Raw genomic sequence first — 102,091 nt, 5'->3', positions numbered from 1 at the left:
TCAAAAAATTAGTTGAGCGTAAATCCATAAAAAAATGTTATTAGCGTCTGAAGTTTTCCTAACCTTTTTTTATTGTTTAGTAAATAAGTAACGAATACCCATTATTTTAAATGTACATCAACAATTTTTATTTTATCGATTTTCTATATAATAATATGATAAACTTTTAAAAATATTTCGACTCTCTTTTGATCCATTAAATATTTAAATGACAATGCCAATTTTCAATTTTTTTAAGTCTACAAAGCGTGTTTTGTTTTGAATCACTATAACTTTGCAAATTTAATAAAAAATTCTACATATATCGTTATTATAGCGTCATAAGCAGGATTTTATAAGCATTAAATATTCAATTTTTTCTTTCAAAATTCATCAAATTATTAAAAAAACTATTTTGTAATTTATAATGTATTGAATATTCAATTTAAATTGTTTTGATTTAATTTAAAAATATTATTCATAGATACTTGACATTTTCTAAGTAAATTATTATATAATATATTTTATACACTTTTAAATGCTGGAATATTATAATATAATATTAGAGTAAAATTATCCATTACATAATAAATTATATAGAATAATATTTTTAAGTGCATATCATATCGATGAGTCTAAGTATTGTTTCCAAACAATTTAAACGTCATTAAAATTAAAATTTTTTTTAGATTCTGAGGTTGGCTGCTGTTCTATATTAAATAAATTAGTAAAACATGAAAATCCTCTAATAAAAGGATTAGGTACATATCCCATCACTTCCCGGAAATCCCTGTCAGAGACTAAAAAGAAAATGGTGGAGATATCTTTAACTTAATCCTATAATAACGTATCTTCCAAGCTAAGTGCTACTATAATGGGTGGCTCCGCAATCTCATAATGTTTTTTTTTTCATCTCTTCAATAAGTCAATAAAATGCTCGACAACCGCTGCACCAAAGAACAGTGCGGGTATACTCTCTTATTGTAAACGTTTATTTTTTAAATCGAATAGAAATTCAAATAATCATAAAATATAAAACTAATATGTCGAACCCTAAAAAATATTATCCTCTATAATTTTTGTAATACTCTAGAGGATTTCAATCGAATTTTGATCAAAATCATTAAATCAGTTTTAGATAAAAGTCCTAAAAGAGTCAGAGACAAAACGAATATCGTGCTGATATCCTCTCTTAATAAGAATTCTCTGTAGTTCTGAAAGTATTTCATTAAAAATTAGTACATTTTCCGTCCACTATGATTTATGGTTAAAGGAGCCCATTACATGCTGTATAGCGGTAACGGCGGCGGCAAAACCAAGCCGGACAAATTTTACTGTTACCGCGGCGACACCGTCAAGACAAAAGAATTTTACTGCTACCGCTACAATACGTAGCAACCTTAAAATGTATGCAATGTGATGTAACTATAATACTTAAATATGTCATTGTGTTTATTGATACAGATACCCTTATAAATGATGCTAGATAATATAATTTTAATTATGAGTACCCAATGACAGTTTAAAGTTCAAAGGTGCTCTATAATTTGTACAGAAACTCCATATTCTGCATCATACCAACAATATTTAATTACCCTTCAGAATACTGCATTATATAACAATGATTAGGTATGTAAGATCAGACAATCTTTTAATATCTAATATTCGTTACACATAGAGATTTACTGTAAAACCAATGATTATTTTAAATATATGTTTTTGGTCGTTGGTGTGTTTGTTTATCGGCGAATTTTAGCATTTGTTGGAGTTGCGATAAGTTAAAAGTCGTGTAGAAATTTATTATTACCTAGGTATATGTAGGTAATATTATGGTGCAGCATTATCATCATTGGCGGATATTTGTTGAATGAGTTATAGCTTGTTACTTCGATATTCATGTAAAATGTATTTTTAGTTCGTTTACTTCGAGAAGAGATATAAAGCATAGAGAAAAAACGACATGAGTAGTCAGGGGACTATCAATTTTACCGGAAAAAAGTTTGTACCAAAAGTTAAATCTAATATCTTTTTTGTTAATCTATAACAGCTTGCGATACATATACTATTCATACATTATATACATATTATATAAAGCTAGATGAGAAAATAATATTTTTGTATTCTATATAATTTTTTTAAAAACAATTTTGATTTCAAAGCTCGTTAAATAAAAAAATTTAACAAATACGTATACATGTATAAGTTAATTAGGAACAGTATTCTGACTTCGAGAAGTATATATTATAACTCTAAATCTTCAATTTATTTATCTAAAACGACTAAAACCATGCTTAAAAAGCAAAATTAATATAACTAAATCTGTATCTATATAATATTATATATAGGTAACTTTCATAGTTTTTATATTAATCAAAACAATCCCGCGGTTTTAATATTTTTCATGGAATATATTATTATACATCATGAAATATAGGCGTATTAAATTTCATAACCTCAGTGTATAAACTTCGTTTCGCGCTTCTTTTTAAAGTCTAACCTTAAATATTAAAACTATCAAAATGCGGATGTCAGATTGTATATTAAGCTGATGCGTAGATGGCAAAAAGTAAAGACTCAGTATCTACCGATAATTGTATGCATGAAGGCCAAAAATGAAACTACACAAACGTACAATCTAAAGACGACATACGACTATAATAATACGCACATAAATATTGTTGCTGTACATGTATATTATTGGCACAATAAGTACCTAGGTAGTTTGCATACTATATAAACGTAACTTATGTGAATATTATAATATTCTCTAATTCGTACCATAGACACACGTAATATGTTATATATTCATTTATTATTTTACTAGACTTATTCTAAAACGCCATTCTATATTTCTGCAACTGAAGTACTGAAGTATAGTTGTATACATTTATATAAATTATCTAGATGGTCGTCACCTTGGTATTTAATGATAGCATGTCAACGGATTAAATTATACGGGGACTTCATTATTTTAAACCATAATAACCATATCATATTAAAATGGTTTCTATAATATTTTTGTTATTCGTATTTCGATATCGGGAATTTGGGTTTCAGTAGTAGGTATAATATTAGTAATATTACCTACGGTTTTTTATCTTCGAAACATCATTACTTCCGCTAATGGTCTGTACTGATAATATTATATTGCATAATCTAAATTCAACACTAAAATCATTGCAAAAATATTCAAAACAATTGTTGTAATAAACGTTAAGCCACATGTTAAAAATATGGTTCATGTTCATATTTAAATATGTTCTATCTAAATTCTAAGTCAATAAGTTGCAGTTATTATAGCATAATAGTTACATATATAGCATATATTACATGAGACATGAGTAATGTCCAAACAATTTCATTTCGGAGATTATTTTCAATAAATTGTATGGTGTACCATGTAATGTTACATCAAAGCAGGTATATTGCCTATATCGCTTATCGGGTATTGATAAAATATGATTGCCACGTTCCTTAGTCTTACTTAAGATATACGGTTAATATATTACATTATATACTAACATTTTTTATTTACATCTAAATTTTTTATCATACCTATTGAATCTATTATACATATATACCGTCATATTTATATACTACCTATATGTGCATTCGATAGGTATTCAATAATGAAAAAAATACTTAATGTACCGTACTGTTTTTTTTTCGTATGTTTATGTTGCTGTGAATGTTCACAATGCTGACAGTCACTGGTTAATGTTGTCATTTGTGAATGTTGGTCTACTGACTACATTTTTTTTTGTTTTTAAAAACGCCCAGGTAAATGTTGACATTTACACAACGATGTAATAGTGAATGTACATCGGTAATGAAGATATTATTTAATCTAATCTAAGAATAACAGAAAAGTATTAAATATACTACCTAATAGGTAAGTAGGAAACCTAGGTATATAGTATACGATGCATTATACTATATAGTATAGAGTGTTGTACAACTTAATTCAATTAAATATTATATAAATTAAATAATAGCAGAAAAGAAAAAAAATATTTTAAATAGAGAAGAGGCAATTAAAAATACTCAAGCACAAGTTTTAAAAAAGCGGGTAAGTCGTGGATGTCGCTCTGCTGTACAGTAGGTTACAAGTGAGTTACTGTAATGGATAGAATTAAATTTGAATCCAATGATACTAGGTATAATATCATTAATTATTATATACGAAAAACGATTCTGAGCGGAGACGGTTTATCTGTCTAGGATATATTATAGATTATTAAAAAATTTCAAATCTTAGATTTAAAAAGAAAATTTTTTAAAAATTGCATGGTGGATAGAATATACTTATATAAACATATCGGTAAAAATTTAATATATCTATGATCATTTGTTTTAAAATTACATCAAAAACCAAAATAGATTTTGTCGAAAACTGATTGTGCGTAAAACTTCCCGTTTTTCTCTTAATTTTTAGTTTGTTATTTACCTCGATTATTTATGAAAATATTGAAAACATTTTACTTCTGACCCCCCAAAGGCGAAAGTACAAATTAGATTCACTTTCTGAACGAACGAGGTAGTGAAGTCCAAAAATGGTATTACAAATCAATTGTACACCAAAAACCCGTTTTCTATGTGTAAAAAAAAATTTAATATCAATCACTGATGTACAAATGGATCAACAAATTTTCTATACATCAAATTCATCGATGGTGGCAAGGGTATTCGCGATGTAATTGCAAAACAAAGTGCACCACTAAAATGTATGGTCGTAATGTTAGCATTTTATGTTTTACAAAATGCCATGACAGTTTTTTATGTTCCAACAAGTAGAATAAAAAATAATAATTTTTGTATGGTAAAATAATTATAATTTAAATGTATAATAACTTATAAGATATAATACAAATATTATATTTCATTATAATAATAATAATTTGTTGATTTAATTAAATATGAATTATGATGTTTCTAATGTTTCTATGTTATATTATAAAGATTGCACTAAATATTAATAAAAAAAAACTAAGTTGCGTATATGTCAACATTGACCGAAATCCTGATGTCCTAAGAAAATAAAAGTAAAATGCTTTGATCTTCAACTTCTGCAGTATTTTTGATGGCGTGGAAAGGAATCTAACTAGTAGGTGGTTACAGGTATACAGGAAATTAAAATTAAAATTTTATTTAATTTTCAGAATAATCAGAAAAATCAAATGTGGAAAAATTAGAAATGTTAAGGTTTACGCAAAACTTTAAATTTTCGACAAAATTAACTTTGTCATTTAGTTGTAGATAATTCAAAAAACATAAAAACCGTAGAATATTAAAGTTTTCACAACACAGTTACACGGGATCATTACATACAATAATATAGTTTAATAACCATAAAAAATAAATTTTTTTCAAGATATTAATAAAAAAAAAAAACGATATTTTAAATTTAGGTTTAAAAATTTTACTACTTTTGACGGGAATGTGGGACTAGGAATTATGAAGGGGGGGGGGCTAAAATTAATGTTGGGGGGCCAAGCCCCCCCCCGCCACAAGTCCCCCACTAGTTACGCCTATGGTTGCAGTGTTAGGGATGCAACAGAAGTCCATTACGCTAAAACTAAAATATCTATAATACATTTAATACCTATAGAATAGTAGTTGCCCGAATATTTCTCAGATAATCATGTGTAGTCGTGACTTGGTTCAGGGAGGAAGGGCGAATAGGAAGCTTTGTTTTATTTTTTTTAATAGGTACACCATTTATACACAGTAAAATAATTTATATAAAAATGTTAAGCACATTATTTAACAACAGCTCTTTTTAATCTATAATATCATATACGTATATCATTAAAGCTACGCATGTAGATATAAATTATGTTATAATAGTTCTGGTAATTTTATTTTCATAATCTTTAATTTTAAAAATAAATAACAAATATGTTAATATATACCTATATACAATGCGAAGGTTTAGAGATATAGGAATTCTTTACAATTTCCCCCAACAATATTGGTCTAGTTTCGCTTATGTACAAATTAAAAATATTGAATTAATACAAATATAAATAATAGATATTATTAAAAAACAATTTTAAATCTAAGTCTGATAAATCTTTACTTTAAATAACTATATTGTTATTAGATAGTTAATGTGATTCCACTTATTCACAAAATATCAAACTATTAAATATTCAAATCTTAGATCTGAACGTATAGTTATTAATTTACAGTATCGAAAAAAGGCAAAAGCATGGGTTTAACCTATTTAATTTACACAGTTATTATATAATTTAGTTTTTAGTTACACATACGATAACTGTCTTTATTTTGATAACTTAACTTATTATACAAGTAATATATTACTAGGAAAGTAGGAAATAGATTTTTTTAATCATCTCAAAAATTACTTTAAACGTACAATTATATGATATTAACAAAATTTTGAGAAATTCAAATTCCATTATCATGAACACTAGAATTCATGCAAATAATATTTAGGAATTGCGTCATGTAGGTATAAGTCACAAGTCACATAAAATATTTTAAACTAGTAGAGTTTATTAGTCTTATAATTTACAGCTGTTGTATAATGATCTATTTAATTGTTACATATAAATAAATAAAATTTACCTAGGTACATGACTACACAGAATAAGTCTGTTGATTTTAATTTTGATACTATAAAATTATAAATAAATATTTAAATTTAGAGATATTATACATATGTATAAGGGGTGACAAAACTTAGGTTTGCCTATAGGTGGCTAGATGTGCTTTAACTCCTAAGCCTTGCTGATACTCCTAACGACCGGCCCTGTATGTAACGAATAACGATAGATAATCACGATCGATGTATGTTGGAGTCGTTGAGTTGTGTACCTAATAATACAGTTATAGGAATATAATTATATCATTCTACTACATTAACTGCGATTTTGTTATCAGCAAAAATTATTTCAACCGGCTGAATTATTACTAATAGAAACATAAATTAATAATAGCCATATAAATACATATTATACAACAAAATATCCATTGCAATATAGGCGATTGACCGGCTCCGTTCAGAATACAATATGGTTATTATCATTGACTCAAGCATTACACTAAATTAATACAGTGACCTATTAGGCACCTAATCACGAGATACACCGTCACACCGACACGTCTTACTGTACAGTATTGTGTATTGAATTACTTGAAACTTCCTCGGTTTTTTGATAATTATCGATCTAATTTTAGGTTTCTAAACATATGTTTTGAACAACTTATAGTATATAGGTACCTAGTTAATTTTATTTTTATTAATGATTTAGGTGTATAATATTACCTACCTACTTATATATACTATATGTATTATAATTAAACAAACAAGGAAAGTTCACTTTGCAAGCGTGCTAAATTCCCGGTTTTAAAACGTATTTGATTACAGCTCAATGAATAATTATAATTCAGTGTACAATTAATATACAGTACCTATAACTACGGAAGTATAAATAAAAATTAATAAATATATAGGTACCAACAATCGCAACTATGTACTGGACAAATGGACGGACGCAACGGGGATATAACTATTTTAACTAGGTACCTATATACTATAAGTTGTTCTAAACATATTTATAGAAACCTAAAATTAGATCCAGTTTACAAATAGGCTAATCCTATAGTTAATTATAAATTAAGATTAAATGTAAAATATAATTTTTACTTAGTATAGGTACTTAGAGTAGGTATTTGAATAAATGTTTCTCTAGCTAATATTCTTAATATTTTAGCACCTCTAAATTTCATCAGCGGTACTTGCGAAGATGTACAACGAATATAAATCGAAAAATTCGAAAAACACGTCTAAAATAGGTATACGAAATTACCAGACAATACTTAATTTAAAATATGATACTCTTTGATCCTTATTTTGGGATAATTTCATTACCTACCATTTATTTTTCGTTTTTATCGGTGAATTTTAATATATCCATCATCGTGTTCTCCGTAGTAAATCGACTATTAAAATAGCATAAATGTATTAAACATTTTTATATTCGTATAATGACTATAATGCGTATGGCGTATCACATTATACATATCTATACTATAATAGCTGCCAGTCATTATTGTATACAAAATTTACATTTCAAGACGCTTATCGCATTTGCAACCTTGGTACGGCATGTCGGTATAACTTGATATATTTAGAACAAAAAAAATTGATTTACACTCGATAAAATATATTGCACAAAGAGTTAGAGCGACCCACACTAAAATTAAATTGTACATTCTAAAATCCAAAATCCAAAGTTCAAGAAAAACATTTGTTTCATTCATGAACTTTTCCTACAATACCCTTTCCTAACAAAATACCTTGTCTCATTTTATTATTTTATTTTATGTTCTTACCCTTCTTAGTTTCTTCACTAAATTCAGTGAACAGTTGTACATTTTTATATTGTTAATTATTATCATTAAAAATGTAAGCATGATGCACGAAACATCAATCAAGCCAACCAAGCCCTTTTATGTATTTCTTCATCTACTGTGCTTATAAAAAAAATATTTTGTACTGATTGTACAAATTATTATAAGGCAAAAAAAAATGTTAGCGGTCCGCAAAATGATGTTCAAAAATGATATTTGTCCCTTTCTAAAATCCTAATGAAAACCGCTGGCATAGGTATACAAGTTAATGTGGTTACCTAGAAATAATTTTTCGGAAAGCCTTTTGCATGAAATATTGAAATCAATTCATCTACTGACTACCGCATATAAAAAATTCTTGGGTGAATTTAAACGTGCTGGTCTGTCTGGCCATTGCCATAGACCATTGAGGCCATACGACATGTGAACAGTGAACACGTCTGCTATATGATTTATGACCTTTATGGAATGCGTGCAAGGCGAAATAATTATACAGGGCGATTCACCATGCATGCTCACCAGTCACCTCCATTTTTTTCCTTTAACAAAGAAATTATTCAAATTCTGAATTTTTAATTTTTAAAATTCACACTCGGCTATTTTTTTTTCAAATTCTTAATTTTTTTGAACTTTTTAACTAACTAGCATCCTTATTTCTGTTTATCGAGACAAACTTCTGCTTTTCAAATGAGCATTCCTCTTTTTTACTGCAAATTATTTAGTGGATCATTTTACTGAAAATGTTGATTTGCCTAATTTTTATAATTCAAAATTTAAAAGACTCCTCAGCTATTAAAATGTTTGTTATAGGATAATAGTCCTTAAAAGTGATTTTACAAAAATCATAAAAAAGATTTAACATTGGAACTAGTATTTATTGTACTTAGTACTTGAACCAATTTTATTAATTATTAATGTCGATAAATTAATATTAATGACCATTTTATTTTTATTCACTTATATAAATGTTTAAATCACCAAAATAGCACCCATATCTTTCAAACCCATTATCATGGACCTATTATTCTTAATATAGTTGTAACATAATGTTACATAACCAAAAAACTACTCTTTTAAATTTTGATTCTGATATATCAAAATGTATAGAAAAATAATTGTACAGTAAACATCTTACAAATGAAAAAAGGTGGTTTTCTTTTGAAAAACAGAAGTTTGTGTCACCACAGGACATTCGATTTTCAAGCATTACAAACAATTAACAAATAAAAAGAATTTAAAAAAATTGTCTTTGAGTAGGTACATTAAAAACTCCAAAAATATTAGAATTTGAATAATTTCATTTAAGGAAAAAAATGGGGGTGAGAATGCTTTGGGAGTCACTCAGTATATAATGTATACCAGGTTGAATCAGCAGGATATATTTTTGAGTTTCAACACCGGAGAGGGGTCGTGAATCGCTCTATATTATTTATAATACGCTATTATGATGGCGGATGTATGTATCCTACATGGTAGGTTGTAAGTAACTATAGGTACCAAGTATATACATAATATACTAGTATTATTACATACATATTATAGGTATGTATACAGTATGTCAAATATGGGGGTGCATTGCCATCTGCAGACCGAGGAAACCGGCGACAGCCCTTGTAAAGGGAGTTGGTGTTGGGGAGGGGTGCATAGCCCATACAGTCCAGATACCGCGATTTTTGGAGGGCACGCTCTTCGGGTTTTCCCGCGCTCAACGCCGACGCCGACCAGACAGTGTTCTCCCGCGTGATATTATATTCTCCTCTCCATGCATGTCCACTGCAAACGCGGTACATTATGCGGTTCTATGGCACAAACGCATAATAATAATAGTAACAACGAGCAACGTTATCAATATTATCATCGTTGAACGTCGGCGCCTCTCTAGCCGCGCATGACTGGTGTCTGGTTTCCCGCGTTTTCAGCCACCGCGTATCACATAATATCGTGATATTAATATATTATTGTGTACATTTTGAACGGCGGCGCTCAGGCACAGCTGATTTACCGCGCTAGCGAGTGCGACAACCGTTGTTTAGCGGAAAGGAAAAGGTAGAGAGAGTGAGAGAGGAAAAGAAGAAAAGACCATCGAAACGACAACAAACCCGATTCGTTCTGCGAGCTGGAGGTCGGCGACGACGGCGGTATTTTCCGATTGTGACGCAGGCACGACAAACGGACCACATAATTTTCATATCCTCGTTGACGCATGCCAAAGTAAAAGACCTTTGACAACGGCCACGTCTTGATCAACGTCATTATTTTAGCACGAGTGTGTCCCTGTGCCATATTCTGTCTCGTCTGCTGTGAGTATATTAATCACAATATTTTAATATTATTTTGTGTACCCCTACGGTTGAACGTGGTTATGTTAATTATTTGATAATAAATATTAATATTAAAATTATACGCTGTTATTAGCAATAGTCGTGTTTTTAACACCAAGTTAAGGAAGGTTTTGTTTAGGGGTTGGTTTTACACATGTGGTTCCTACCTATTTAATTGTCAATTCATCGAACATTTTACAATTTAAATTTTAACACTTAACTTCTGTGATTGAAGGTCATCGACCGATGTTGGTGTCTTTTGCTTGGAGTTGGATTGCTTATACTTTATACCTACCTGTTGAAAATAATATTATACTTGTAAATGTAGGTAGTGAGTAGTGAGTACCAACTACCAATTCAATCTTTTTGATTATGGGGTATTGGCTATTGAGATCAGTCATCAGATATAGATAGTATATAGTATACAGATAGACAATTAATACCAATATTATTTTTAAGCTATAATTCAGGAACTTGCCTTCAGTGGTGGCGAACTATATTTTAAAAGGGGGGGGGCAAGTAAAAAGTTATATGGACCACCACCGCTGTTTACAAAATAAAAATCATATATCTTAATAGCTTAGGAGTTAGGAACATAATTCATAAATAGTTTGTTAGGGGACCCACGGACCCCTACGATCCCACCCAACGATAAAAAGGGGAGGCGGTTGCCCCTCTTGAGTTATAGCTTGGGCGCCACTGCTTGCCTTGTACACTATATTGAACTCATAATGGCTCTTTTTTTATTTGATGACTCATTATTTATATTGATTGATAAAAAAATCGCATGACTTTTGGTAAAATATGTGTTTTGCTTACAAGTATACATATATTATTATATATTATTGAGTGGTGACATAATTATTAAGAATATGTGACATGATAATGAAGTAACAAAGTATTAGGTACCTATATAATATTATATATTTAGGTACCTCGTTTAACATGTACTGCTTAAAAATAATACATATAGACCCTATTTTTATAATATATTACAATACATACAAATTTCTCTTGCTTTTATTGTATTTAAATAGATTTCAATTTGGGTTAGTTAGATTATTGGGTTGATTGTTGAATACAATACAAACAAATAAAATACTAACAACCTAGTACTTCTGATGTGTATGGAGTGTAACTTAGTTTACTAAGTGCAAAAAGCTTCATAAGGATATTGAAAGTGGTGAAAAATAAGTGTTTAAGGGTTGGAAATAAGGTATTCAATAATTTTCACTTAGTGTGTTTAAATTCTTTTCATTTTAAATAATTAAATTTACTTTAATAATATTTATTAATTATTTGCTTTAAATTCCCCAACTTTTTCCTGTTGAATATTTATCATTCTTTGATAAATTTAGATATTTTCATAGCACATAGCACAATGTAGTAATTAATAATAATAATTATTATAGTCATGTATTTTTTAAAGAACGTTTAGCTTATTTTTGTGTAACTCAAATACCCACATTAATATAACATATGATAAATAATATAACAACTAATAATCATTAAATTTATACATTAATTTATATTAACCATACCTAACAAATGTGTAGTCTATAAAATAAATAATAGACTCAATAATAGGCATCATTAAATAGATTTAAATTAATGATTAATTTAAAAATAATTATTTTTGTGAATTTATAGTATAGTTAGGTATAATAAATTAGTCATATTAGTTTTAAGTTCTTTAATTTGAAGAATTTTTTTATTTTTTTTTATTTAAATTTATTATAGAGAAAAGTATTAATACAATATTACAATTTTGAAACCTTATTAAATAATGAACAAACTAAAAAGTAACGAGTTTTAGTTAAAAATTAATATTAAGTTATATAAAGTTAAGTATAAAAAATATAATTATGCAAAAATTTGTAGGTAATTGAAAAAAAATTAAAATTTATAACAAAACTTGTTTCTACAGTGTATATTTAATTAAAAATAAATATTTATTATTCATTAAACTAATTTAATACCTATTTTTAGTATATTAAAATTATTTAAGTACTTTTTTCTCTGTTTCCTGTTTTTATTTATTTGAATTGATTTTACTTATAATAATTTTAATTGTATATAGGTACTTAATAAGTATCTTTATCATAGGCGTGCGCAGGCCTCTTTTTCAGGATATGCAGAAGGCTGACAATAGCGCGCCCTGAAAGTTAATTTAGGCTCGTAAAATTATGATAATATGTATACACAATTCACAAATATTGAAAAAACCTGCTGTTTAATAAAAAAAATATTGTAATAAATACCATTACATAATACAAGAAGTATGAATTTCGCAAATACTTGGTAGTTGATAACTGATAACTGGATGTTTCAATTTTCCAGAGTCGATGTTCGCCCCTCACAGAACTTCAGGGTATGCAGCTGCATACCCTGCATACCCCCTGCGCACGCCTATGATCTTTATATTTTAAATGTGGGTAAAATGTCTACCACTATGAACGCCCTGAGAATAGTGTTTATTGACAAGGGATAGGTAATCAAGGCAGCACCATATTGATTAAACTAAAAGTTAAGGCAGAATTAATGTTACATTATCTCCATTGCTATCAGTTTAAAATGAAAAAAAAAGTTTTTAAGTACTTTCTTTTCCATAACTTTTTAAGTTTTTAATTAATTTTCTAAAATTCCATACATTTATTTGTATTACCCTTAAACTATTCACATTTCTCAACTACATATTTCATACCATAAGTTTGGTAATCATAAATGTTTTTATAATAATTTATAATTACTTAATTTTAGATTAATTCCTAATTAATTATATTTAAACATGTTAATACAATTAACGCTAGTCTTTATACTAAGTTTAAATAGTTATTAGGCTTAGTTTTAGGCACTTATATTGTATTTCATAATACATATATACCTTAGAGTACAGATGTATAAAATATACAATTAGGTTAGGTACCTATCTACTTATAGAATTTTTACGAAATATTTATTATCAATGAAAATTAAAAGTATCTATATTATAAATTTAGGTAGTTGAGTAGTAGATTATAAATTACCCTTGATATTATTAATATAAGTATATAACTATTAATAAAAAATGTTATATAATTTTTTAAACATAGTCATAGGCACAAATAGGTGGAGGCTTCGAAGACTAAGCCCACAAAAATTTTCTAAATGTTGTATTAAGCTTATTCAATAGGTATTATTAAAGTTGGGTTTTAACTCTCCCCCCCAATACTCAAACACTATTTGCGCCTATGAACATAGTAAATTATGATAATAGTATATTATAATCCTTTTTAACGATAAACCCTGCCATTTTCATAGTTGTATGGGAGTAGAATTTTTTTAATCTAAATATGTGTAATTTTTATAAAAAACATATTAGTTAAATATGATCTAACTTATTAAAATTGTTTCAAAACTGTACATTTAAAAAGAGTGTATTAGAAAAAATATGATTGGGTTACAAAAAAAACTTTATCTGAATTTTTTTTTTATTTAAACAACTTAAATTATCTGAATAAAACTTAAAAATGAATTCATATTTTATTTGGCAAAAAGTTGTATGGTATTGAAAAATAGCCACTTGCTTATTTTTTAGTACATTATTTTACATAAATGTCATTATATATAATATTAACATTAGTAACCACAGGGAAAACTAGGAAATTGAAATAGAAAAGCAAAATGATAAAATGCAAAAAAATTCAATTTACAAAATAAGTTTTTTATTTAAATTTTAAATATTATAAAGTCAGTATGTTATTTAGTCAGTATTAGGTTAGGCCTGGTCCATAGTTTTGGCCATGTTAGTAACAAATGTAATTATTTCTAACTACCATACAATACACTTTACATATAATAGTATGGTAAATAATGGTGTACAGTAATTCTTTTTCAAATTTTTACCATAGTATAAATCACACAAAAACAAGTGTCATGAGGTAGTTCTGATAGGTGTACAATTTGTGGTAGGTATTCAACTTTTGTTTATATATTTTATTGACTTGTTGATTATTTAAGCATCGAAAAGTGTATTATATTGTTTATAAATTATAAAAGAACTTAAGAAGTAATTGTATGAAGTAATTGTATTGTGAATGGTGATTAGTGATAACTGATAACATTGGTATCAAAAAGCAAATATGTTGTTACCTAGGTTAATAATATAACATGTGTTTTTACTGTTGTAGTAGCTATACAGGTTATAAAAACGACTCACAAATAAAAATGTATTATCTAACTTTGAAAATCTAATTCTTAACTAACCTAAAATATTTTTCTTGAAATCCTTATTAATATTTTTTTTTGACAAACGCTTAAAATTAAAGAATATTGGTAGCTAAATCAAATAACTAATGAAAAAATAATCCATTGAAAATTGATATAAATTATATAACATTACATTCTATCGAAGATATCTATATATCTATTGTATTAGATATATTTACCTCTTCTACGTGCCTAATAATAACTATCACAGTAATATTATTTCTGAAATACTTGAATAACTCAGATCTACGAATAAAACAATTATTAGATGCTGAAAACGATATTTCTCTTGACATAATTTGTCAATTTACATGTTTTAGTAAGTTAAGTAAGAATTGATTGATATTTCAAATTATAATGTGCACCCCTCACTCTCTCAGTTGATAACTCCCGTCTGGGAAATACCGAATAATAGAGAACAGTACATTTTCAACCCTGTTAGAATGCAGGTATAATTATTATTACTGTTGGTATTATGTTATTTCATCAAAACGCTTCGTGTACAGAAATAATTCAAGGTCTGATTCTACAGCATCCGCGTTCTCACGCCTTCGAAATTCAGTATGTCACCGATACTGTAAAAAGTTTCCGGTTTAGTTTGTTCTCATGAAAAATAAATGTCTATAGCTATTTATGGGGTTATTAATGGGATATTTTAATTTATCCAAATTATTTCACCTGGATTCTATACAATAAATAGGAGGCGGTAACATTTGTACCCAATGTTTTATATTTTATATGCCTCGTTAATGCTTTGAATACCATTGCCTGTGTTAATTTCTTCTTGATATTTTTCTCGAGTGAAAAGTGTTGTAATATTTGATGTAATAATCAATGCTCACTGTTTCAGTAGTGTTCTATGTTAATATTTTTATGAAATTAAATTTTATTTATATTTGTTAATATTTTTTAAACCAACAAACTATTTATATATATATATTATTTAAATCTATCAATTACAATTTCTGCCAATTTGATTTCATTTTGCTTATATTATAATGTATTACTGTCACAGCTGTAGTGACGTCACACTCACACAAACTAGAAACAGAGGACATCAGCTGACAATTATGATAAACTGTGTCTGGTGGTCTGGTTTGGTTTTTTCTCTTTTTTCTTTCTCGCCTTTCTTTGTTCTCTATTAGACCCCTCTTGGCCATTTATATTATTTATTTATTTTTTTCATTGTGTTTGTACATCTCTTCACCTCTCTCGTTGTCGACCTTCAATATAGGAATGAAAAGACCCGTAAAGCGGCATTCTTAAGTTACCTTTTTTTTTTTTTGTCTGGATTTATCAAGAAGCCGCCGTCCCGATACTAGCTATGTTTGGCAATGGCGCGGAGAAAGAGCCATAGAATCAAATATAACATACAATAATTCATCGTTTAGGGCGAATAACATTTTATTTCTGTGGTCTAAGTTTTAACTTTATATTCTCAGCTTAGACATGACATTCATTTATTGTTCGATTTTTGATTAAATCCAATACATGCTTTGACAAAAAATAGGGAGATAGTATTTTTATATGACGGCTGTTATTTCAGGCCCTGCTTGGTCTTGTTTGAATATATTATATCACAGTATCACACTAATAATCACATTTGCATGCATGTGGTATGTATATCTAAGGTAGATACTGTATGTATAATGGTTACCTCTTGGCCTTGGTAAAGATCTTATACTAGGCAAATCCCCATCCGGTAGATTCGCGCGTGTTTTAAGCGTCACAAAAAAAAATATATATATACATATAATATGTATGTATATATAAATGTAACCTTGTGCACAGCTGTTATGTTCTTCGTGTGAGACCGACGTCGTCCAGCTTCCTGTCCCTCCCAATACATACACACACATACACGCGTGTATTATGTTCATATGTGTGTGTTATTCACTTCTACCAAGAAAACGAAGGTATAGCCGGTTCGATGGACAAATCAGGTATTACAACACTCGTGGGATCAGTCTTAGAGAAAACGAGAAAGAGAGAGAAAGAAAACAACAAAATCCACACTCATACAGGTTACATATTATTATGCCTTGCATTTTACAGTTTCGTTCATGCGGTGACCCAACGAATTTATTACGGCCACAATTGGTGCTGGTTTTTATTATTTTTTTTTGGATGTGCTCAGCGGACATTCCACCGCACTTGTAGAATGAAGAATCGATCGATCCTCTACATTGTTGCCACTTAAGCGCCCTGTATATCTTTTATATTATATAAACTCTTTTATATAGGCTCTCTCTATACCTGTGTGTTTCCTTGTATTCATTTCAATTATTTGCATCGCTGTGTAGGAAACGCCCCCGCTGCCTCATTCACAACGAATATTGCACACTCGAAAATAATATTTTTGGTTACTGGTTTTATTGTGAAGTAAAAAATGTTAACTCTAGGGAAAAATAGGTCTTTTAATATATATTTTATCGCTTAAGTTTTTAAAATTATAAACAAATTTAAGAATCAATTTTTTTATTATTTATAATGAAAAATACTGTAATAGTTGTATTTACCTATAAAGCAATAAAGCGGTATTTTTTGTCCACTTGTTCCCATACATTATTATTTTAGGCAAATATTGTAATACAATACACAATAATATTTACTGATTTATTATTTAGTGAAATTTTAAAAATCAATTGATTTTATTTGTCTAGAATTCATATCAAAAACTATTGATTTACCTTAAATTATTATTTATAAGTATAAGTTTTGAATTTCATTTCAAGCATACATTTAAAACTTAATATTACCTAATCTAACTGCTAATCTAATATTTCGCATTGATGATAATTTTAAACTTAGCTTACCTATAATATTAAGAATATCATACATAAAAATCGGTTATAAATCATTCACATTAAACTAGGTTGACATATATAGGTATGTAAAAATGTTTTCGAACCCACCATTCCATTGAACATAGAAATGGGGAAAATATTGATGGTACGTAGGGTCTTATTCGTGCATATGAGGGTCTCCCAAACCGTCGGGAAGGAAACGTTCGTCTTCCCCCTTATTTTGTTCCGGTAAAGCCAGTCGGTATCGTTTTTAGTCTCCCCCAGAATACAAAAGAAAACTCATACGAAAAATAACGGTCGCAACGGGTGTAAATCTTCGGTCATACGTTTGTGACCCAAAGAGGCAAAAAACATTACCTTGGGGATATCGTTTGAAATACTAGTCATCTATGTATATTATTATTTCTTAAAAACATATTTTTTCTTCTTCTGATCTAATATGAGTATTTTACTCATTTTTTTAATATTTAAAAAAAAATTAATAGAGTTTTTCGTAGATTTGTTTAATGAAAACATAACTGTAAATCTCAATTTGGTTTATGAGTTATTATTTTTATATTAGAGTTTATTAACAAATAATTAAACGTTAAGATGTAAACATTATATTATGTGTTCTTTCGTAGGTTTTTGGTGGACTCTTTAATAAGTTAAAAGTTAGCATTTTTATTACAATGATCGAAATACATATTTTAGAAGATATCATCAGTTTTGACCTAAAACCACACAATATTTTCATCTTGATTTAACGTTCAGCTGAATTTTTTTGTACTCTGTTGTACCTTTATTACAATTTACAGTGAATTTCCCTATTTTTAAATTTAAAAGTTAAAATAGTATCCTAAACCCTACTTAGTATTTTTTGATATTTTGATTTTGAGAAGTAATAAGCGTTTTAAAAATTGTAAATTTTAACGATGTTCAATCACAGATAATATGTTCTTATAATTTTAAGTATGATTCGTATTGATACAGATTAATTCACTATAATATTAAAGCAAACAACGCACAATAAATTGATTCTGTTAAACGTAAATTTGTCGTGTTATACAGTTGTAAGTTTGAGATAACACATGGACAGTCATAAATACTCATCACTATAGAATAATTCTATGATGTGTTCAAAATTTTGAAATAATAAGTATTTTATCATAATATTTATTTTTATTTTATAGTTTATTTATTATCTATATAATAGTTATTGTTATTGTGTTGTATATAGTATATTAAACGTAAAGATCGGTATACTTAATTATAATTATTGAAATTAATTATTTTGAAGTAAAACGCTTAATGTAAATTCTAAATTATTAGCCATTTTATCAGTAGTATAATATTTATATTATATGTTTGTCAATATTGTATATTGAAAATAAAATTGTATACAATTGAATACATAATTTTGAGTAAAATAATTATTAACATACTATAGTGCTAACTTCTAAGTATTTACATATAATTATGGTGTAACGTTTTTTTAGAGAAATATACCCAGACTTTATGAATGTCTTGCATTAAAGATAATGTTAAAATGAAAAGCGCGCCAAAGTATCCCATTTGCGTTTAAACCTATGTATGAGCCAGGTGCAGAGACTTACCCCTATAACTCCCTTTGGTTGACCAAAACCCTCAATCGATAACCCTCTAAAAAGCACGTGTCCCTATATTTTTTATAATCTTTTTATGCATAATATAATCTGCCATAACATTGTAAACCTTGTTAGTGCATCTAACGAAACCGGTTGTGTTGGTTTTAGGTTTTTCTTATTCATTTGCGTTAAAAATACATTAAAAAGGTTGGTGTTGTACAAAATATGTATTAGTACAATAATTTTCATTTTATTTTTATATAGATTTGTTTAAACAGTCCTAATGATTCTTAAAATCGTAGGTACATATTAACGGAACTGATTTTACTTGTTCCAACATTCGTGATTTCCATAAAAACATTTCTTGATTACCGAAGGGACTGTATCCAATTTACAGTAAATATAAACTGGTTTGTACTCATAAAATTTAATGAGGACCTCATTAACATTTCCGTTATTAATTAACTGCTTTAAAGTTCAGACTGACTACAAATTGGTAATATTAATACTTATAACATTACATTATTTTGTTAATCAATATAAAATATATTTTATATAGTCATAGCAATAATATATATTATTTGTATCACAATAATATTATTAACAAATAACAACGTATTGATCAATTGATAATTGATGCCTCTTATTATTATTAAGGTAAGATGGTTTCACTAAATTGTTTTTGATTTTTTACCCCACAATTTTTCGTATTGTCTGATATGATGTGATTGTTTGTATAAACTTTTTATTAATTTGATAAAATGTCTATAATATTAATTATACACTATAACATAAAATCTTTTATTGTTCTTTTTTTACTTTTTTTTTTTGTATCAATACTGTCAAACCACAGTTATACACATGTCTTAATGGAGGAATAAAAATAAAAACATTTTTTTAACAGTGAAAAATTGTGAAGCATTTAAAATTTGACACGTGCCAGTCCCAAGCTTCTATAGAATTTGTATGCAAATATAGATACAGTGAACCATGAAAGGCGGTGCACAAAATAAACAATAAAAAGAGCTAGTGGCTATTTAACACTGTATATAGTTAGGCACGTCCACATGTGGCTAGTGTTGAACACCGTCTTTTGTCATAGTTCCGATAAAAGTCGAACCGGAATTGAAAGCATCCATCTGTCGGCTATGCCATAATATGTACAACCCCTTTTTTATTATTATTCTACGTTACACCTGGAAGATTTTGATCAAGCACTATATACATGTAGTTATGTGCCTACTGCATATAAATTAAATGACCCCTGCATAGTTTTTTTTTAAAGGCATAACTAGTTTTGTATAGTATATTTTTGTATTTAAATCATGTACCTATTCCAAACATTATTTAATTAGAAGTTTAAAGGTAGGATTTTATATTGTGAAAATGTTGTATACTGGTGGCATTTGGTGAAAATCGCAAATGAATCAATATTGTTCAATGATTTCATGACAGTATTATTAATTAAACAAAATAGATATAGTAAAATTTTAATGGTTATATTATAGTATTATTAACTCAATAATTGTACTAAAGGTTATTTTTCATATATATATATATATATATATAAGTATATACCGTTGTATAGGTATTTACCTAATAATATTAAATAACATAATTTTAATCTATTTACGTAGGTTTTTAATGATTAATTTCCAAAATAATAGTTTATGATATAGCTACAGTTATATAGATTAGACAATTAATTGAACAATATTTTATTTTATTGTGACTTGCCAAAAACAAATATTTCATGTTATATAATTGTTATGAACAGTTTTGTATACTACTATATTGTCTATAGACACTATATTTTTAAATGAAACACCTGAACACCTATTCGATGTATAACTTAAATTTATATTTGCGATTTATACTTAAACTGGTCTATAGTTCTAAAACCAAGTTGAATGCCCTCCTCCGAAATACTTTTTGAATTTCATGTATAGTGTATATATATATATATCTAACCACGTTTAATATTTTATCCTATCGCTGCACTCACCCCTTTAGTTAGAGACAAATGTCACGTATAGCTATAATAAATACTGTAGAGTTACCCTGTAGCACAATGTGCTTGCCACCGCGAGTAGTTTGCCTAGTGCTCGTTTTGGTTGAGGTATTTTTTTTATTATTATTATTATATAATATATTATTCACTATTATTCGCTATTGGTGTATAATATATACCTACTACTGTATATGTACACCGGTTTGTGTATGTTTAATAATATGTACTCATGGACAGCTGCATGTGCCCGAAAGCGTGAATTCGCGCGGGGAACACTTCACGTAGTGCGCGTAATGACGATTGGGGCACGCGACCCCTGATAATTAAGCTGCGCGCCAAAGACACGTCGTGTCAACTCCCGCAGGTGGTGAATTGCAATATAGTACTTTTGGATACGAACGAAAAATCGACTCTGAATTCATACTCTGTGTATAGGGAGGGTTTAAAGCGTCATTTTTAGCAACTGAAAGTATTACGAATTATATATATATATACACGATAGACATACATGTTTAATATATATTATATATGTGTAGTATATACAGGGAGTACGGATATTGTATACTGCACACGCGCAATCTTCGAGCTATTATTTTGTTCAATTTCTTATGCAGGAAACGTATCGAAAACACATTGTTTAGTGTCACGGACATCTAGTGTATGTGATGTATATTATTATGTTCCAATGACAAGTTTAAGGTATATGGATCGATCGAGGATCCGATCATTGGACTATAATATTTATTAAAACGTTCTATAGATCCGTGAACCTTCTCCAAAATTTAAAACATTCTTGACTTTTATCGAGTTGGCCATTGGGTGTATTTATAATATAAGAATATATAAATATATGTGCAGGAAAATATTTATTTAAATTTGATCAGTAGTATAGACAGTAAAGTGTTTAAAACTAAGTTACGGCTTATATTAGTGAATCATTTCATAATTATACTATTAATTATATGTCACGTAGGTACACACATATGTATATTATTATAATGTGTGTTAATTGAGAGCATGCAAATTATCCGTCATTCGTGCGTAATTCTAAGTATAATAACAACAGAAAAAAATTTGTTTGTCCTGCATATTCTTAAAATGCTTCAAGTAAACGTATAAAATGTATTGATAAAGATAAAACGAAATATAAATTTACTCTATGCACTGTTGTGATACACACAATATACGTATATATTATATGAAATATTTAATGTGATAGGTGCACATTGTTTTACTGATAAACAATAATCAAATTGCAACCTTATAATTATGTCCATCAGTACATTTTTGTTCTGAATTTTCCTAGAATACTATTAACTATAATATAATATATCAACATTTAAATTTTAAATTTTAGATATTAACATAACATGACGTCTACGTGTATTTTATTTGATTGTACTATGTTTTAGAAACGATTTGGTATAAAAAATGTGTTAAGTAAAACAAAATATAAATTACTAATAAATATTAAATTATTTCCACGTTACATTGCTTAAGGTTAGATAATATTATGTACATACATTTTAATTCGTGGTTTGTAATCAAAGTAATATAGGTATTCTTCGTTTCAATTTCACTAGTGTTTCGCAATTAAATTATATGTTTTGACTCACTTAATTAGTTTTGTAAATCATGTATTAGGTATCTACATTTAATTTAAATGTAAACTCAAAATAAAATATAAGAGTTAAATAATGTCTAGTACTCTAACAAAATAATGATTAATCTTAATAATCCATTTAAGTTTTCTTTGAGTATTTATTATCAGAATTTCTCGAAAACCAATGCCTTATCTGGTGACACACATAGTTAACACGTTTAACGTCTTGCCCGTGTAATATGTTTAAAAAAAATAATAAAAAATCTTGTGGGCCCCATTTTATAAGTTTGACCTTATTATTTTCTGACCTTCTGTTTGTAATTTGTATAGATGACGCGACAGAAAAAAACTTATCTGCCATTGCCACCGTGTCCGTTTGATGATTTTTTAGCAAACACTGTATTGTGATATATGTATATTGTATAATATTTAGCACTCGTCGGTTATTACTTTTACTATCAACTGAGTTATCGTATATCATACATATTTTTCCCTTTAATTTTCGGTTCTTTTACATCTCCGGCAGGAGACGTGTAATATCATATTATATCTACCGAAAATGTGTAATACGACACCGTTATGCTGGTGGTAATAATTGGATAGTGTGTAGGTGATTTAGCAGATTTGCATTCTGGCATGAGGTCGTTTTCCCTCCACAATAATCCTTACGCGTCTTGTTAAAAAAATATTTATTTAATTCCATTACGTACCTATAACCGGAAAATAACATTCCTATACCTTAATATGGTTTTAATATTCAATCATTAGATTTAACTAATTAAGTCAATCGAGTTTATATTTAATGATGTTATATGTTGAGTAAACTATACTGCAATAACGTGGCTGGATAAATTGAACAAATAAAAATAGTAACTTAAAACTTGTGTGTACAACATTGTTGATATTATTATTAAAATCGTTCTATATGTATTGAAAAAATGAAAAATCTCAATTTTGTTAGTCTGTCTATGTTTTATAAATATGGAGGTTATTACTACTTGGTAGTTGATTCGTTTATTACAACTCGTAACTGTTGTATTTTCTATTTGACATTTCACTGAAATAAAAGTTATCTTTATAATCCACTCAAATATTTATCAAAATGTGTACTCTTGATTAATTTAAGCTATATCAATGACTAATATACATTTTCCTAAGTAGGGGCTTACCCTCTCTAAGCTGTTACATCTCCCACGATGCTAAGTCACGCGAATCTTTGCCGGTTTTTGGATGTAACATGTGTTCGTTTACAGTACTCATATATTTACCTCCAAAGACCACGTGAGAGAACTAAGCGATCATTCGACAGTGACTGTTATAGTTAGTCTACATATATTTATATTTTATTTCATGTTTTAATACACCTATTAACCGTGTCCAAACGAATAATATACATTTATGTAGTTTTTAATTTTTTATTGCCAAGATATTTCATTTTCATTGTAAATTAATTCGTATTAATGACGCATTAAAGTATTATCATGGAATTTTACTTTTGAGACTCGTTCGAAAACGACACCAATATAATATTTTGATGATTTAGTCAAATGATTAGAAAATAATTCATTTGGCGTTGGAATTAAACCAGTAATTTATATTGTGTATTTATTAATTCGATCAAAAGTACAATTAAATAATTATTTATTAAGGAGAAGAAAATGTCTCACCTAGATGTTGACTGTTAATTGGTTATTATCTCATTGGTTTTTAAAATCCATTTCCTATCTATTTCAAATTACTTAAAAAATAATTAAGGAGCTTAATCTTAGAAAACGATTTCAAATGAAGTCATAACAAAAAGGCAGCAATTGTTATTTTATCATAAACAATTTTGTTATTATTTATTAGTTATTTTTCGTATCAACATTGTTAAAGTCAGCAATTGCTATGCGTTATTCAGTAAGCATACTTAAAATTAGTATTTGGTAAATAGAATAATTTAATTGTAATATCGAAAAGTTGAAAAAAATGAAAAAAATTATACAGTGACTTAATAATAATATAATAGCCTTCTACGGCTCCATATAGTTTTTAGAATCGCGATCGCGTTCCACGGTCAAGTTTTTTCAACACCTGTCACGAGCAGGCCACTGTGGGGTAATTATTCTGAATTCTGCTGACTCGAAGACGACATTATATTACATTATAATATCCCAATATTATAATAGTATATACGTCACGGTACTGTAACTACCGAACGGACGTCCTTTTGGTTTCACATGTGTATTTGTATATATACATGTAGAATAATGATTAGATACAATTATAGTATATATTTATATAGTCGCCAGCTACGATATTACTACACGTATGACGTACAATAATAATAATATTACAGTGAGTGCGTCAAAATATCCCGCAGGACCGGACGACTTGTTTGTAATAATAATATGCCGAGTTTCTTGTCCTGCTGCATTAAGGACAAAAGAGGGTACTTTCTGAGTATAGCCGTCGCTGCCAAAGGACAAGACCTGTACGTATGTTTATGTTATATATATACTTATATATGGTTTCTGGACCGCGTCGGCCTTGTAATGATATGTAATCCCTTTTGTATCTACAAAGACCAATTGGCGCCAACCAAAACAACGTAAATGGAATGCTGGTGGTGGCTGTCTTATATTGTACATTATATAGAAAATAATATTATGCTTATAAAGATTTCGAACGCTACCCACGATTGGGCCGACGGGTTTTTGCGTACGTTTCTGTTGGTTCTCTTTTGCGCGGCACAGGAAACAAAATAGCATCGTTCTACAACTGCTGCTGCAGGTGAATCCAAATTTAATACTCATTGATCACAGTGATGGGCATTATTGTTATTACTTTTTTCATGGTGGATGTAGGCACGTATACATAATATATAATTTAATGCATGTATTTATGATGGCACTCCGGGGGTCTCGTTTTGTCGTGGTACGACGACAGGCGTCGGTAAAAATCTTTTCAACGAAACTCTAAATAAAAGTGTCGATGGACAACGCCTTTTTAGAATAATTACGACCGTGAAAATTAATCATAACAGCCCGTTACGAATCTCAATTTGCCCGATGATGATTTATGTATAACGATATTATAATAGGTAGAGTAGAATATTTATCATACAATATATATACAATAAGGATATTTCATACCATGCATTTAATAAGTAATAACCAACAATTTAATTTAAAATACATTGCGTATTCATGCGTTGAATGTAGTATGTTATTATATTTATTGAATAAAAATTTGTCAGATAAAATCATACAATATATCAAATAAATTATTATTTGTACCGCTTAGAAATAACTAATTGCATTACTTATTAGTCATCAATCATTATAATATTTTTTATAAAAACCGTCAACTCCCATTTATTTAATAACAACAAATAATGTGTTGTCTAAATAATTTTTAATCTAATTATGTTTATCAGTAATATTTTATCAAATCACTTAATGATGACTTTATAAGCACGTTTTATAATTTTTATGCGCATAAAATAAGTGAGAATATAATATATTTATAGTGCGTATAAATACTAGAAATGGTATTAATTTTGTAACGAACCCCATAACTATTAATTACATAAAACATCACGTGTTACTTTATTTGGATAGAGATATTTTTTACTTAGTACTGAGTATCTTTTAGAAATAATAATTTTGACGTGTTCGTATTCATGATAACCTTTCACGAGAAATACCTGGAGATACTAGATACCCAAACTGTTCGTTACATGTACAGAAATAATGTAGTATACATTTTCATAGGCGCGTTTGTGTGAACGTCATGGTCAAGAATCCCTCCAAAAATTATTTTCATAACAAAAGGAAACCCCGAAAACGTTTCTTTCCGAACCTATTTCAATAATTGTGTGGGTTGTTATTTATTTGGGATACAAGTAACGACCTTAATATAGTATAAACTGTAAACGACTTCTTCTGATTCATTAACTAGGATAATAGTATAGGTAATACACACTGTTGCAGCCCATAAATGTTATAATTAGTGTTTTTTTTTTTTTTATCGGAGTATAACAACAGATAAGTAGTTAGTACGAAGGTAAAATTTGTTAGTTGTAACTTATAATTTTTTTTTGTGAACACTTGTAACGTCAGTCATGTCGTATTTATGTGTTCTGTTGTAAAGTGTCGGTATTTTATTATGTATTTTTGTACTTAAAGGTACCAAACTCAGGAAAATTTTAATTAGAAAAATCTATTAATTAGTAAAAACCCGCGATGGCATGTTTTTATCGACTTAACTACATCAAAATATTTGACAATATTGTTAAAGATCATTATTAATTTTTGTTAGACCACAGACTTTTCTATCAACAGGAATATTATCTGCCATCCCGATTTATCAGCTTTAGATGTATAATATATATATATTTTAATTTATATTCGTTGTTAAATAATAATTGTCCGCTATGACGTCCGATTATGGGACACAAAAATTGGATCTATTTCACGAGTGCGTTATCGGCAGATCGTCTACGTTATTTCAAATAAAAATAAAAATATTTTATTGTATAGGATCAACTAACTGCACATTATAATGATATTATTCAGTTTTAGTTTTTTGTCGTCATCGCTCCGGTTATAATATTGTAGTTGGTACTTGTATACATATTCGATGAAGACAACAATAACAATTAATAATTTAAAAAAAAATGTGTTTTCCAAACGTAGGACGACGAGAATAGTAAATAAAAAACAATAATGATAGTATTATTGTTCTTTATGGTATAACGTAATCGCATCGCTATCTGCAGGCGATGCGCGCGCCACTGGCGTTATCGCCACGGACAGCTTTGTTTTGGCGGCAAACTCGCGGCCACGGCGGTGGACGGCCCGCGTGTGCTTGTGTTGTTTTTAGGCGGGATCTACCGCGCGGCAGACGTCGGCGCCAGACGGTCAGCTGTTGCCGGCCCGATCAGCTGATCCGTATTGTCAACAAAGCGCCCGCGCGCGCGCAAAGGGGGCCTGCATTCCTGCGCGCCGCGCGCCCCTCTGCTCATAACCGGTTCCGTCTGCCATCGGTGGCCACAGTCGGGATCATTGTCTCTTCGCCTGTCGCCGCCGAAGCCGGACCCGACCAGTCGCTCGTTAGCCGTGAACCCTGATACGCGCCACACACTTAATTCGCTCCGGATACGCTACAATTCGCCGCCGAAGTACTCGTTTCCTCTGTAATCGAACTATTTTAAGTTGTTACTTAACGTATTTTTACTGCTTGTCGACTCGATAAATTTTTTTTAACAACGGTTATTAATTCAGTCTATGATCTACGTCCATCTGTTCGTGTCGTCGCCGGTCCGAGGTGCTACGTGCCGATTCGCACACTCCTCGTCCCTCCCCCGTGCGGTCTCCTGCCGGAAGGGACGATTTGACGGCCGCATCACGACGATACACTCGTAAGTCTATAATGTATTTTATGCTATTGTTGCGATCTTTTGCTGGACGTTAAAATAATTCGCATTTGGTGGAATCTGCGAAAAACATTGTCTTCGTCGATTGTACGAAGTTTGTATTTGTCTGTTTTTTTTTTTGTTGGTTATTCGCGAAAAACTGAACAATCTCACCGCGGGGTCCGTCCGGTAGGTATTGGTGGTTTTGTGCGCGCAGAAAACGAACGATCGCGATTCCGGTGACCTCTGCCGGTCGGCTGTGGCGGTGGCGGGCCCCCTTAGTAGTGGAGCGCGGAACTCGCGCGCAATAGGCGGACAATAGGGAAAACGCTTTTGGCGCCCGTTTCCTCGCATCATCCACGTACTCTTGCGGCGCGCGCGTTTCCCGCCACCACCGCGTCACCGCCCGAACCCAAAAGCCCGCCCAATGTCGTTGTTCAATGCACGCGTCATCTTTTTTATTTTCTTGTCGTTCTCACCTTTACCTTATTTTGTAATTTTGTATTCTCTGGACGAGACATTTGCCCGTCGTATGCTGTTGACTACTCATCGCTCGAAATAGTTTTCAATTATTCATCTATTCATGTTTTACTAAAAAATATTAAGGCTCATTAATTGACTGCTTATTGGTCTTCGTCTCTCATACTCGCAATTATCATAGTAAATTATATATAAAAAAAATAAACAATACCTTGTGCTATTTTTTTTTTTACCTTTTTTATTAGGCAGGGTAATGTGTGCTGTGTATTACATGCGAGCAATTTCCGATTTTTTTTTTTAGTACTTTATATTATTATGAGTGGAATACTACATTCATTGTAAATCAACGAAAATTTGACATCTTCATGATTGCAGAATACATGTTCGTATATTACATAAATCTATAGTTTTTAATTTAATTTATAACAGTAGGTATTCATTTTTATTTAGAAATAACAATTTATTTAAAAGTATATAATATAGGTACAAATATACCTAACTACTACAAATTCAATTTTTTTTGGTAGTTGTAAATATTCCAAGTTTTCCAGTTCATCAATTAACTCTATACTACAACCTACTATTAAAGCAAAAAATATTCAATCAGTAGGTATATTACAAATTTTACTTGAGTTGTGTTTGGTAAATTTTATTTCAAGTATTGTATTTTAATTTAATCATAATTTACATCATAATTCATACATATTTTTAATCTGAATGGTAAGGGTGGCTGTCCTTCCACTCACATACGCGTAATATTATCTACTATGGCATATTATTATAGTTAATTATTTATTGCATATATCCTGTGTGTAAGCAGTAAACATACATTTGATCTTCAAGAATAATCTTATCCTAATGATTAAATTATATAATATTTACTTGTCTATTTTGAAGAGTTAATTATAATATATAATAGTAAATCAATTCAGCAATACTTATATAAATATTTTTTTGCTGCTTTATGTATATATAGTTATGTTTATTATGTACCTTAGATTATGTAAGTGTACTGTCTTACAAATATTGATTGGTTTCTATTTTCATAAAATTTAATTTTATGATAAACAACAAAACATAGTTATGATTTTTGAAATTAATATTATTTTTCAGACTCATTCATCACAGTCAACTACAATGAATGACTCCAGTTCATCTAACATTGATGGTGTTTTGAAAAGAAAAAGACATGTAAGTCTATTTTTTTTTGCAATATTTTTTAAATAATTTCACTTAGAAAAACATACCTAGTATCAAATAATTAGACAATAGTAATAGATATTAGCATTTAGCAGTTTGGTACTAATAAAATTAAAATAATGATTAAGTTTTTTGATTGAGCTATATATCCATGTATTAGCCTATAATTTGTTTTAATTTAACATTTGAATTATTTGTGTTTTTAGAACTCTGAAGGTTATTTACATAATGGTACTGTGTCTGGCAAGAGGATGAAAATTGACCATAGTCCTGTTGAGCTCCCAAGTATTTTATCTAGATCTAAATTACATAGTTCATCACAGTCGTCACCATCGGACGATAGTGAGCATCAATATTTTACTAATTTACAAAGAAACTCCAGAGTACGAGCTGACTCTGATCCATTTCAAATTAATTCCGAAAATAATGATTCCTTCCAACAATTGTCTGTTGGTAATAATGGAAGTGTAGAACGACGGCCATTATCTGAGTTACAAGTTTTGTCTCCAGACTCTCATTCAATTTATTCAGATGATAGGTAAGTGATAAAATAATAATAATAATTTCAATTGTGAAAATTGTCAATAATTTATCTGATATACTTAGGTCGGAATCAGAAGCTAGTAGTCCAGCTCTCAGTGAACCTGCTCCATTATTATCTGACAATGAACTAAGCCCAGATTGTATTGATAGTTCTGAACCTAAGAAAAATATTGAAAATGATCCACCTTCATATGTGCCTACTCCACGTTATTCAACCATTCAAGAAAGCGTGGGAAATACTATAGTTACTACTTGGAGCAAGTAAGTTATTAATTACTTTAGTAATGTAATGAACAATATAATTACATTTTTTATCCTATCATTGTGTTTCAGATTCCGTGACATGGCCATCAACCAGAGACCTGTTGCATTAAATGACAGACCATGTCCATTGCCAGAAATTCCTTGGGGGAAACGTGCAGATTTTTGGCAGATGATATGTAATAGAGATTCTGCTACATTAACTTATAGGAATCCTGATTACCAAGATAGCCATGAACATATAACACCTCGAATGAGAGCTATTCTTTTAGATTGGTTAATTGAGGTATTATTTCATAATAAATTATGATTATATTTCAAGTAATTTATATGTTATAATCTAAAATGTTTTTATTTGATTTTAGGTGTCATCTGTTTATAAGTTACATCGAGAAACATATTATTTAGCTATGGATTATTTAGACCGATATTTATCAAACAGTGATTCTATTCCTAAACAAAAATTACAACTCATTGGTAATTACACTTTCCCAGTTTTAATTCTAAAGCCATAAAAAGACAAGTTAATTTAGAGTTAACTTATTTTTTGTATCTAGGAATCACTTGTCTATTTATGGCCGCTAAAATGGAAGAAATTTACCCTCCCAAACTGACTGAATTTGCTTATGTCACTGATGGTGCATGTACTGATGAAGACCTGTTAGATATGGAGAAAATTTTATTAATGGTAATTAAACATCAATAATAATTTCATGAAATTTTATATTTCAATAATAACTCCAATGAATAACTAATTTGTTATGTATATTTTTAGCATTTGCGTTTCCGTTTAACACCTGTTTCTATAAACTATTGGGTAGAATTGATGTTGCAATTCATTTGTGTTGATGATAGCACAGCTGAAGACAGTTTGATTGTTCCACAATTTCCTCAAAATTTATTCAATCAGGTGGCTCATCTTTTAGATTTAGCTAGTCTAGATTCAACTAGTTTACGATACTCATATAGTGAATTAGCGGCGTCTGCTCTTACTATAGTACTAAATAAAAAAATTGCTCTAACCATTTCCGGTAAGTTTATAAAATACTTAGTTGATTTTTCAGTAATAATTAAACAGTGTTTTCAAATTATTATTTAGGTTTATCTGAAGGAAATGTCTGTAATTGTGTTGAATGGATGTCTGTATATTGGAGTGTAATTCTTGAAGAATACCAATATGAAGAAATTGATTTTGAAAATGATTCAGAACAAGTAGATGGCACCCATGTTAAACAACAACACTTAGTCAGCATGGATATGTATGTAAGTATCACTCATACATTTTTTCTTAGGGATTGCCAACAAATTCTAAGCATTTTCTCATTTTTATTTATTTATAATTTTTGCACTCAGATGTAAAAAAAGGTACATGTCTTAATTTAATATATTTAATGTGTGTAGTAGAATTGTATTTGATTAAAATTATATTAACTGTTATTAATAGTCTTTTGTAATAAATTGTCTTAACAGAATTTGTTTATATTTTTAGGATTTAGCACAGAGTAGATTTGAACTTATCCAGTTATCCCGAGTGAAAGGCCCAGTAACTCCATCAAACTTATTAACTCCGCCATGGAGCGGCAAAAAATATCCTGTAACAGCTGAAGAGTGCAAACCCTCATGTAGCTACAAATGATGCATTTTATACTGATAACACCAACAGTAAGATTTTTTATTAAAACACGTGTCTTTGTAATAGGTTACTGTAATTCAGATGTATTCTAGTTTACTTTATGTTTATAAATATTTTATTTTGATCGATAGATTCTGTCTTGACGACTTAGATTATTTAAATGTGCAATAATAATCTATTTTTAAAAAATTAAGTACTGTTGGTAGTTAATTATATTTACTCATGCAATTTGGAAATCAGTAATCATACTGAAAATGTTTATCCTTCAAGTAATTAACTGATTTCTTGAAAGTGTAAATTTAAAGTCAACAATATTGATTGAACTAGTGTTCCTCATTTTAATGTTATATCAAATTGCTGAAAATTAAAAAACAAAAAAAAAAATAATACTTGGCCTTCATGTCAATGACAAATTTATGTATCAATTACTTTGTACATTATATATGATTATACTAAATACTTAATATGCTCACGAGTAATTATATTAAGATTATTATTACAAATGTATTTTTACAAGTCATTCCTTCATATTAAACAATCTTATAATTTTGACTTTTTATATCAAATTACATTGTCCTTTTGTATTCTAGTCTTATTTAGCTGATAATAATAAAATTATTTTGTGTAGTCTCATAGCATGTTTTATTATGTACAATTTTTTTTTTTTGAAACTTTAAATTATTATTTCATTATGTTAAGATGTTAGTATTTATGGTTGTATACTTACTCCATGCATTAGTTATGTATTTGTATATGTGTAAGATCGAAATCAACGATTATCTGATGTGCCAGTTTCTTTTTATGTAATGAAATGACCTAAGTTTTGAAAAATTTGTATAAAATGATCTCCGTTAAACTTTGAATTAGTATTAAAATATATTATTATGGAACATAAAAATATTTAAAAAATGTTTTCAATTTTTTTACTATAATTATGTGAATTTCATTATCAAAAAAATACATTTTTTTATCATTATAGTAATCATTACTTACATAAAAAAAATAATGATAACTAGGCAATTAATAAATTAGAAATAATCGGGTTGGGGAGGAAAATTATTCGTATATTTCTTTAGTTGGTATGTATTTAAATTTAATTCTTATCAATGGGATTATATATTTTATTGGGATAATAAAAAATTCTTTGTTATATTATATTATTAGCAGTTAAACATTTTTGTTTTATAGTTAAAATTATTTTATTCACAGTTATAAATCTCTATAAACATAATATATAAATTTATATATTTTTTTTTATGTACATGTGTATAATATAACAAACTTGCTTATAATAAATTATAATTATTATTATGAACAACTTGGTATTGATTTCTTGTATATGTAAGTATTCTGTATTCTTGTTATAATTTTTGAATGGTGTACTGTAATTGTTATCTATTGTTTGTGACATGCAACATTTCTTCTGAGATATAGTGAACCACATATCTATGTTGCTTCATAGTTTAGTACATTAAATTTATAATTATTTCTTATATGGGTTATGACTACATTTTATGGTTAACCCAACACAAATTTATTTTATTTAGCCAAAAGCCAGATCAATTAATTATGAACGTATTGATTATTGATTTTTTTTTATCTACAGTTGACATGTAAAACTTGTACTGAGCTACATTGCATAGTAGTTTACTATGTGCATCAATATTCATCGATAAAAAATCATTTTATATACATACTTATTAACACGAAATGAAAAGTGTATACATTTTTATTTTTGTAAATCAATTTGTATACAATTAATTTTTCATTGAATTGATAGCTGTGATCCATTAAAAATTGAGTCACAGGCTGCGAGTTTAAAATTCCTGATAAATACACGAAAATTTAAGTAGTAGAAAAAATGATTTGATTTTCAACTTTGATGGTAGTTTCTGATAGCAAACTGGATCTATAGTTAGTATAGTGTTGAGAGGTCAAAAATGAAAATTCACAGTACTATTGAAATTATGAAAACTTTTTAGTTTTTTTTATAGATACTTATTTTAAGTTAAAATTTTAACAAAATTAGTCATTTAAACGTAAAATAATTTTAGCTTTTTAATTATTAATTGATTTCAAAAATACTGTAGTTATGATATACTGTAACTAAAAATATAGGCTATAAAGTTATATCAGCTTTATTTTATTAATGATTCGTTATATTGAAATCATTATCTTTGAAGTTAAAATTCTTTGCATGTTAAATTCTGAAACCACAACTAGATTGCTGCAGTGCTTACAGCAGCCTTCCCCCCCCCTTATTCGCTATCTAAAACAATCTACTATGAAATCCATCATAGATAAATTAGGCGATCGACGCCATTGAACTCGTCTACTAATTGACTCGTAATGCCGTGCTAGACCACCGTTGATATAAGTTTGAAATCCAGTGCACGATAAAAGAAAGATTGTAGCTAGAAACTTAATCAAGGAGGCAACCAATTATCAATACGACAATACATGTTTTGGCGTCCATTCCTTCCCCAATTTAAAATTTTATTAAACTCTGATATAATTTTTGTAAGCTATGGACTACAAGGTTAAAAAGTTGTCCGCTCTTACTTTTCATTCCAGCGCCTTTAATTAAGTACTTAATTTGTTTTAGTTCGGTTTTTTTTTTTTTTTGTTATCTTGGTATCTAGTAGGATCTTATCAACACTAAACAGTGTATGATACACGGTTTTTAAATTCTACACATTAATGCCCCCAAATTGCCTATCTACAACGCCGTCTTAGATGTCCACGTTTTGCGATCATTGCTTTTATTCAATACAGTCTACAATAGACAGAATAGACGGATTAATGGATTTTGACAGATAACTGAGATTTCAAATATTATGTGTCGGCTCTTACGACGCAGCGGTCGAGATTTTCATCTTATTTGATAAAGAATTTTTAGAATAAATGTCAAATTTATATTTAATTTAATAATGTTTTTATCCATTATAGTCTATAGATAATATATAGCTAAAGTAGCTATACTTTCTTTTAATGCAGTGGTTCCCAACCACTCCTATTCTACGCCCCCTTTTGTAGATTTTCGAAAATTTCGCGTCCCCCTCTTATAAATTGTAAAAAATCGATCACCTTTTTTGGTGCACACTTTACATATAAATTATCTATATTCTATATTCTATACAATATTCGGAATAAGACAAGAATTATTAAACAGATAACGTGACATAAAACGATTAAGTTACACGCTGAGGCCAAACATTTATAGTCTTTATCCGTTATCCGTTATTGATACTCGATTAACAGATAAAGATTTCCGGTCTAATATTTTTTCTATAAGTTTTAAAATAAAAATTGTACTTCGTAATAACTGCTTGCGACTCCCCAGCAATGTGTACACGCCCCCCAGTTTGAGAACCAGTGGTTTAATGTATGATTTTTATCTTACCTACCTAGTATTATTATGTGCTTTAAATATTTTATTCGAGAAATTATTAGCTGCTTACATTTTGAAGATAATACATCTTCACTTGTCACGACGAATCTGTTATATTTACTTGAATTGAACTCGGCTACCGGTTCATTTTTATTTTAATAGTAGCTTGTAGTGTTTGTACGTACAAAGATAAATTACTATTAGTATATTTGTAGGAGTTTTTATTTTATTTATACAGATTCCGCTATACGCGAGTATATAAGTTTATTTTTCTTAACCACCGCCGTGGCCAGGATAGGCATGATTGAGCATATTATTATATCTTTTTAGCAACACGATTGAGCATAGAATATTTAATGCGAGATTGCCACATACATATTCTCGAAATTTTGTAATTTATTATTTTCACGTTTAATTACTTCAATTATTATGATACCAAACTTAAAAGAGTTGAGCCCAGCTTTATCGACAATGTTATTGATTGATAAATTAGTTCCTTATATAGTAAATAAATATTATTTTTATCCTAAGTATATACTAACCGTCATAGATACGACGATTTAAACATTTAATATTCAGGGAAAACATGACATTATATTATTAAGCTAAGTAACAATATTAAAATTATTATAGAAATAATCCAGTTTATATACTATTAAGTATTTGATCACCTATAGTCGTGTCACAAAGTGCGTTAAAAAAGTTTGTTTTTTTATAGGGATATAAATAATATAACAATAATTTTATCGGAAACTTTAAACTCGTACTATATTTTGAATTTTTATAATTATTTAAATAAATACTTTTTATAAGATATACGTAGTTCAAAATATTGAAAATGGCAACATTGCAGAGTTTTTATTCTCGATCGTGTAGATTTTTCTTTTCGTTTTTATTTCCTTTGATACGCCAATAAATTTGCTCAATTTTATTGTAAAACAGTTATTTTATTTCAATCGTATTGTAGCCAGGCAATTTATTATCACTCGTTGAACATTTTTATTTTTAGTTTTACAAAATTATACGTCCTTATGATATAGATATTGGGCGAATAATAAAAGTTATTTATAATATAGCTATAAACAGGGGCGGACTGGACCGAAGGGTGATGGGGCGAACGCCCTCTCAGCTAGTATGATTGCGGACCCTCACAGATATATTGGGCCCATGTGTACAGCTGTGTAGTGATTAGTGATGGTGATTGGACATTGTCATAAAGAAACTTAAGCTGTATAATGATTAATATGATATTCGTGGAATTTTTGGGCTTCTACCTATAGGATCGTCCGGGCCGATTTTTTACCCCGGTCCGCCCCTGACTATAAAATAATATTATAAAAAAACAATAAAATATATGTTATATATTCAATTAATTGTTTTTGATCATAATTGATCATATTGATGCAATATTGATGATATGCAAAAAATATATAAAATTATTTATCAATAAGAGAAATCACTTTTGTAAAAATATATACACATATACACGAAGACAACCATTATTGTTTTATTGGCAGGCGATAACTGTAAGTATACCTAACATCTAAGATACGTCCCAGTCGTTAATAATAACGAGTAGTAAATATAAATGAATAAAAATAATAAATTATGATAAAAATAAATCATTACATTATAATATCAGGTATATACCATGTTCTTGGCAAAATTTAACTCAACATACTGTCTACTTAATTAATACTATATTAGGCACATTTACTAATAGGAAATTAGATGAAATATTAAAAATTGAAACACATACTTGTCTTAGAATTAGAGGTAGAAACTATGGGCGTCACCGTTTTCGGCCAGTGTCACTTTTCGGTCAACACTTACCCTACTCTTTTCGGCCACTGTCACTTTTCGGCCAAAACTTAACGTTTACTTTTCGGCCACTGTTCCTTTTCGGCCAGCACAGTTTTCTTTAAAATTTACAATTTTAACAACTTATGAGTTATGATTGTATCAAAAAATGTGATTTTTAAAAAAAAAATATTACATAATACTTTGTGAAAAAATATAATAGTAATTAAATAAGCATCTAAATGACTAATACTTTTGTGAAAAATAATAAAATAAATAAATTGAATAAAATGTTATAATATAATACATAAAATAAAAAAGATACATAGAATAAAAATATAATAATAATTAAATATGCACAAAAATTAATTTTTATTTAACAAATGTAATAATTTGTTCAGTTGTTAAAATTGTAAATTTTAAAGAAAACTGTGCTGGCCAAAAAGGAACAGTGGCCGAAAAGTAAACGGTAAGTTTTGGCCGAAAAGTGACACTGGCCGAAAAGGAAGGGTACATTTTGGCCGAAAAGGGGGCCGCCCGAAACTATATCTCCTTTAGTCCTTTCAAAATTGTTTTAAGTGGAGGACAGAGGTATAGAATAGTATATTATCATGAATTCAATTCATCCACTACAGCTTACTCGTTGACAAGTTACACTGAAAAACTTGATTTATAGTAGAGCGATTTTCCCGCGGATTCATAAACATAATGATAATTTCATGTTTGATAAATTACGACGTAACTTTGATTAGTGATGGTACGTTCATTGATCAGACATTCAGACGTCATTATGTAATGTTATTCATACATATTTTCATTGTTCATTCGTTATTAAATTCGCCCAATCCCTTTGACATTATCACCGTACTTTGAGCTGTTTTGTAGTGGTGGGAGAGGGCAAGGTTTAAATATTATTATATAACTAAACTTTAAATATATACTTACAACAAAAATTATTGAATTTGGCGGGACTTACGACTAGTATATTATACAATACTATTTATAATTGATTTAATAAATATTATAACATTCTATACGACCTGGAGATGCTATGCCTTCGACCCTTCGTCGTCGTTCGTGATTGCGTATATATTTATTATGCGTTGCGCTCTCGATGTGTCTTCGTACCTGGGTAAAAAATTTTCCGTGATAGCAATAAACTATAATTTTAAGACAAAAAAAAAACAGTAAAAAGTAAAATATGCAAGCTCCAGAACAATAGATAATCAAACTTACTTAAATGTTGACTCTTTGGGTTAAACATAAGTAGCCGAGTTGTATTTAGAGTGTTAACTCCATACATTGAAGTATATAAAAATTATTTTTATTTAACCTAGATATATCTCAATCCTTTTTATTACCTTTGTTTTGTATATATTATTGTTAATGATAAAAATATTAATGTTAAAGGCCAATAACCTTTGTTATTGAGGCTCATTTAAAATAAAAAAAATTATTTTTTGAGTGGACTATTACACTGGATAACAACTATATATTACCGATCTAGCTTTTAGAGACTACTATATTTATTTGACAGTTCGTCTGTTCTACTCGTCAGTCTGTCTTCGATGTAATTGTATGGTAGTGATTGGTAGGGGGTAGGGCAATGTTATCAACGCAAAATAAATTACTATAAATTTTTTATGGGGGGGGGGGGAGAGAAACTGCAATCTGCTAGCCCTTTCTTATATACGCCACTAAATCCACATATCAAGGGACTGCAGTCTTCATTCGTCTTCATTTCACTCAGAAAGAAAAGTATTATCGAGATATTTTATTTAAAAAAAACTTGATCAGAATGATATATGTGAGTAAATGTAGTATAAGTAGGTAGGTAATAACGTAAGGCTAGGATTTAAATGCATTTGCATGTTTTTTTCCTTTAGTCCAAATTGATTGGTTGTTAGATATGTCCACGATTTGGCTTATTCTCGTTTAAATCGGACCATTTTTTTTTGCATATTTTTTGCATATTTTGGACATAATGCATATAATTGCATATTCATAATTTTTTTAGAATTCGATATTTTTTTATTTTTTATAAGTTATTGTTAATTTTAAATGGTACTTCACGAAACCGACAGTTTTTGGTTTATCCATTGAATTTTTGTAAATATATAGCATAAATACTACCTACCTATTTTATCTTATAGGTCAGATGATTTCCATTTGTTATCTTATCGTTGGTCGGACGACCGGTAGAATTACTTACACTGCATTGTTATACAGTGAGATAGCACAGAAAAATTGTATCAGTACGTCGTGTGTTGCGTAAATATGCGGACGTTTATACTTAATAATTTGATTGGTTTTAATAATAATGTCCAGTATGCCGAAAGTTCAAAGTGAAAGTGCCAAGTTACGTCTAATAAAACTAATATTTAATGTAATAATATGATCTAATAATAAATTATGAATTATAATTAAAAAAAAAAAAAATTTGTTTTTGCATATTTTGGTAAATAAAATGCATATTTTACAATTTTTCATTGCATATAAATCCTAGCCCTAGTAATAAGAAAAGTATTGTTAAACGACTGTTCGGTTTCTTGTTGGGTTTTAAATTATTAATTATTATATTTTATTCATTGAAATTATTAGAATAATTACTGTGAATAGTGTCCGACAAATGACGACAATATTGGCGTTTATCATAGATGTTAGATATTAATATCCTATAATACGATATTGTCATCAGTTTTTAAGTTTTTAAAGTTTTTTATGTTTTTGGATGACACTAAACATTTTTCATTTCATATTCCAAAACAGAATATTATTCGGAGAATTTAAACATAAAATTCTTAATTCTTAACACGGAACTCTATAAGCATTTATTTGAAGCTCAATTTTGACAAAACGACAAATGATTTGTAGTTATAAAAATGTAGCTTGACAATTTAATAAAAGTTTTTTTTATACAAGTACTTAATACTTTTACCGAACTATAACTGATCATTTAATGATAATTGATATGCAAATAGATACAATGAAATGAAATGTTTTTAGTAAAATAAATTTAACCTACCTATCTACGATATTATTAATTAATAGCTAATCCGGCAAGACATACATGAATTTTCGTTCTAGCTTATTAGATAAATATGTTAGTTGAAACTAAATAAATATTTTCAAAAAAAAGTATTATCGATAAATGCGTAGGTTATGGCGGTTGGAGGGGACTTCAGCCCGTTTCCCCTCTTATGTACATTACCGGACCACAGGATAAATTATTTTAGTAGGTACATTCCATGATAATATTTGTCATGGTAAATTCCAAAGAGTATTATAAAGTTTTTATCATAGACATATGATATGACTATATATATATATATATATGACTGTGGACACCATGCCCAATCCGCAAGACACATAGTGGAAGAATGCCCCACCAGAGCATTCCCTGGGGGACTGGCAGAGCTGAATAAAATTACCAGGGATGGTATTAATTGGCTTGAAAAATTAGTTATCAATATATAACTGTCTAAGGGCCGTTCTTACAATGTCCGGTTAAGTGTCGATTAAGACTAACCGGTAGAATTCTATCGGTTAACTCATGATAAATTCTTCCGGTTAGTGTTATCAGGCACTAACCGAGCATTGTAAGAATGGCCCTTAGTCTATTATATGTTACCCAGTACCCACCTAGAGTTATTTTAGTATATAATATGTTACTGTATTGTATTATTATTGCCAAAATGTTTATTCCTTTTTTCCTATTTTATTATTATTTTTTTTTTTTAAATTTCATTATTTTATCTATTATTTAATACCATAACTTATAACTTCCATGTTCATAATTTATTTTATTGTTAATGTGTTAATAACATTCATACGAATATATATATATATATATATATATATATATATATATATATATATATTGCTTATATATTATATCTTTGGTTTTTATACATCATTGATAACACTACTTTGATAAGAATTGCTTGTTGTTTGTTTATTGTTTTAGCTTATTAATATTGATTAAAACTTTGTCAACTTACTATTAAGTATTAACACTCACCGGACTGGCCAGTTCGCCACTCGCAAAATATTCGCTTTTCGTTATTGAGCTGTTAATAAATATTTTGATATTTCGTTATCTGTATTCTTTTTTTTTTAGTGTACTCTAGGCCTATAAAATGAATGCTCCTCCGACATTTGAATCGTTTTTGCTGTATGACGGAGAAAAAAAGTGAGTTATATTGAGTTATATTATACCCGTGAATAGTGGCCCCGAATTGTTTAAATTATATAGTATGACTTTATACATCAATGAGTCCCAACCATCATCCTCCTTTTTTTAAAATGTTATGACTAGAAACATATTTGAAATGCTTGGTAATTTATTTTTACAATTTAGTTTAAAAAAAATACTAAATTGATTAAGATTTATCAAGGATGTTTTTCTTTGTGTATATTATGATCAACCATAGACAAATGATTAGATTTTTAACTTTGTAGGTTGTTACTGATAGAAATTGGTTGTCGATATTGGATACTAGAAAGAAAAACAATTTTTATTTACGTTTAATTAAATTGAAGCGAGCGATTTTGTGAGTTACAAATGGACTCAACATACTTAATCTCAGTTTTTTTGTATATAAAAAAAAAAATGGAAATACAAGTTTTTACACAGTTTTGGTATATATATAACCTAACCTAACCTACCATATTAAATATAGCAGCTGTTTTTAATTATTCATATATTGTATTTATTATTATCTTTATATTTAACATTTTTTATACTTACAATTCTGGATTCATAGCCAGACATCTGCAGTACCATACAATAGCCACCCTTCCCCCTATCTTTATATTTCTACTGGGTATGACATCTGTCATAGATAAATTTGGTGGTTCCTGGAATTGACTAACATTGCATTTTGAATTTTAGAATAGTCAAAGAAGTAGATACTAAGGTTACAAATGCAGCAATTTTTACTGTCAACAAAGAAGATCATACTCTGGGAAACATGATCAGGAAGTAAGTATCTGCTTGATAATTATCTTAGTTACCGATTATTATTATTGTGTTAATACTTTATAATGTATTATTTTATTAAATTAGCCAACTTCTTAAAGACCCAAATGTACTTTTTGCTGGATATAAACAACCACATCCACTGGAACATAAATTTGAACTTCGCATACAAACAACATCTGATTATACACCTCAAGATGCTTTAACTAATTCTATAACTGATCTCTTGGCTGAACTTTCTTTGTTTGAAGAACGTTTCAAGGTATTATCTTTAAATAATTAATTTAGATTGCTGTACTTTGATAGAACAGTTAGGTTGGTATATAATATAAAGTGCCCGTATATGACATACATATATCATATCTAATATTATCTATTAAACTACTAAATCTCTTTTGTTTCTGTGTTTAGCACATTAATATTTTCCTACAACATTGGCTTTAGACGCTGTAAGAGATTTAAGTAGCAGGATAAAGTTAGAACAAAATATTGTACTGTAGAAAATTATTTATAAAATCTAAATTAATAAAATCTGTAAGTTATAATGTATATAAAAAAACTTGCTATTAAATTATTGTGATTTTAATCATATAAACAATTTCCCTGTATTTTTATTTATACAATATTATATATTTTAATAATTGTTAATTTACTTGAATGATGTTTTATATTTATTAATTTTTTAACTTTTTTTTCAAGTTTCCATTGAACATAATATTGTTCTCAATATTATTAATGACTTCAAGGTACTTATTCTCTGTTGGCTCTTTATCAGCTGTTTTCTTATTACCTTTATCCTACTAGACCTACTATAATGTTATATTTTTATCACATAGAATAGAATGTCAGTTATAATTAACATCATTTTGTCTATTTAAAAAAAAATATATTTTGTTCTTGTTTTAGTTTTTGTAGGTATTCTTTATCTTTATGAGTTTATATTATGTTCAAAGTATCTAGAACCATGTTACTTAGCCTTAAATACAATTCTTCACAGGAAAATTTGTTATATTTGAAGAACAATACATCTACAACATTTAAAAAAATTGCATTTCATCATTTTTTTCAAATACAATTGGCAATATTCCTTAATCCCCATTAAACATATCAATATCTTTATAAGCATATTTTTATAATTATTTCAACTAACATTTGTATTTTTATTTTTTATTTTTAGGAAGCTTTAAGGGAGAAAAAAGAAGGCCTTGATTAATATGATTTATTCATTTAATGAAGTATATTTAAGGTGTTTATATTAATCATAATTATATGTATTTCTGAATTTATTATAAGTTTTGATAATTACTTAATGTTTTTTTGACTGGTTTTTTTTTCATAATTATAAATTAATTCAAATATCATATTGTACACGATTAGTATATCATAAATTGTTTAGTCAATCAAATATATCACTTTTGATTGTATTTTGTATCTTACTCTGTAGTATTGTACAATTAAATATTTATTTTTAAACTATTACTAGTCTATTAGTTTATATAAATTTAAATTCAGAAGGACAGATGCCACTCAACTATTACATTATAAAGGTATTAATAAATAGTTTTTGTTGTAAAATAAAACTATATAAGATTAATTTGAGAGCTTCAAAACTATTTTAAAATAATTATTTTATTTTGATTGAAATGTCTTTTTAGATTTAATTTTTTAAACCTATTCTGCATTATATATTTTTGAAAGTAATTAATAATAAATATATTAATCATAACTTAAATATTAAATATTATTATTGAAATTTTACCTAAAGTTATTTTTTTTTTCGATAATTCATCAATCTATGTAGTCATTAAAACAAAATATTTATAATTATAAACATAATAAAATATAAATATAATGTTTAATATAATATATTATATAATATTTAAATATTATAATTTATAATATTGATGTTTAACTTAAAACTGTACAATTATTTGTTTAACCTAAGGTTTACGCATAACTGCATAAGTATTTTAAATATTTACCATGTGAATAATTCAATATTAAGAACAAATAAATAAATTTGTAAGATTCAGTAACTTTGGTAGTGTAATAATATCAAATTTGTTTGTGTTAAGTTATTTTTGAAGGTATTTAATTAAGACAGCAAACATAATCTAAAGGTATAATGTATTAAGACTAAAATGCATCAATTATACTGATGCAGTATGGTCGATCGACCTATATAATTATATTTATCTATAATTTGCAATTTATTATAATGTTGGTATAATAAATAGTAAATATTACTATACAAATATTAATGTAATTTTTAATCATATACATTTATAAATCATTAAATGTACAAATATAGTGAAACTTCTATGTTACAAACTTTCATTTGATCAAATTTTCTTTTTAACAAATTATTTTGTAGAACCATAAATTTCAGGCTTCATTAATTCATCATTACAAATACAAATGTGTTATTCTATATAACAAATTTCCCCTTATTATGATTTTTTTTTTTGTTCTCTATGTGACTTTGTTATATGAAAGTTTTACTGTACTATGTATAATTAAATTTGATACTCAATGACAAATTACAATCAAATTTGACAATTTTGAGTATTTTTTATTTTATTACCTAGATTTTGATAGATAATTAAACATATTTTTATTATTTGTTCTAAGGCTTCACAAATACACTATTACATTATAATTGTAACTAATAATGAGTTTATTTGATCATTTTAATAAATGCAATTATAAACTAGTAAACTACTAAGTGCTGATTAGGATTGGGTAGACTAGTGATAATGTTTATCCAATATTCTTGTGTGCTGTACCCCATTGGCCATTAATGGCATTACAATGGTAATAAATAATAGAATTAAGCACCATGTTTACTTAAAAGTTAAAAACATGTACATTGTACATGTATACTGAATACACCATACACTAGATCACTGTTATTGTGTTGCTATGGTGTCTAAAAGTGGATTGGTATTCCTAAAAGTAGAAAGGTAACCAATCTACTATCTACGTTATACTCGCATGTGTTGTCTCCCTGTTACAAGTTCATACCAAACATTAGCAAATTTTAAGTTCAGCAGATCATGTTTAGCTCCGTTAGTTTACAAACTAGGGAGAATTGACCTCTTAAGCAATTTGAAGGTAAGAGTATTATTTAGACGAACTCGTTGGATTTTTCCTATATTCTGATTTGGAAGCGAGTATTTTAAGATGTACATTTTATTTACGATTTTAAAAATAAAAATATATTAAATATAGCAGGTAGGTAACTATTCCGTAAATAAATTTTAATATCAACTTAAAAACTCAAAAATATATGCCCGGTTGTGGCTATTGTCGGTCAATACAGGAATGCATAACATTTAAATTCGGATATAAACCCTATTGTTGCAAAGCGAAAATCCACGGCTGTCTTAAAATTCTTTGAATTCAATTTTTAATAATTGTTCTGAAGTTTTATCAACAATAACAATTTTTTTGCTCCATCGTTCTTAACTCGTTGAAATATATGTTTTATAAAAACAAAAAAATTAAGAAAACCCCCGGTAACTTACTAAATAGTAAAGATCAATGTGTTCCTTCAATTAAACACAAAAACATGCAGTTTCATAGTTGTAAAAATGTATTTAAAGTTTTTATTTTAAACACTGGACATCCACCCTCCTTCCAGTCCTGCCACTCTTACCACTAAGAGAGGAGGGAAATTTAATAAGTGTCCCTGGGCGCATAATTTCTATATATGGTCGGACGGCCTTTATTTAGGTTATAGAATTGATTATAAATAATATTACCTATAGTACCTATTTATAATCAATGCGTATAGCCTTTAGGGAGTACGTAACAGTGGAATTTGTTGTCTCCGTCTTACTAGTGCATAATATAGCAAATTTACGCTCAGCAGAACACTTGTAGCTCCTTTGGTTTAAAAATTACAGTGAATCGACCTATTATGAAACTTGATGGTAAGAACATTATCTGTGTTTGTACGTTGGTTTTTTACGATAGTTCAATATTTAAGTGAGTTATGAGCATTTTTAATGTACTGTATATTATATGCTCAAAACTCACTTAAAAATTGAATTATTGAAAAAGCCAACGTACAAACACAGATAATGTTCTTACCATCAAGTTTCATAATAGGTCGATTCACTGTAATTTTTAAACTAAAGGAGCTACAAGTGTTCTGCTGAGCGTAAATTTGCTATATTACGCACTGGTAAGACGGAGACAACAAATATCACTGTCACGTACTCTTAACTATAATATGTCTATATGGACTTGGGCTATGGCATACTGCACTACAACGACGTACAACTGTTGTAGACTTGTAGTAAAGTTTACGGTTTACCATCAAGATATCATATTTATCTACTATGTATGCACTATGATTAATATTTATTGAATTATTAAAAATTAAAAGAATTAATTCTATAAACCTAATAATTAATATCTTAAATATTGTTTATGTTGTTTGGACAAAATTCGCTACAGACTATGGTAAAGGTTTAACATGGTTCTTGTCCAACAGATAGCGCTGCTGCTGCTGAGATGGATTTTCGGTGGGGGTACTCTTTCGTACTATCCTATGTGTTGTTATTGTTTGTTGTTTATTTTTTTTATTTTTTTTTCGGCACTATCGGTCTGTCTCTCTCTCGTCAATGAACCGTCATGGCCTCAACCGTTTCTTATCATTGGCGGCCCCGCAGTGTAGTGTGTGTGCACGCCCGTGTGTGTGTGTGTGCGTGTGACAAAATATTTTGTGCGAGCGGAGAGAAAAATAAAAACGACAATTAGGTATAATAGTAATTTTAATAGTAACGAAAATAATTAATAAAATAATACGACTACCACCGAATTTACAGAGACACGTCACAAACCGCCACCACAGTGGTCGTCTGTCGTTTTAAATAGACCGCACTAGGTACCTCTTAGTTTTCATTACTCAAATCTTTTTTTTTTTCACTCTTTCCTTCTTGCGAGAAATTTGGGACGCACGAAATATGCTGTCCTCGTCGTCGTCGTTTACCTACCGGTTCACCAGCTCTCATCGTCGACATTAAATCCGTCGTCGCCGTCCGTTTGGAGTTTCTTCCTCTCGTCACCAGGATCCGCCACCACCATTCCTGGAATGACCACATAGCAGCTGAAGGTAAGTCGTGTCACTGTTGCTTGCCCCATTGCTGAGCCAACGGTGGATATTCGGTCACATCTGTTTTGAATACTTTGCTCCCCGAGTCCGCTTTAATATCGGCTTATACTTACTTCCATATGTTTGTTTTGATGACAATGTCATACACCCAAGTCCATTGCTACACTCATGGAATAGAGATTACGCTAACCTATGTTTGTAATGTTATGTTCTACTTGGAAAATTTTATGTCCCATATCTCATACTTAGGTTGATTGTATGTATTTATCAGTTTACCTTTCAATATTTAGTATACTTATCTAATTTAATTCAAAATTAATGTTCATTTGAATTATTTGTTTCATTCAATTTTTCATTTTGTACCAAACTTAGTCAATACCTATCATAATTTCTATTTATTTCAACAATATTAATAACATATTATGCTATACCTACCTAGCACACAAGTGCACAATGTTCGTTTCAATTGTATACGCTAGGACTTCAATGCCAAGTTATAATTACTGTCAACAACTGTTATTATTTTATCATTGCATAAACAATATACAGCTCACATCTTGTTTAAATTGTTGTGTATGTAGAGATTAAATGTTTTGGTATAAATCAGTTTGTGGTTCTAAAATTATTTGTATTGCCCTTGATATTACCTAAATTAAAAGCTGTGTAAAAATCAATTTGTGTACTAGTTCTTTTAAGTTTTGTATATTCTCTGTCTATGATGTAAATTATGTACAATTTTGTATAGGTATTGTCAATAATATTACTTGTAATTGAAAAATTGAACACATAAGTAATAAATATTATACCTACCTATTATGAAATATTTTTCTGATATTGATCTTTTAATGTGTTTTAAAACATATTGTTTGACATTATTCCATATTAAAAATTAACATTTTAATGTATGACTCATCCAATTAAAATCTACATATTTAGTAGGTAATTAATTTTTTTATTTACATAAAAATCAAAACTTTTGAATCTCTATATCATATAATACAACTCTATTCAGAATACAAATTATTTATTGTTTTTACTTAATTCTACTATTTCATTCATAGAAATATTTTGAATTTATGATGAACTGGGTTTTCTTTTTATATGATTTCATTTTTTTCGGCATTTTATCTTATTATCTTCTTTTCCTTCGCCTTCTCTCCCAACTATTTGGGGTCGGTCACTGTGGTCCTCAATTTCCACTTACTACCATCCTTAACATCCTCCTTACAAACTCCATTCATTCTCAAATCGCAATCTCTTCTTTTGGCATTTTATAAACAACTGTAATTATTGATTTACCGGAATATGACTAGAGATTAATTTAAACATATAATTTTGAGTAGATAATTAGCTAAGATAAATACCCTGATAATTATTATAATATGCTGAATTATGAATTGAACAAGGTAAATAATATCACACCGTGTGCTAGTATCTAGTGCCTGTCTATTTATCTAAGTAAACTTACAAATTATTTATATTTCTATACCAAAAATTATAGTTTACCTATATTTTATTGAAAATAATTTTGGCCTTGGGCATGGTTTTGTATGCAGTCTACCAAAAATTAATTTTTATTCAAAAACATAAAAACCAATTGATAACTTCATAGGTATATTAGGTACAATCGTGCAATTGTATTTGTATAAATTGTAAATAAATTATATTAAAATATATATAAATATAAACATGTATCTTTAATTTTCATTATGTGGTCATCAGTGAACTCCAGTAACTGGTAAAACGGTATATATATTTGAATATTTGGTAAGACATATTATTTAATAATAGTATTTTAAAATATACCTTTGTCAATAAAATAAAAAATTAATTTAATAAACAAAAAAATTGTTAGTTGTTTCAGACTTCTATTATGAAAATTCTTGGTACACTCTTAGTATATAAACTTCAAACTTGTGGAACTAAACAATACATAGTTGTAAAACCAGTAGATTTCTTATTCCTCAGAATAAAATACTATATTTTGATACCAAGTTATAATTTTTTTTTTAATTTTATTAATAATAAGGAATTCGCATTTGAGCATTTCTATTTCATGTAATATTTTTATAGTAACTAGTAAGTATAAATGATAGAGTAATTTCGCTATTATGCATTGATTTATTGGGTAGGTAACACTTATTCTATATATTTTGTTGATAGATGAATTCGTGAAAATTTTTTTCAATACTCTAATCTTTAGGTTCAAACAAAATAAACATTTTAATGTTGATACCCTAATACCTGTTGTTTTGTTATTCTAAACCTTAAAAATAATTAAAGAAACATATTTATTAGAGTTATAATTAATTAGCTTATATATAGCCAGTAGCCTTGCGCGTAAAAGTTAAATTCAATATTGGTTATATATCGATATTCGATGGTTGGACAATAAATTGTATACCTAATTATTATTATAACTTCATTATACATTACATCTTGCGTTTAAATAAGACGATTGTTCGTTAAACATTTTATAGTTTAACCCGCGGTATAAGAAAATGATTGACTATCATCTAAAACAGCTGATGCGTATAGCTTCGAGGCGTGTCGATGATTTTACAGATTATATATTAATATAGGTATTGTTATTTTTATAGTAACACGGTCACGGTGAGATATAACATTGTTATTTGACTCGTGTCTTTGAGCTTTCTGTGCTTGTTTTTAATTGATATAAAAAAAAAAAAATGTATTATGTAAATAAACAACAGTTTTACACTTTTACTTTGGGAGTTTATAACTACGTAGCCCTTCGCGATACTACATTGGTCTTGGCAGACAGATGACAACTCTTCATTTCATAATTCATTACTATTATTTAGACAGCTAACTGAGTACATAATGTCGACTTAATTTATCAGGTTTATGGGATTAGAAAATGATTGATTCATTATTTGCATTGTTTACACTAATTAGTATCCAACTATAAACTGTATGGACGTATTATTGTGTTTAGGTATTGTATAATGTACCTACAGATAAACATGGGGGCAAAGTATTAAGACAATTTATAATGTTCGTGAAGTTAATTTTATCATTAAACTGTTTAGGCGCTTGTTAACATTTTCTTCATTAAGAAGACGCTACACACATATATTGTCCCCGTCTTACAAGTGTGTAACAGAAAATTTACGCTTAGCAGATCACGCTAATTTAAACTAATTCCATTAGTTTAAAAATTAAAGTAAATTGATCTATTATGAAACTTGATGGTAAGAACTTTATCTGTGTTTGTACGTGGGTTTTATACGATAACTTAGTTTTTAAGTGAGTTATGAGCGTTTTTAATTTACGCTTTTTATACACGTATTACTTGCTACAAAATTGAACTATCGTAAAAGACCCACATAAAAACACAGATAATCTTCTCAACATCAAGTTTCATAATAGGTTGATTTAATTTAATTTTTAAACCTAGCTAAACGTGGTCTGCTGGGCGTAAATCTGCAATGTGTTATGCGTTAGTAAGACGGAGACAACAAATTGTTGTGTTGCGTCCTCTCAAGATTTTTCGTTGAAAAACTATCAAGCGATTTTATGAATGACATAATTGAGGTTCCTACAATTTGCGTTAAAATTTCAGTACAGACATTTTTCGTGAAATTTTCTTGAAGGCGTTTATTTCTACAGAGTAAGTTACTTATAGAATCTTCTAGAATATTGGCAATTTTGCACATATATATTTCTTCAAAAATATTCGAAGATTGCTATTAGATTTTCATCTTGTCCATTTAATCTTTATAGTACCATCTATACAATGAGACCACAGAGGGAAAATGTTCATCGTTATAAACGCTTAACTATAAAAAGCACTTGTCCGTATAACAATTAGACAGCTATAACAACTCTTAGGATAATTATTTCTGATTAATTTTGTGTTAACTTTTTTTATAAACTATAATTCAGTAGGTACTAAATAGGTACCTAATGCTTATTAAAATGTCTTTCTTTATCGATGTTTTAATACATTTTAAAATATTGGTAATTACATATGCATGCTCAATATGGCTAGCCACATCCCAGACAAAAATTAAAAACTTTCAAACGATACAAAAAAAATCTCTCAGAATAGCTCTTAAAGTTCCATGGTACATGCGAAACACACAACTCCATAACGACACAGGAATACCTACCATACTTAACCACATAGATTAATGAACAATTTAAAAAATGTCATTCGAAATTAAAAACAATAGAAGGTGTCCTTCATTGCAACATTCGAAAAAGAACCAAAAACCGCAGACTAAAGCTACGGCTACCAGGAGATGTTTTACTTAAAACAGTTGAAGCTCAAGAAGAGTACTATCTAAACATTCTAGGCTAATAATCGAGCTAAAATGTATCCTTAAACTTATTTGTAAACCTTAATTAACTTTATAATATGTTAAAACATTGTAAAAATACTTGGTGTAATGGAACAGTTATATTAATATAAATTTAAAAAAAAAAATAATAATATTGGTTTTTCTACATTGTTAGTTATACTAAAAAAAAGAGAAAAATAATTGATTTTTTTCAAAAACCTCAATAAAATGTTTAAAAAATAATCTTGTTGATTTTTTTTTGTAATAATTATAACCTACGTTTTTTGTATCGTTAAATTTGAAGGTAGAATCAAATTTGACCATTGAAAATTTATTGTCTTGGATGCCTTACATTTTTTTTCAGTATAACATTTTATTAAAGTACAATATTTCATTATTTTATCGTATTTAGTGTAAAATACATACTAGTTAAAAAAAAAAAATTATTGAACTGGCACGATTTAAAAAAAAAATAATATGTTTTGGTTTAGGTAATATTCAATGTTAAAAATAGCAAAATAGTACACACTTTTGAAGAAAAATAATTGAAAAATATAAGTATGGATACTTAAACTTCATTTGTTCCTTGTACTCACTGAACTTATTTTCTGCGATTACCCCTGCATTTAAACTAGCTTTTCGATATCTATTACCCAAACATGTAAAGCACTCTTTCTAACATAAAAACATAAATAATATACTTGTTATACAACCATTAGTCATTAATCATTACAATTTATTATCCATTGGGTTTCCAATCGTCATACTGAGTCTAAAAATAATAATTATTACTACTTTGACATATTTTTTCTGTTCAAACTTATTATATTTTCGTTATATGATTGTAATATGACATAAAAAATATTTAATTTAATTTAACTTTTTTAGATTTTATTAATTCGTTATATTATTATATACTACTAATATTGCTGCCAAATGTACGTTGTTGAGCTCTTGTACAACTTTTTATAAGAATTCAAATAAGAAATGTTGTTAACTTAACGATTTATTTACTTGAAATGTGGGGAAAAAAACATGTCATCACTGTTTAACTAATGATTAAAATAAAAAATATAGTTTCCTCGATTCTCTTGAATCGAAAATACTAATACTTTATTAGGATGAATTTTTCTTTATCTACAATTGTTTATTTTTACTTCTTGAAATTTGGTCTGGGATTTTTTTATGTATATATTTAAAAAAAGAACCTGTACGTTATGCAATAGGCACACGATGGTTAAGAAAAAAAGGTTATGCAATATTAAACACGTAATACATATTTTATACTTGTACAGTACTAAGTATATTTATCATTAATACTGTATTTATTTGAGATAGAGAAAATAGATTGACTGTAGGTCAACTATATTTTAATTCGAATCGAGATTTAGTTTTTAATAGTTTTTACCTGACATTTTTTCCGCATAGAAATGCGATACATTATTAAAAATGAGTTAAACAGTATTTATGAATTGGACGATGTAAGATATCATTATTTAGTATTATTATTAATTTTTGTATGACCGTTTTTTATATTGTTTCTATAAACATGAATTACTCGTAACTTTGATACTTGGCGTCAGGATAAACAAAACAAAAGTGTTTCGTAAGATTTAATTAATTGACAATGTATAATATAAAGTAAAATTAATGAAACGTCGTTATATATATATTATAGATATCGTAAACTAAGAAATAAAATATTATCTTTTGTAATTTTCAAAAACCAAAAAAGGTTAAAAATAATTAATTTAATTGATACTTACCAAAGACTGTAATTCATTAATTAATGATCTCAAACTGCCATTTTTAAATTACAGAACCATGTTAAAAACCATATCTCTCTAATAAGTCAATTAACCAACATTATAGGTGGGTAACCTACGTGTTTTCTATGTTATGTAAAGCACTAAAATGTCTTATTCAATTTCAATCGCTTTCTTGAAAAATCAATATTTTTTTTCTTTTCGTAAAGTCTCTGTTGATTTTCTCTGCTTTAATATATATGACTTATAACTTATAAGTATGTAATATGTGTACAGTCGGTATAATGTATTATAGTACTATACTAATGAAGCCAACTAACATTCATACAACACGTATCCTATAATGAAGTCGGTATTATTATGTTTATACGTTATAGAAAACAAGTTTTATCTTGGTTTTTTAACTGAGCTGTTCCTATATTTTGTAATTATTTGACAGTAATTTCAAAGAAAAATTGATCTTATTCGAATAATATAATAGTTGGGTGTATATAGACGGTGTGTATCTATAACTGGACGTTAAAGATAATGTAGCTAGAAAAAATAACTTTACCTACATATATATATATATATTAATGTACGACCGCAATCGTATTACGTTTTGTTACATAATTTGTTCAAAAATGCTTCAATAATCATTATACCATTGCTTAATAATAATAAATATCGATAAAAAAAGTATTGATAATACATATTAAGGATGACTGATGGCTTAATCAAATAATTGCGCGTACCTTCATAATTATACTTTTTAGTATCGTTATTCTATAATTAACGTTAACACTTATAGGTAAGTTTATTCATGTATATTATAATACATTTTATATTATTGTATTTTTATGTATGTACAATTAATATAAAATCAGTCGCATAATAGTTTGATTGTTAATAATGATTTATTGTAAATGTAAAATGATCTAGCGTATTTAGTATGAATGTAATACAGTTTGAACGCATTTAACCCTTAAAAAATTGCAATGAAATAAGTGATAACTTATATTTTTCAGGCACACCTAATTCAGATAGAAAATTGAATGTGAATAGGCTTTAATGAACATACTGAAATGTTTATGAAGGAAATATTTTTGACCTATATTTTATGAAAAATATATAAGAACATATTTAGTCCACTCTGATTTTTCAAGGTCTTGTTAATATAATATTCCAATTTTATGCTCTCCTGCAGATAACTAGAGTTTTATAATACTTGTTTGAGAAACAATATTAACTGATTTTTCATATTCATGCAGAATATTTGTATAAATCAATTATTAAATATTTCTTTAACACGTTAAATTAAGATTTATCGTTATTAAGATAATGTATTTCGGAGTACCTCCCGGGTAAGTAGTATTCCATGTGGTTCAAATATTAAAGTTGATTTTGTTAATGTATAAATTATATGTATCATGCTATATTAATGTATAGTAGCCTAATTATATACTTTACCATTAGAAACATACACGGCCAAAAAAAAAAATTCAAACAACAATTGTTATTGAAAAATCGCTAAAAATTTTAAATAATTTACACCGTACAGAACTATATAATAAACAGTGATTATATTCTATGCAGAACATATTTTATACACATCTGAATTTTAAAATTTTGCTCACGCTAGCAATTATATAGCCACAGTTGGCAGTAAACATTTACATTTATAATGTTTGCTTAACTGTGAGTATAGGCGTATGATCTGGTTTATTTAACAGATGAAAATACATTGGTAGCTTATAAAATTACGTATATGTACTTACTGTGCATATATTAAACTTTTTCTAAACATTTATTAAAATATTGAAGTTAGTAAATTATAATGAGTAGGTATGCTAATTTATTAATATTTATGTATCAAACATAAATCATGCATAAAACTTGGGGGTATAAATTTGTTTCTTTTCAATATATGTAAAATTGTAAACAGTCGTAATAGTTTGATATGTTATAAAAAATATATTTGAAATTCGTAATTATTTTGCATGGACTCATGTATATATTGGTCTAGTTAAATCTTAAAGTCGTTTAAATTCATTCAATTAATAGCACAATATAGATATGTGTTGGTATAATAATATTATGATTTTATATTTAATTAATATTTTGGATTTGTCATTATATTTTTGTATTTATGAAGGGTTCGAAGAGTTTTGTTATTATGTTTATCGATTATTCCATAGAAACGGAAACGTAGATAATGTATTGAAAATATTTTCGTTTGAATAACCAATGTGCTTATAGAAAAAAATATTATAAAACATTATATAATTTATTACATACATGATACATAATTCTCATATAAATTTCAAAAACAACAAAAAATATAAAGATAAATTTTAAATTTTTTAATACTTTCCATGTAAAAGTGTTCAAACGTGTGATCCCGTAAAAAATTAAAACGTCATAGTTAAACGTACTTCGGTAAATGAGTATTAAATTAAAACTTTATGTGTTGTAAGTTTTTAAAAAGAGAACAACACAAATTGTCCTTATTTTATTTTGTATAGATTTCTTATATAACAACTTAAAATTGAAGAAAACTCTTAAAGTATTTATATTATCTACAATTTACTGTAAAAAAATAATTTATATTTAAAATAAACATTTTGGTAGTTATAGTTAGTCTAGCTATTATATGTATTTTTAATCAATATGGTATTAGGATATCGGTGGTCATGTTATATCAAGCAGACCTATCAATGTTATTATGGTTTCAGGAGATCTTGTATTTATTATGACCTTTTAGATTTATAGTTTAGTATGTTTACTGAAATACCTACTGTTAACATAATTATACAAAAATATTAATATACCCGAATATGTGTTACCTTAAAATGTATTATATTTCAGTGTAATTAAGGTACTCAGCATTAAATACCTATAATAATTATATTATAAGCTGTAGATATACAGCTAAATTACATAATACTAAATTTTAATAAGTTATTTCAGTTATTTAATATTATGCTTCATTTAAATATTTTTCAGCAGCGTTTATACATCTTCTGAGGAGTTATGTTAAACAGCTTGAGAGATGGTCAAATAAATTATGGAACTACAAATTGCCCATCTGCACATGTTCCGCCTCATAATGTTGTCCCTTCAATACATCAAAATTCTCACATATCGACCGAACCCTCTACACCAGTCTATCAGTGGAATGCAAACCACCGGCTTGAACATTTGTATGGCTTTCATTCCAGATATTATAACCTCGACTTTCCTACTCCATACCCGCCAGCTACTAATCAATATGTACCTGCAAACGTGTACGGACAGAATTTGCCACAATGCTGTCAACCGTGTTGTCGGCTCAGATCTCAAAATATACCAAAAGCATCCCCACCACAAGTGTTATATAACCCAAGACCAGTGCAACAACTAAATCGATCTTATAAACCAAAAAAGACTTTAAAAACTCCGTGCTCCGAACAGTTCCTACCATACATTCCAAATGATTTACCAGTTAAATACGATACACAAAATTGTTATCAACAAAAGTACAATAGTACATATTTAAACAATACAAATTATTGTCCTCCAGCTAATAACTTGTGGATTCCACCTACAGCTAATTCTAATTGGTCTAACGATAGATTACGATCAATTGGCCGTCATTCCGGACCAGTGACCCACGATTTTAACAGGGAAAATAATTATCAAAGATTACCAAACTATCAAAGTAACCCCTATTCAAAACCTACAAGTGCTACACATCATATACCTTATAATTACATTCCACCTTTACCTGATGTACACGACTATCGACCTCCAGTTTATCATAATCTGTCGAAAAACAATACAACCGAGTATGTATCTCTCGATCATAATTCTAGGTTGCCTATTGCATCTCAAAACATTCAAAATTCGTCTTCATTGCAACAGTACTATAACACTCAACAAGTGCCTTATTCGGATGTGCAAATACCTAGTGAATCATTTAAACCACCTCAAATTACGTCAAAAGATACATCTAAGAGTAATTTAAACGTACGCGAGTTTCTGGCTACTTGGGATGAAGGAGAAGAAGAAAGTGGTGAAAAATCTTCTGAAGCAGCGGAGCCCATAGTAGTACTTGATTGCATGACACTTGACGGAGATGCATTGACTAAAATTCAAGAAAAACTAAATGTAGTGTCTTACGAAAATTTAGAAAAAGTACTTAAAGAAAATCAAAATCCATTAGTTATTACCACTGAGCCAAATGAAATGAATTCCTTAAACAATAAACCCAAACTAAATTTGAAATCCAATTTTGAACCCCTGGATTACACTAAACGGGAAACTGGAATCATTAAACCATTTGTCACTGAAAAGAAAGCATTGCCTGAAACAAATCCCCAGTCTGAAAAAAGTTATAGTGTTAATTTTGATGGAATGGTTGCTTGGTATGGTAAAAAAAATACAGACATTTCATCTACAGATCTCATTGAAAGATTAGCTGACAGGATTTTTAACTTGAGTAAATCGCAAGAAAATGAAGGCGTATCGTTTGGAACAGCCGCTTATACAGGGCAAATAACTCAAACAAATCGATCCATTGAAAGCGCTGACAAAAATACGTCGAAATATGTTCAAAGTCCACAAATGTTTGATCTACAACATAACGCAGATAAATGTATTGAACCCCCCATCATGAATAAAATCAATTATAATAAGAATTCTATTTCTAAAGTTCAATCATTTGTCATAAACGAAAGTAACAAAGCATCAAACATTAAATCAAATAACGTAAACTCCTCGTGCATAGTCGAAAATATAACGAAAAAATGTTTAAATTCTACCAATGAAGAATCATCAGCATGGTATTTAGATCAAGGTGTTCATGAACAACATTTGAATACGTCTTTGTACGACCATGATAGTGTTATAATGAAACCTCTTGACTTTTCTTCTCTTACTGATGAAACTAAAGGAAATCCTTTTGTGTTCGAAAAGCTTACATTAAATGACAATAAACCTAATGATATCATCGATAATCAGTGTAATAAAGCATTTAACCAAAAAAATAGTTATAACTCTATAGTTTCTAATAACCAACATTCAATACAACAAATAGACGCGAGTAATAGAAATTTTCCAGTTATAGTATCACCACAAAGACAAGAATACAATGGATTTCACGAAAGTGTTATACAGAGGACGGGCTGTGATAAAAATAAAAACGATAAAATATCAACACAAACTGATTTCGAAAGTATAAATTGGAACTTTTCCAACGATCTTGATAAAATTATGAAAAACACGAACATGGTTATGGAACCGTCTTGTTTATATGACCGGAATAATTATAATATTTTAGATGGTATGAATTCCGATAAAAATATTTCAACTCGCTGGAAAGATAATGTACCGTGCGTGGACTTAACTGTAAATAGTAAACCTAATTCTCATCATGATTCGTTTTTTGATGGATGGAGTTTTATTGAAAGTTATGAAAATTATCCTGGTAAAAAAATGATGGATTTGCCTCCAAATGCTAATTCCCACCACCATCTATTTCCAAACCAAATGAATCCTTTGGAAGAGCCGGCAAAAAATAATAACTCAATTGAAAATAATGATACTGATAATACATCGATTGTTAAAGATATTCCCCCATTTTCAAAATCAAATGATATATTACCTTCTGACCGACCATCACGAGATGTTTTTAATTTGAATAATCGAATACCTGATTTCAGTGATGGGTTTGAGTTGCCAGTCATAAATGAACCGCAAGAGTATTTGCAATTTAAAAAGGATGACAATGAACACCGGGCTGATGGTTCGATTTTTGAGCATCTAAATGAAACTAAATGTATCACAACTTTAAATGATACGTTAAATTATAAGAATGATCAGAATAAACTTGATTTTGTTGGTCTCCCAAGTTTTAAAGAAAAAGAGCCTTTAGCGCCTGTTTCAGCGCCTTCCAAACTCAATATTGTTAAACCTACTCTACGAGACCCAAGTCAAATATATACAGTCATAAAACAGAAGCTAAAATACGATAATGCATTTGTTGACAATAATAGTGTTGTAACTAGTAAAACTGAAAACAATTCAAAAGAACATCCTACAAACACATTCAACGTTACAGATTTAAAATCTAAGTATAATAGTGTACAATTAAATCAATTTGATGTTTGGTCTGAAAAGTTTGTATTAAAAGGGAACTCAAATAGTTCGTCTTGTGCAGTTGTTGAGTGTGATGTAGAAATCACGCAACTTAAGAGTACTCCCGAAAATCGCAATACATTACCGAAATCAAACATGAGCGAAAATTATCAAGATAAAACCATGATGTTGCCAGAAAATATAAATCGTAATTTAGTCACTAATAAAATTGATATCATCGAAAATGATAAAATTAACTCGAATGATTTCCTTAATTGTTTAGAAAGTACGAAAACAGATGATCAGAAATATCGAGATACTTTTGATGAATTTGAAACGTCGTTTGGATTTGATATACATTGTAATAACGAATCTAACAAATCTTTCCATGAAGATATTGTTGATAAATGTTTTGACGAAAGAATAAATGATCAAATTAGAGCTCGCGAGATAAATACAGTTGAGTCAAATAACACATCTGACACAAATACAAAATCATCAAACAATACTCAGTTGCCTTTTCAGTGTGATTTTCAATCAAGTTTTCTAATTAAAAATTATTTTGATGAAAACAAAAATAAAGCAGTTTTAGACCAAAACGAAACCAGTAATCGTGAAAAAACAGATATATCAATTTTTAAATATCACAGCGAAAATCTAGAAGAATTTGAATCGCAAAATAATGAAAATATTCATTCAGTTATAAATTCTGTAAAAAACCCAGGCTTTAACATTGATTGCCATGTTGAACAAATCCATAATGCTAATGACAATAATAATTCAAACTTTATAAACGAAGTCGAATCCTACAAATCTCAACACGAAAACACAATTAACACTCATAAAATATCAAGTACAAAAAAAAATAATTTTAATTATTTAAATGTAGAAGATCGTAATTTTGGGTTTGATAATAATAAAAAAAACATTATTGAATCTGAAATTTCTAAAGAAACAACCGTAGTTAAGAATTCGATTGAAACTAACAACATTAGCCAAATAAAACATGATTTGAATTCTAACAAACTGTTTCAAATACGGAAAAATACAAATGTTGATTTTGAATTGAATATTTTTGAATTAAATTCAAAATCTACAAGTAAAGTAAGCCAAATTGAAACTAATAAAAAACATGAATTAGACAGAAATGGGCATAGTTTTGATTCAAAATTGAATTTTGAGAATGTGGAAAAAGTTGAAAACAATATAAGTTTAAAAAATATTTTTCAATTAGATAATAATAATAGTAATACACGCAATTTAGAAAAAATTGATGCATTTGATTATAATACCAGAATTATTCAAAATTTAGGAAGAGAATGTTCTCCTGTTAATATCAAAAAAGCAACAAGTTCAAATGACATATTTACGAACGAAAGTCTAATGGAAACTAACCGTGGATTCGAAATAAACTTAGACAAGAACAGAGAAAAACTAGAAACAAATTACAAAAACAATCTTGGTATTCAAGAAGACTTAAAAATTGTAGAAACACCAAACTTAAATTGTAATGATGATACTCAACGTAATAATCTAATTAAAACAGAAAATATAAATCAAGAAAAGGATGTGGACCGTATTTTTGAAATTGGTTGTATTGTTAACAATGTACGAGATGAATTAAATCTTGAAAACCCAAAGACACAAACTGATTTTGATATTCAAAATAAAAACACTAAAAAAAATCTAAATAATTGTAATAGTCATGGGAATTCTAATATGAATAATAACTTAGAAGTTGAAAATATTTTTAATAATATATACGATAATTTATCGACTTTGAACACTGAAAAAAATGATACACATATTTTGAATAATTTCCATCAAAATGATATGAAAACTGATGATTCTAAGAGTCTAGAAGTTACCGAGGATTTAAATTTAAAAAATAACAACTCGGACGTCGTTGTTAAAATTTTTGAAGAATCAAATATGGACGTGTTTCATGATGCATCCGACGAAAAATTTGAAGAAACAGATAATAATTCCCTGCAAGAACTTGTAAATAATTCGGCTGATTGTTTAACAACCGTTTCGATTCAACAAAATGAATTGATAAACGACGAGAAATGCAAACCAGCGCTTATAGAATATAATACGAAGAACTCGAATATGAATGAAAACTCTCCCATGTCTGTAGAACAAGACACCGAAGATATTAAAGAAAGTGAAATAGAGCAAAATAATGATAAAAATAGACAACCTGTAAAAATCTTTAAGAATAATGCTACTCAAGATAATGCTACACTAGCTATACTTGAAAACTTAAGATCTGATATGCTAAACACTGTAAAAAATACAGACGAAAAAAAGCATACTCAAAATAATAGTTGTGAATCTAGTTCATTAAATTCCTTCGAATTGAAATCACGTCAAAATTCTAATGAAATTTACGAAGTTGAAGATGCTATCAATTCTGGACCTTGTGCATTAAGTCATGTTGAAACGACCCACCAACAAAATTCTATTGGGCTAATCGAGATTAAAGATTTTATTAGGTTTGGACCAAATCTGTTAAATCATGGCGTATCAATATCCCAACAACATTTGATTGAAACTGTTGAGGCCGTAGATCTAACTAGCTCTGGATCGAGCTTATTAAATAACGATAAACGACGAATGGAAAAGTTAATTTCTGAAAATTCAATTGATCCTAAATTTATTTCAATAAGCCATGACGAAACAACACCCCAGCAGAATTTAAAAGTAATTCACGATATTGAACACTCAATGAATTGCGAATCTAGTTTAATAAACCACGATGAATTAAAATTTCAACAGTATTCCGATGAAAAGGTCGAGATTGAAGACTCAAATAGTTCATTAAAACATGATGAATTAAAATACGATAAACATTTAAATGAAATTAATGAGGCTGAAGATTTGACTAGATCTAGACCTAATTTAATAAATCACGATGAATTAAAATACCATCAAACTGATAATGAAATAAGTGAGGTTGACGATTCGTCTAGTTCTGGACCTGGTTCCATAAATCAAAACGAATTTAAATGTTCACAGAATTCAACTGCAATTTACGAATCTGATGATTTAAAATGTTCTGGATCTTGTTCAATAAATCAAGACGAATTAGAATTTCAACAAAACGCAAATGAAATTTACGAGTCTGAAGATTTGACTAGATCTAGACCTAATTTAATAAACCAAAGTGAATTAAAATATTATAAAAAAGTTAGTGAAAATGAAGATATGATTAGTTCAATAAATCAAGACGAATTAGAACTTCAACAGAATTCAAATTCAATGTACGAATCTGATGATTTGAATAGTTCTGGATCTTGTTCAATAAATCAAGACGATTTAGAATGTCAACCTAATTCAAAAGAAACTGATAAGGCTGAAGATTTGACTAGATCTATACCTAATTTAATAAACCAAGATGAATTAAAATACCATCAAAATGTTAATGAAATTAGTGAGGTTGACGATTCGATTAGTTCTGGACCGGGTTCAATAAATCAAAACGAATTAAAATGTCCACAGAATTCAACTGCAATTTACGAATCTGATGAAACTGATAAGGCCAAAGATTTTACTAGATCTAGTGCTAGTTCAATTAACCAAGGTGAATTAAAATACCATCGGAATTTAAATGAAATTAATGACATTAAATATTCAATTAGTTTTGGACCTAGTTCAATAAATCAAGATGAATCAGAACTTCAACAGAATTCAAATGAAACTGATAAAGCCAAAGATTTTACTACATTTGTACCTAGTTTAACAAATCAAGGTAAAATAAAATTTAAGAATAATTCAAGTGAGATTAACGAAGCAGTAGATTTGACTGTATCAAGACCTAATTTATTAAACTGCTTAAGATATGAAAGTTGTCCAAATTTGAATAAATCTGTTAAAGATGAAGATTCAATTGATTCTGTTGGTAGTGTCTTGAATAGTAATGAATTAATATGTCAAAAAATGCATGTAGAGCCATACAATATAAACAATTCGGCGGTATCTGAACACAATATTCATGAAACGAATCACGATTCTTGTACGAAGGAAACTGATTCCATAAGCGTTGCGGATGACATAAAATTACCAAGAGTTAAGTTTATATTGAAATGTAAAAGTAGAAATATGGTAAAAAGAAATATATTTGACGAAGAATCGACGGTGCCTTACAAAAAAATGAAAGTTGTAAATGATGAAAAGATTATGACTCAACATATATTTAAAAAACGAAACGCTTACTATAAACAATATAAACCATTGCAAAAAATATACAGAAAAGAATCAATCGTCGAATCGAATGATGAAAATCTAATAAAGTCGACCGAAACGATGTCTGTCCTACCGACAACTAGTTTTCCAGTTAATTCTGAACAAGAAGTTTTAAATCTGGATGAAGAAATAAAAAATCACCACAAATTCGTTTCTTTTCTTGATCAGACGTATGGAAAACGGGATACTGAAGCTTTAAATATCTCTGTCGGCGTCGAAGATGACGCAATGGACGGTGGTGACTACAACGGAACCCTCCAAACGCCAATCCCATCGCCATTTTCCGATTTTCAATCGGAAGATGACACACCCGAACATTGTGGTGGCGAAGTGTATTGGGATAAATCACTGGAGGACGAGTACAAAAGCGTTCTGCACAAAACTATATCAAAACTGGTGAAAGTTCGAGCCAACGTCAGAGACAAGTTCAACAGCCGGTTACTTGCTCGCAGGATGAATGAAGCGAAACGGAGGCGACGGAAACGGCTATTGGTGACCAACAAGGAAGCAGTAGTAATTGTTGGCCGCATTGATGACACTATCAAACCCGTCATTGCGGCCGTCAAAGTGTCAACGAACCCGATGTACAAGATCAAGGTGCAGTTACCCTGGAGACGAATATTTAACATGAATGCAGTCCGGAATAAGACCAAGGATACAAAAATCGAGCTGGGTCCAGCTAAAGTAGAAGTGAGACTGAGCCGAACACCAGGTGAATGGCAGATTGCGGCTTGCCGATCTATGACTTCTCCGAAATCGATGTTGGTTGTCCGACGATTAGTTCTGCAGAGGGCGACCAGTCCGGCGGAAAACGATAGTATCGTCGATGACCATCAACATAATCAACGCCATGACGACAGCGATCATGGTACAAACGATAACCGTCCGTATGAATTCTCCAGGAAATTACCAAAAATTGTTATTCGACGAAACGGTCAGGACAATAACTATACCAGCTACGTAAGTAGTTGTGGGTTTGAGATTGGCGGTTGCGACAAAGATGTTGGCGGCGACAAAGACTGCGGCGGTGGCGATGACGAAAACAACGGTGGTAACTGCGTTCCTCAGTTAATGGTCCGGTTGGTTAGAAACCGAAAGCTTGACGCAATGGCCGTCGAAGGAGTCACTACTCTACACTTAAAACATCTTGTTCCTATATCCGAATCTGAGGGGGAAGCAGCAATGGAGCTGGACATGCACTGTGCCAAAAGTGTTCAATATTCGTAGATCGTAATCAACACCACCATAAAGGTTACTACCACCTTCAGTCATCATCACCAGATACCAGGTAAGATTGAGTTTTTTATACTACCATAATAATTCACGTGTGTTATGCGCTACATGGATTATCTATTTAAAATTTTTTTTGCAGGAAGAGTAAAAAATATGCACTTTTTACGTAAACTGGACAGCTTTGAAATATTATGTTACCAATAATACATACCTGCTATTACAACCTTGAAACCTTTATCATGATTTTTCTCTTTAGTTGTTGTTTTCAATTTACATTTTATATTTTTAGTATTTTGGTTTTCAATAATGATGTTTTTGTTTTATCAATAATCTATATTGTGTATTATGTTAGAAAAATTGATGATCCTATTGTAGTTATTACATTATATTTTTATTTTTTGTTGATTTTAAAGATTTTATTTAAAATATGTATAACAGTTCGTTGGTGATCATATAGTTTTATTGTTATTTTTTTGAGGTTGTAGTTTTGTTGTTTTATTTTTATTTTTATTGTTGATTTTTAAATGTTGACTGTCTGAAAAAAAGAATTAAAAAGAACCAAAGATTAAAACGTTATTAGTTTAATTCGTATTTTAATAGAAACGGCTGACTGTAAACTTAAACCCTTTACTTTAAACTAGAATCGTTTTATAATTTATCTTGTTAATATTGTTTATTTTAACCACTTCGATAGGAATAATTTGAACCTCCTTACACTAAACATTACTATATCTTGTTTCTGGACATATTTTCGGTACAACAATTAATGATGGTCCAACGGTAATCAAAATTAGTATTTAGCGTGCTATAATATATTATTATTATTAACATTTAATTAACTTTTTGCTTGTGTAATGTAGTATGTCTATATTGTTAAAATAAACCGCTCGTACTTTTATTAAAATTTTAATTACCTCTCTCAATTCGTTTAGGTTTTTGTCTTAAAAATAATTATCTTTTCGTCAAGATTTTGCTGGCCTTAATCGGTTATTACGGATGAAACGTTTTCAATTATAATAATAACAAAATACCATCAAGTTAAATATTATTTTATGCGCATGCATATTATAATCTTTGTACACAATTTATAACATATAATTACTAATTAGTACTAATACAATTATTTGAAAATGTATATTAAAATGAATTGTTTGTTTTAGAGCAATACCTAATGGTAATTAAGAACGATTAAATTTGCAAATTGTTTAATTCGTTTCGTCCGTGGCTTCTATTAACTTTCATTTGGCCTTTAACAGTAATTTACACCCTAATTTATTGCCCAATCACCAATATTACACAAGTCTGTTTACTGCTAATTATTATATTGTGTTCCTAGTCAGTATATTTTAATTGTAGCTATTAACACAAAACATAACCAAAAATATTCCCAAATGATTTCAGTTTTGATTAACTGGCTGTGATTTAATGAGCTAAATCCCAAAGGCATCTTTGACGAAACATACATAGTTGTAATAGTTCTAATTTATTAATTAAATTATAAATCTCGAGCTTTAAATTTTTGTAAATGATTAATATTCTAAATGATTGCAACGTGATTTTTGATCATAATAATTCTAAACATTGTTTCTGAGTATTGTTAATGGAATAACATTTATTTTTAATTATAATTTATATGATTTATCGTACCATTTGCTATTTAACTTAATGGTTTGATGGTTTATTTTACATAGTTAAAGGACACTATAAGGGTTAAATGTTACTAAACTCAATTCATACTCTTCAATTCAATTAAATATCTATTCAATGATTTTTTTTTTAAATGTATATTGAATAGATCATTGTTGTAATACAAATTTAAATACTTAGTCAAATATGTTTTAAAAATTCGATTGCATTAAGTTTTGAAAAAGAAAAATATTAAATCTTTAAAATTATAAAATATTTTTGCTTGATTCGATATTTTAAGTGTTGGTGTGATTGTTTTATTAAATTGAATTTACTACTGGCAAAAAAAAAAAAATATATAAAAATATTTATTTATTCTATTTTAATAAATTTTGATTGGCACTGCATATTCGTGTGATATAAAAATCTCTAATGAATTAATACATAAACAATATTTACTAGGTACCTACATATTTTGTACATTTGGTGTATTTGCCACTAAATATTTGTATTTTAATAAACACGCGTCTTTATCAGAATTACTATATTTTCGTATGTATCTACACGTTCGTACATAAATTATATTATATACTTACTTCTAAATAATAACGGACCAAATATATTGTATTCACTTAGATTTTAAGGAACCATAATTGTATACATTTTTAATCGATAACAAATTATCTCAATCACAATTTATTGTTAAGTTACGTACCTACTTAGTTTAAGAGTTTGAATTAAAGCTGGTGAAAAAATAAAATAACTATATCTAATTAAACCGTAGGCGTTAATTGAAGCAGGTCAACTATTATATTGTTTTTAAGACTGATCACATTAAAATTATAATATTATTATATATAAACTCATCGAGATCTCAAAAAATAAGAAATTGTATAAAAATATGAAAGTAAAATAAATTACATTATATTATAGTATATAATATAACATTTTAGGTATATGGATATATTAATGTTAAGTATAACTAAACCAACTGTTTGATGAACGCGTCCCGCGATAACCGTTTATTACAACGACGCCCTAGACTTATAGTGTAGGTATAGGTCATTTTTAAATTAATCGTGTTTATAGTAAGCTCATTGACAAAAGACTCGTCGTCTGACTAGTTCTTCTTGTTCATCGAACTTTTGGTTAACGCAAACGACCGCATCGCCGAAACTATTTATCGACACGCTTCTAGTTCTATACAATGTCTACAAATCGATAGACTTCGCCGCTTGTGAACCAAAAACATAAAAGAATAAATAACAATGAAAACTGGGCTTTGGTAAATAATTCATGTGCGCGTCTATTATAATATTATGTTTACACCCATGGGGCTATATGGGGCTCATAAGTAATAATATATTATGTTACCTGTATTACTATTCGGGTCTGCCAACACGTATTTTGATCGCGTCGGGTAATTAAAAAAATCGTAACTATTATGCTGTATATTTTATGATTATAATTCAAAACACGGGACGTTATTAAGTCGTCGTTATGAGTGGGCTGTTCCGATTCCAAACGTTTAAAAGAATATTAATAGCCATATATAATTATTGCGAACGATGTAGTATTATGCGATTATGATTTCAACGCTGATTAATTTTCACCTTTTGTACATTATAATATGTAGTACCTATATTATAAGTATAACGTATTATAATATACCGCGTGAAATATCGAATTTAAACGCACACAGAAACACGAGGTTTAGTTATATATGCATATACATATTACCTATATTATATCGTCGTAATCGTATTATTATAATAATTATTCGTAGGTACGGGCTTGGATTTTATATTATACAAACACCTCATATTATAATGTCGTTGTATTTATTTATTTTTTAAATTTATTTATGTTAAATGCATTATTGTGTTGCTTAGTATTTTACACGAATAGATTATATATATATATATTATATGTATGTATATCGTTTTTTAAGGGAAAAGAAAAAAAACTCACAAATACAACCTACTAAAATATTATATTGTTTTTTTTTTTTGTTTTTAAATTTTAAAGTATGAGTTGTTTTTATATATTATATTATTATATTATTGTATATCGATTTTGGTGTTTTTATAAATCACAGACACGAGTAGCTTTCACTGTTATTTAGTTTTGGTACCTACATTTATTATATTATTATTATTATTTTTTTTTTTGGTATTTATATGAATACACTATTGTTTTTTTTTTTTTGCAATGTGTTGTGAAATATACAGGGTATGTGTATATTTTTTTCGGTGTTATTACTTGTTTTCCTTGGGATTTTCCTCGTTAAATCCTATTGGTACCTACATCTACGAAACATAGGTATAAACGCGTGTAACGTACGCTGTAACGTCGTACAACGATGGTTGATTCAGATATCAAAATGTGGTTTGCGACAGAATATAATAATATGTATATTGTATAATGTACGCATATTCGTATACCGCCACGCGGCATTGTCTGTGCCGTGACGAAGAGTCAACCGGGTGGTAACTATAAGGCCGGACACCTTTATCGTATAATATACGGAATGGAATAATAAAATAATAATAATAATACCGTCCGTGACCCTTGGATACTCCCGGTCAACCACCAAGTTGGGAATTACATTTGAATAAATTAATGAGAGACCATTTTAACGTATGTCGTAGCATGGTATACCTAAACACACGACTCCATATTATTATTATCATCATGTCGTATACATTTTACGTTTACATCGGTCGTTTTAAAATCGACTCGCACTTCGATTGGCGAATTTGACGTAACAATAATGACGTTGTCACGGCGATAATTAATATGTAATATTATCATAATGATTAATGGGTAACGGTCGAACGCTGCGTGTAATATTGCTTTAAGTTTAAATATTACACACTGCGCCTCCGCTTTTCAGGTGTTTAGAGGGTTGTTCTGCTGGTTATTGGTGTACTCTGGTACCAATATACCACATATAGTGCAAGTCAAATATACTATAAGCATCCTACGAAAAAAAATTGGTACCATGTACATTATGGGGCTTGGCGAACTATAAATCGGTTCCAAATATTAGGGAGAATCTTGTTTACCGGTAAACTGAGTTCGAGTAATAAAATAATTTAATCTTTTGAATAACAATTCATAAATTTCGACGATGTGCATAAAATGGGAGAGTCTCTATATTCTACCAATTAAAATTAATGATTACCTACCTACCGATTGTTTAATTGTTCTCATCCAATCATCTATAATTTTATTGATGTGCTTAAAGACATTCAATTGTGAAATAGATACGCATAATTCAAAATACGCGTAGCTAAGAGTTCGTTAAAAGGAAGAAGAAAACAATAGAAAAAGAAATTTATTCAAACAAAAAAATTATACAGTATGAAAATAAAAATGTTTCAGGACTTGAATTTACTTATACGTCCCTGTACAGTGAACATTATAAAAAATAGTGATATAATTAATAACTGTAATTATATATAATTTTATGTAAAAATTAACACTATGAATTAAAATAATTATTAAAAAATAGTTGAAAACACAAAAAGCACAATATTTTTTACCATCACGCTTATTGTCGTAAACACGGATAATCCCATGCAAACCTGTGCAAGTGATAACGTTCTTTTTGGGGAATTCAGTTTACCATACACCTGTTCAAACCAAGGACTCGGGTCTCAGTTTACCCTGAGCCTTTTAAGACCCCGGACTCGTTTTACCTCACAGTAATTGTTTCGAACTAGGTTCACCGACTACCGTGTGGTGTTGGACAACGGTAGTACGGTAGATCGTGGGTAGATCACGTAATGATAATGATGTGAATAATTAATACAGGTACACCTGAATACACCTGGAGTGCCGGTGGCTTGTGCGTGCACGGTTTTGACACGTCGTCGTTGTGCCGTCGTCGTTAAACGATCGTAGCACGACACAATTTATAATATATTATGCACACCGACGTATGTAGTGTATATTATATATATATATATATATATATATATATATATATATATATATATATATATATAGGTGAGTGTACGCGTGTCTGTGTCTAGGTACAATCTAAAATTGAAAAATAATCAAAACACAGTTTAAACGAAATCCATACTATTGCATCCTAGGTATATTGTATAGGGGTAGTGGTGTGGTACCTACTATACCCTCCATGAAATTATTGATTAATGATATCAAAAAAAAGGTTTGTAAAAAATGGTTTATAATAAACGCTAGGTACGTAAAGCGTGCAGTATTAAAATATCATCATTAATAATATAGTTCTCGACTTATTACTATAAAAAGTATGGCAAGTATACTACAAGGAGGCACCGTGTTTCGTAATAATCATGATATTTAGTTTTGCAAAGTAAGTATTTTTCTAATTTCTAGTGAAGCGAAGAACATTTTTTGATTTACTGTGCCCATAGAACAGATGAATCAGAACACATTTGTCTATTCAGTGGCTTAATTATGATAAATATGTGAATCTATATTCAAATAGACGAAAAAAAATTTTTCGGAACGCGTTTTTTTTCCCGACGGTCTTGTGTAACCCACCATAAAATGTGCACATGGCAGCGTTTCGAGGTATTGTTAGAATAACAAAAAATTGCATACGACTGTCGGATTTTAAAAGTAGTGCGACACGAGTGTACATAATATTAGACATTTGGCTTATATTATGTCATTGTTATTCGATCACGATTCAGAAATATTGTTCGTCATAAATCATAATATTAATTTATGCGCATCGTGTTCTCGTATCCGGGCCTGGTAGAATGTCATCTGTCAAATGTCGTCTGACTATTATAAACACAAAAAACTGCAGTGCACACAAGCACACAAATCGGCACTGGTTTGTTATCGAACCGTAAAAATGTTATCGCCCCGCCACTCGTAAATTGTGTCCATGTGTATGATTAGTACTTTTCGACTAGCGGTTTTTTTTTCGTCTAGATATTAAATAAAATGTTATTAAGTAATTAAACACTTAAAATTTATATATTTTAAACATCATTATAATATTATTATTATTATTGTTATTTTATGAGTGAATGCAGCCGTGTAAGAGTGTACAACATGTAAGTATAATAGCAAGGTTCAGGGGGCTATGTAAGTCAGAAAATTATTTCACAATTGTTTATTATAACATACAAGACTGATATTAAATAGGAATTTTATTATAGTTGATAATATTGTCTCGATTAGCGATCAATATCCATCCTGTTAATTTAAGATTTTTAAATGATATTGGTCCCAATATATTTGTCCCAACAGTTCTGACTCGTGAGGATTATCCTAATTAATGCTGTTCCTAACTGATTGCAGTATTTTTGAAATTTATTTTGTTGTTTTATATCATACTATAATTTTTACAATTCCTAAACCTAAATATCATTCCAAGAAAAAACTGATTCTATGTATTAAGTAACATTCCTAAGTGACCTAAGTTAACATTCTTTAGAAATACTGATCCTCTCGTACGTTTCAGATAACCTTCCAGACAAATATTTTCCCGAAGAATACTGATCCCTGTAATGATTTTCCTGGTTAAGAACACGTCTGATAATACCTATATAGTTATAAATTATAATAAATTATTTGTATGAATTTAAATTCCAAAGCACAATACAAGTTAGTGTATAAGTATAAAAATTTAAAAAAATATACATGGCGTTAATTATATTATAATGGTATTTAGGTATTTTGCATTTATATAGGTACCTAAGTAATTACAATTATTGTGATGCTTGGTCGACAATTAATATAATTTACTCTAATTTATCATCTAACAAAATCTCATCAAGAAATGAAACTACTGTCAATTGCAGTTAAATTTCATGATAATTATTTGTGGATGTTTTAATTATACAGTATACTCAATATTTAATGTTTGGTTATACATATACCTATGCGTTTCAGTGCAATATACAAATTCCTAATCGATTGATGTATACGAATTTCGAGTACCTACCACGTGGGTGTACGATAAAAACATGTCCAAAGCTTTAGTGATTAGACATTGTCTGTGTAAAATCGTCTCTGGTCAACACGCATATAATATAGGTATATATATATTATACATAGGGCGTTTCATTAAGAACGCCGGATTTAATCTTGTCATAATACTTTATTAAAAAAAAATTATTCTGAACAAAAAAATTATATCAACCTGTAGTATATAATCTCCGAAGTGTGGAATATCACATCTGACATATTATGTCCTCCTCGGCTTCGCTGTCAAGCTTCTGTTCGTATCATGAAATTAGCTATCACTTGCTGACACATCTCCGGGACGCGCTATGGTCACAGAATATTATTATTCTGTGTCATATGACTACAAACAGAACCGGAGAGTTTGCGGATAACAATTATAAAAGAAACATGTCGGCCAATACACGAAACGAAAAATGTCGGGAAAATTAAATCCAGTGCTCATAATGAAGCACTCTATATGTATATTCGTAATGTGTACAATATACAATATCATAACGTGTTCTGTTTATCTTTTTTCGCGGAAAATTTCATATCCTGTACTTCTGGGCCCTAATGAAGAACGTGTTATCTATGGTGAATGTGGTAGGCGCCCACGACACTATATTTTATCACATCGTCACGTGTTTAGACTTCAGTAGAACATTAACTATATGTACCAGCAATCGCGACCGCAAGATAAAATACAACCCGTGGCCGGGACATTGTCAAAAGGTCTTATCATATTACACTGATAAAGCAATATAGCTGGTAAGCTTAAAAATTATTTATTTTATAAACTATATTAATTATCGTGGACATAAAATATGTTATGCCATATGCGTGATATAAATAATTACATACAATCATACAGCTGATATACAATGCAGTTTGTATAGAAAATCGCAATGATGGTTTCACTGTGGTATCTATGGTTTGAAATTCTTCTATGTATATATTATATAATTTTTATACACCGTCGGCAACACGGCCCATTGGGTGTCAGGAAGTTCACGGTTGATACGGTTGGAATACGTGTTTTGTGATGGTCACCCATCCGAGAGCTAAGCTGGAAATAGCTTGACCGCAGTACGCCCTATATGATGGTGATTGTGTCCAAGCACCACTAACACTTATATAGGTAGTTATATATTTTAATGTAAGGGAAGGTATAAACATCAGATATGAAATAAATTATACTTCAAAATTATTGTTATAAAGTATAGTAAAATACTAATTGTTCATAAAATCATAAATAATTAAAAATTAAAACAAAGTTAACAAACTATCATTAGTTTCTATTGAAAACCCATCTAGAATTAGTACTGAGTGAGTAATTCAAGTATAAGAGTACAAATCAAATTAATAAATAAAGTAGGTATATAGAATAATATGCAGATGATGTATAATATGGTGGAGTTGGTGGAAACTGGTGGTGCGTCGTTCATGGCACTCGCAGGGATTGGAATCCACGTCCATATCCACGTGTATTGGTGTTATGAAAAATAATGATAGTAGTACGTTCAATATCGCGTGTGTGCAAGTGTACGTACAAATATCGAATACAATATGATACTGCAGGATATACTGGATATAGATGTGTCTATACGTTTGTTTGGACTACGATAAACAGAATATTATTGTTATCGTTGCTGCCGCCAAGTAACTGCCAGTAACCTGCGGGTTAATACGCCTATATTCAGTACTTAAACGTGCTATGTACCCCTTATTAAAATACCTAGTGAACAAACAATTAAAACACTCCGGAAGTCCCACAGTTTAATTCACCTATGTTGTCCTCTATAGAGAGGTTTCACAATACACTTCATTTCTCTCTCTCTCTTTCTCTCTCTCTTTCTCTCTCTCTCTCTCTCTAATAAACTCTATAATATAGATACAATTGTGTTGGTTTTATGCAAAAATAATGTACTATATTAACAATGTATTAAAGTGTTATAAGTCTATTCATATTTTTAATAACGTGATAATTTAATTACATCGTTAAGTTTATATATAGGTTATTATAAAAGTATAACTACAAATTCATATTAATGGTTATTTTTGATTGTCGTTTAATGAAAACAAATATTCGCATTCAATTTTTTGTTTAGAAACTATTGTTAAAACTAATTTATTTAAAAAAATTACCTCAACTCTTTGTATTGTATTTGGTAATGTTTTATATAGGTACGATAATAATTTTACACTATCCAAACACCGTTATTGCACTGAGCTGTTGCCACTTGCCACATTTAGGAATTTTATTTTCCTGATATTATTATTGCCGTTAGCAGTTATATCATAAATTATAGTAAATAGTAAATATTATGTTAGTTACATTAAAATATTATGCCAACTTATGTAAATATAGGAAATTATGGTAAGTACCACTTTTTTTTATTATTTCCTTAAACATTAAACATGTGCAGATTACTTTATTTGAACAGTCCAAAATCACTTAAAATCAATTTTATCACTCCACATTGTTGCTTAATGCTCTAACATTTATTTTAATTGGTTTCTCATTGTTTAAAATTAATTTCATTAAGGAGTTAATTTATTTACTATTGCATTTATCAAGTTCACATAGTTTCGTTTCATTATCAACTTAATATTCCTAATGCAAGTTTACGATTGCATGTTATTAAAATTGACGTACCGCTTTGAGCAATAGGTTGGTACAATATGTGTAAATAAAACTTATTTTATTTTATCTTATGATTTTTTAATAAATATAATTTAGTTTCATCTCATCATTCAATTTTCCATGTGAAGATGAAGTTTTTTAAAGAACAAACTTGTGTTTACTTTAGATCTTATAATTATTAAAAATTCAATATTTATCGTGGTGTAAAATTTATAAGACTTTAAATGGGTAGACATACACTTATAAATATGAAACAAATATCTAAATATAATATGAAATAGTAAAACGAATGCGACTGTACTCACGTGACGAAAACATAGAAAATACTGTTTGATATTACATTATAGCTACTATAGCATCAACCTTACCTAACCATATATGATCGAAAATAATACTATTATTATCATTATTATTTCTAGACTTCTATAATTATAATATGTCATCGCCGAAATGGAAAACTCAGGGAAATGTCCACGTTTGACGTAAATATCGTAACAGGACGGTATGATAGATTGGATCCTGCAGTATAGCCAGTAGCCACTATAGGCGGTAGGTATACCTACTCTTATGCTGTTACACTGGACCAGGGGTCTTCAACCTTTTTATGCAGCAGGTCACATATTGTTTTATAAAAATCTTACGGGCAGCATTCATGGTAAAAACATATATTTTAAACAAAAATTCAGTTTTTGTTATTACAATTTTTATAATTAAATTTTCAATACAAATAATAATAATTATTATTAAAATAAACCGAGAAGAACAAACAGAATACGCATCATGTGGAGTCCCCCTAAGAATCATACACATTTTTGTCGAATGCAGACAAAATGAAGCCGCCAGAAATAAGCATAACATCCCAGAACATCTATACGAATCACTAGGCCCGAACATAGAAACCATCACAAAATATACTCAAAATATATTTTATAAATAAACATTTTTTTAATTACAAATTATTTATTTTATTTTTAGTGTGAAAACTGTCATTGTTTATTACTAATTAATTTTCTTATATTTGGTTGAATTTGAGACGATGCAATCCTGAGTGAACTTTTTAAGTGAATGTCAGTCAACCGAGCTTTAGTTTTCGATTTGATAGTTTTCATTCGTGGAAAAATATGCTCATTAGTGTAAGTGTTGCCAAAAACAGAAAATATTTTTAATGCGTCGTTCAAAGATTAGGATATGTTTCTATGTCAATATATTTTTTTTTTTTTAAATTGAAAGTTCAACGTTTTTGTAAAACGCAATTTTTATCCGATATTTTACGTTTTTTACTCGCTGACATATATTGTATAATTAATATTACGAAGAAAATTTATGAAATTGCAACATTTGAAACCTTTACACATAAATAAGTATTATGCCCGTCCCACGATCGATTACGAACTAACAGGCAACAATCAATATTTATATCTATGTAAGTAGGACAGGTAGATTATGTAATTTATCTTCTCACGTATTTCCGATAGCGATGGCTTATAGCCATTAGCCACTATCTATTATAGAAATAGAAAAGATAAATGATAAATTTCAAATTTGATCGTGTGCCGCCGGTTGAAGACTCCTAGCTGTACTATAGGTAGACGGATGAAAGTATTCTCCGCTTCGAATTATTACAAACTTATCTTTACCACGACTATTTAAGTTCGTGATGTATATAAAGCTATGTATAGGTAAATTTCGTTACAAATATTTCTCACCCTTCTGCCTCATGACACATTTTAGACTTCTCACTTCTGTATTTTAATTGAATTTTAGTTTCGGCGACAATTCCTCTTAGCTTTATTTTAGATTTAATTCCAAGTTCACATTATTATAATGCCAATAATATGCTTGGTTTAAATTGTGTTCAGAAACCAATAAACATCATTCTACTTGTACGTATGTACGTCTGTCAACTCCCCCCCCCAAAAACAAAAAAAAAAAAATCGCCACTGACAGACGTTACAGTTACTGTAATTAAATACACAATATTGAATATATATATACATTCAAACTAAATAATAAAGCGATATCCTCTGTTGTCCGTTATCCAACACGTAATGTATACATTCTATATAGTGTTATGGTAGGTATACGTATAAGTATATAATATAAATTGTATATATTATATATATATATATAGGTACTTAGCTAAATTAATCGCGGTCAATGCCGTCAATTACCGAAAATGTCGTAATTATATTTTACGTCGTATTTACAGTGCGATCAACAGGTCTTAATATGTAGTATAAACATTATAAACTGTGGGTCGCGGTCGGTATAAGTATACGTATAAAAAAACAGTCGGGTTGCTTATTTCCGGTCACAACGACCCTTTAATCTTTATATACCGATAAGATTGATTCTCTTAATTTTTCACGGCCAATAACGGTAATTATTGACGTGCCTATCTACATTATCGAAATACCGTATATACCAATAAACGTTAACATTAATATCTATTATCTATATTAATATAATATTACTATGTCGTAAGTCGTTACCGTTATGTATTAATAGGTATTAATGTATTGTCGGTTCTTGCTGGTTTTGTGTAATTATTATATTGAATATCATGACAATTAAAGTTATCATCATTTACGACTAACCAATGTACCTATATACTTTTCGACTTCCCTATAATCACTCAGTCCCTCCATTTCCTGCGACCCTCTTCCTGCTTTTCTCAACCTCCTAGTCGACAACAGCAATTTAGTGTCTCAATTTTCTTCTCTTTCATGGCCACAGGCTATATTCTGCACCCGGGTTTTTAAACTTTTTTCACACACTGCACACTGTGTTCTTCACAAAATGTTCATGCCCTTCCCATTATCATTTTTAAAACCGTTTTTTTTTAAAATCAAATTAATATAAAATATTGTTTTCATTTTTGTTAATTGTAATTATATTTCTTAATAATTATAAATATAGTAATATTATAATTTATTTTAATTAAAAATGTATGCTTTATGATGGGTGTTACAAATATCTTTAATTCATTGACTAAAAGCAGTTGACAAACACATTCGCATTTTATCCTTCCTTATTTGAAATTAGTTTTCCCCGTTTTCCGTTTTGAAAAATTCGTAAATACTTAAAACCCTTGTTCTCAAAGATATGAAGTTGAGGATAGCAAGATAGTAGATAATGCTCTTTCGGATATTTCTGGATATTCTTTAGAAATATAATATATCCTGAACGTATTAAGGGTATATTCTCCGCCTTTCAATTACAATGTTCGATGAATTTTAATTGTACCTTAATTCGATACTGCTTATCAATACTATAAAAATATTTATTCGTCTTTATTTTCCACTTCGAACCAGCGGCGTATTTAAGAATTGTTATAGGGAGGGGATGACCCATTGAATATCACTAATAAAAGTAGCATATAAAAATACTAAACACGATTTAGTGTCTAGTTATATATAGGTAAATTCTTTAATAATAGAAAAAAAGACCAGGGGGATCCCGCCCCAAATCCCCCCCGTAAATACGCCGCTGCTTCGAACAGCTTAATTGGTGACCTTCAAACAAACAAAACTTTCAAAATATCAAGGCACTAAATTTGAAAACAACTGCTCTACATCAATACGCTGCAATAATAAGCCAATAAATAATAATATAAACTAATATTACTTTTATATTTTCATCCATGAATTTGGTATCGTCTTTAACGTCACACAAAAAGTATATATTCTTTTATTTCTTTTTATTCTTAAAGATTTAAATAGCATGCTCTATGCTACAATTATTGATAATACCGCGAATTAATACCATTATTTAAAAACTTAAAGGTTTACGCTATCAACTTATACTCTTATAGAACCGTTGATTACACGTTATTATGATATTAAATATAATTATTTAATATTAAATAATATTATTATTTTGATACCATTTAAACATTACACACATACATTATATAGGTACCTACATGGCTAATTTTTTTCCGCGTACAAAATCTATTGACCGGACGGCGTGTTGGTCAGCGGTGCAAACAACTAACCAATTTATTGTGAGGTTTATGGGCAAAACATACAGAAAATTTTAAATGGAAGAAAGCATTCCATACTTAATAGATATGTTATAATTATTGTTATTATTATAGTGCAAAGCTATGATGAAATCGTAATTAGTTTATAATATTTTTCCGTTACATAATATCATTGATAATTATTTTATAACACCTCAAGGACCTAGAAGAGTCCAAGAGTATTTCTGACACAAAGATCGTACAAACAATGGTATTTATAAAAAAAGTATCTATGTAGTTTAAATTCTATTATATATGTTGATTGTTAAAATGCATTTTTTAAGTACCTATTATATGTACAATTTAATATACGTTATGTATACATATACTTTTAAATTATAAGTTATAATTATTACATAGGCAGTGCCTGTTAGATGTTATCGGAACGAATTTATAATATGTTTTCACTTTTTCAAATTTCCATCAAATACCTACTTAAAAACTTACCGACTTATCGACCTAACGGCCAATCGATATAATACAATATAATACACAATATGTAGTGAGTCAGTCGCGTGTCAAGCTAATATTATTGCCACAAATACATGCACGAGTACTACAGTGTGGTCTATGTATAACGTATATTTCTAGGTTTTGAAAAACACACATAATATTCAAATGATGCACATTTGTAGTATTTGTACTTTATCATAATATAGTTATATTTTAGGTCAGGTATGTAATAACTATAATAGTGATCAAATTAGTAAGTGAGATTTAATTTATTTTAATAATATTACAAACTATGTAATGAGATTAATAATATTTGAATTTTAACTTAAAAATGAAAAGATTTAAATAAAATATATGTGTCATATAATATGGTTTGTCTCCTTTTTCAAAAGCTATGACTTGTGAAGCAGACAAGATTTCGCGATATATCTTCATGGCGTTTACATGGTGTAATTTAAATGTATAGTATATAACTAATATAAGGCTTGAAATCAGTTAGGTTTTTACTAAAACCTATAATTTCCCGGAATTTTAGGAAAATAAAATCGTTTATTGTTATTTTAAATTTATTTTAATTCCCAGTTATCGGTTACTGTGACAATTTTCCAGTTAATATCCCAGATATAGATGATATATACACATAAAGTGTTAACTGCTCCATGCTTATTATTCACATTATTGATGAAGTCGTTATTTTCCGCCATCTATGTGGGAATTAGAGTCCCATCAATTAGAAATGTTTGATATTTTAATTAGTGTATGGTTATATTTTCGATTAAGAAATATTTATTATTCAATGTGAAATTTAAATACTATGATTTTATAAAAACTTATTTCATATTTGCTATTTTCTGATTTACAAAGGTTATTTCGTATTTTTTTTCACACGCTTTCATTAATAATTCGTATTTTATTTTAATTATTAATGCCTATCAATGTTATTGTTTTACTTACGACTGAAAAAGTCTTTATAAAGTAGTTATATGATTTAAATTTCTCAGTTTTGATTGCTATTGCCACAAAATTAATAAAAACTGATGACGGTGTATAGGTAATAATATACTTATTATTATTACCTTCTAAACTTTATAAAATACGAATTGGATATTAGATCAAGTTTGTGTGGTCTTCAAAATCTAGTAAATATCATTAATTGCAAAGTATCTTTTACGCATCCTGGTAGTAGGTATTGGAAATAAAGCCTTAGTGTTTTGAACTTTGAACGGTTAGGATAATTCACAAGTCTATGTGTTTCATAATTAATTGCTGTTTGTCAATTAAAATAGATTACTTAAATGTATTCTTCAGTTTATTTAATTATTTTAAATACATTTTCAGAACCACGAAGTAGTACTTATCTATTTTTATATTAGTAAATGTTTTAATGTTTTAAATGCATTTTGCATGCTTATTTGATTAAAATATGTATGGTCTGGTCTTATTAAATTATCAGTTGTTGGCTTGTTGCATCAATATAGTATTCACATTTAAGGTCTGGAATATATAACATGAACAGTATCGTATAATACTAACTGCTTAAAAATATGATATAAAAAGAACATTTTAATAATTTAATATTTTTATTTATAATAATAGAATGTTAAAAATAATCTTAAAACTAAATCTCCATAATTGATATTTTCAATATGAATGATGTTTAAATTTTGGGGAATTCTGGTAAAAGGTTACGTATTGTTCATTCAATATAGATATAATTGAATAATAAATAATTTTTTATCTGAATTAATTCAAAATATTTCTTTTTTATATAATGGATTATATGCTGTCACGGTGGCGGTTACCTGTAAACGAAAATTGTTGAAGTAATGAAGTCGGAATATAGACTCTTATAAGTGTGAAATATCTCATAATATATAACTTAATTTAGTTAATTTTTTTTAAAAATAATTCTCTCAAATATAGAGAAAAAAATAACTGTTTTTTGTTCACTACTAAATGATTGTTGTATGCACAGTTTTATTATTATGATATAAGAAATATCGCCCGATGCCTATACACACTGCAATTTTGTTCCGAATGATGGTGTGAACGAGAGGGTTTGAATACACAAAAGACCCTGCCCCCTCCGGCTTACATGTACACCGAACTGATAAAACGTTCCTGTCGTGGAAAGTGGTTTTCGATTTTGTTTTTCAATATACAACAAGAGTGCATGCTACATTATGAATATTTATAGTATTTTGTAGCATATTGCGTATACATAATAAGGGCATTGCAAAAAACTTGTGTGGGTAATAGTTATAATAATGGTCGATTTTGGATTGGCAGGGTAATGCACCTATGTTCGAATTTTAAATTATATACTCACCTATAGACTATATTCTAAATTAAAAATATATACATGCGTAGTGAGTGGTTCAAAATAAAGCAATTTGTTCATTGTTTGTCAATAAAACGCCCCTAAGAATGTGCGTAAGCCGTCATTATTATAGGCTTGTTGACCGAGGGAATTATTATACCACGTGTTTTGTTAATAAATAAAAATCCAAATTTAGCTATTACTGCAATATACATAAAGCCTTAATTCGGTAGGTACGGTATGGTGTTTATATACCTATATATTATATTATAAGCTTGAGATGATTTAATAATGTAGTTCATGTTTATGACATTGCTTATGTTGTGTACATTTCGATTTGAAGTAGGCAGGTAAAAACTATTTGTTTGCGAATTAATAATTAATTCTATATGATGGACGAATATAAATAAGCAATTTCATGCTAACGTTTAAAATTTTAATACAACAATCTTGACAGGTTTAATAATGACTCCTTGTCCAAATAGGTCAATTACACAATTTGTGCATATATTATATATTTAATATAAATTATAACATTTACATAATTTAATATTTAAATATTTTATTAATCAATTTATTTGAATTCGTTCTTTTCAAGAGTTCGAAGATATCAATCCTAGAATAAGTATGTTAACAATAGAATCACTATGGTTTGATATAAGCTTCATTAATGTGCAATTATTGGATATTTCTCTCACAGAGTATCACAGCTTAAATACCTATCTAGATGTCCTCTTAACTCGGCACAATTACTTAAAGGCAGAGATATCAAAAACAATAAAATTCGTAAATAATTGCTATTTTGGTACGGGAAATCTAATAAAATCGATATCGATATCTCTAAATTTAAAAATTTAGAAAATGTAGGTACATGACATTAATACGCCCTATCATCTTATATGGGTCAGAAACTTGGGCACCAAGAAATATAGAGGAAATACGATTAGATACATTTTAAAGAAAAATCCTTAGACGAATGGCCATGTCTCGACCCAAGAACTGGAAAATGGAGAATTCGAACCAATGAGGAACTTTTGAACATGTTTCAAAGACTTTGATTGTCAAGAGAAGTCACAAAAAGAAGAATGATGAGGGTCGGACACGCCTGTAGAAAAAGGGACCCAATGATAAATGCAGTAATTAAAAAAGAACCAGAAGGAAAAATACCATTAGGCAGATGACGCCTTAGATGATTAGACTGTATAAAGAGAGAAGTTAAAGAAGTAAGCTCAGGAGCACACTGGTGAGAAGTAGCGATAGATAGGGAGAGATGGAAGGAAATTTATTGTACGGGATGGCCTTAAAGGCCTACCCCCCCCCCCTCCCCACCCCCAAAAAAAAATAAAAATAAAAAACTTAATCGATTCTTGTCAGTCAAACACGTCATTAGTTCAACGACCATAATATTTTATCATGTAGATACTATCAACACGAATGACACTAATATTGTGTTCAAAAACAATAATAATGTAATATTAATAACATTGCTTCGATGTTCATCAATACATAGGTAAGTTAGGTTACCATATATGTATGATATATTTATGTAAACTACAATAATTTTAATTTTATCCCGTCGCCTATAAAGAAATTAAAATAAATGAAAATAAATCTAGATTTAAATATACGATTTTTTAGGAATTTAGAACGGGCTTGGGAGGGTATCCTATTTTCGCATAAAATAATATTAGAAGCATGTTTGCATGCTACTAGAAACAGCAGTTAGTCACTTTTCCATTTTTCGGTTATTTTTGTTATTCAATTCTTTTTCATTCTTTATTCAAGGAATAACGCGTGTAATATCTAAAATAATAGTATTATATTATTTATATTATACACTGTGATCACTGATTTATAGTTTAGACTTATATATGTTGCTCAAATGTTATATACAATAATATAGTAATCTATAGTGTTTAATATTTAGTAACTCAATAATATTATGTACCTATACTACAGCTATAGCAGAGTCTTAAGAGTTTGATGCCATAAAAAAAAGTGGTGATAAAGTACAAATTTTATATGCGTTGTTAACGAACACACCAACTTTGTCACACAACATTTTAAAGGCCCCGAAAAACACAACTATATACATTCATAATAATCGTGTCAAAATAAATCGTATATCCTCTTCCACTCATCATAACAGTACCTTCAATCCAATCAACTGTTACATTTTCTACTATAGTCAAATATTTACATATTATTATATAAATGGTATTTGTTCGTAGCATTTTTCGCGATGTTGTCAGTTGTCATAAAAAAATATTTTTTGCATTTTATATTAACTAATATTATATCATATATAGGTCGTCGTGGTCACTTCCAAGAACGTCCCTCACATTATGTGTATAATCATAATAATTATTATTTATATAATATGTTATAAGGTCCTAATAATATTGTTGTATTTCAACGAGTTCGTTTCGTTTATTCGAAAACTTGTGGAATCGATTATAGTAAATTATTTGAGATTTATTTGTTGTGTACATTTTTATCATGTATTCGTGTTATATCAAATTAAATTATATACTATACATAGGTATAGTCGTAGCAAAGTCGTTTTCCTTACTTCTGTCAATAATTCGTAATTTGTTTTTTTCGTTGTTTGTTAAAGAGTTTAGAGTTATTAAGAGATTAATAAACTGTGTAGCGTTACATTATATGTTACACGTATATGCTACCTATATTAAGTAATTACTATACATATATTATGTATAATATCGAGTAGACCGTCATAAAACAAGCGGAGCGTTTCGTATATTTATCGTTAGAATATTAATATCCACTACAAACGATTTTTATACACCGCCATTTTATTATATCCAATATAATAGTTTTTTCACTTATTATAATATTATGTACACCAATTTATATAATATAATTTAATTTGTTTACGGTATGCATAATGAATATGGCAAATAAAATATGTAGGCACGTTTATAAATGTATGATATATATTACATTTTATTATAAGTACATAATTATCATTTTTATTAAATATTTATAGATATACGAAGGTTGAGCTATATATCTATTATACTGTTTTTCGGTACATATAGCCGTATGACGTATACAATAAGACAGTAAAGAATAGATACTGATGCATACGATATATGTATTATAATTATAATAGGTAATATTTTTTGACAAGTACCTACATAATCGCATATTAGATCACTCTACAAGTTGGTAGAGGTTCTTATAGGGTACACGGATAAATAATGGATTCCCAAACGACAACATTGGTCCCGATCAGACCGTGTAACAAAAAAAAAATTAGAGGTTTGAGGTCTAACATTTTTGTAATATAGATACTAGACACTTATCATTTTTATTCTCAAAATATAAAAACTCTTCATCCTCGTGATTACTGCTCAAACGAAAATATAAAATTATCCTTAATTATTCAATAAGCAATTACTATATTTATAGTTAAAATTATTATACTATTATTTTATTTTTTATTGTTTAGGGTTTTTGGATCCCTGAAGCTCCTCCTGTTACAGCCTTAGTCCTTGATAGCATATTTTACATTTTATAGATATATTTATGGCCGTAGCTATTTTCCTCCAAAAACGAGATACCGTTTTCCACCACTGTCAATTTTTTTCCAGTAAATAATAAACAAAATTATAAAATAGTCAGTATAAAAATAAATAAATCCATTATAATATTATAATTTTTTATAAATATAGAATATTTCAGCAAAAATGAATATCTGTTTAAAGAAAAGAAAAATTGGATATAATATGAATAATTATTTTATTTTTTGTAATTACTCAGACTAGCGTTTTTCGATAGCTAATATAGATAGTCGATACCAGAATGTAATCATCACCCAATAAGTGTAAACTGTGTTCCTAGCCTTACTCAATCTTTATAATACGAACGTCATTACGAAATAGTCATAATTTTAGTCGAAAATAATGTGGAGGAAAATGGACAAAGGAAGAAAACGGTATGTTGTTTTTGTAGGAAAATGGAACCACTCATATTAATGAATTGGTTATTTGGTTCAAATACCTAACACTAGGTAGTTATACAAATATAATAGGTATATAATAATAGTTTAAACAAATATAAAATAGATCGAAATCAATTAAAATAAGTAATAATAAAAAAAAAATGAAGGAGTTTAGGTGTATATTTACAATATACTGTTTTAACGTTAGGGTATCTTTTCAATTAATAAAAAAATATATAGAACGTTGGAATAAGATTCTTTTTTTTTTGTATTTGTTCATTGAAACGACCTCTAGGTCTTCGTTAATGCTTATCACCAGTTTATCCATGTATTTATTACAATACACATGATACTACCCCCTTCTCCAAGAGGAGACAGGAGACATGTGCCGTGTTCACTACTAGTTGAGTGGGACCTAGTTGAAAACCGGATGACGCAATCGGATGACATCGTGAGGATTCGATGATCACGTAGAACCACATAAATATTTTTTTGCACTTTACTATGAATCGAACCGATGACTGTGTAAGTCGTAGTCAACTGCGTGACCATTGCGCCACTCCGGCCCCTATAAATAAGATTCAAAATTTAGTTTTTCGTCAAATAATTCGCAACAGTATGTAGTTTGTAGGTAGACGGAAATTTTGCCAATATTTTTGGTGGAAAATCACTGCACAACAGTATTGAAGTATAATATATTAATATTTGTATTATTTTATATTTGTACGTCTTGGAACCAATTCAAACAGTGGTATGATAATGATAGATAATTACCATCGGGAATCAATTCGTACACCTTATTTGACCATGGAACCAATTCCGTATTTCCCGTTTACACACCGAGTACCCGCAGGATGCAATGACCTAGGAGTTCATATTTTTTTTTTTCGAGAAGCTATGCATATTATTGTGATACCTACTACCTACACGTTTAATATCAACTAATTGCCTTAGGAAAAGATAATTCAAAGTCAAAATAATTATATCACACACTGCATGGCACATTATTATAGTATATAAGTTTTGGTGATTACTATCATTGCGGCGCCTTGGAGCAATCGTATCTGATATACATTTATTGAAAAATTTAAAATAGTCTATTTTGATACCTTAGCTTTTAAAACAATTTTGATTAGAAAATATTTTGATAAGTTCAAGTCAAGTAATGGTTTATCTTTTGTTTTTCAAAATGTAAATGTTTTTTTAGTAGTAATTATAACTTTTTAAAAACATATTTGATTTTAACAAATACCCATTTAAAAATGCTCATGATATATTTTTAAATAGTATATGCTTCTTAAACAAAAATAACTTTATTCATTAGATATTTTCGTTGTTTTTTTTTTTTTTGTATTATTATATTCTTATTCGTCATTAGTTTATTGCTAATTTTCATTTATGGCATAGGTAACCTAACCTATTGGCATCAATATAATATCAAAATGAATATTATTAGTTTATAAAAACTAAAAATTATTTTAATTTTAATAGACATAACATTTTATTGCCTTGAGTATTGTAATAAAGTATATTATTTATGACCACTTTTGGTGGAAACAAATAAACCATCAAATTTAAGTGAATAATTACAAGTTATAGTTTATCTCTAAACCAATCATTTGTAAGTCGATTGCAGGTCATGTCTATACAAGCTCTGTAGGTACTCAATACGATGATCCTGATTATACTTATCTATTGAAAGAAATATTTATTGTATTTTATTTATTGTTTTTACTGCAATATGAGTTCAGTATTGTCGTATACGCACCTTTCGGTGGTATACTGGTATACCTCTATCGACTCTTGAGTTACCAAAAGATCATAAATTAACCGGTTACAATTTGGCTCTCTTTATATTTTATATAACCTTACTGTTTAGACTTTCAATCTTCTACGACCATAAATTAACCAGTTTCAGATCAGATTGAAAGAATACAATTAACGTAGGACTACCTTTACCGTTTTAACCTTAAATCGTCAACGACCATAAATCAACCGGTTACAGATCAGATTCAAAGAATACGTAGAGTTGTGTGGCTACTCAAACAAAACATATAATTTTACAGGTCGGAAACACTTTTATTCATTAAAAAAACATATATTTAAAAAAACACTCTTATAGTCCGTACTGCGACTACGCTTTTCTCGCGTTTAGGTTTAATCGTAGTCGCTACGTCCTCGTCGGTAAATCCTACAACGACGGGACTGCCCCCGTGCCTGCGCGTACAGTGATCTTATTTTTTGTCACTTCAGCACATTCTGCTTTCCAGGCCTGACCTACCTTAATATCTAAATAACTAAAATTATTTTCCAACTATATTACATATATTACCTATAAATTAAATTATATTAAATCGAAAACTGTCTGCAATGTACGTCAGTATAATATGTGAAATTATAAAAATATAATGTCATACCTAAATAACTTTGTAATATAAGTTGTCATGATGCACGTGCGATTTGACCCGATTTGCTGCAGTTGGATTTTATTATTTTTGAACATCGTGGCAACTACAGCACTGCAACAAGAAATGAATTAATACCTTCGCGTACGGTGTATCTACTTAATATTATGTTTTACGATACCTAGCGATAACGTCGAATTAAAAATAAAAAATAAACGAATGCAACAACGTACAATAATATTAATTAGTCGTAACAATAATATGTATCCGTGTAATTATCGTGTCTACCTATATAGTTATATATAAGTATTATTATATCGCTTGCGCAAAAATACAATAAAACTTTTGTCGCGTATAACGTTACGTAACTATAATATAATATGATATTCGACGCGGATAATAATTTTCATAGCGTTATATGGTTTACTTCAGTGCGTTCGTATAACATACATTATATATTGGCAATCGATACAACGACGTTGTTCGGATGGATATAATACGTACCTACAACTGTCGTCTATCCTGTGATCAATGCTGTTGTGCGTATGTAACATTATGTAGTTTTATTAGTTTTAATAACATTATGTAATATTATTCTATAAAATATGGTGTAAATATAGTACATAAAATAGTTTTAAGGTATACTGTCCGCAACTTTGTCGCTTTTTATAATTCGTTATACCTAGAACCTAGTAGAATAATAATATAATAACATATAGAAACACCGTAAATAAGAACCCTGTGTGTATGTGTAAAGTGTGTATGTGCACGTGAGTTTTCTACGGGTCACGACTCACGCTTATACACGCGGATATATTATAATATATTATAATAATTTATCAATGTTATATTGTTGTTGTGTGATGCATAGATCGCATCGATGGATTCGTTTGTCGTCTCAAAAACAACCGGCACGGTATATAATACAATAATATTATAACCACAAGCTGCACATTATGGGCCTATGCCTAGATATACATCTAATATTATATACGCAAAGATAATATTAAGAAGACTTATAATAGCAGCCATATACCAATATAAATGTCGATAGTTATACCTATAGTTATACCTATACCTATATGGTAGATTGCACTTTTATACATTTTCCATTATAATATTACATATATACTTGTGAAGCCAACATCCATCGGACGTCTGCAACAGTGCACCAATTTCATATTATTTAGTAGAGTGTACTCGGTGCAGTAAACATGTAACCTATTCAATTATTATCGCCTTATTTATAGCTGCACTATTTACAAAACATATATATAAATATATATACGTGCATACGCGTTACATTGTACCTGCCGTTATATTATTATCATGTAGATATACGACGGCGGCGGTGCGCTTATTATATATATGTTTGCCGTGTGATAAACGAACTATATAATATATAATAATAGTGTGATTAGGTGTGAATGCTATTCCGAGCTCGATGACGTGTGCTTGCAGATGATGAAAAACGAGCGATGGCGTTGACTCGTCTAAGCTGAGATTTATGTACGTCATACGCGTCTCATCCGTTTTGCTATCAACCCGTTTTGATCTAACCTGCGGTGAATGATTTATTTTTTATCGAAATTTTTACACTTTCCTCGCATTCGATTTTCGGTTCTTCATTTACACTGTGTTGCAATGTGTGCCGTATCGACAATATTACAAAACCGTCGATACGATAATCAATATTATATAATACATTAGAAGTAACGACCGTATTTTACGACACACGTTTAATTTAATAATAAATACCGTAATTTATTATAATATTGTTACGACCGAAGAACAGCGTATAAACTATAGGTTTTATGTACCTAAAAGATTATATTTTTGTCTTATATATGACTAAAATCTATGCGTCTCATCATTATGAACAATGCCAATGAGCATTATTATATTTTTACAAGTACCTATGTATATTGTATATCGATGGTAAAAAATTATTATTAATTTATAAACATTTTATAGTGAGTAAACAGTATACTTTTAGATAATGTGCATTAATATGATAGTGGACGATACAACTTCCTTAGTCCTAGTCGTTGGTCTAACTATTGCGATGCATCAATTTACTATAGGTACAGAGCGCAAAACTTAGAGAAGGATTGAGAGACTGTAAACACTTTAATGCAGATAGAGGTAAAAATAATTAACCTGTGATTATAAAATATCAAAAAAATTAAAACTAAAAATGATGCTAAACGTTTTATTAAATTCATGCAAAAATATATTTTTCAAATTTACAGATGCCACAATAACCTACGATTTTTTTTTAAATTATAGAGCTGGAATAGTTTATGTCAAGTTTGAGCATAAACTATTTAAAAAGTTAAATTTCAGTTAATTTTAACTTTTAAATTTACTTTCATTTAACTGATTATTTTTAACTCGGCCGATTTTTATTGATATAAACTTAATAAATAACGAGTTACTTATTTTAATCAAATCTAAGTTGACCATTTACCTTAATTTATAAATAATCAAATAATACCTAAATATAATACAATTATTATTGATGATTGCATAAATATACATATTTTTTATTTTAAACCATATTACGATATTAACCCTTATTATTTTATATTTACGTACTTAAAAAAATAACATAACTATGAACTTTAAAAAAACTTAACCTGGTAAAAAAAATCATTAACTTGCCCAGGCTTGGGTTTAGTGTCATGGAAAATCAATAAATCAAACACCTCAATAGAAAATAGAACCAAATACACTATTTTTGATTGGTATAATCTTAATAGTGATATATTTTACGTTTAACACCTATGTTTGAACAGAGAAATCAGGTGAGATGGTTCCACAGATCGATAAATCACTTTTCCAAATATTAAGGAAAAGGCTAGAGGATCATAAATTATATTTGAACCCAACATTAAAAATATGGAAGATTTTGAAAATGATTATGAGATAGTCACAACAAAAAACTCTAGTACAGCAGAATTAAAGCTGTTTATTTTTCCAAAAGAAATTCTCAAATAGTCAACTCCTTATACCTACATATAATTATAAATTTATATAATTTAAAATTAAATCAAAATGTAAACATTTATTCACTGTACCTACATCATGAACAGAGAAAGTAAAATAACTATTTCAATAAAAACTGACAAGTTTTCCTGCCTTAAACGAAAGAAAAAAGTTCACCGGTAAGTAATTTCGTTATGAACGTTTAAAGTTCAAATGTTTTTGACATTTGGTAATGATATACCAACAATTTCTCTTTTATGGACGATTTTCTTATTTTTTTGTAATTCAAAAACAAATGGCCGCAAGTATTTAACACACGTTCACTAAATATTAATGTTAGTATTTTTCAATATGGTATTATTTTAAAAATATTTTGACTCATTAATTTATGTAGACATTTTCAATTTTCAGCTTTTTAATTTTTTTAAACTTTAATTTATGATCGGTAAAGCTTGAAAACCGTATACAAGGTTTCTTATAAGTTTTTGTATTATGTTAAAAAAACATAAATGATTCATAGGCATAATAATTTATTAAAGTTCAAAAGTTGATAAAACTCATTAAAATCATAAAATTTTTCAAATATTTTGTAGTTAAAAAATTAAAATTTTTAAAATTTTTATACTTATCCTTGAAAACTTAAAATAAGGTCAATAAAGTTTTTCATAAATTGTTTATACTGTAACCAAAAAATCTAAAAGATATAGGTACCATACTATATTATTAATTGAAAAATAAATTAATTTAATACCTAGCAATAATATCATAAAATATATATACCTACGTATAACGTATATTTTGATTACCTGTCGTTTTTCAGATACAATATGATATTACATCACTGAATTCCAATTTAACACATCAATTTTAATGACCCACTCAACCAGGGTCGCTGATGTATTTGAAACATTTATGACAATCTTATTTTGAGTCAATACATCCACCCACTAACCAACTTTCAGTGCCTCTCAAAATCTATATTCTATACTGTACAGCAGAGCGATACCTACTTACTTCATACTTGTCAATTTTTTTTAATCTTTTTTTATATTTTATATTTTCGTCATTGAAAAATTGTAAGTGTTTTATTTTTTTTAAAAGCGAACAAGTAGGTAACGCACAGTGTATATTAAGTGTCTACTGTCTAGAGAAATCACTGTATAATTAGTGTAATGGGTACATAACATTTGAATTAAATCATATTTTTGTATACCAAAAACGATTCTGAGCGAATTTCAATTCTATATAAACTACAGAATAATTACCTTATTTTCGAGATTTTGTCAAAATTTTAACATAAAATATTTAAGAAAAATCAAGCCTTCAAATCTTTAATATTTATCAACTGCTATTATAATAAATAATGAGGAACTTTATAGTAAATTAACAAGCATTTTTTCACAACAACCATTTAATGTGCATTTATATTATGCAAAAAAAAAAACTAAAAAAATTGAAAATTGAACTCAAAAGGAGTTGATTTAATCATAATATATATATAGAATATAATAAAATAAAAATTTGTTGAAATTTTCAAGTATTTATTGTTATTTGTTTTTAAATATTACAAAAAACCAACACAAAATCGTTCGATGAGAATTCGTAATTTACGCCTGAAAACTCAATGCAAAAAAACCTAAACCTAACCTTGTTCAAACGCTCATAAAAAAATTGTTAAATGTTTTTTTTTTAAAGGTAGGAAAATTTACGTCCTATAAAGAATCTTGTATTAAATTTTTAAATCTTGGACACAAAAAAAATAAAATATCTACCCCTCAAATAATTTTCAAATTGTCGTGAGTATGACAAAGTTTGTATAAAAAACCTTGCATTAAATTTACAAATACCTATTTTACCATGTGAAAATATTTCTTTGAATAATCTTTAAAAAAAAAATATTAAAATTGAAATTTTCTTCTGCTGTTAAATAGCTCAAAAAGAGTCAAAATATTCTGACAATTGTACCATCTACAGAAAATACCAATGCAAACAATCGTTAAAAATTGAATTTTTATTACATAATATATGTAATTAAATTAAAAAAACTTAATCGATTTTATCAAAAATTTATTTTGCGTAAAATGCCTTGTTTTTTCTTATTTTTTTTCTGATACTTGAATATTACTAAAAATTTTCTAATTTTTACATCTCAAAAATGTTAACTAGATTAACATTCCCATTAGAAATTATCCTGAAATTAAAAATCAGAGCGTTATTTTATACTAGAAAAAACGTTTACATACAGAAAAAAATCAAATTTCGTTATTGTATATACACTCCATTTATCGTCCAGAATATACAATGATAAACTTAAAAACTACGTACCAAGTTTTTCAAATTTTATCAAAATATAAAAAAGTTTTAGAAATCGTTTTGATATAAATGAACACAAGTCAGTATCTCATATTCTCATTTGGTGGAAATTTGTAAGGTTCAAAGATATATTTATTAGGTGGAAACGTATTATACGCTGGTGATGCTGAATGATTTTGCTGTCAGAAAAATATTATATGCTTTTAATTTATTTTGTAATAAAATTGAATATTGTAGATATTTATATAGAAAATAATTAACTAATTACCAATTTTTTTTTTTTATAGACTAAAGTTAAAGATTTTTTGGTGGAAACGAAATTGATCAATAGTATTGATATTGATATTAGGTGAAAAATAGAAAAGTTATCAAATTTGAAAGGAATATTTATTTTTTGGAAACGTGTTATGATCGTGATATTATATTATCATTGTTATCAGAAAACAATATGTCTTCTGTTTCTGCATCGTTTTGTTTGGTTCATATTATCTATTATCTGTCCCTACACACGCGACTTTATCATTATTGTTATTGGAGGGTCATTATAATATTTTTGTTGTGTTCCAAAAGGGCTGCTTCCGGTGAGATAATATCTATAGAGATACAATCACCGATGTTTTATTGTCGTGAAATCACATAATGCAATAATAATAAATAACAAACAACGTTGGATTCTGTATATCGACATTTGCCTCTGTATTATAATATCCACGGTGTTATATGAATGTATAGGGCCCGGAAGTTCGTGCTCTAAAAATTAGGTATTTATATAGAAATAATGCGTTCGTGAAAAAAATTGTATAGAAACATAATATTATTGTGTTGTATATAATATTATAATAATTATATGCAAAACAATGTTCTATACAATCAAAGTATTTGTGGCTGATGCAGTGATGCCTGATTTAGATATATTTCAAAACGACGGTACACCCTCATAATGTGTTATCTCTGTTTTACAAGTACGTAATATATCAAATTGTACGCTCAGCAGATCAAGTTTAGCTCCATTAGCTTTAAATTTAGAGCGAGTTGACCTCTTCTAAAAATTATAGGTAACATTATTATGGAGAGCTTCTCATAGGTTTTTTATTATATTTTAATTTTAAATCGAGTTATGAGTATCTTAAAATTGGAAAATTGCTTGTATATCTTAATATTTGAAAAGCCCTACATAAAAATGTTACCTATAATTTTTAGACTCACTCTAAATTTTAAACTAACGCGCGGAACTAAACGTGATCTGCTGAGCGTAAAATTTGGTATGTTACGCACTTGTAAGACGGAGACAGCACATGCAGGTATAGCGTCCTCATAAATATAAGAATGAACTAAGTGAATTGGCCTATAATTAAACTTGAACGTAAGCACATTATTCACATTATTATCTTTTATCTATATTTTCCCGTTTGTTTTTTACGAAATTTTAAGTTTTAATTAAAAGTGGATTATGAAAGTATATGACGATGAGTATAATAGGTATATGTAAAATATTGATTATATAATAGTCAATTCACACTAATATTTAAGCTGACAATACTAAATTAAAACTGTTGGAGACTAAAGTACATTTTTATATATTATGTGTTTATGTGTTAGTATATGATGGAGACAACACATAGAGTATAAGTACGACGTCCTCTTTGGTACAAATTTAAAACACGTGGAAATTCATCAATTTTTTAGTCATACATAATAATATAATATAAAATAGTGTTGCAGGCTTATAAACGATATATATATATTATAGATTATATAAATATAATTTTATAAACTAATAAGTAATAATAAATATTTTAGATTACTGATTATTTATTTATGTATTATGTAGGTACTTCACATTTCTGCAGCAACCACATATTTTGAAATTAGAATCATACTATTGTTAATATATTCTTATGTTATGACATTGGCACTTTAGTATTTGTATAATTTATTAACCTTAACAAAATGTACATAAAAATTGTATTACCTATATACTATTACCCATTTACTAATTGTATTTGTATTGTAGTATAAAATAACCGATAGTCCATACTTACAGAAAATGTCCCTATAAATTATAATGCAATTATAATAATTGTATAATATTTTTGAAATATGTGTAATATTTGTATGTAAATAATGTATATAATAATTCTTCCTAAACAATGTAAACTATGTCAGCCAATGGCCTCCGCTGCCGAAGATTATTTCTAATAAAAAAATAATAATATATTTTTGATTTTCCAGATTCTTTGAGAATGTACCTTTATGGTAATGATGATCTTAAACACATAATATATGATAGGTAATATTGTTGTTCAAAAACAAAGGGCGCGAACGTCATTACCTCAAATATTTCATCTTCAATTTAGAGATGATGCGATTGCATAAGATTAGATCAGTCGTAATGAGATTAAAATTATTATTATTATTTGTCAATAAAACCAAAAAAAAATATATTTATAACTGTGTATATTATATTTACTACTTCATGCACTTTAATTTACTGTTCGGTGTTTTAATTTTTTAGCGCAATTATTTTGATAATTTATAACACGTATATATAGCAATCTCCAGACTTTATTATTAGCTAGGATTGTATTACAGTAGCGTTATCTAGATTTACAACGGTTTCGGTGGCGACACTAAACGCACATGCAGTCGTCTGAATGTTTAATATCTGTCACAATCAGTACGGAGACTATAGAGACGTTGAAAAAAATATGTAAGTGCCACAGTATCAGATAGAAATATGTGTATACTGCACTATACAGTACATTATTCGTTATTTAATATCCATGTATTTATTAGATAACCGTAATATTTAAAATTTAGTTAGTATTCAAATGTTTGTGTAGGAAGTGAAAAAATCTTAAGAAGTTCAGCTTAAACTTTAAAACTATTACATCAATTATTATAAATCACGATAAAATATTCATTATAACAAGTGAATGAGTCAATTTTGAAAATATTAGGTACCTATTATTATTATTATTATTATTAAATGCTTTAAATTAATAAAGCTATTTTAGAATATAATGTTCTGTTTCTGTAAATGTATATAGTTTTTATGATCGAAGTATAATTTTTGTTATATAATTGAATTTTTTTATTCTTTTATCTTAAAAGGATGTTAATGCACTGTTTGTTTCCTCTCTGAACTATGCGCAACATAGACAAAACAAATTCACGCAGAATTATTATTTTTATGTTTATGACTAATTTTAAAGTAAAGTCATTCATTTCAAAAACGATATAGAATAATTTTTTTGAGAGCATGTAATATCTAAATATTTTCTTCAAATATTTTAAAAATCATTAAAAATTTTATTTTTATTCTTCAAGTCAGATAATAATGTTATACTCATAAAAATATTATCCTTAATAATTTTAGTTATTCTCTGAGATTATTCAAAAGTCATAAAAAATGATTTTAAGTGAAAGCATATCATCCGTGTTACGCGTGAGTTGGTGAAAGAAAACAAATGTTGCGCTGACATCCTCTTAAAATGATATGATACATAGATAACTACTATAAAAAATCTGTATAGTGTATATGCTTTTTATAACAATAATATACATTAAATTATTATTTGAGTACATTATAGTACAAATGCGTTGTAGATAGTACACTTATATTAGTTAATAAACTATTATGTAACATGAAAAAATAATGAAATAAAAGAAATAATGAATATTTTGGTATTTACTGCAGGTAAAATATTTTATATTTTAAATTGTAGTATTATATAATACTAAAATGTATGCATTTACCGTAGTCCACGTGACCAAAATCAACATACAAATATTTTCAAATTGTATAGCATACGTAGCTTGTATATCTATATTATTATAATATAATATTTAAACTATAGGTACCTACCTATATTATAGCTTTACATTATACAACGAATTATTAAATTTTTGCTATTCAGCAACATCGTATTTTTGCTTGAGAATGCGATTTTATTTCGTTTGATATATTAAGTAGATATAGGTAAATGTTATAATATATAAATTATGTATATTCAATATTGACACTAGGCCTGCACTGTGTTCTGCTAAATAGATAGATACACCCGATTTTTAGTACTCATATACACAATCGTAATTTTGTCAATAGTTGCGTGTGTATAGGTATATAATTTTACCACTATAATTTTATTGTATAGGCCATAGGCGTATTGTAATATGCCTACTGTTTATATATATTAACATGGCGGTTTGCGACCTACTTGTGCAGTGTTTGCAATGGCATCGGCACGCATATACAATGTAATAACTATTAATATATATGTATGTTATATAGGTATATGCATATTTGTGGTAGCGGTAGTTCGCTAATCGCTATATTATTGTACTATTTTGTTAGCCATCAAAATCATTTTTTTATTAATCGACAGAAGTTTGAAAATAAATTATAATACACTCTTTGAAACATATAATATTATAATTTGTTATGTAGATGTAGTGTAGTGGATCCGGACGGTACCGATAATCAAACCAATTAGGTATTATACTTTAATATTCGCTTTTTGAGTCTAAATTAAATTTTGCACGCCGTATTGTTCGGCTTATTGATTTGAAAACGAACCACAACTTCCTGAAAAGTACCTAATAATATTATATAAATTCACTCGGCCATGGCCGCCGTATATATCTAGGTATTAGATATACATTAATGCAGGAAGATTATAAACACATCGTATATAATATGTACCTACATAGGTACGTGACGTGTAATATTTAGTTATTTAAAGTGCATAGCGTAAAAATAAAAATAAATTTTAACTAAACCTATTTTTCTGTAAAGAATAAAATTAAAATACAGATCGCAGTATACTTCACCACAACGTATGATGTCGCCGGGACAAAACTTACGACGTTTGCAGTTGTTTGCCATCGACTCGCGTAGGTATATAGGCAAAGGGTAACCAAAAATATAATCAATATATTTTTTAACAAAATTTCTAATGATAAATTAATGTCTAGGTATACTAAATTACTAAAGACAAAATTCCCTCGAATAATAATAAATAACTACGCAACATGAAATGTCTATATGGGCATAAAAAAATAATAATAATAATAATAATGATACGGGCGTACTCACAATGGTATAATATAACAAAAAATAATAATATAATTAAAATTATATAATAATAACGGCACTTTAAATAATTTAAATATCTTGTGAAACACAATATAAATGAAGATGATGAGTATAAGTTAACAAATAACATAATAGCATCGGACCGATGGACACTACATGGACTAACCTCTAAGAAGGCTTTGAAAGTTAGTTACCTTATCCTAAGTATATGCTTTGAACGGACAAAACTGACACGTCCACGTGGCTTCTGGACCTCAGCAATATCGGCAAATAGAATGTGGATAGCGGATACCACACGAATGGGAGTTACCATAATAGTCTTGAGGATCGGTGGACGCGGCAGTTAATGGCCGGAAATTCAACAGAGCCCCTATGCGGTTCAGCATCGTGGTAAACTCTTCATACGTGAATAAATGAGCTCCGATTACCGATAACGCAGGTCAACAACCTTTTCATCGATGCCGCCTACCGATAGACTCCAAAAATGAGGAGCGCCTGGCGGATTAAAATTCCGCTCACAGGTGACAAGAGAATTTGGGTACTTATGTGTTATCTCGACTACCTTGGATGCACAACCATGTTATCTTCTCGACTACCAAAATATTTCCAAGACTACCTGTTAGAATCAACCGTGTTATCTCGACTATCCGAATACGTCTTCCATCGGGCGAGACCGTTTTTGACCGAAAACGTACCCTTCCCTTTTCGGCCGATTCACTTTTCGACCAAATTTAAAAAAGACGGATTCCATTTTCGGCCAAAACAAAAATGTATATAATGTAATATGTAGAAAAATTAAATAATTGCTGCTATAAAATATAGTTTTTTATAAGTTGCATAAAATGTTGTAAACTAACAATACTCATAAAAATACAATTCGTGACAAAATGATTTACAAAATTATATTGATTTTACACACACACTAAAAATTATCCCTATTATTTCATTTATTTAAATTTTGATGGTTTTTCAAATTGAACTTAAATTTCTTGGTACTATTCAACTATTCAGTACCAACTTATACTTTTAATAATTTGTCAAAATTACATAATTATATAATTGCCATAATTTTGCAAAAAAATTTGTTGTTGGTCGAAAAGGAAATCAGTCTTTTTAAAATTTGGTCGAAAAGTGAATCGGCCGAAAAGGGAAAGGTACGTTTTTGGTCGAAAACGGCTATGCTCCTTCCATCAATTACCTCCGTATAGGAATCTATTTAAAAATGTATATTCTCGCGGTGTAATCTGCATCATCGCAATAGACAATTTAATTAAGTTTTTGATGTATATCATTTACTACCCACGTATCTTGCAATCAGATCTAGTATTTATGTCGTCAGTCAGTTGACAGCCGTTGTTCTTACGGCCGTAAGTTATTGTTTACTGTATAGTACGTACATACACCTTATGACTATGCATTTTTTTAATTTACCATCTTCAGAGAAGGAAGCTGTGCAGTTTTTTCAAGAACGCGGAGTGTCGCCAAGTGTGGGGATTTGTCAAAACAATCATTTGGCCAAGTTATATTTTGAAAGTGTTGACAAATAGGACAGACCGGACAGTACGGCCTTTGTGGCAAAACAAACAAATACTGATATATACATTTTTACAGTTCGGGACTTCTTGAGACCCAGTTCGGACATCTGCCAGCGGGTCGGCGAAATCAACACCGACACATGGTCGAACGGCCTCACCTCTGAACGCACGCGGCTGACAAGTCGGCCGCGTATTGAAAGGTTACTATTTTGTCTTTTGTTGTTGATGCTTTTTTTGGACTAACGTGTTTTTTCCCCTAGTCTCTTGACAGTAAAAGCAGTTTTCATTTTTCCTAATTGTTTTGACATTTTTATCAATTGTTAAGAAAAATACTTGGAACCTTTAGGGCTAGTTTTACCATCTCTGATTAAAGTTAACCGGAATTTAATCGGATATATTTGATCTGTTATCACTTTATCAGCTGATTAAGCATAATCGAAGTTTAATCGTAGACGGTACGTCGGTACAACTGGCCCTTGATCCAAAACTGGTATCTTGATTTACTTATCTACTAGAATAGATGGTTAAGTGAGAAATCGAAGCAATTTTTTTCCTCTATGCATCGTGTGCATAGGCGGTCCCAGGAATTTACATCAAGTGCAGCACATTAAATTATAGTATACACATATAGGTATGTAGTTATATCCCAAATTCCCAATATCATTACCACACACTTATAAATACATACAATATACACACACAAATAAACATATTATTCCATTTTTTTACTTGGAATTTTAAATCTTATTTATTTTTATAAACAGTTATGAATAATTATAATTAATATTATTATCTCAACTGATAAAAAAAAAACGTGGAGGGCGGTTGAAATGGTCGTATCCCATTTCGCCGCGGTACCATTTCGCTGCCAAATTAATCCCATTTTGCCGCAAAAAATTATTTTTGTCTTAAAACATGGTTATGAATTTGTGATTTGAAAAGTGATAAATAGACACAGAGAAATATTTATCGTTTGAAATGATCTAAGTGAAATACTATCTCAATTCTGAAGTTATCGATTGATAAATCCCCAATAATTTTATATTTTTATAAATAAAATAGAATGAATAGTGTTTCGTTGCAGCGATAACTGTAAAGTCAACAATTTACTGATTAATTTTTGAAAATTAATTACTAATTATTACTATTTTTACATAAATACATATTACATAAATATAACTAATAAGTATGTAATTTTTAATCTTAAGTTTACTTAAAAGAGTTACTTAAAAAATAAATTCGGCAAAATGGAACTGCGAAAAATTAAAGTCGGCGAAATTATGGTACCGCGGCAAAATGAAACGACGGCGAAATGGGAGCTGGCCGTTGAAATGTCAGGTGCAGCACAGGCTGCAGTGGCTGCACCC

At 28.6% G+C, this 102,091-nt stretch overlaps 4 protein-coding genes and 1 long non-coding RNA gene across 8 annotated transcripts; 4 read left to right on the top strand and 1 right to left on the bottom strand.

Annotated features, from left to right (window-relative positions):
* The first annotated feature begins 10,351 nt into the window (after positions 1-10,351).
* CycE (cyclin E) lies at positions 10,352-33,942 on the top strand. 3 transcript variants are annotated; one of them, XM_015515924.2, is made up of 10 exons: positions 10,352-10,658; positions 29,926-30,003; positions 30,219-30,550; positions 30,619-30,816; positions 30,889-31,102; positions 31,182-31,293; positions 31,374-31,504; positions 31,592-31,847; positions 31,916-32,079; positions 32,306-33,942. In XM_015515924.2, exons 2-10 carry the CDS (start codon positions 29,950-29,952, stop codon positions 32,450-32,452), a joined length of 1,608 nt encoding a protein of 535 aa, XP_015371410.1. In that variant the 5' UTR covers positions 10,352-10,658; positions 29,926-29,949; the 3' UTR covers positions 32,453-33,942. The 3 variants fall into 3 exon arrangements, with proteins under 3 accessions (XP_015371410.1, XP_015371409.1, XP_015371411.1); XM_015515923.2 differs by lacking the exon at positions 10,352-10,658 and adding an exon at positions 27,999-28,338; XM_015515925.2 differs by lacking the exon at positions 10,352-10,658 and adding an exon at positions 28,799-29,194.
* Positions 33,943-41,603: 7,661 nt separating this feature from the next.
* On the top strand, positions 41,604-44,952 carry LOC107167033 (DNA-directed RNA polymerase II subunit RPB11). The gene is made up of 4 exons (XM_015515918.2): positions 41,604-41,832; positions 42,535-42,624; positions 42,709-42,883; positions 43,799-44,952. The coding sequence occupies exons 1-4, from the start codon at positions 41,780-41,782 to the stop codon at positions 43,832-43,834; spliced, it is 354 nt and encodes a 117-aa protein (XP_015371404.1). The 5' UTR covers positions 41,604-41,779; the 3' UTR covers positions 43,835-44,952.
* A 2,297-nt stretch (positions 44,953-47,249) lies between these two features.
* LOC107167040 (uncharacterized) lies at positions 47,250-69,262 on the top strand. Of its 2 annotated transcripts, none has more exons than XM_089219025.1 (3): positions 47,250-47,743; positions 56,805-65,448; positions 65,533-69,262. In XM_089219025.1, exon 2 carries the CDS (start codon positions 56,829-56,831, stop codon positions 65,385-65,387), a length of 8,559 nt encoding a protein of 2,852 aa, XP_089075151.1. In that variant the 5' UTR covers positions 47,250-47,743; positions 56,805-56,828; the 3' UTR covers positions 65,388-65,448; positions 65,533-69,262. The 2 variants fall into 2 exon arrangements, with proteins under 2 accessions (XP_089075151.1, XP_015371413.2); XM_015515927.2 differs by having other exon boundaries at positions 56,802-65,448.
* A 2,617-nt stretch (positions 69,263-71,879) lies between these two features.
* On the top strand, positions 71,880-96,995 carry LOC149058968 (uncharacterized). Its single transcript, XR_016190618.1, has 4 exons — positions 71,880-72,082; positions 72,924-73,067; positions 73,180-73,745; positions 96,324-96,995. It is a non-coding gene; the product is annotated as an uncharacterized LOC149058968 (long non-coding RNA).
* LOC149058969 (uncharacterized) lies at positions 85,450-89,503 on the bottom strand. Its single transcript, XM_089221654.1, has 3 exons — positions 89,295-89,503; positions 88,803-88,904; positions 85,450-86,953 (listed from the first exon to the last, which is right to left on the bottom strand). The coding sequence occupies exons 1-3, from the start codon at positions 89,342-89,344 to the stop codon at positions 86,698-86,700; spliced, it is 408 nt and encodes a 135-aa protein (XP_089077780.1). The 5' UTR covers positions 89,345-89,503; the 3' UTR covers positions 85,450-86,697.
* Positions 96,996-102,091: the final 5,096 nt, after the last annotated feature.

The sequence above is a fragment of the Diuraphis noxia genome, unplaced genomic scaffold (assembly GCF_037042655.1).
Source record: "Diuraphis noxia isolate RWA-SAM2 unplaced genomic scaffold, SU_Dnox_SAM2 contig0002, whole genome shotgun sequence".
Lineage (NCBI taxonomy): Eukaryota > Metazoa > Arthropoda > Insecta > Hemiptera > Aphididae > Diuraphis > Diuraphis noxia.
Note: the sequence above shows the minus strand (reverse complement) of the source record. Positions and strands in the feature narration are given on the sequence as shown.

What these genes read in the sequence shown, in the direction of transcription:
- CycE (XM_015515924.2), top strand. Translation starts at nt 29,950, where the DNA reads ATGAATGACTCCAGTTCATCTAACATTGATGGTGTTTTGAAAAGAAAA. An exon ending in TTTTGAAAAGAAAAAGACAT is followed by an intron (nt 30,004 to 30,218) that starts GTAAGTCTATTT and finishes TTGTGTTTTTAG; the next exon opens with AACTCTGAAGGTTATTTACA. An exon ending in TTTTAGATTGGTTAATTGAG is followed by an intron (nt 31,103 to 31,181) that starts GTATTATTTCAT and finishes ATTTGATTTTAG; the next exon opens with GTGTCATCTGTTTATAAGTT.
- LOC107167033 (XM_015515918.2), top strand. Translation starts at nt 41,780, where the DNA reads ATGAATGCTCCTCCGACATTTGAATCGTTTTTGCTGTATGACGGAGAA. An exon ending in CTGTATGACGGAGAAAAAAA is followed by an intron (nt 41,833 to 42,534) that starts GTGAGTTATATT and finishes TTTGAATTTTAG; the next exon opens with AATAGTCAAAGAAGTAGATA. An exon ending in TGTTTGAAGAACGTTTCAAG is followed by an intron (nt 42,884 to 43,798) that starts GTATTATCTTTA and finishes TTTTATTTTTAG; the next exon opens with GAAGCTTTAAGGGAGAAAAA.
- LOC107167040 (XM_089219025.1), top strand. Translation starts at nt 56,829, where the DNA reads ATGTTAAACAGCTTGAGAGATGGTCAAATAAATTATGGAACTACAAAT.
- LOC149058969 (XM_089221654.1), bottom strand. Translation starts at nt 89,344, where the DNA reads ATGTTACATACGCACAACAGCATTGATCACAGGATAGACGACAGTTGT. An exon ending in AGGATAGACGACAGTTGTAG is followed by an intron (nt 88,905 to 89,294) that starts GTACGTATTATA and finishes TTCTTGTTGCAG; the next exon opens with TGCTGTAGTTGCCACGATGT. An exon ending in TATATTACAAAGTTATTTAG is followed by an intron (nt 86,954 to 88,802) that starts GTATGACATTAT and finishes TCTTATTTATAG; the next exon opens with GGGCCGGAGTGGCGCAATGG.